Here is a 114,933-nt window from a genome sequence, read left to right on the forward strand (position 1 = left end):
AATAACATGTAACTTGGCTAATTCTGTGTGGTGTTCTAAGTCAGTGGAAAAGGCCTTTCTTCAATTCAGACCTTCCTTGTCTCCATTTAATTCGCTTAATTTACAGGGGCTCAATCTTGAGACTCCAAGACTGCTTCTACCTCTGAAAACTTTATTTGTGAGATGTTCAAAAGCTATCACCAAATTGTGTATTTTTGTCTAAAACAAAGAGAAATTATTACTTCAGAATTGGGAAGCGATTGTATTAACTATACTTAAATTTAATGAACTTGAAATGTAATTTACATTTGGATTCACTACTACTTTTCTGAATGTGGTACCAAGGTTGTTATTAAGAGGTCAGGTGTGGCTAAATCTCAAATTGGATATTTGTGTGTTTATTAGAAATAGCAGTAACCCTATCTTGAGTATTCCATCTAAGCCTTAAAGTAGTGCTTCTTGAAGTGTGATCCAAGGATCCCAGAAGTTCTCCCAAGACCCTCTTAGGAGTCTGTCGAATCAAATGTGCCAGCTATTAAGTATATTTGCAAAAAGTTAAATCAATGTCACTCTTCTCATTATTATTTTTGTACTATTCCTATTCTATTTATTCTCTTAGTTTATTAGAAATGTGCATTTTAAAATGACCAATATATTTCTGTTAATTTCAAATGAGTTTAATATGCTTATTTTGTATGATTCAATAAATATGTACTCCACAAATAAATTTTAATTTTTAATATGGTAAATATTAGTGATCATAATGCACACAACACTCTTTCGGAGTTCTCGATAGCTTTTAAAAGTGGTAAGGGTAGTGAGAGCAAAATGTTTAAGAAACACTGCCTTAAGGTATGCAAAAAGTGCTTACCTGCTGCTGGGGAAATTGTTCAAACAAGCTTATTGAAAGCGATAGTAAATTACAATAATTTGTTTCTCGTGTCGGCAGCACGACTGGGTTATAATAACACGTCTCTCTTAATTCCGACAGCCTAGGAATCTGCGCTCCAGGAAGACAAGGCATCCTTGGAACACCAATCTTCCTCCCTGGGACACCCACTCAATGAAGTCCCTTCGAACTACGTTTCCCATGATCCTTTAGCGGAACTCTGCGCTCGCGCCATAGTTACTCCGGGGAGGGGGGAGGGGGAATTGGGAAGATGGCGGACGGGCCGTCGCGCTCTCCCGCGGGCTGGGGGCGGTCAGTGCGCTCCTAGCATTTAGACGGACCGGGAGGCTCGGCTGTCATTGCCGCCATCGCCAACATGTCTGAGCCGGGCCACTTGGGGATAAAGCGGGCCGAATCGGCGAGGCTGCGCCGGGCGGAACAGCTGAAGCGCTGGAAAGGCTCCTTGACCGAACTGGAGCCGGTGACTCCCGCCCGGAGCCGGCACCGAGGTGGGGGCCGTGTGCGCTTCGAGGACGGCGCCGTCTTTCTGGCTGCCTGCTCCAGCGGAGACACCGAGGAGGTGAAGCGCCTGCTGGCCCGCGGAGCCCGCCTTAACACGGCCAACGTAGACGGGCTGACGGCGCTACATCAGGTACCCCCCAGGGCGGAGCACCTGCACACCAACATCTCGGCGGCCCCAAATCTGCCGGGGATGGAGAGGGGCTAGAGCGCAGCTGCAGGGCGTGTGGTCGCTTCTCGCCCCTCTTCGCCATCCCGGAATCTCCGTCCAGAGCGATGGATGAGAGCGTTGCCCAGTCATTCGCTTGTAATTGGGATGCCCTTCGGACGGGTTGCAAACAAGTCCTCTACTGCTGGGGCGTAGCTGTTGCCCACAGCACATGTGGAGAGCTTGGGCTGGGACGGCTGGCGTTGGATCATGGGCTGTAAGATTAGAGCTTGAGATCGTGGAGGGTGGTTTCTCAGATAAGCGGAGACGGTTAATTCAGTGGAATGAACCTGTTGGTTTTCCTTCGGTTTGCCTTTCTCCCTTTCCTTCGCCCCCCCCCCTTCCCAAGGCTCCTTTCTGTATGTCCTGGAATTGACCATTCACCAATATACTTATTTTATTTATTTATTTAGTTTGTCACTCATGTACAAGATAACAGGAATAAGAATAAACATGAATAAGAACACACAAAATGGGTATAAATAAATGAGACCAGTAGGACAGGGACATTAGGCATGCTGGTGTGCTTATGCATGCCCCTGCATAATACTGTTGCATATATGTTGTATAATATGATACTGTTGTAGCGCTTCCTTCCTTGGGAAGATTGATGGGACTCTCCATAGTCACCAGATTGCGCTTCTGCCCAGCCAGTGTTTCCTTTCTTAGATGACATGAAAAGTCATCTATGTGAACTGGACAGCCCAGCTCAGACTTATGCCTGTGAACAGTTAGACTAAATAAGATTATTAGTCACATAGTAATGGCAATGCAGCAGATGTTAGACATAAATACTTTTGTTATTTATTTTTGTTTGTTATGTTTTACTTGAACTTAATGTAAAAAAAAAAAACTTTGCCATATAAACAAAGGTACTCTTCCCGTGGCTATGTTGGATGAATTAAGCCCTATAATATGACCCAAACAGTTTCTTGTTTGTCAGTTCTTTCTGTTAACCAGGGTTATTGTGGTTTTCTTATGTAGAAAACATTTGCTACCCAAATAATTATTCTTATTTTTACTGAAACACACACTGCATGGTTTTTTTAATTACTAATACACATTTTATATTCTGTACTCTTGAATCTGGGAGTGGGGGAAGATAACATATTTTTGATTAAACTAAAGTTATTCTGTCTCTGCTTTTCATCATCAAAAGAATGAAAAATAGAAGGAGGATATTGTTTTCTTTTTGAGTTTTATTTGTTTAGAAATGAGAAAGATCAGGTTAGTTTGGTAAGTGTGGTCTAACTTTCAGGATAAAGTGCTTTAAATGGATACTTTTTGATATCAAACTATCCTGATCTGTGTTTACTTCCAATAGAAAATATTACTTTTGATGAAATATACATCAGTAAAAAAATATCTGTCATAATCTACAGTATATAAAATATTTCCCTTTGTTGCTTCTTCCTTAATAGAACTCTTGGAGTTCTAAAGTAAAACATTAATTTTAAGTTAATATCGCAGAATATGAAAATCCATAAAGGATAGTTATCTATTTGATAGCTTTCAAATAATTAACTTGCTGCTAAAACAATAAAATATTTTAAAATTACAGGCTGTTTGGGATTCATTTTTTATTTTTGTGTTTTAAAAAAATCAGAATTATGATCTGTCTATTGCTTTAATGTACCCTGTACTGGACTTGCTGTGATACTTGTGACTTTCAAAATCTTTTCCCTTGGCAACCTTTAAAGAGAGCACAAGGTGCCAAGGCCTAAGATAAGCAACATTGAATTCTATTAATAGAATTCCTAATGTGCAATGAGCACCAGAAGCATCCTCAAAAGTCTGCTCCCAAAATGAGGCTATCATTAGAATTTCATTGTCTTTTATTTGGACTCGTGTTGTGTTACTTTTTCTAATGCAACAGTGAAGATATTCAACACTGGGAAATACATAGCAAGCTTGCATGTTTTGTCATTTAACTATTATTATGTGATGGATACAAGTTGCCTAAGTAAGATTTCAATAATATGAACACCTATATAGTATCCAAAGTATTTCATTGGTATACGTTTTTGGATAATTTTAGATATGGGGATGGGCAAGGAATTATGCCCTGACCAATGGAAATCTTACCATGCTTTTAGTTTTTTAATGACATAAATTTTTCAAATATTCACAGATACAAAGGCTTTTAAGAAGACAGAGTTGGGTTTGGTCATAATTGTAGATTTCAAGCAATTTGAATATATCTCATAAGCCCTCATTTGATGTTGCTTTCTTCATACAGTCTCAGATTCGTTGAGGGTTCTGGTAAGATTTTGAGGGTTTTGTTGAGGGCTTTTTATGAGTCTTCAATGTGCTAGCTGTGACCTCCACAAGAATTAAACAGTAAAAAGTTACCATAGTCTTGCATATTCCTGAGGAAAGTGACTTGTTTTACTGCTTGATATTCCAGTTTCAAAAAAGGGCATGGTATGTAAACGGTATCCATGATACTGCATATAGAATAGCATCTTGCCAGTAAAACAATTTATTTCAGAGAGTTCTGGATATGATTCCTGGAGGACCATTTGGCAGATATAATAAGTATTGTGGGAGATCATAATGGCAGTCATCCTTCGGCTTGGTTTTCTTCCGTATGATCCCACTGAGTTAGGCGTAAAGCCTGAGCAATCTTGAGCTCACCGGAAATCATTCCATTCTATTTAAGTGAAAGATCCCTGCATTATTTGTTGCTTTCTGCTAAAGTTAGTAATAACAAATGTGTTCTTAGGAGTGGCAATGAGTGACTTTATGGTTGAACCACCTCTTAAGAGTCAGAATAAAAGTTTGCCACATCATCCTCATCTTTGTTCTATTCATTCTGACACTAATAGCCTTGGTGACAGGCCAAGTACAAAATCTTAAGATTTGCTGTTAGTTGCTCTGCCTTTAATATACTTGACAGGTCCTTGCCTCAGCTGGTATGCTGTAGAAGCTAGGTTTAGAGATCACTATTATTTGGGGGAGAATATGAGTGTTTGACCTTAATGTATGTTGTGTTATGATTGGTTTCCTTTTCTGTCTGTTTTGATCACCTACTTTTTGCACTGCAATCAGTACATTTTTGAATGGTTTGTGAAAGAACAAATAATGTATTTGTTAATGTATTTGGACTTTAGATCCAAATAACACTGTTTGTCTCCACATATGTCATATGTCTGCCTTCTAATAGCCGTTTAGTGTGTCCCCAGTATCTGAGATGTGGATTTCTGCAAGGGTGGAGGGTGGAATCTGCATTTTGCAATGCCCTTCCTAGATTCGTCCAGCTGAATATATACTTTAAGCATCATTTCAACATAAGGCAAAGTCCCTGTTTTCCCAGGTTTTTTTTTCCCTGCACATTTTTAATTCTGCTTCTGGAGAATTCCAAATTTTTGTTTTACTTGGTTATATTGTCATTGTAACTCCTTCATTTGCTGCTCTGTGAATCTGTTAAAGACTGGGAATATCTAAAATAGCAAAAATTATGAAATAAGTAACGAATATGATTTTTGATGAAATTAGAATAACTTCAGTTAGAAAATGTTGACAATGGAATACAGTTTCATATAGTTTATAAAATTCCATAGCTTTCCAATATAACTTGCTGTTATAAGGGTTACCCGTTCCAGTTATTTGTTTCGGTCCTCTTTGTTTCAGTCCTTCTGTGAACATTTGCAAAAGGAATAATTTATCAATTGTAGATTTCCTGCTGGAGAAATAGCAGAATAGTACTCAACCCCCCTTTTTACATTTGTGTGGATGTTGATTGTTTTTAAATTCTTTCTGTAGTTGCTTGTTTGTTGTTTTTTCCTCTTGTCTGTATCCCCTACCTTTGGTTTGTGAGCCGCCCTGAGTCCCTCCGGGAATAGGGCGGCATATAAGTGCAATAAAATCACAAATCACAAATCACAAAAAAAATCACATTTATCCTACAATTCCAATATTGCACAGTGTAATGGATAGTCCTTCAGACCACAGGAACAGATTTTTGCAGGGATTGACTTTAGGAAGAAGGAGGAATTGAAGAAAACTCTTAACTTTTCTCCTTTCATGCTACAGATCTAACCCATTGGTTTTTGTGTTATTAAATCTATATCTTTTCTTAGGAAATGAATTGCTTAATTATTATTAAAATTCAAGTTGGCCATGATAATATGCGTGGGTATGGGTGTGTATAGATATGTGTAAATATATCATGTTTCTCTGAAAATAAGACAGGGTCTTATTTTCTTTTGACCCTCCAAATAAGTGCTTGGTCTTATTTTCGGGCAGGTCTTATTATTTTTGAGGTGCAGGAGGTGACAAGCATGCTCACCTCATGGCTGCTGCTGTGTTGCAATATTTTTTGATTTTCAGAGGAGAGCTGATTTTAGTACATGTGCTCAAAAGCCCGATTGGGCTTATTATCCAGAGAGGTCTTATTTTCAGGGAAACATGATAGTCCTGAATAATAATTTTTATTATATATTTTAACATTGTTCTATCGCACAGGGTACTTGTAAGAACTATATGTAAAACCCTTTGACTGTCTGAAGCATGTTAAATATACCTCAGGCTTTCTTAGATATACAGGTTATTTTAATTTCTAGTATTTCACTTAAAAGTTTTTCTGTCATAAGAAACCTTCAGAGAATGACCAGTAGGAAAAAATGTCCTCATAAAGACTGCTATATTATTTGCATTATTTTTATTGAAGTGTTTAATGAAGTATCATCAAAGCCATATCCATATAAAAAAGATTGTTGAAATTTGTATCTACTGAATTTTCAGCAGTTACAAATCAACTGGAAAAGTTGGTTTCCATGGAGATTGAATGACTAATTGTGTGTCAGTTTTTTTCGTACAGCAATGAAACCTAGGATAGATTTTGTCATCTAGAACATGGCATACAGCACTATTTTCAGTGATGTGTTTATTTTATATGTATTTGTAATGAAAAAAAGTCTTCATCTGACTTGTAAACAATATGTATCATTCTGTTCTGGGGGCAAAATCTTTATTTTATTTTTTTCTCATCTCTAATCTTTGTGGTATTTTTATAACTTTTACCATCACCTGGGAGCAATAGATTTTCAGGTATTTATGTTTCTTCATATTAACTATGTGAAGAATTAACATTAACTATTTCCTTTTGAGTGCAACATGTAGGTGTGACTTTCTCAACCTGTTTTTTTTCCATTTATGTTTCAACTGTGGTTCACATGAGGCCTAGAAAGATGAAAAAAAGATCCTAGGAATTCAGGAAGGTACATCGTTCACTATTATGAAATCAGAAAAAAATATTTTTGGTTGATAGATCATATTTTTTGATAGCTTGCTAAGTGACATGTTAACATCAAGAATGAAATTACTAATGTTAATTGTCTTGACAATAATTACTATTTCTTAACAAGTTGTACGCTGTAAATCTGAGTGATTAACAAGCAATCCTATATTTGAAGCCTGACTAGGAATAATTTTTGTTTAATATAACTAATAAAATAATGGAATATTTTATTTATTTTTATCAGGCTTTTGAGGAAAATGAAATTTCTTATTTTTCCTTGTTTAAATGACAATAGGTGATTGCATCTGCATCTCTGTTGTTTAGAATTTGCTAAATAATTGCCTTGTTTAGCAACTGTTCAAATTATGAAAAAAGTAACTTTACGATATTTGCATCTATTGTGGTGTTCCTCCAATCATATGATCACATAAATAGCCATTTGCAGCATCTCGCAATCATTTGATCACCATTTGGCCAGTTCACAATTGTCCCTCAACAAGCAGAGTCAATGGGGAACCCATCTGCATAAAGATCTCTTTAAGAGGATGATATGTCATCTGAAACATTCTGATCTTGAAAGAAAATGTTTCAGAGGTGATGTTCTGGGTATAATATTTTTCCTCACTTATAAATGGCTTAAATTTAAAAAACTGTAAGATAACAGTTGTCTATTAAATCACTGTTTAGATGCAGTAATACAACTTTGCTGTTTTCATATAAGGGCAATCTCTACGTTCTGTTAGTTTAGCATTAATCATCAGAAGTCTTCTGAATGATCATGTATTACTCTTCTATGTGTCAGTGTCCTTTTAGGACTAGCTAAACCTGGGTGATGGATATTCTAAACTTCTGATCTGACACAACAACTGCTCACCATCCATTTCCGGACCACATGAAAAACAGACTTCTATTTATAACTTGTTCACTTTAGTCTTCCAAGCAGCTACTGTTGTTTCTTTGAAGTGCCTTTGAACTTTAATTTGACCTATAAAGATCTCATAAATTACTTATTAAAATCTAAAAACTGCCTGTAAAAATTGCTTTAAGACTAATATGATTAGGTAAAGAGAAATGTAACTTTCATGTATTTGGAACAGTTCTAGATGACAATACTGTGATGTAGCTTGCCACTCACAATTTTATATTTTACTTTTTATTTTGAATGGGCCAGTTATTTCCTTATGGTGCTTCTTGTGCAGGTCAGACTTTTAGTTTTTCATTTTATGGGATAAATATAGGGGTGGTGGTGGTGGAAGGAGAATTAGCATAGAAGAATCTAAAAATGTCAAGTGTGGAAATAATAGTTGGGATCAGTCTCTGGCTTTAGATGATGTCCAGAAGGTTACGTGTTCAAAATAGATGCCTATCTTACTAAAATATTCAACAGAACCTATATGTTCCCATATTCTATTGTTGCTAAACTGACAATATAAATCTGACAATAATGCACGCTGGGTTGAATATAACGCTAGCATAGCTATACAAAAGAAATTTATCTGAATGAAATGCAGTAACCAATAGATCTTCATAGGGTTTCTCTCTTTCTCTCCTTCATGTGTTCACTTAGTGATCGTTTTGCTTAATGACATGGTTGTTGGAACAGAACTCCATCTGAGTTGGAACAGAATTCAGTCACTAAACAAGGAATGGATGTACTGAATCCTATATAAAAACTATTCCTCCAGACATATGAATTGTCCTTTCTCTTTGAAGCTTTTGGAACCGCTGGCAATTTTAACAGACTCTGGGATCTAAATGATTTGTGTGTGTTTGTGTGTGTGTGTGTGTGTGTGTGTGTGTGATGCATTTCATTCCTGATTCTTAATAGTATAGATTACAGGAAAACCTCAATTTATGAACAGAGTCAGGACTAGAAATCTGATCAAGAAGTTATTGTTCCTTTACGTTGAGGCATCCACGTGAACGGACAGTGTTTTTCAACATTCTTTTGTGGTCATCAATAAGTGAATCACCATAGATATTAAATGAATAGTATGGTTGTTAAGTAAACCCACTTTTTATGTGACCTTCTTGACAGAAAATAGCAAAAATGCTGGAAACTGGGAAAAAGGTCATGTCACATGACCTTGGGACTCTGCATCTGGTCATAAAGGTGAGCCAGTTGCCAACTCCTGAAATGCAAGTCACTTAACTGCAGCGTATGTATAATTGTAATATTTTATGATGGCTAGAATGCTTATGGCTTGTAAATCACAGTTCCAAGCCATTGTAATTTCTAAAGATAATAAAACAATGAGTCATAAATCAAGGACAACTTGTATACTTATGACTATCTAATAGTTTTTGTTTATCTTGGCTTGCAAAGTGGGAACTGTATATTGCTAAGAATCTGTTCTGATTGGAGCACAGAAAAATACACAGTAATTACTTAAGATCACTACTCTTGCTTCATGAGTAGCAAGGCTGTATCTTAAATAATACAAGAAATAATGTTTTGAGCTTGGAAAACAATGCTATAAGTTTGGTCCTTGTTTTAACAAAGGCAACTTAAAAAAAATGGCTTTCTTCCTGAATGGCTCTCAGAGTGAGCCTTTAGACAGAAAAGGGAAGCAGTATGCTCCCTCACATATTTGGGCATACCAGAGGTTGTGACACAATACATACCTATTTCCCTGGCTTAGCTGATAAAGGAGGAGAGCCTGCGGCTTAGTGGCTAATATAACTGCCTAATATGTAATACAACCCAAGTTTGATTCCCAGTAAGGGTATGACTAGCTGATGAGAGCTAAATAGCTTGAAATAGATCTATACTAGTATCCCTTTATTTATTTATCAGCACAATTGCAACACAAATGTAACAAAGGCAACATTAAAAAAATGGCTTTCTGCCTGGATGGCTCCCAGAGTGAGTCGATAGACAGAAAAGGGAAGCAGTATGCTTCCTCCCATATTTGGGCATACCAGGGGTTGTGACACAATTCTATCTATCTATCTATCTATCTATCTATCTATCTATCTATCTATCTATCTATCTATCTATCTATCTATCTATCTATCTATCTATTTCTGTGATGCATTCAAAACAACAGATAGTAGAAAAGAGAAAAAACAGGAAAACTATTTTTACAGGGTAAGAAATAAAAATAATTTTACTTTGGCTTTTTACATCTCTATTGATCCTAGTACAGATTTTCTTATATCATAAAAACAATGGAACAAATAGGCCCATCTACATAATAGCTAGCAGTTGATATGGGGAGGCGGGGTTGGTTGACTAAGTACAGCTTGCAAGCCACAATTTTTGTTCTACTATCTTAGGGCTTGCTATACAAAAAGAATTTCAGCTGTTAGGCTTTGCTTTGCCACTCAAACAACCATAGTAAGGGATTTAAACTGCAGTTAAATAAGTGGTTCTGTATACTTCACTCATGTACCAGTAAGAAAACGATTACTTCTGGTATTTTTGTATTCTGTATTTTATTTGTTATGGGTTTTGCATTTTAGCCAGTGGCTAAGAAAATATCCTGAAGTCAGAGAATATAGGAGGTAGCACTCTGCAACTCATCAGATCATTTCACAAAGAACCCATATGAGTCATATGGTATTTTTACTTTATGTGTTCTGGATATGTGAGCTCGCCATTGCATTCTGGATTCTTATTAGTAGAATAACTTGTAAATTTATTTTCCGTATTGATTATTTGCATACTAGTTATTTTTATACTGCAGTTTAAACTTAGTACTTATTTTTATACAGTTGTATATAATTTTATTTCCAGACAAATGTGCAGCACAAGCCTGATATTTCCTTAATATTTTAGCATGTTTGCAGAATGTCTCAATTCTGTGTCTTGGTAGACGTATGTAGTTCTTTACAGCATGTAGGTAGCATTGCCAAGTATTTTTAAATTATATTTCTGATTTTAATAATTTGTCTGTTTAGTGGGAAGTCAGTATATTATACTTGTAAAAACATTTTTATTCAATATCTATATCAGTTCTATTTTAGTATTCAGTGCACAAAATATACCTGACCTATCACAAGGTTTGCACATGCTGTTTTCTTAAAGTCGCTTAGTTTACTTGAACATTTAATGTTTGAGACCTACTTGGGAAGACACGCTTTTGTATTAGTGCAGACCACTGATAATGATAAAAATAGATTTGTCTTTAGATCTGCCTTTGACTCAGTGTTGAGTCAAAGTTAACCAATTTTGTTGTATACATGAAGTACAATGACAATAAAGGCTATACTATGATACTACGTGTTGATTCTGGGTAACTGCCGGGATAGATTTTGGAAGTGGTTTGCCATTGCCTCCTTCCTAAGGCTGAGAGACATTTATTGGTCCAAGCTGGCTTTGTGCCTAATGTGAGACTGGAATTCACGCTCTTGGGCCAGTCACTCTATCTTTACCCTAGGAAGGAGGCAATGGCAAACCACTTCAAAAATTTTGCCAAGAAAACAGACATCTCCACAAAGTTGTCAGAAATAAAAAATCCCCCCAAACCTGACTCAAGGACAAACACAACAAAACCAAAACCCTACTATTTCATTTTCTCTAAGTTAAGTAATGGTTCCTTTTTTCGAATTGGCTCTTAACTTAAGCATTTTGCAGAAATCCTACTTGCTTTAGTTCTCTCATATATCATTTCATTGAAAGTCCTGATATAATCTCTTTCATTGAAGCTTTCCTGGAGTAACAACTTTTAAACAGCTTATTGGATTTAATGCTGTTCCTAAAATGAATACCCAAAGATCATTTTGCAGGAAGTTGACTCCCAGTTTGTTTGCATAGTGAAAGGAGAAGCAAGCTATATGAAGACATCAGGGGTTGCTGAAAGAAAGGCAGTCTCAGTATGGCAGTGAAGTCCTTGCATTTACAGCTGTTAAAACGGAAAGTGATATTTGCTCATTTTAATCTTTCTCTTTCTCTCTCTTTTCATTCCCACTTCCCTTCTTATTCCAAAGGCCTGTATAGATGAAAACCTGGACATGGTAAAATTTCTGGTAGAATATGGAGCCAATGTAAATCAGCAAGATAACGAGGGGTGGACCCCACTTCATGCAGTTGCATCTTGTGGCTATCTGAACATAGCAGAGTGAGTGAGTTTCAGTGTGATCTGGATACTAGAAAGAGTATTTGATTTATTTCAGTTTCAGATGTCGTGAGAGGGGCAATAATTTTAAATGAATTGCCAAGCAGGTATCCATGAGGCTATAGGTACGTTTCTGTGCATTCTGTTCTGCTGACAATATTTGTTGCTTTTGGTATGAGCCGAAAGCAACAAAAATGGTCAGCAGTCCTCTTAAGTCTTCAATGTAATTGATGGAATGCTCCAAATAAATAGAAAGATGAGATACAGACCAAATTAATAACAGGATCAAATGAATATAAAACAATAACCCAAACGTGTTAAAATATTGCAGTGGTAACTCTGATTTTAATACTATGGTCTCTCTCTAATTTACATTTTAAGGCACTTCAGCAATGCATAAAGTCTTAAATTTAGGATGATTATGTTGTGTTGGTATTATTATTTAGAACTTTACATTTTAGCAGCAATGAAAACACTACATGCAATTAATTCCTTAGAGAAATTATATGACAAGTAAATAGGATCTTTGATACCAAAAGACTCTATAACATCAGAGATGTCAAATTCTGGTTAACAGAATAGGTTCCAAATGCGTATCAGCTATTATTTGATTTTTATGGTGCTACAAAGGAAAAACTAATAGCAACAGTAGCAATACAGGTGGTCTTTATTTCTTTATTCACTAAATTGTTCTGCCACCCATCTCACTGATACAGCAACTGTGGGTGGCTTAGAATATAATAAAAAAGTAAAAAAGGTAATACAAAACAATTAAAATTATTAGGATTAAACAGGAAACTAAAGGAAGATGATGGCATGGGAATGGGGATCTTCCCTCTACCCTGTCAGCCATCCCTCAGTGTAGCACCAGGCCAACTGAAAGAACCAAGTTTTCAGGCTTTTCCAGAAGGCCAGGAATGTTGGGGGCGGATCTCACTTCAAGCAGGAACTATTCCAGAGGGCAGGGGCCACAGCAGATAAGGCTTTTCTTCCGAACCCCACCAGCTAAATTTTTTTGGCAGATGGGGTCCAAACTAGGCTTCTTGTGCTGGAGCAAGTGGGATGGGCTACTCCCACAAACTCCCATGCTCCTCAGATACCATGAATCCATGCCATAAAAGACTAATTAAAGCTAATGATCAACACCTTGAATTGGACCCACAGGTAAACTGGCAGCTCATGATGTTACATCTGCCACCTGAGAGGCCTCCAGAACTATCTGGAGCGTTTTTCATCAGTTGCATTCTGCATCAATGGTGGCTTCCAAATATTCAAAGTACTCCATGTAGAGCACATTGCAGTAGTTCAATTTAGATGTGATCAGACATGAATGACTCTCTGCAGGGCCTCACAATCCAGGAAATGGTGCACCACATAAAACTCTTTGAGCAGAAGTGGTGAGGCTAGGAGAACCACCAGATAATGCATGGAATCCATATGGGAGAGTGCAACCCCATCCACAACTAAAGATCATAAACCCCCAGATTCAGGGCTCCTTGAACCCAAAGCTACTCCGTCTGACCAGGGTTTAGCTGAAGCCTATGGTCCCCCATGCAGTTCCCCACAGCCTCCAGATACCTTGAGAGGACAACTTATCACATCACTTGGATCACCAGGATAGAGATGCAAAGTTGAGTATCATCAGCATATTGATGATACCTCATTCAACGCCCACTCATTCAGCAACTGTTCATATTTACTATAGAGCTGAATGAGGAGCACTTACGAAGGATCCTCATAGTTGTGGCCATTGCAGTGTCCTCATAGTCATGTGATTACAATTCAGGCACTTGGCAACTGGCTTGCAATTATGATCATCTGACCATTTACGACCTTCACTGCTGGTTTCTAACAAGCAGAGTCAAGGAGGAAGCCACTAGAAGGTTGCAAATGTTAATCATGTGACAGCAGAACTCTGTGACCATATGAGATTTGCCTAATGAGAACAACTGGCACTGCTATTATAAATCAGCACAATTATGTGGTGTCATTCCTTACAAGTCCTGTTCCCAATTACTGTTAGTAAGCAAGAACTATCTGTAATAAAGCAAAGCCTAACCTTAATCTTCTGATAAGGTTGATGAACCTCTGATAAGAAACATTCCCCAATTCCCTTACCCAAGCAGGAAAAATGGGTTGAGGATTCCAGCCCAGTCTCCACTGGTAATATCATTATAGCACATTATTGTCCTACTCTTGGGTTCCTTGGTTTCTGGGAAATGGTATGGTCCTTAGCTTTAGAAAGTTCTTATTCTACCCATTATTACAGCATTAATAATAGGAATATAACACTTTAAGAAGTATGCCACTTTAAAGAATGCTTCTTTGAAAACAAGAGTTATTGCAATGGGATGGGATGGTAAATTCCATATTTGCCAGTCTTTATCAGCTTTGATAAATATAAGGATACAGTGACCCAGTGAAATGATATGAATCGTTGCTTTTACTGTGGGAACCATTTGAGATGTAAGGAATGCAAACTTCACAAATTAATAAGTGGAAACTGTTGTACATATTTGCCCTGGAAGTATGTTTCACTAAACTCAGGAGGACTTATTTCTGAGAATATATGATTGCATTGTAATATTTGATAATGATCTTTATAATATTGCAATGGCAAGAGGAGTTTGAGATGAGAATATATACCGGTAAATTAGCCAAACCATAAGAATCAGCTCAGCTTTTTGAACTGTAATCTTCTTTCGTATAGAAGGGTTGGATGAACCAGAGATGCATATTGGGGAAAAATGATTCTTTTACATTGAAAAATAATGAAATAGTTCAATATTACTAACATGGGAAAAAATTCCTTGGTTATTTCCAAAAAGTTATAGATTTATTACAGTTACTCAATTAACCGAGAAATTAACTATCACTGCTTCTTTCCTGTGATGGAAGATTTCTTGCCTGGTGACTTGCCTTATTTGAGGGCCATATAAATTAAACCTGGGTTGAAGTTGAGTCTCACTTATTTTTTCATCCATCTAGGTACTTGATAAATCATGGGGCCAATGTTGCTGCTGTGAACAGTGAAGGTGAAGTCCCAGCTGACCTTGCAGAGGAAGCAGCCATGAAAGATTTGCTTTTGGAACAAGTAAAGAAACAAGGTAAGACAACTTTGCATCTCCTTATCATTAGATTTTGTTTGATGGATTTTCTTCTTCTTCTTCTTTCTTCCAGAACAGAGATGCGTGACAATTCTTAAATTTGGCTCCACATCTTATTATGATTTTTAGAAAGGAAAATAAATATTCTGGAAATATATAAAAATATTTCATTTGTAATAGGTAATTTATTGTAGAATGAGTTTTGTATGATGAACATATATGTGTAAAACAAAGTTTTACCCCAACATGTTGATTTTCTGTGAGATACTTACAAATGATGATCATCATCCATTTTTTTCCCAACATATTTTTGGTAATTACAGCTTGAACTCTCATTCACTCTTTTCTGAAATAGACATTCTAAGTATACTCTGAAGAGGAGAAACCGAGCTTGATGACAGACATATGGAAAATGTTGCTTTATATTTCATATGAAATTATAAAGTATAATTTTATATAGGCAGCTAGTCCATTGACCCCTGAGAATTTTTTTTACAATTTGGTGATTGGCCACTTAGTGTATAGGAAATATGGATGGTTGCCCAAAAGCTATAAAGAAAAGTACTATGGAAAGTTCAGTTCTTTCCAATTACAGTATGTTATCTTAGAAATGAAGCCAATTTGATTCTCCTCAGCTGATAAAAAGCTAAATTTTTCGTGATGGTGTTTTAGATGTCTGCGAAGTATTTGTTCCATTCGTTTCTAAATGTTTAATTTTCTGTGGAATCTCTTTTAAGTTTTAAATAAAATGTGTCATTGTAGAAGTGTGACTCATAATAATAGTTTTATATCATAATAACTAAATGCTAGTTGGTTTATTCTTCTCCTGAACAAACTTAGTATAAAAAAATGTTCCATTCCACAAAAATTCATATGAAAACATCTTGATATTTTGACTAGAGAAACGCTGAAATAGATAGTTTTCACTACTACATCCCCGTCCCCCTGTCCCCAATTTTTGGTGTGTTAAGAATGTATATAAGTTTCCCAATAAGGAAACCTACTATTTTTGTTTGTTTGTTTGTTTGTTTAGGAAATTTATATTGTCGCCTATTCACACCTGGTGACTCAAGGCAGTTTACAGAATATGCTTTGGAAGTGGGAATTTTAGTAGATTTATTTCACCCCGTGAGATGAAAATTGAGTTTTCTATCGAGATTGTAATTTTTGGCAAGTATTCCCTGTACAAGCACCTCAGTATTTTGTTGATGATGAGGAATACTCATTGGTCATACTAACTAGCAATTGTGGCAGTTGTTCTTCAGCATGACTTCAAATCAGCAGGTGTTGTTCAATAGAATTATAAAAAAGTTATGTTCCTAAGAACAAAAAAAAAAAGTTTTTAAAAATATGTAGTCAAAAAAATCTTAATTCTACTCCCATTGCAATAATGTGGATATTTACCTCCACTTCCCTTTTATCATTTTTTGTTCTACCTCGAGATTTTTTTACACCTGCAGTCTGTTTCTCCAGGGGTGGATCTTGATCAGGCCAGAAAAGCAGAAGAACAACAAATGTTGCAGGATGCCCGACAGTGGCTAAATAGAAGGAAAATTGAAGAGAAGAAGCACCCTCGAACAGGGGCTACTGCTCTCCATGTAGCGGCAGCTAAAGGCTACTGTGAGGTGATGAGGTATTGATCTCTTTTCAGTCTTTTCTATACTAAACTATGGGAATAATTGTAACCAAAAAGTGTTACGTGGCTGGGTTCAAATATACTACGAGCCATAATGTAGTTGGTTAACTTTTAGCTCATTATGTCATTTATTTATATTTTTTATAGGGTTGCTCATCTCATAACAGTGACTCTGGATAGGATTCAAGATTTAAAACATAAATAGCACATTGCCACCCAAGCTTAAAAATCACAAATCATTAAAAACCACCTCACCAGCAGAGTTCATATAACCAAATCCTGGCCCAAATGCCTGGGAAAAAACAACCAGGTTTTCAGAACCTTTCAAAAGGTTTATGGGACTAGAATTCCAGAGGGAAGGTGTTGTACAGAGCAGGTACTTTCACAGAGTAGCTACCATAATTATATATAATTAATATTACATGCTTCCTGCTAGGTTATGGCAGTGAGCAAGGAGAAGTGACAAAGAACGGGTGGGGAGTTGTGGAAGATGAAGCAAGGCAGGGGCACCTTCTTCACCCCAGCTTATCTGGGGGCCCTTCAACATCAGGGAAGCCACATCCATTCACTAACCTGCTTTCCAGCTCCATTCTCCATCACCATGTGCAGATCAACTAAAATAGTCTGTGGGACTATGGTTAACAAAAAAAAATCTTCCAACTTCTCACAAAAAAAAAGAGGTTGGAAGGTCTGAACTATTTTTTTTATCATAGTCCCGCAAACTAATTTGGTTGCCCTGCACCCAGTGATGGAGAACAGTGCATGTGTGCATATACCCACCGGGATGGCGTGGGCTGGGTCAAAGTGACGCGGGCTGGACCCTTAAAGTTTTCAGGATCACCATGTGGGCTGTATCTGACCTCATTGCAGGCCATATGTGGCCCGTGGGCCTTGAGTTTGACACCCCTGCAACAACAGGAATGGTGAACAGTTGTCTGTCTCTTTTTAAATGGCATAGATACCGTAGCTACATCAAACTTAATAAATACAAATTAGGGTTCTACTTGTAAGAAAAGAGGCATACCCACACACTACAGTGATTTTTGCTATATAGAAATAAGATTTGCTTGTTTTATCAACTTCAGAGAAAATATCAGTTAACTTGCGTGTAACATTTGCCTGCTTTTTTGCTACTGTTCTAGGACTTGTCGCATACTACAAACTAGAATGGCAGTATTGGAAGCATCAGTATTTGAGAAACTTTATTGAACAACACACTTTCTTTGTTCATTAAGTGTTCCAATTTTAGGGAAGCAGAACCTTTTGATCTCAGTTTTTGAAAGCTTGCTTTCTGCATTTGCCAGTGCTGTGGAACCATTTTACAGTAATGCAAGTTTATGCATTTCTTTTATTCCTTTATTACTTCCATTCAGGAAATGTCATATGTCTTATGTTTGAACATTTCATAGACATAGAATGATTTAATTTTCAGAGACATCAGTACTAAGAGATCCTGGAATCTCTGAAATTTATTATTTTTATTGCGCCTTGTAAGAGTTTTTCCAGTGACATGGAAGGGGACTGAGTTCTAGTTCTTTACAACAATTCCTCCTAGGCTCACTTACTTGATTTTAGATTCTTTCAAAACTAATGTGATAGCACTTATGACTTGATTTATGCAGTACTGATGTGATTTGGAACTGACCTCCAGTTGAAGCAATGCTGCAATTGTTTATGTGTCCTGTATCATTCATTAAGTTCATTAATATATGCATGTAGGCCATTTTTGGGGTAGTAGTAAGAAAGTAACATTAACTGTCACTTGAAACAGAATGTTGCTATAACTTGCTTAATCCCTCCATCTGTCAGTGTTGGAGAGCAACTGTCCCACTCCGTAAGGGATATCAAATGGAGAATTAGCATTGACCTGTTACATAAACATAAGACAGCAAGGTTTGACCCTCTCTTGAATGCCTCTGACCCTTATCTAGTCTTTCCCAGATGAATTTGCCAGTCTGGGAAGATTTCTATGAACTTGGCATAGAACAATAAAGTAGCTAGTTTAAACTCTATATGTGTGTTAGCTTAAACTCTACAACTTCAGAACAATGCCTCCCACCCCCAACAACTTGCTACCCAGAAGGATTTGTGATGGAATGTAATCTGAATTCCTAGGAGAGCAGGACTGCTTGCCAGAGGGCAAAGAAGTGGAAGAGCTTGGAAAGTTTATTTGACATGAAGAGGGTTAAAATGACTCCTCCCTAGCTATTCCCAGGGTATATCTGTAGTTGTGCAAATAATAGCTTGAGGCTGGCAAGATCCTGTCTATAGGTAAAGAACAATAAAGGAAACAACTCTTAAGTAACTTTACATGTCATTCTTGGTTCTTGGGGCCTGACAGGATTGATGGTAATATCACTCTCGCCATACCAAAGACTTTCACTACTTGAACCTAACAGTTCCCCCTCCATGCCAGTTATCTCGATCCTTTCCAGTCAGGCTTCAGACCTGGCTGCAGCACAGAAACCGCTTTGGTCGCGTTGACCGATGATCTTTGGAGAGCCAGGGATGGAGGCCATGCCTCCATCCTGGTGCTCCTTGACCTCTCAGCGGCTTTTGATACCATCAACCATGGTATCCTTCTGCGACGACTGCGGGAGGTGGGGGTGGGAGGCGCTGTTCTACAGTGGTTCTCCTCCTACCTCTCGGACAGGTCGCAGTCGGTGTTAGTTGGGGAGCAGAGATCGACCCCTAGGCCCCTAACGTATGGGGTGCCGCAGGGTTTGGTCCTGTCCCCCTTACTTTTCAACATCTACATGAAACCGCTGGGTGAGATCATTCGATGGCACGGGATAAAATACCACCAATATGCGGACGATACCCAGTTGTATCTGTCCGCCCCGTGCCAACTCAACGAAGCGATGGATGTGAGATGGATGTGATGAACCAGGGTCTGGAGGCTGTTAAAGACTGGATGGGGGTCAACAAGCTTGTGCTCAATCCAGAAAAGACCGAGTGGCTGCTGTGTTTCCCTCCCGCGAATTGGCCAAGTGTTCCATCTCTCAGGCTGGGGGGTCAAATTATACGCCCCTCAGACAGGGTTCACAACTTGGGAGTCCTCCTGGACCCACAGCTGACCTTCGAACATCATTTGTCAGCTGTGACCAGGGGGGCATTTGCCCAGGTTCGCCTGGTACACCAGTTGCGTCCCTACCTGAACCGGGAGGCCCTCACAACAGTCACTCGTGCCCTTGTGACCTCTAGGCTGGAATACTGCAATGTGCTCTACATGGGGCTGCCCTTGAAGAGCATTCGGCAACTTCAGCTAGTCCAGAATGCGGCCGCGCGAGCGATTGTGGGTGCACCTCGCTTCACCCACGTTACACCTATCCTCCGCGAGCTGCACTGGCTGCCTGTCGATCTCCGGGTGCGCTTCAAGGTGCTACTTATCACCTATAAAGCCCTTCATGGTAGTGGGCCTGAGTATTTGAGAGACCGCCTACTGCCAATTACCTCTACTAGACCGATACGATCGCATCGATTAGGCCTCCTCCGAATTCCATCTACTAGCCAGTGCAAACTGGCAACTACCCGGAGGAGAGCCTTCTCGGTGGCTGCTCCGACCCTCTGGAATGAACTCCCCGTGGAGATTCGGACCCTCACCACCCTCCAATCCTTCCGCGCCGCTTTGAAGATCTGGCTGTCCCGGCTGGCCTGGGGTTAAGATTCCAACCCCACCCGAATTGTGTGACTGTTGTGCTCTCTTTTAATATGTTGTATTGTTTCCATATTGGAATACTGTTTGTCTTTCCCCCCCTCCCTTTTTGAATTGTGAGCCGCCCTGAGTCCCCCCAGGGAAAAGGGCGGCATACAAATAAAGGAAATTCAAATTCAAATTCATGCCTATTAGTGATATGTGGACCTAGATCACACATGGCAGAATTCTTTTACAGAGGATGCTCTTCATTTTAACAAGTTCCCAGAATTAGACAAATCTCAGATGTTATCACAGGATGCCATCTCTTCAGAGTCTAGCCAGCCAGCCAGCCGGCCGGCCGGCCAGCCAGCCAGCCAGCCAGCCAGCCAGCCAGCCAGCCAGCCAGCCAGCCAGCCAGCCAGCCAGCCAGCCAGCCAGCCAGCCAGCCAGCCAGCCAGTGTTTAACCCCAAATGAGCTGTAATGATTTTATCAATAAAGTGCTTTTAGACAATAAAGTCTAAGAGGTCAATACTAAGTTCTTTTGTCCCATTTGTATCCAAAAATGGCAATGTGGTTGAATGGCATTCCACTAATACCCTAGATGCCAAGAAGCACCAACTTTTTGCTACACTTGACATAGTTTAGACTCAGATATGAGCTTATTGTATACCATGGCCAATTGTGTTTGTTATTTGTTTTCTGCAGCATTGCTTTATATGCCCCTTACTTTGATTTGTCTCCCAGAGCATCCCAAGGCCCTGGATCAGCAGATCGAAAGAAGCCACTTGAAAACTATCTTATCTAGTGCCTTCAACTTGCCTATATTGTGTTACTTAGTTAGGTGCTGAATAGAATGTCTGTTAAATTGCCTGCTCATTTCCTAAGCACTCTCTGAAAGTCAAGTGGGCATTTTAATGATCTCTGAAGATTTTGGTAGGACTAACAAATCATGATTACAAGAAAGTAATCTGACCATGCCAATGGGTTTAGTATAATACCATCTGCTATCAGAATCCCATTGGCTCTTAGTTCAAGACTAGATCCAGATTATGTGAATCAGACCTGTTATATAATCTGGATTGATTTTACACCCTTTGTTGTCATGGTGGCCATGAAATGCTAAACTGCTTTATCCCCAGATTATGCTAAGAAAGACTTGATCCAGAAGAAGGAACAACTAGAGATAAAATATTTGCAAGTCTTAGATTTAATTTCAGACTTGGCTGGAGATGACGTCTGAATATATTTGTGCTGAACTGCAGCTAAATTAGTCCATGGTGGTCTAACATGATAATTTTAAATGTTATTGTGCAGAAGTTAATCCACAAGATAATGCCAATGCCTCAGCTTTGGCTCATTGTTCTGAGATTTGCTTCTGCTTGACTAAAGCATTTCCTAAAAATGTGGTTGTGCTCTCTTTTTTATCAGATTCTTCAATTCCATCTGTAAGGTTGATCATTAATTACCATCATCATTAGGAAGAAGCTATTTTACCCTTTACCTTAAACTTGATTTCTCTTTTACCATCTACAGCTGTCCACTTGATCACACTAATCTCTGTCATGGGATAAGTTTCATTCACAAATGCACTGCATGCTGCTTATAGTGTTTACTAACTTACAAGACTGAATTGCTGCCATCTTTACTATTTTTCCCTTAGACTCTTGATCCAAGCTGGGTTTAATATAAATGTTCAGGACAATGATGGATGGACACCACTCCATGCTGCTGCACACTGGGGGGTGAAAGAAGCTTGCACTATCTTGGCTGAAGCACTCTGTGATATGGACATCAGGAATAAACTGGTTAGTGAGTCCTAGACTAGCAATATACCATAAATATTCCCAGAACAGAAGGAAGGTTTTTTAAAAGAAATGTTGACTACGTGAGCTAAACAAACTTTAAAATTGATTTATGTTATTATCTGTGGTTCAGCATTACTCAACAGTTAAATAGATTGTGTTAAGTAAATTTTATGCTGTGTCAGCTAAAAATGCATTCTGTATGCTGTTTAAAATACTATTTTTCTTCTATTATGTTTATTTTTAAATTGTAAATTTAACCTGACCATGACAATGGATTTACTGTAATAGGTTCACTTAATATTTTCAGGGCCAACAGCATAAACAAAAATATTTGTTCTTTATAAAATGAGTATTATAAAATCTCTTTTTGATATTCTTCCCATTTTGAGAAAGGATCCAAGTCTATACAGGAGAAAATGATGGGTAAACTGCTATTGGGCAAAACCAATTTTGCTATAAATATAATATATAGTAAAATCAGGCATATAGAGAGTTAAGGAAATAATGAAAAAGAGGCAAAGGGAACTTAACAAGAAAGCATGATAACAATGGTGATCTTTTAAGATAATTTTTTGTGGTGAAACTTTTAAGATAATTTTAGCACAACATCTAGATTTTCTGCTAACAGTCCTGAAACCAGTGGTTCATATGGATGTTGCAATTCCCTGCAAGGCAACAAATTCGGTGGTCAATTGAAGAATGAATGGAACATCTATGTCTCGTATGGTATATAGAGGCAGTTTTTGGGAAAAAATAATCCCCCCAATTCAATTCAATCATCGCACATGGATTCAATGAAGCTAATTTATCTGACAATAGAAATGTCTCTGGACTGGGCCATCACTCCTCTGAAAAGTTCTGATTTGTTTTCTGTTTTTTTTATTGATACTCTTGTGAATAGTCTGGTTGATAAAGATAACTTGGAAATCAGTAAGCATTCTTCTTTTGTTACTTGGGAGCTTTATTTCCTACTCTCTAAGACACAAATGCACACCGTAGGTTGTCATCTGCTTCTTGTTTTGTTTTCTTTGTGACGGGGGTTGTAACTAATGAGAATTTCAGAGTTGGTGTATACATTTTTATGAAAATAGTGATATATTAATCCGTAGACTACTGAAACTTTAGTTGTGATTAACTTTACATAGCCAAAATGATGCATCGTAGGGCAACAATTTTTAAACCAATATACCTCAAATGAGCGAATGTGTTTTTTTTTTTCATTTTCAACATTCCACAACTATTTCCCAGCCAGACTCGCAATCCCTCACTCCCTTCCCGACCCAGCAGCAATGAATTGACTCATTGCGTGGCTCTTAAAGAAAAACCAACTTTCAAATGCAAGAAGAAAAGGCTGGATATTTTTATTGTTTTAGTTGACCCTTCTCTGGCACACAAACATGCCCTGTGTCACTGGTTAAAAAATAAATAAAATTATATCACCACCAAGAGAAATGGTTGTGGTTTCATAGTCAAGAGATGACTCCAAATATCAAGATGCAGTAAGGAAGAGAGAGGTGAAGAAACTGAGAATGAAAAGGCTGCACATCTCCAGAATTACAAGAAAAGGTACAGAGTAAGGAAGCAAGAAAAGATGGAAGAGGAAAGGGATCAACTCAGTATGTGACAAATATTAATTACTGCAGGGGTTCATCAATATGACAATACCTGCCTTCAACAAGACCTCAACAGAGAAAGAGTGAGGCAAAAAGCCTGACTTGCACAATGTAATATTTTTGTTGATATTGGCACATTGGCCAAAGAGTCTGCCACTGTCCTTCCCTGGAAAAACTGCCAGTTTCTGGAAAATCAGGATAGATAATTGGCATTCTCTGTGTTATGAACTCCTCAATTAATGTAGCAGTGATAAATCTATAGTCTTGCTACTCATCTTTCTTCTTTAATAAAAAGATATTTTCTTAATTTTAAAACCCAAACAATAGCAATCCGCCATGATCATTCTGTTTCTGTGTTAAGGTAAGGAAATATCTCTGAAAGGATGACCTAATGGGTCATGGCTTGTCTAGCATACTGCTAAAATTCTTGTGTGTTTGATGGTTTGTAATTCTCAATTGGGCAAAATGGTGCATTATATGACAGTTTTTGAATTGACATATCTCAAATGGTCTACGTTACAGAATGCATCCAAAATCTGGGACTCATGTCTTCAGTGAGTTTGAAATTTGGCAAAGTTAGTCTGTGCTGCTGTGCTTTGTTGGTCAGCTGAGGTCACATGGCTTTCCAATACACCCTGCCAGGAAAGCCAATGGGGAAGCTGGCAGGAAGTCATTGCCCCTCCCACTCCTTTTTTGCCCACTTGGGGTCATTCTGTTTAGATAAGGAAATACCTCTGAAATGATGGCACAATTAAGATTAGCACAGGTATAATCTTTAACCATGGACTAATATGGAGAAGTTGTCACAGAAAAAAAAATGGAAATTGGATTTGGAATATTGTATCTGCTCTAATTCACCTGATACAATATATAATTTTGATACTATTACTGTACTCTTTTTTATTGGACGTAACAGTATATGACATTTTGATATCCCAATATGTCTAGTAGCCATATATTTTCAGCTCCATACTTTTCTCTGGCTATATGATGAAAAATATAGTAAAATATAAGCTAATTTGGGAACTAGTACAATTTAAAATACATGGAAAGCATTTTTGAGAAAAAAGAGTTAACCTTGAAGTTTTTGCCACTTCTTGCTAAGTAGTTTTGCATATTTTTAAATTTGTTATTCACAAAGAAATAAAAAAATCTTTTTCTCGTGTTAAATAAATGCCAAATCCAGAATAAATGTTTGCTGTTGTTATACATGCCTTTAGGGTCAAACACCATTTGATGTTGCTGATGAGGGATTGGTTGAACACTTAGAGATGCTGCAGAAGAAACAGAATATGGTAGGTTCTGTGTATCCCTTTTAATCAAAGAATTTCATGCATATTCTTATGCTTAGGTAATGCAATGCAATGAAATGTGTGTTTTGTGATAGTTTAAAAACGTAAAAATAACATTGGTAAATTTACTTTTTTGACTGATTATGTGCCATTTTTCTTAGTGACCACAGACATAAATATTTTCTAGAGCAATCTGCCCCTAACCTTCAGATCTTCCAATACTGCACTCATCATAGTGCACTGTGACTGAGTCCATCCACTTTGCTGCTAATCATTCTCTTTTCATTCCTCCCACCTTTCCTAGCATTAGAACCTTCTGTGAGGAACTAGCTCTCCACATGATGTGTTACAAGTAGTATAATCACTGGTACTCAGGTGACAATTCTGACTTGATTTGTTCAGTGATTCATTTGTTTGTTTCCTTGGTTGTCCACAGTATTTTCGGGAGTTTTCTCTGACATCAAACTTAGAAGTCTCAGTACTTTTTCTATCCCACCTCTTTGAAGTTCACTTTTCATTTCCGTACAGTCATAGGGAATAGACCCATCACAGTATTTGAATATCTTTTCATGGCCACTGTAAAAGAAGATGAATGCGAATTTAAAATGGCTTGTTTCCCAAGGAAGCAGTATATGAGAGAGAGAGAGGGAGGGGGAGAAGCGGAGAGAGAGAAAGAGAAATATAGATATGCACTGCTCATTTTCCCTACATTGCAATTGTCATGGCTCAACTATCCAAACTTCATGAGCTAAAAGTCTGACATTTTTTTGGGAGGGAGAGATTGGAATGTAAAGAAAGGGGGGGGGATCCTACTCAGGCAGGAAACCCTATACCATTTCAGACCTATGGTTGTCCAATCTCTTCTTAAAAACCTGCAGTGTTTCAGCATTCACAACTACTGGAGGCAAATTGTTCCACTGATTAATTGTTCTAACTGTCAGGAAATTTTCCTTAGTTCTAAGCTGGTTCTCTCCTTGGTTAGTTTTCATTCATTGCTTCTTGTCTTACCATGGTGCTTTGAAAAATATTCTACCTTCAGATGCGTTGGAGAATATTGGTTCTTTGGTTTCATATTTCAAAAGCAGATTATTATGAGGTACTGGGGTTGGACTAGAAATGCTTTGATGTTTTTGTTGTGAAAAACATAGTGAGTGACTCAATACAGGTTGTTTTATGTCTGTATCTGAGTTTTATGTATTTCTCTTAATAAATTCTCACTACCTTAAACAAAAAGGAAGTAAGTGCTTAAAAGAGTTGCAATTCTGTCATTTGCCTATTCTAACATGCTAGACCATAAGACAACAAGTAACAGTTTGCTAATATATTTTTCCAATTACATTTTTGACAGCTGCGTAGTGAAGAATCAAACAAATTAATTGAAGCTGATATGAATGGTAAAGTTCAAAGTGGACTTTTCAAAAAGTAAGATTCCCTGTCCAAAATGTTTTTGTGTTTATTGTGAAATTTGATGTTAAATTAATGAGGTGGAAGAAGCGAGCACTAGAGGTTGGTGCATAAGACTAGAATCCCAAAAAATTGATTCAGTTCCCCATCAGGTGTGGATCTCACTAAGTGGGTTTGGGTCAGTCATTATTTCTTAGCTCAGCCTACTATACCAAGTAGTTCTTAAGAGGAATAAAGTAAGAGGGAATGTGATGCCTTGACTTCCTTGAAAAATAGTAGAATATAAATGCTATAAATTAATATAATATAATTTAATTTGAGCTGCTAAAATTCATGTTCTTAAACAGTTTTTTTGTTTGAAGTTATGCTAACATTTTAATGCTACTTTATCAAAAAAAATGCATGCATAGCCTTATGGAGGCTTATAGAGTGCTGCTGGGGGCTGGGGGGGGGGGAATGGCCCTTTTTTTGCCCATTTCTACCCTCCCCAGCCCCCAGGAGCTGTCTAAAAGCCTCCATAAGGCTATGCACTGCCATTTTGGTGAAGGGGCGGGGCTTTAGGAGGCAAAAAATGCTGTATTCGGTCTATAAGATGCTCCCAGATTTACAGCCTCTTTTTAGAGGAAAAAAGGTGCTTCTTATACTCCGAAAAATACGGTGGCTTTCTCTTCCTGCCTCATTATATTCATAAAAGCTATAAACTTGTGATACTGAAATGCGGGCCATGAATTTTAATAAGAGCAATTAGTCAATCACTCTACTTTTCCGCAGAAATTATTTAATTTGTGACAATCCTACATTTTCAATTTCTTAACCCATCTAGTTACTTTGATTTTTTGTTGTTGTTTTAAATACTCAGCAAAGAGAAAATTATTTATGAAGCAGATACTTTGAAATCGTTAGAGACCGAAGAAGAGAACAAGGAATCTAGTAGTTCCAGCTCCGAGGAAGAGGAAGAAGCTGAAGAAGATGAAGTTTCAGAGTCAGATACTGAAAAGGAGGCAGGTAATATATTTATTTATTTAAATAAATAAGTAATGTAATATATTTAAAACAGATATTCTTTTCCTTCTTTTTTGAGCAAGAGAATTCTATGAAGCTGAATTGTTGAAGTCATTTTCAGCACTTTTATGTAAGCCTATAGCTTTAGGCTTATGAGCTTCGGTGGCACAGTGGTTAGAGTGTAGTACTGCAAGCCACTTCTGCTGACTACTGGTTGCCTGCAATTTGGCAGTTCAAATTCCACTAGGTTCAAGGCTGACTCAGCCTTCCATCCTTCTGAAGTGGGTAAACTGAGGACCCACTGTAAAATCTCTTAGAGAGGGCTGTAAAGCACTATGAAGCAGTGTATAAGCCTAAGTGCTAAGTGCTATTTAGACAGTTCAAATTCATAGTGCTGCTAATTAAGATTGATAATGTGAAATCCCTATTTTAAAATTAAAGAGTGTTTAATCCATCCCATCTCCCAGGTTTCTATCTCTACTTTTCTGTACCCACCAACGGCATTCCATTGCCATTAAGTAAATTTAAACCTGTTTGCTCCCCTTTGAGGGTTTTTTCTTATGACAGTAACCTAGTTACACTTAGCCCACTTAGTTAGTAATCTATCTACTCTGTTTACTAGCAATTCGGCGGAAGCAGCCTGCAATACTGCATTCTAACCACTGCGCCACTGTGGCTCATGAAAATAATCCTGTTTCAGTTCTTCTCTGTTTTTATTGATCTCATGTGGTCATGTGGTCGGTGGGTCATATGACTGGCTGGTTGGTTGCTTGATTGATATGGCTTATTATGGGTTCCTAGTTGACATGCTTGTTGATAGATCCATTAGTTGAATACAAGGCTTTGATAAATTTGGGTGCATGGCATGTAGTGGCATAGCCCATGATTCTTGTTCTGTCATAACACAGCATAAAGAGAAATTCATCAAGGCCTGATATTTAACTAAAAAAATCTATCAACAAACATGTCAGCTTTGGAGCCAGCCTACGAACCCATAAGGAGCAGTATCAATTGAGTGACTAACCAACGGCGCTGACTACCTCTTCACCTGATTACTTTCACACATAATGACATACCAGTCACATGGCATGGCCAGCCAGACACATGATCCACTGACCGCATGACCACATGAGATAAATAAAATCAGAGAAGAACTGAAATAAGATGCTTCAACCGAAGCTCCACTGGGGGTATCACCTAGCCTGGTGATGAAATGTTTGAAAGCTAAACAGCAAGCTTGGAAAACAAAGCACCACCATCATCTACCATTCGAACTACAAATATTTCCAATCATTTTACATGAACAGCGTCAAGAATCAGCATCTATGGAATACAAATGATTATGAAACTTCACAAGATTTTGTAGTCTGAATGCAGAAAAACCTGTTCCAAGTAAGAGGCTGCTTTCTGCTTTGAAAGTGGCCTGGGTTTTCTTAAATTTAAATAGCCAAAACAGCAGTTTCATGGAGGTTCATATTTGGAATGATTTTACACATCCCTTTGAAATCCCCACCCACTTTCCCCAGGAAGAACCTGGAATTTCATAATTCATTAATCAGGAGAGCATTGATGACAATGATTCATTGCACCCCTTCTCCTTTGGTAGGCAGATAGTAAGTAATGCTCAAATCTATTGAACAGTCACAATTAAGCATACTTCTTCACATAGTAAATGACTGCTTACAGCAGTGGGTTTTTTTTTCCTGAAAAATTACACCTCTTCCGTTGCTTTTCTTAGATACATTACATACATTTTGAATGCACATGGTGTTGCTGCATAAATTTAGGAGACTTCTAACTACATATTTTTCTAGATTAAAAATTGAAAGACTGCACAAGATATATTGCTGCAGTGCAGCATTATATTAGGATTTTGTATTATTAATTGTAGCATCAAAACAAGTAATTACTCAGAATATAGAATTAAGGGCAAAAACCTATGGTATGGATATGCATAATTTATCAGTTTCATCTCTGAACTCCTAATTTGAACATGCATAAGCTTGGGAAATGTTGGTGCTATTTGTCACCTTGGAAAATTATTTGCTTCTACAGAGCAAATTCTACTGAGTTATTCTTTTAATAAAAGAAATGTAAGTTTCACTTAATTCTTGTGGTCCCTTTTCAAGTAGCTTCAAGCAGTATCTGGCTGGCCAATATTGTTGATACCAACTTTCAGATATACAGCATTATAAATGCATGCATGCTAGAACTTCTTGCAGTTTCATATGGGCATTCACATTTTATGTGCATCTTCTAAAACAATACTTTTTCTACAAAGGCCTTAATAATATTTTGCAAGATGTGCAGTTTGTAGGGTTTTTGAGGGGGTAGGTAGACAGGAGGATGCATGTATACCCATGTCTGGTATTCAGATTTATACAATTTTGCCTTCATCTCTTATCAAAGCCTTCTGCATTCCCAGAAATTGGTGCTTGACAATGTTCTTATCATTTATTGCCATCTTATGAAATGTACTAAAATTTGACTTAATATTTCCTTAGTACTTAATGTTTAGCTCTTTTTAAAGGCCTGATGAAAATTTATTTTAAAGATAAAGTTCAGTCTAAAATAGACTGGAACAAAGTGCAGCATCCACACAAAAAAAGTTGCCTTTTCATTCATGTATAAATCTCGGAACCAGTTTCAAACTATTTTTTAATCATAAATTCAAGCACAACAATTATTTGATAATTCAATCATGACCTACATTAAAGTACTTTCGTATTTATTTAAATTTGGGGCCAAAGGTCTTCAGACTGAATGAATGAATTTATTAGTTCCTTGGCTTTTGTAGCCCTTTCTAAAATAATGTGTGGAAAATCAGTAGGTAGTTTAGAACAGTGTTTTTCAACCACTGTGCCGCGGCACACTAGTGTGCCGTGACATAGTGTGAGGTGTGCCGTGGGAAAAACACCCGCCGGCATTGCGTCCCAGCTGGCGGGCAGAGGCTGAGTCGGCCGGCCGGCCTCTCCCCGGCTACCTCGGCCGTGCCTGGTGGGGGGCAGGGAGGCGGCACGCTCCAGGCCACCCCGCGCCCCAGCCGCATCCCCGGGGCCGCAGGAGCCGCCAGTTCGGAGGAGCGTCGCATCTCATTGCCGGCCGCCTCCGGGATTGCTAAAAATAGCGGCGGGCGGAAGCAGGGAGGGTCTCGGGCTCCGTTGGAGGGCGGCCCCTCTGCGCTGTGCTCGGGCTGCTCTGGCGGCCGTCGGGCCCCGTTGGCCCCTCGGCGCTCTTGCCACGCGCGCCCCGCTCCCGCCCACTTCCCCCCTTGCCAACGTGGGGCCCTGGTCCCGGCGCCCGTTGGATTGGGCCTGGGGGCTTCCTCCTTGCAGGAAAGTGGCGGTGACTTTCTCTCGCTCGGTAACTCTGCCCCCCCCACCCGCCGGACGGAGGAGAGCTGGGGAAGCAGAGCGCGGGGTCACTGCCGCTCGTGGTCCCGGAAGCTCGCGCGGTGGCAGCTTCAGCCTCCTCCGTTCAGCTTTCTGGCCCAGCCAGAGAGGAGCCCCGAGGGCCAGGGATGCAGCTGCAGCTTCTGCCGCTTTCTTTGAAAACAAAGATTGACAGGGAAGTTCCCCCTCTGAGACCATGGGAGTTAGGATCCCACCTCCACAGCCAGCCACAGGAAAGGCTCTTCAGGGGGTCCACTGAGAACCCAAGCCCAGGGCTGCTTTCTTTTTTTTATACACACACACACACACACACACACACACACACACACACACCATTTTCTAATGGTGGTGTGCCTCGTGATTTTTGTCATGAAAAAAGTGTGCCTTTGCACAAAAAAGGTTGAAAAACACTGGTTTAGAAAATTACTGGTACACATTGGCAACATTTTATTCAGACTATAGGACAAAGGCTTTTTAAATATATACTGATTAACATACAGTAACTCAAATGGACATATACTGGTATGTTTAACTGCAGCACTTCAAAAGAATGGGATTAGAATGCCCAGAACACATTGCTCAGTTAAATCTAGAATTATTGTAGAATGTCTGCAGATCTTTCATCCTCTGCTTCCCATCTTCTTAGAGAGCAAAGAAGAGTCTATTGCAAACCATTCCAATCATGAATCCAGAATTCTCATCACAGAACAAATACCACCCCCAGAACATAACATTTTTACTACTGCTCCTGCTCGAAAAGTAAGTAAACAGTGACTTAAGGTAAGAGGTTAGAGGTTAAATTTAAAGTTTTGTCCTATGAAGAATGACTTCTTAAATTCTATTAATTAAATGGAACTTACTTTATGTAAACTTTGAAAGAATGAATCCAAGTTCTATTTTGGAAAAGCATAGTTAAAAACCTGTTGCAGTACTGCAGTAGATAATTATCAAGAATTGACTTTGAGTTGATCGACATATTTGATGTTATTTATTTGGTTTTGAAGCAAAACAGTTGTTTCCTATACTTCTATAGTTTAATCAGCAACATAACATCAGAAAAAAGTTTAGTAAATATGCTTATTTTGTATATACTTAATTTTATACAGAAATATCAGACTGCAGGTGTCCCCCTCCAAAAAACCCTGATCTTAAATGGATTCATGTGCTTAATGGTGTTAATTTCAGTATTTGTTCATGTGTTGTCTCTGAAAAAAATCAAAGTCCCTAGGACAACTTTTCCCCCCTTAGTATAAATGTAACTATCTTCAGCATTTCCATTGAAAAATTTTATGCAACAGGAAAAACAATATAGATTGAAGAAAAAGAGAAAATGTTAAACAAAAATGATAAATAATGAAAATAAAAAAATAAAGAAGCAGCTCCTAATCTCCTTTTACAACAGTTACAAATACATTTATCATCTATCCCATTCTAAAGTTACATTATGATTCCATTCTTTCCACATTTTACACTTTCTAATCATGAGATCCATAAATCACCAATTCATTTTTTTCCATTTTCCACAAAAAGTCCATAAAGAGTTTCCAGTCAGTAATAAATGTACCGGTTATCTAAGGTATTTTCATCATAATTGAGTTACTATTGAGTATAGTACATGCACAGTCAGATTGGGAGAATTGATCTCCCCTGACATTAATTTAAACCATTAGTGAAATGTTTTTAATACTTACCTTTTCATTATGATGTTGTTTTTTAAATATTTTTTTAATCTTTAATTTAAAACAAATACAGCATCCTTCTTTACATGCTATAGAAAATATATCAGTTGGTTACAAAAAGACTTTTGTGCATCTCTTCAACAGTCAACAAACATAATTCATATTAACTTAAGTATTTTAACTCAAATATTTACACATTTAACCATCATTATATTTCCATTTTCATTTGACTATAATTGTTTAAGCATCCTTCATCATAAAATATACCAAAATTTAATACACAACCACATACTGACATACTGATTTTGTTTATATTGGATGATTCGTGCCTCATATCTTTCCATTTTTCTAGCTGTAGCTATTATCCGCTGTTTTACAATCTCTACAGCTTCATTGATGTTTCTTGTATCCAATCTATATCTTCTGATTAGCCGATCTATGGTTTTGTTGTTTTTAAGCCATTGCTCATGCATGTTCTTTAAGTTACTAGCATCTGCCCTTAATTTTTTGACTTTTTGTTCTAATCGGATATTCCACTTTGGCTTTGATGCTTTTTCTGTTATGTGACTAGGTACTTTGATTTTAATGCCTAGTTCATTAGTGACTATTACAGCTGCGCTGTACATTAACTGGTTCGTTTCCAAGATGGATCCCGATTCAATTGTTGAAAACACTGCATTAACCATTTTCATGATAGGGGCCAAAATTTTCTTAGGCACAGTTTTTAGTGATGGTAAACGTTGCCTTTCCTTATTAAGCAGAAAATGCTCCATGATCTTATCCTTCAATTCTTTTTGTTTTTGAGTTAGTTCATCAGTTGGTTCAGTGATAACTGGTTCTAGTGGTGGTGATGTTATTTCCTCCCTGAGAGCTTCTTCTGGGAGTTCTACTATAGTGTCTTTAGTTGTGTCTTGAATATCAGTTATTTCCGCTTGTGATATTGTTTTTTGGGTTTTGCAATTTGCCTGAATTTCCTCATGTTCAACTTCACTAAACACTTTATTCCGTATAATAAATCGCCTTTGATCTGCTAGTCGTTGTTCACTAACATTTGAATCTGGATATTGTTGTTTCCATAATTCATACATTCGCTTTAAATATCCTCTTTTTTCTGGCTCTGAGTTGTAGTAACAGGCCATTATGGCACGGTTTTCATTTGCACTATATTTTTGTCGTTTTGTTGGCTGGTCCACTTGTAGCCCACTTGTCGACGGATGTCCAGGGACCCCAACATCCGCCGCGGCACTTGTTAACCCGCGCGACGACCGATGCGGTATGGAATTCTTATTCGTTTTTTTCACCATATTGTATGGGTTGGCGGGTTTTTTTTTTACGGGACCAGATGCCAACCTGATCCCAACCTTCCTCCTTTCTCATCCGGGCTTGGGACCGGCAACGGCGGAGTTGTTATTATTATTATTATTATTATTATGCAATTGTATCACAGCGGCCAGTTGTTTCACCGGATTTGGCATTGGTTACTAGTCGGGCCCCACCCAGGGGCCTAGGACGTCATAACGTATTTTCGTAATATGCGTGCAGATCCAAGCAGTGCGGCTTTTTGCATTTGACTGATGGTGATTTTGTCAATTTTTAACTGTTTTAAATGTAATTCCAGTGCTTTTGGAATAGCACCCAGTGTGCCAATTACCACTGGAATTACCACTGCTGGTTTGTGCCATAGTCGTTGAATTTCAATTTTTAAGTCCTGGTATCTTGCTATTTTTTCATGTTCCTTCTCGGCGACCCTGCTATCACCTGGTATTGCGATGTCTATGATTGTGACCTTGTTTTTCTCAACCAGTGTGATGTCTGGTGTATTATGCGCCAGTATTTTGTCAGTTTGTATACGGAAATCCCACAAGATCTTGACCATCTGATTTTCGGTGACTTTTTCAGGCTGATGTTCCCACCAGTTTGTTGCTGTTTTAATATTATAATTTTTGCACAAATTCCAATGGATCATTTGTGCTACTGAATTGTGCCGCAATTTATAATCAGTCTGCGCGATTTTTTTACAGCAGCTGAGTATGTGATCAACAGTTTCATCAGCTTCTTTGCAAAGTCTGCATTTGGCATCATCAGAGGATTTTTCGATTTTGGCCTTAATGGCATTTGTGCGGATAGCTTGTTCTTGCGCAGCCAGGATTAGTGACTCTGTTTCTTTCTTTAATGTACCTGTTTTTAACCATAACCAAGTTTGTTCACTGTCCACTTTATCTTTTATTTTTTCCAGAAATTGACCATGCAGTGCTTTGTTCTGCCAACTCTCCATTCTTGATTTTATCACATCTTTTCTGTATTCTTGTTTTGTCTGTTGGGCCTTCAGTAGATTTTTGTTCTTTACTTCGATTAATAGATGTTCTTGAGTGTCTTTTAAATAATCAGCCAGTGCATGTTTTTCTTCTTCAACTGTTTGCTTCACTTGTAATAATCCTCTGCCACCTGATTTTCGGGGCAGATACAGTCTATCAGTATCACCACGTGGATGTAAACTGTAGTGCATTGTCATTAGTTTCCTGGTTTTTCGGTCCAAAAGGTCCAAATCAGCTTGTGTCCAGTTAACTATGCCAGCTGTGTATCTTATAACTGGTATTGCCCAGGTATTTATGGCCTTGATTGTATTTCCACCATTCAATTTAGATTTCAAAATTTTCCTAACTCTGTTGGTGTACTCTCGCCTGACAATAGTTTTTACTTCTCCATGCTTGATGTTATCCAACTGCAGAATGCCTAAGTATTTGTAGGCTTCATTTTCTTTGCATTTAATTAGTTGGCCATTGGGCATTTCAATTCCCTCAGATGCAGTGATTTTGCCCCTTTTTATGGATACAGTGGCGCATTTTTCCATGCCAAACTGCATTGAAATATCGGTGCTGAATACTCGGACTGTATTTGTCAATGATTGGATTTCTATTTCTGACTTTCCATAGAGTTTCAAATCATCCATATATAGTAAATGCGAAATTTTTTCAGCTTTTTTGGCTGTTTGGTAGCCTAATTTCATTTTTTTTAAGATTACTGATAGTGGGATCATTGCGATGATGAAGAGAAGAGGTGAAAGTGAATCACCCTGGAAAATTCCTCGCTTGATATTAACCATTCCGTAGCTCTCATTCCCTACTGCCAACTCAGTTCTCCATTGTTTCATTGCCTTTTCAGTAAAGGATGTAATATTTTTGCTAATGCCAGTTGTTTCTAAGCATTTTATGATCCAACTATGTGGCAGTGAGTCAAATGCCTTTTTGTAATCAAATTATTATTATTATTGTTGTTGTTGTTGTTGTTGTTATTATTATTATTATTATTATTATTATTATTATTATTATTATTATCCTTTATGTATAATCCAAAGGGATTGCTAATCTTCCTTACATGGGTACCATTCAATATTCATATCCAATTATACTCATCATAACACTACACATTGTATACATTAGTAACATTATCAGTTGTTTATTTAAGCTATATCTATTATCAATAAATTTCACTAAGTTTAACTAGTTTTAAATTATGTTGCCATCTATCAACCTGTGTCTTTCCAACAGCAAAACAGTCTCATCTTCTGCCATTTGTGGTGTCAATCCTCTAATCATGTTCTTGATCAGCTTTGTATAGACTTCTTTTAGCAACTCCTTGATCTCTCACATAATCTTGATGCCCTTTTTCTGTTTCCTTATTCACTAATTGGATTACAGTATAAATTAATTTAGTGCCTCTGATTTATTTAGGTGATATTGAAATACTTGATAGGGATTGAACATTTAGCTTAGATTAAACTGTCTATTGGAACCTAACTATTGTTTATAGTGCCTCTGCTATGTATATTATAACTTGTTTTGAATGAGTCAGCCTCTGACTTCTAAAACAAAAAAAATCATTGCAATATGTTTAAACGAGATCGATTAATGCATGATTATAAAAAGCACTAACATGGACAAATTAAAATTTTAGAGTTGGTGTATGTGAATGGGGAACAGACACACATACAAGTGTTGGTATGATATTTTCTATAAATTTAATTAGAAAATATGATATTTCAATACCATTGATTTGGCATTTAAGAAGGCATTTCTTGGCATTTCAGTAGAATGGCTTATCTTAGAGAACATATATGCCTTTCTCAAGCCAACATGCACTCTGGAGCTCCCCTTTGCAGTAGATTTAGATCATCTGTGAGGTAGAAAGGAATCATTTTAGTTGGATAAGAGACGACAAACTCTTAGAGCTGAAAAGAGCAATTTAAGCCATTGAATCGAAGTTGCTGTTTAGTGCAGGAATTCAAATGAAACATGGCTGGCTAAAGTCTGCTTAAAGGCATACAGTGAAAGGAACTGCTACCTCTCTGAGTCATTGTTCCCTTGTTGACATTGTCATTGTGTTGGAATGAGGTAATTGAGGGTTTTCCAATTATGTCCTCAAGCCACTTTCTCTACCACCTTTTATAGTGTAGTTCATTCGTCAACAAGCCTGAAGAACAAAAAGATGAATCACCATCATCATGGAGGCTAAGCTTGCGGAAAACTAGCAGCCAAAATGCACTTAGTGAGGACAGCATGCCCCGTGACAAAGAGAAAGGCACCTCCATCTATTACTCTTCTTCAACCCCTCGGATATCTGCACTATTAGATAACCAAGAAAAGGTACACAATCATTTGGCTTCCCTGTCTTTGAAATCTATGTTTTGAAAACTAAAACAATGCTGAATAGTCTAATTGCTGTTTTGTTTTGTTTTTGTGCAATGCTATACTTGTTAACTAGAATTAGGATTTGCTTTTTCTGTCATACAGAAATTGACTTAACTCCATTTGAGGAATGGAATCTATGATAGATTGTTATCTATCTTTTCTCTTTCAAAATCTAACACTTTTTCTTCACTTTAAATTATGAATATAGATTATATTGGTGCTGATCTTGATCATGGTCAGTGCTATCCAGCACTTACTTCTAATTGTAGTTCCTCTGTGGATTAGTTCAGCTCTAATGCTATTGGTCTTGGAAAAGGCAGTGATGTGCTCTGTTTGAAAAAGTCATTCCTAGATCCAAATGTCTTAGATAATTCTTGTAGTTGGTACTTGGTCTCCAAGTAAATGATTTCTAGATGACTTATACCATCTACTAAGGTCTGGCTATTGATCACTTTTGTGAATGGCCTGTAGTTGGAGATGAAGAACTTTTCTATATTCTTCCCAATATTATTGGGGAGGAAGTCGTTGAGTCCTTAGACATTCAAGTGTTGGGTGGTCCAGGGTATTGGTCTCTCCCCATCTTATTTAATGTCTTCATTAAGCTGCTGGTTTCATCAATATATTAAATATAATTAAATTATGGGTTTGAAACTAATTTTGTATCCTGAAATGTATGAGACTGAAAAATTGTACATTTTTTCTGTACAATTGTACAAAAGTGCACAATTCCAAAATACTTTGAGGGGAGTTATATATTTGTTTACTCCTGTGATTTAAAAAAAATTAATTATGCACATTCCTTCATGTTATATTATGTATCGAACAATTAAAAAAAGTAAAACATTTTTCTAAAGTAAGAATTGAGACAATACTGTAATGGATTTATACACAATTATCAGTTCAGATTTGGTAAGCAGTTAATTTAAAATAGTGTATGTCAAAATTATGTATCATTTTTCAGCCATTGTTTGAGATAATTATTTTTTGTCCAAAAATTGTTATAATTTAGGAATTTGTTCTTATTTCAGCAGGACAAGGATAATAGGATCTATTTTGCTTCAATATCCCCTCGAAAATTAAATAATACAGGTGACATTGAAGAAAAAGAAAACAGGTAAGAGCCTTTCAATAGATTTATAGGAGTAAATGTTTATGGCCTGAATTTGTGAAACAGTTTTCTCCCTTGCTTTCCTTATTTCTCCTACATCTTGGTTACATTTTGCAATAAAAATATAAACCCATAAAAATCCACCAACAAGTCCATATAATTTTCTTGGCAGTGAGGTCCCCCCCCCCAATTTTCTAGTCTAGCTAATAGGCCTGTTATTTAATAGACTTCTTCCACTCAAATATGAACCAGATCCAAGACTGCTTAGCATTTGGAGACCAGCCAAGTCATTTTATCATTAAGCTATAACTGAAGTTATATAACTATAACTAAAATACTGTTCTGATACAGTAACATTTATTAGTTATGACTTCCTTGCTTATTTATTTATCAAATTTATATAACTGTCCATCTGACAAATGTGACGCCTCCTTATGAGGTGCAGGAACATCCCTCTCCCTCGAAGAAGAATTCATAAGCACTAGAACCCAATCATACTGTATGTCACCTCCTAGGTGAATTTAGCTATTTGTGGGGGGAGGTGGACATGGAATGAATGAACAAATGGCCAAGCTCATAGTCAAAAGGACCCTGTCCACTTCCTCTAACCCAACACATTCAAAGCATTCACAGATAACAGAGCAAGACTGTGACCCTGGCATTTCCTCAGGACCTGCACAAGGCTGTAGTTCTTTTATGTCACCACCTTAAAAATTATAAGAGAATTGAATATATATGGTTTTTATTTCATATATAGTTTACATGGTTTGTCTAATTAGTCTTACATTTTAGAATGAAATATTTCAATTACTGAAAAATATAAAAATAACCAGAGAACAGGATCTGTTCATACACATTATACACTTTACTCAAACTATGTATTTTAAAAGTTATCTATTAGAACTGTTCTTCAAAATTGATTCTTATTCTAGTCTTTAATTCTTATCAGTGTATATTATTATTTACTGACAGTTCAGGGAACATAGAAGATATTTATATAAAATGCTGTGTTCTTAACAGCTGGTTTTTATTTTCCAGTATTTTTTTTTTCCAGCATTAGTTTGATCTTGGCAAGCATGCATTTTGCTTGGATTTGGGTAAATAGATCAGAATGTGATTACAGTTGAAATACTGCTGTTATAGACTACATACATATTTCTCAATGGCATAGGTGCATTTGGATGACATACTCAATCCCAAAAAATTCTGCTTGTTTTGATATTAAAAGGTTGTTGCTGTTCCTTATTTATTTTTAATGTATTATGCCAACTGAATGCAGTTTAGGAACACTGCTGAACAAGGAGCAATTCATCACACCACTCAGTTGACTTAGCAATTTAAAAATGAACCAGAGGATGGTGATTTTTAACTTTTATAGGTTAAGGGTTGTGTTTGTGGCTAAACCACGCAAAACAGAATGTCAAACCAGTATAATCTTTGTGTAGATTGCATAGATTTTGCATAGATTGTCAGAATTGAAGAATATAAAACACAAAATTGTAATCACACACACACCCTCTTTCCCAATTTGCCATTTTAGAGAATCTGCTGTTAACTTGGTACGGAGTGGTCCTTACTCTCGCCAACAATGGAGGGAGGAACCAAAGGGGAATGAAGTCCCTACAACTGGTGCACCTTCCACCTACATATCTACCTATTTGAAAAGGTAAGGTGTATTTAAAACTTTTGGTGGAAAAGGGTACAAGGTTGCATTAACTTTAAACAGTTTAGTAAAAATTCTGACTCTCATAAAACCAGAAAAGTGGAAAAGCAAAATATAAACGGCATAGCCCATCTACTTGCCTCTGTTTGCATAATTAGAACATTGATTTATCAACATTTTAATTTTTTTTCTACATGAAATCTTTATCCATATAGAAAATATATCTTGTGAAAGAGGAGAAATAGAAGAAAGTATTATTTAATCTAAAACCATACTGGGGGTTAAGGGTATCATTGTGGAAATACTGAAAACTTTGCTTCTTGTGTGCTATGCATACACTTTTGCCATTTGCTTTGAAATAATTTAAAAAACCCTGAAAAGCAAATATGCAGACATTATTACATACAGAAAAGGGTATATATGTATAGTTTTTATAGGATTTTTTTCATAAATCTGGAAAAGACATGGCCAATATTTTAGCCTAGATGAGTTTAAAAGCAGGGTTGAAAAACATAACATTTTGGCAGCAGTAGCTCATGTGCTGAGAATGTGGCATAGGTATCAGCATAGGGTTTAGTTACATTAGATAATGTAACTAAAAGTTGTATTAATGTCAGGTTATGTTCTGAAAAGGAAAGTATATTTCTTTTTGAACCATCTGCATGTAAATTATTCTTACAATGAATTATATCATTAATGTCAGCCCAGCAGCCCAATGATAGAAGGGATTATTCCTCCGCTTCACAAGCTGTCTTTAAAGAGATAGCAAGTATTCCAGTAAGCTTTGGGATAGTACAGGTGGTAAAAGCACGAGAAGAACATAGAAAATAGGCCCACTGCTCAATTAGAAATACATTCCCATAATAATACGTATAGTCTCCTACTTGCAATACAAATTGTTTTCATTTTTAAAAAATTCAGTATTGCAAGCATAGCTTTAAATATTTTAATGGCTTGTTTGTTTATGCTGTTATTAGTTAGGCCTATTATAAACACACTTGTGAAAATAACTATTTATTTATTTATTACATTTATATGCCACTCATCTCATTATCCAAGGTTATTCTGCATTTCTTCTAATCTAATTCCAGGATTTGTTAGAGCATTTGTGTCCTTGGATTTTATAATTCTTAGTTTGCCCAAATTATCAGGTATAGGATAAATCATGTTGTTAATTCTGGAAAAGCAACATAGGAGAAATCAAAAGAAATGTACAACTGGATCGTAATCAAACTTAGCAGAAGCTTCAGTTTTTTTTTCCCCATAATAGCATTTTATTTTACTAAACTCTAGTTTAAGTAGAATATTGAGTTCAAAGTATTTGATATTTATTTATTCATTGTTGCCTATTAGGTAAAGAAAAACTAGCAGTCTTAATTTTTAATTAGGCTGCTTACAATCACAGCATTTTTGATAATACAAAAAATTACCTGATCACAGATAGCTTGCTAGCTGTAATCTAAACTCTTGCATAATTGATTGTCTGCTTCATATTGTTTCTGGTACATGTAGTCTGTTTATTTATGAAATGGACTAAATTTGATTTATTCTACCTTATCCTTCAGTCTGAACACAATACTGTCAGATCCATTGTTCATGTTGCCATTCAACCTTATCCCCCCCCCCCCCCCAATCCTGATTCTAGGAATAATCTGTAAGGAATTTCTTACTGTTGTGATTCATGTCCTAATTTAATTGAATATGTTGATCATTAGGCATTTTCTATTTATATTCTTGCACATACAATATGTATTTAGTAGTTAACAAAACAATCTGCCCACATCTTTCCATTGGAATAAATCTACAAAAACATAATATAAGAAAAACACTAAATAATAAATTGGAAAAATGGTTCATTTAGTCACTTGTTTTGTGCATATCTTTTTTTCAGGTTCATTTTTTGAAAGTAGCAACATAAGTAATTTTCAAGTGCTGAATGAACTTGTTGCACCTTAGTGATCTTTGTGAAAATATTTTTATGCTTTTAAAAAAAGTTCTTGCATAGGCAACAAACTGAATTATGATTTCTTTGATAATTATAAGATGGAATAGATTTCTCAATGAGCATTCTTTCCCATTATGGAAATGTAGACATTCTTTCGAGCAGAATCTTAGTAGCATCAAGATATGAATGTTATACAAAGTTTATTAAATATTGTATGTAGTATTTTAAACATTTTAAACATAATTATACTATTTGCCAAATGCAACATTAAATAGTTTTAACTGTTAGTATATATCATCAATATGACATAGATTTTTTTTATTTATTTCTGAGTCTGGCCTCCCTGAATGTAGTAAAGTGGAGATTTGTATTAATTATGCTTGATAGGTTCAGTAACTGTATTATAAAGCATAATTTTGGACTGAGGTTTTGTGGTTAGTATATTTGGAACTAGAATTGGAATTAATGTTGGTATCCATATTTATCTGTAGGCTAAATTGAAGTTAGTAATAGTTTTGTTTACTTTGTCTTTGCATTTTCATATACACTTTATCATTCTCCTTTAAATTCTACTTTTGCAACTTTAAAAAAACCTTTGTTATGTCTGATCTTTTCTTCTTAGTCAAGACTCTTTCATTCTGTTCTTTTATCGAACAGAATAATTTTATTTAGATACATCATGTGCCAATGAACACATATTTTCATTTGCTTTTTCTTATTACTTTTTCTGTCTTCAATCTTGATTCAACATCTTGCTTCTTTGACTTAACCTAAGCACGCTGATCACACTTGATCTTAACCAAAAAAGCAATTCTTGATTTCTAATTTCTCTTTTCATTTTGTGGAATATTTCTTTAGCACTGAATAGGTCATGTGCTAGTCTTAATATTGTATCTAAAGAATTTCTGAAGAAATTGATTTTTTCTGCTATCTTACAGTGCTTCATTTGGTAGAAGTAGTGAAATCAGCAGTCCCTACATTTCAGCTAATCGCAATGCATGTTCTACTACCTCATCTACTATTATTGATTCATCTACCTCATTGGGCACAGAGTGGCAGATTGCCCCTTGCCCAACATCTACCAGGTTTAACACTACACCATCAGTTTACCAGTCTACCAGGTAAGGGATCATAATATGGCAAAATGATAATGAAGAGGACTTATAAAGGAATCCAGTATTATTGCTGTCAAGACACTGGTATAATGTTTCATTTTGAATGTTTTTTCCAATGGTTCTGCCATCTAGGATGTTATTTAGGCAATAAGAAGATTATATTTTTATGATTTCTACTGATTACTCTAATTCTGAACCTATATCTCGTTAGTAAGCTTGTTATCTTTTGATTCAATTCCAAAAAGGTGCTTTGGAGCTCATAAGGGTGGGAAAGTAGCATCTGCTCTTTAAAGGATCATGTCTTTTCCTCAAATTATGCAGCAGCTATGGAGGTCAGCTCTTTGATCCTGAGAAAGAAGCACCTGCTGTAAAGAGTTAGAGACATTGATAGCCCAACACACCTCAAAGCAGTTCTTTATCATCCAGCTATAATATCCTAATTTGTATTAAGAACTTTCTTCTTGGATTTTTAAATTAAAGTTCTCCAATTGTTAACTCTTTCTTCTGTCATTTATGCTCAATTGCTTTGCTAACTTAACCTGATGGAGACAGGGAATTACCTTTCTTCATTCCTATTCTAATACTTTTAATCATATTCATTGTCATTATTTATGGCACTAAGAAGAAATCACTATTATTGCGTAAAAATGTTCAGATGACTGTTCTATTAACAGTGATATTCATTTTGTTTCTCTTCCTTCTGCTAAAGCATTTTACAATTATTTATAAGTTCATTTTGTGTCTTTCAGAGCCCCTTACCGACAACAAAGTGACTCTACCACAGAGAAGAGCACAGAGGCCGTCTCTTCTAGCATTCCATTAAGTGCCATAACAAATCTCACTGTACCTGGAAGTTCCAATGGTGTCACAACTACTAATTCTAACTCACTGACTGGAACAGAGTCATCTGCTGGTGATGCCAGGGATCGAAGAAGGTTAGTAAGCCTTTTATGGGGTTATGAGATGCATTAACTGCATGACACAGATCCACAAGTAGGTAGGATCATATTAAGCTATACAAAAACATTTTTTTGCCTTGTTTTAACAATCATATCAATTTGCTTTGCTTTTTGTTAGAACATGAGCATATAATTTAGTACAACTCAAGTTGTGCTCTGAGCCATGGTATATATACTTTTGAATATAAAAATTACTTTCACTAAAATTCATGTTATTCATATAATAACATCATTTGATAGGGTTTATTCTTCACTTTATTATGAAATGTTTCTTAGTACTAGTGTTGTCATTCAGGAAATGTGAAGTAAATGAATTCTAGCTTCTATTTTGATCTGGTAAATTTTCCATGGTGAATATTCTATACAGAAAGTTGAAACAGTGTAAAAAGCTGTTACATTTTACTTATTAATTCTTATTAAAGAATTTTTGTTTGTATAAATTAATATTAGAATTACTCTCAATACCTTTTTTGATTCCACTTATATTTTACTGCAAGTATCTGCTCATAATTTTACATATTTATTCTTGTTCTGTTCCTTGATTGTAAGTTTAAGCAAATACATTGCAGTCCTATCTGGCCTTAGACTTCTGGAATAAAGATTAGTTCTTCTTACAGATTTTGTAATTGCCATTTCTTTAAAAGGGAATGCTTCAAAATATAAAGTTTATATTAATTAATGATGAGCCTTGGATATTTATTTGTGGCTCATGGTAGAAAATGAGAATTACATTTGAATTCGGACTTGCCAATTATTTGTTTTTCTTGTTGATTTTCAGTTGCTAAGTCATATTTGACTCTTCACAACCCCATGAATCATAGCATGCCAGCCCCCCTCCCCTTTTGCTGCATTGTCTTCCTAAGTCTACCCAAATTCATGGCCACTGCGTTGATGACACATCTTATCTTCTGCTGCTCCTCCTTTTGCCTTCAGTCTTTCCCAACATCAGGTCTTTTCCAATGAGTCATCTCTCTCGTGGCCCAAGTATTTGAGCTTCAGTATCTGTCTTTCCACAGGACAATCAGGATTGATTTCCTTTAGGAGCTTGTTGATTAGTCTTTGTTGAATATTTAAATTAGCTAAAAGCCTATGGCACTTAAGCAAGGAGCAAGTTGCAGATTTTAAAAAAGTTCTGAGAAAGACAGATCACTAGATTTTTTTAAAGAAGTTTTTTAATGGAAGCTTAAAATGAAAAATGACAGATATTTCCAGATATTTTAGTATGGGATTTCAACATTTAGTGGCAGCTGTCACAATAGCACATTTATCTATCTCAATGTTCCCAAAGCTACAGTGTTCTCTTAGCAACAACAACATAAACTTCCAGACTAATATTAGAACATTAAGATGCCTCCATAACAGGCTGCTTGTCTATTTGAAGTCACTGGATTAAAATTTAAATGCATTCCTAAATTTATGAAAAAATGAGTAAGCACTCTGGAATGTTCTTCCTTTCAAAAGTGTGCTGTTACAATCATTTAGATGCTCTAATTTCTTGATTCACTCTCGTATCTTTATGCATGCTGAAAGATATCTGTAAAACACAGTTCTTTGTTCAGTTCCTTATCTGCAGGTTTTACGTACAAGCTCCTCTACAGTTCTGATTCATACTTTGCTGATAGCACTTTTGATGTAATCCCATCTTAAACTGTTCCAGTAATATCTAGAAAAGAGAACCATAGGGACAGTCGTGCATAAATATCAGCAAAAGTACTTTGCTCTGCATGGATTTTATTAGCTAAACAATATTGGACAGCATCAATTTGGAGCACATGCTGTATAGCTCTATTAATAGATCAGAAATGCCTGATGAAAACAGAACCTAAACTCCAACGTGTTGTTCCTAAGCATTCTATTCCAGATTAATATGTTAATAGCAAATAAGTCTTGATTATTCCTGCCATAATACTTGCCAGGGTCTTGATAGATGACATAAAGGAAAAGAGTTGTCTTTAATGTTGTTCTTGTTCTTCTTTAAAAATCAGTTCAAGGGGTAACTTTATATTTGGTAAGATAAAATTGCCAAAATATCAATAACTGGATTGATTTATTTTAGAATTCAATTTAATTTTCAGCTTGTTAAGGCAGAGCCTTAGCTTTCTTGTGAACTGGTATGGTGCCTGATCTCTTTCCAGATAACTGAGATAAGCACTGCTAGACTTCCTTGAATTATTTCATCAAGCTGACTATTTTCCCAAAAGTTCAGGAGACATTTAGTTATCTAGTACAGAACACACCTTATTAATAAAAGAATGAATAGCAATAGCATTTAGATTTATATACTCCTTCGTAGTGTTTTACAGCACACTCTGAGCAGCTTACAACACCAGCATATTGCCCCCAACAAACTGGGCCCTCATTTTACTGACTTCGGAAGGATGGAAGGCTGAGTCAACCTCGAACCAGTTAGGATCAAACTCCTGGCAGTAGGCAGAGTCAGCCTGCAATACTGTATTCTAACCACTGTGCCATCACGGCTCCTCATATGGAATTACATTCAGGTAGCTGTGATAGATTATGTATGTTCCAGTATCTGACTGAAACAGGCATACAGGTTCAAACAGGTTCCAGTTTTTGTTCCTTTTGTGTAACTTACAGAAACAGTATGAAACAATTTTAATATCAGCCATTCCTTGTTGGAGCAGGTAAGCACTTTCAAGTTTCTACCTTCTGAACTGCTTACATTTACATTTTTTGTGGTGGCAATTTGCCTCCTTTTCTAGTAAGCACAAGATGGCAAAGCAGTTTGTGCCATATCTTTCATTAGACAATCATAAGATATTGTGTTCCTAACATATAAGTACTCCTTTATATCATTAGATATTAGGACTAATCCTATTTTTCCATATGTGTTTAAGGAAAGGGTTTACCAAATGAATGGGCAAAATACCATCCTTCATTGTCTGAAGACCTGACAGATGATCTCACTTCGGCTAATGATCCGCAGAGAAGCAAACCTTTGATTTTCTGTTCTTGTATTTAATTTGCGGCCCATGGCTTTTGAAAAAAAACTTGCCTATGGTGCTCTTCAGTGTTCTTTTTTATTTTGGATTGTACCTTCAAACACTTAATTTAATCTTCTCCAAGTCTCATTCTACTTCCCATAAATCCTTATTAGGATCAACTGTTCACTTTATTTTAGATTTCACCAGCTAGCCTAACTCTGGATAGAAATCAATAGAATAACATTCCATTTTCAATAGCTTCTCTTTCAATTCACGTAAGCTATGATAACAACTTTATTTATTCCCCCATTACTCTCTCCCACAACCTCTTCAATCTCAATTTACTATCTCATTTTTTATAAAACTGTGTTTTAAAGATTCCTTTGTTTTTGTCAACTTTTATTCTGTCCCTTCTGTATGAAAATTGTGATATATGCGAAGCTAAGTTATCATTGTGGCCAACATTTGGCATCCACCATCCATTATTCTATAGTCCATAGAGCAAATACTTTGTTTTTGATGCATGACTTATATTCTTGTAAATAGTAAGCACCTTATAAATAATTATTATAAGGACCAAAATTATATCCATGTTATTTTCACTTGTTTTATTATTTACAAGAATATATGAAGTCGTATATCAAAAGCAGAGTTCCTGCTAAATGTACAATGGAATAAAGAACAGTGATGACTTTTTACTTGTGTCACTTGCAACTTATTTTATGGCAAAAAATTGGATTGTTTAGAGGGGAAAGTGGAAGGGTAAAAAATACTTTTGACTGTGTCTGTATCTTCTATACAGGTCACAGTATCAACAAAGCAAATTACCGTTATATTTACTTTTGGCTAAAACAAATGAGATGAAAACTTAACAAATAATAATGCCTTATTAATATGGTGTGTATGTATGTGTGTATATGTGTGTGTGTGTATATATATATGTATGTATGTGTGTGTGTGTATGTATGTATGTATATGTGTGTGTGTGTGTGTGTGTTTTCTGAGGTTTTCGCGGGTGTTAGTATGTAGGTCTCTAGTTATTCGGGTTTTCTCCTGCGTAAAATTGGGGATGTCTTGGCGACGTTTCGACGAAGTCTCATTCGTCATCTTCAGGCTACTTCAGGCTTGGTGCTTCCAGGAGCAAGTGCTGTCTACTGTTAACATGTCAGGCTTCTTCAGGTGCTTCAGGCTACTTCAGGCTTGGTGCTCCTGGAAACACCAAGCCTGAAGTAGCCTGAAGATGACGAATGAGACAAATGAAACGTCGCCAAGACATCTCCAATTTTACGCGGGAGAAAACCCGAATAACTAGAGACCTACATATATATATTGTTGTATTTGTGCTGATAAATAAATAAAGGGAGACTAGTATAGATCTATTTCAAGCTGTTTAGCTCTCATCAGCTAGCCATACCCTTACTGGGATTTGAACCTGGGCTATATTACATACTAGGCAGACATCTTAGCCATTAGGCTAAGATGTCTGCCAGTAAGGGTATGGCTAGCTGATGAGAGCTAAATAGCTTGAAATAGATCTATACTATTCTCCCTTTGTTTATTTATCAGCACAAATACAACAAAATGTAACAAAAAGGCAACAGTAAAAATATTGGGTTTCTGCCTGGATGGTCTCTTGTGACGAGCCGAAGGACAGAGAATGGAAGTAGTGATGTTCCTCCCATATTTGGGCATACCGGGGGTTGTAAAAAAATCTAATAGCTATATATATATATATATATATATACACCAAGGCTAATATAATCATTATATGTGTCTGAATAAATATATTGTTTGATAGTTGACATACTGTTTGTTGTGCCTTGAAATACTACACGAGATGAGAAACAGGATTTATCTCATGGTAGAGTGATTCTAAGCTTCTTCCTTCCCAAAATACATATATAGGCATCAGTTATTTTGGAAGGAGCACCTTTAAGAGTTCCAGATTACTTTTATTCAATTCTTCCTTAAATGTCAGAGGAAGAGGCAGACAAAGGGAAAAATCTTCAGATAGTGTCTTTCAGAGAGCTAAAACGTTGAGAGGCTTCTTTATACTATTTTTGAAAAAACAAGCAGTCAATAAATATTGGTTTAAGGTGATGCCATTTATTTGAATTGTGGGGTCCTTGGAGTTCTCTGAGCTTGGATGTTTTCTTGAGGATGTTTCATTACCAAACTAGGTAATATCATCAGTACTAGTAAGGAGTGGGGTTTGCTCTAATAGTGGCTTGCTTTGTCAGGGTTGGTGGGAGTGGTCTTGGTGGTTCCTTGATTGGGCTGCTGTCTACTGTTAACATGTTTGGCAGTTCCTTGATTGGGATATTGTTTGAAGTTATTTAAAGTTGCAAGTATCAGGAGAAAAAAGATAGCAGACCAGAGAGGTTTCAGGAAACATTTCCGAAGACAGAGAGACTTTGTTGGTTGGTTAAATTTGGCTTGAAAGTTTGGGTTCCTACTCTGTAAGTTATAGAACCAGATATTTTTTAGTGTACAAGTTTTTGATATATAGCACACACTAATATTGTCGTTAAAATAAAGGATGCCAGAATTGTCCTTTTAAGATCTGGCTGATTCTTTAACTTGCTTCTTCTTAAATTGCTTCTTCTTAAATCTGAAGTTGCTTCTTCTTAAATCTGAAGTTGCACTTTAAATAGAACAATAAACTAAACAGGCTGTGTTTGTATAATCACGCTTAGGCCCAGAAGAACTAGCCAGCTTTAAAACTGTTCTAACGTAGTAGTTTGTGTACTCACTGCTCCGCATCCTTAACCTGGTTAAGTATTCTGTATGAATTTAGTCTGTAGGGAACTAAGACTGATCTGTCCCTTCATGCTGTGTTAGGGAAGGACAGCAAAGGATTCTAAATGCTTAAAGAAGCTTGCAGTCATCCAACACCTACTGTTGAGAGTGCTTATCAGCCCTGCTTTCCTTGTTAATTGCTTTGTGATAAGGTTGTCCTTTTAGAAAGCAAGCTGCCAGTGCTGGTGACAATGTAGGATAGGGAAGAATTCTGTCTGCTATTTCAGACTTCCTATTATTTCCATGTTCGGAAGAGAAAAGGTTACTGTTGCTTTATCAGACAGCAAGCTGCATTTTTTGTTTTGTTTTGAAGAGGTCAGGACTTGTGTGTTATTATTGAATTCCTGATTTCCTATGCAGCGGTCCATGAAAGAATTTCAGCTCCTGGGCAGTCTGCCTGTAAAGGTTCAAGGTGGGCATTTTTGGTGCTTTCATTGAGATTTAATTTTAAATCTGAAGGGAAGGCTGGCAGATAAAATAGAGTAACAGGTAACTTCTACATTTATATTGATAACTTATAAATACAAGTATATAAACCTATATACTTATAATCCTCATTACAAAGGCTATGAAGAGAACCATGGGTATGTTAATAATATCCTAAAATGATATCTTAAATTTACTGTTTGCTCCCAACAAAATGGCTAAAATAGCTTTTAATTAGTATCTGTATTGTCTATTGTGCTGTTTTTTAAATTTTTAATTAAATTGATTATGCATGCTCGCTTAATTTGACCAGGATATTTTGCAAACAACATTCTTTTGGGGTCTTTATGCTCAGAAAATAATAGTTAATTGTTTATCTACATTGTGTTAATGAACTATGGCTTGTGAACGGAGTAGTTTGGCTAAAGTTTTAACTATTTTCCTTCAAGCAATAAGTATTAGTAAAAGTTAACATTTAAATAGTTATGCGGAAATACATAAGGATATTTAAAGTAGTGGGAAGTCTAATTTTACAAGTCTTTTGCAATTAAGACAAACAATTGCTAGTCTTTTTCCGTTGTACAGATATGCATCTTTCTAGATTTCTTCATTCCACAAGATGGCAGTAGATGACTTGCTGTCTTTTTAACCTCAAATGGAATACTGTCTAACTTTTAAAATTATGTGCTAATTTCTACATTAAAGAATCCGATGTCTAAACCACAGATCAGCCGATATAGATAGCATCATTTATCACATGTCATATTTCATATACTGAGAATGAGATGCTACCTTTCACTTCAGTTTTTTGAGTTATGATTGCTACTTCTTCAGTTCTTTTGTTTACTTTGAAAATGTGTCCCACCATTTCAGATAAATGCAGCTAAAATAATCTGCTTGACAGTATTTTTCAATTTTCAAAATCATAGTACAAATTACAATACTTACAGTACTAATTAAATATTATTCACCTGTTATTTGTTTGCCTTCTATGCTATTTTTCCTCTAGGAATCTGGGGACAAGAGGGCTCCTTACTCCTTCTGCAATTTTTTCGTAGACCAATGACATTGTGTGGGCCCTTTGCAATATGACAATTATGGTGTTGGACTAAACTAGGGTTGAAGTTCTCACTCAGTCACAGGTGTTCGTTTTTGTGCAGGAGAGAGTGCTATGTAGATAGGCTTGAATTTCTTGAGGAAAAAAGCTTTTGAAGAAATTTGGGGCATAAACTTATCAAAACAGTTTCGTTAGGAAGGACATGAGAAAAGTAAATACATTGTTTCTTTCTCTTTCACAGTACTCGACTCTGGGATCATTTATTGTTTCAGAAGTGATTGGAGATTATAGATAGGCAAAAAGAAATCCTACTTTACACAGGGCATAGTTAAACTAGAATTTACTACAACTAAATATAATCATGGGCAACAACACAGTTTTCAAAGAGGATTGGATAAATCCAGAGTGTGACTTTACATAGAAGACACTATTACAGGAAGTCCTTCACTTACAACCATTCGTTTAGTAACCATTTAGAGTTGCAACAGCAATGAAAATAGGGACTTATGACCATTTTTCACACTTATGACCATTGCAGCAACCTCATGGTCATGGGGAAACCAGATTCACTTAACAGCCATGTTACTAATAAAACAACTGCAGTGATTCACTTAATAACTGGCAAGAAAGGTCATAAAATGGAGCAAACCTCATTTATCTGTCTCACTCAGCAACAGAAATTTTGGGCTCAATTGTGTTTGTATGTTGAGGACCACCTATATACTCTTTTCCCATAAGCTCCAGTCAATTATTACATTTTTCTTTTAATATCTCAGTTTCTGTGTCATGACTAACCTTTATTTTGGTGGGTGCTCTGAAAAAGAAGGTGGTAATCTATTTGAAAACTTGAATGTCAATATTTATTCAAAAAATTAAGTGCAAGACACTGTTGAAACAAAATACAATAATTTCTACACTATTTTCCTAGTAGTACTGATAAGATATAATTATGTTTAAAAAAACAGGAAAGAAACTTGGAGCATGGAAAAATTAGACCAAGGATTCAAACCTTTGTCACATAATGGATTTACATGCAGTAATGATCTTTATATAGTCAAATATCCCAAAATATGCCATTACAAGAAATCAATACTGTACCCTCTTGATTCAAATATACTGTACCTAACATAAAAGGAAGCAAAACACAATGGGACGAAATACCAATATATAGAGTTTCCAATTTATGTTTTTGCTAAATAACATTTAAAATTCAAATTAGAGTAAACCAGGCAGTTTTTATTGAATTTCAGTCCCCACCCCCACCCCATCTACAGCTAAAAACAAGGCCCATGTATACTTTTTCAATTTAATATAATTCAAAGTGAATCAAAATTATATATTGTCAATCTATTCTTAAATGTATCCATTTTAAGGAAGCTGTTAAGGCACTGGGATAGAAATCCGCAAAGTCTCAATTCCAGCCGCACCTTAGGCACAAATCCACTTGGGTGTCTTTGGGCGAGTCACTTTCTCAGCTCTAGGAAACAAACAGTGGCAAACCAGTTCCAAAGTCTTGCCAGGAAAACTGCAGGGCTAGTCCAAGCAGTTGCCCAGAATCAACAATGGCTTGTATTGCCAGTGTATTATATCACAGGCGTGGCCCGAGTATGAAAGGTTTTAATGGTGTTTGCAGCATTCCATTTTGTCTCTTGCAGTTCTTAGTCTTTGAATGTGTTTTTTATAAACCACATTTTTGACTTGTCTGAGCTTGAGGCTATCCAATTGTAAAATGCCCAGACACTTGTAGGCTTCATCATGATGGCTCCTGATGATGTGGCCATTTGGCATTTCAATTCCATTACTGTTTGTGATTTTATCCTGCTTTATTATACTGTAGTGAATCTCTAGGCCAGTGATGGCGAACCTTTTTCTTATAGTGTGCCAAAATTGTGTGTGCGCACTATTGCGCGCACATGTATGCCCACGTCAATTCAATCCTCCCTGCCTACCAGCACCTGCCCCCTCACCCATGTGCGCACAACCCCTCCTCAGGCTCCGGAGGCTTTCCTGAAGCTTGGGGAGGGTGAAAACAGCCTCCCCTGGAGGACCCCTGGAAGTCAGAAACAGATCATTCCCGAACTTCCGGTTGGTTCATTGGGGCCATTTTTCCCCCTCCCCAGTTTCCGGAGGCTTTCCTGAAGGCAAAAATGGCCTTCCCCAGCCCTACAGTAGGCTGAAAATCAGTTGGCCGGTGTGTGCATGCACACTGGAGCTGACTGCTGGCGTGCCAGCAAATGTGGTTCCACGTGCCACCTCTAGGCCCTAGGCCAAAGTCCATTGCTATATGTATGCTAAAAATTCTTAGTGTTTGTCAATGACTGGACTCTGATTTCTGATGTTTATTGTAGCAGTCCATCAAGATTATGTCCTTGTTATACTTTTATGTATAGAATTGCATGCAAGTTACTTAAAAAAATTAGTGTATCTATTTATTCTTTCTAATTATACAAACTCAGTAATTAAATTGCCCATATGTTTTATTTTCAACATAAGGTACCCCTCTTCACACCCTGCAGCAGATGAAAAACTCAACTGTTTGAATAAGCAGAAATTCTTATTTGCATAAGCTATTTTTCTGTTTAAAGGTTTGTTTTTTTTAATTATTATATTTTAGGTCCTATCTGACACCTGTAAGGGATGAAGAAGCAGAATCTCTAAGGAAAGCTCGATCTAGGCAAGCTCGTCAGACTCGCAGATCTACCCAGGTAAGAAATATTAACTTCTACAGAAGAAGGTAATATGATCTCTAAATTATTTAACTTGTCCTGCATAGTTTTTTCTCTTAATCCACTTCAGAATGGAACATTTCTTATACATCTTTGGCCATTAAAAGACCTCCTTTAAATAAATTTATATTACTTCTCAAAATTTATATCTATTTTCAAGAAAGACTATTAACAAGTTATGGAATTGTTATTTTTATAAAGCTAATTATTTTTCATCAGAGAAGAAATATTTATTTGCCATTACTTCATATTGAATATTTGGAAATGCTATATTTAATGGATAATTAAGTTAGCATACTTTGAAGTACTAATTCCTAGCTTTGAGTTTATTGATTATCAGACTATCACCTGATTAGAACTTTACCAAGCTTATTGACTATGGGAAGAATAATTTATGATGGGATTTTTATTAATTGTAAAGTAGTGATCACCAATTTTTTTGGCACCAGGGGCTGGTTTTGTGGAAGACATTTTTCCATGGATCAGGGGGGTAGTTGTTGTTTCAGTTTTGCTTGCTCACCTGCCATTCACCTCCAGCTGTGCAGCCCAGTTTCTAATAGGCTATAGGCGGGTACTGGTCAATGGCCCGGGGGTTGGGGATCCACGCTATAAAGAGACACCACATTAACAAGGACTGTCTTATTTCCCAGGGTATAACACTTACAGACCTGCAGGAGGCAGAGAAAACATTTAGCCAGTCTCGTGCAGAGCGGTTTACTCAGGAACAGCCTAGTGAAAGGTCAGACCGCCTCAGAGCTAGTGAGGGAAGTGGTGGAAAACAAGAAGATATTACCAGAAGAGAATCCAGGGAGATCAACTCACCATGGACTAGAAACTTGGATGAAGAGGCAAGTAAAACCATACATAAAACCTCCCCCCCCCCAAAAAAAAAATTACGGCATTTGATGACTAACAGATTTGAATTACATTTGAAGGGGAAAGTATGTATTTAATTTGTATCCCATCTTTTTTACAAGATGGTTATTAAAAGAAATAGCTGTTCACTTCTGTAATGTATGTTTTTATTTTTATACCATAGCAATGGATCTTTGTGAAGACATATACACCTTAATCAGCAGATTTGATTATACTTGTATTCAGAATGACTCGACAATCTGTCCAAATATAACTTGTTGAAACAAATCTGTCTTTGCAGTGTTGACATTTTATTTCAAGGGCAGGGCCAGATGTCATAACTTGATAAATACCTTTTAAATGTCATTAAATGGCTTCTGCAGAAGATGTGAACAATAATAATTATAAGTGTTCTACCAGATCAGAGGAAAGTCAGCCAGGTGCTTATGGGAAACCCGGAAGTAAAGAAAGGGTATAATAGCACCGTCTTAACTTGTATTATAATATCAAACCAGCTCTGATGCTAGAACTGACATATAGCTGTCAAAACTATTACCGTATTTTCACGACCATAAGCCGCACTAAAAATCCTAAATTTTGATCCAAAATCGGCAGTGCGGCTTATAACCCGGTGCGCTTTATATGTGGAAAAAGATCTCCCAGCTGCTTTGCTCCTCGCGACTGCAATAGATGTCCAGAAGCGGCCCCTGGGGCCAATGGGGACCGGACCCCCAGCTCGACAGCCCCTGTCGCCTCTGGACGTCCACCGCAGCTGTGAGGAGCCGAGGAGAGCGCGGAGAAGAACGTGCGACGGCCCCCGGCGCTCCGGGAAGTGGGAGAGGCGCGCGGCCCGGCCTCTCCTCCCTGGACGCCGCAGCAGCAGCCCCAAGCGCACCGATCCCCGCGCCCTTCGCATCGGGGCATGCTCTTGCAGCACGCCCCGATGCGAAAAACACAGAGATCGGGCGACGTCCAGGGAGGAGAAATCAAACCGCGCGCCTCTCCCGCCTCCCGGAGCGCCAAGAACCGTCGTGCGCTCCCCTCCACACTCTCCTCGGCTCCCCACAACCGCAGCAGACGTCCAGAAGCGACAGGGGCCACCGAGCCGGAAATCCAATCCCCACCAGCCCCAAAAGCCGCTTCTGGACATCTGTGGCTCCCGGCGCTCCAGGAAGCACCGAAAGCAGCTGGGAGAGGCGCGCGGCCCGGCCTCCCCTCCCTGGACGCTGCAGCAGCAGCCCCAAACTCAACGATCCCAGTGCCTTTCGCATCGGGGCGCGCTGCAAGAGCATGCCCCGATGCGAAAAACACAGAGATCGGTGAGCCCGGGGCCGCCGCTGCGACGTCCAGGGAGGAGAAACCAAACCGCGCGCCCCTCCCAGCCGCCCTCGGCGCCCCCCGGAGCGCCAAGAACCCTCGTGCCGCTCCTCGCGATGTCCAGAAGCGTCGGGAAATGTGCGGCTTATAACCCGGTGCGCTTTATATGTGGAAAAAGTTAAAAAAATTAACGTTAATTGATACTGCGGCTTTTAATCCGGTGCGGCTTTTGGTCGTGAAAATACGGTAATATTTTCTTCCATGAATGTATCTTATTCCCTTTTAAAGTCAGTCAAGGCCCATTACTGCTTTTTGGAGGATAAAGTTCTAGTTAACCAATTTTATTTATATCACAAGTAATTTTATATTTCTGCCTTGCCTCTAGTCTTCTGGTCGTCGATTGAGATACCTAGCACAACAAGACAAACCTACAACTGCTGTCTCTCCTTCATTAACTTCCAGTCTTTATTCAAGTTCTCACATGCCCAAAACAAGTAGATTTACATCTTCTGATTCATTAAGCTCAGCAGATTACCAAAGCACATCAGCTGGCAACATGGAGAAAAATGGTATTTACTTCTTATATTGCTATATTTTATAACTGTTTGAATTGATGCCTATATGAGAGACATATTAAATATATCAGCCCATCAGTGAGAGGGGGGATACCTTTCTTCAAGTGTTTTGTGTTTTTTTTACAATTATTTGGGGTAAATCTTACACCTTTTCTTTGGGAAGAATAGTAATTCTTCTCCATCTCTGTTTTTGAATCAGTAATCTCTTGCAATCTTTGAATCCACTATAAATGGTTTTGATTTATGATGGCAATTTGGCCAGAATTTCTAAATAATGCGGTCATAAAGCTTAATATCATTGCTTAGCAATCCCTTAAGTACCCATTGCTTTTGGTCACTATGCAAGCTTCTCCTTGTCCTGCTGCCTTCCAACAACCGAAGTTGGTGGGGGAGACGGCAGGAAGTTGCAAGTCCCGAGAGGCTTACCAGCAGGCAGGTAAGTGATTGTCAGGGGGACAGGGAGCAAAGGGACCATAGGTGGTAGGGAGATGCGACCTTGATACATTAGGGTTTGGAGTGGCTGTTGACAGATGGGAGAAAGTGTGCAAGTGAGCACAAGTGCCCAAGGGAGTGAGGCACAAGCACAGTGAGGTGTGTATGGGTGGAGGAAACTTACCCAAGCAACTGGCAATCTTCCTGTCAGCATCCCCATTGACTTTGCTTATGGGAAGCCAGCAGGAAAAGATGCAGATCGCAGTCAAGTGACTGCAGTTGCCATTGTAAATTTGAATGGTCACTGAAAAAATGGTTATTAACTGAGGACTACTTCTACTTGATAGACCCACTGATGTTTGGTGTTAAACATTAAAATACAGATTGGTATAGATTGGTAGCTGATGAGGCTAGACAAATCTCTCTGCATAAGTACTATCTTGCCTTACTTTGAAAATGGTCCCATGTTTGAATAAATTACTATTTTTAGCTAAAGCTTTGTTTCTTTTAACAGAATACGAAGATCAGGACCTGGATGATAGAACTTCAAACAAGCAGTCAGTAAGAGAGAGACGGAGACCAAAAGAGAGACGGAGAGGCACTGGAATCTCTTTCTTTACAAAGGATGTAGGTATTGTATTCATACATGAAACCAAAGAATGAAAGATTAAATTCTGATCCACTGGGATGAATAGTGGATGAGATATATATCCCTACCTAATTGTTAAGGACATAAGGTATTATGTAATTTTAAAATGGAAACAAAAGACCTTCAGTGTATGTAAGTGAAATTATAATAGTTACAATGTTTATTCTAACGGTAGGAATGAAATTGATTAAAAAACAAAATAAGATGCCAAATGTTTGGTTACTGTGTACAACCCTAATTAAAATAACAATATAGTACTGTTGAATGCATATTTAAGTAAGTAATTGATTCACAAGAGCTTTAATAGTATTTTGCTGCAAATTAGTCTGTCAAACTTTTAAATGTTCATTGCAGTCATTTATTTGTACTGTTTTGCCCATCATCTTATCTAGAATGTAGCTAAATCAATAGTTCCTTAGCTGAACTACTGGGTATAATGCTCAGATTCTTTGCAATCTCCTGAGAACCCAAGATGAATTTTGAAAAGGTTTTGTCAAATTTCTCTAGCTGGTTTAAAAGCTTATGAACTATTTAACATGCTGTTAAAATTACTATCATCCAACTCACAGTGTGGAGAAATAGAAACATGTTAGGATGAAATTTATGGTGTTTCAAATGGGTAATGAAACAAGACCTTGCAGATTGATAGCATGCTTCTACTAAATTATGATAAGAGATACAGGGATAAGGTATATCTAGCAACTAATATTCTTCAGGGAGCTTTTTCTAAAAATAATTTTCATTATGTTTTAAACACATTTTGCAATCAACCAACTTACAATTTAGCTGGATATTCATGTTCAAACATTCAAATAATTTCAAGGCTTTAATTAATATTACTTACCAGCCGTTTTTCTGGTATATTCTGGTATACTATTGTCTAAATAATATAAAAATGAGTATTGTCTGCCTCAGTAAGTTTCTTTGAGTACATTTTTGGTTAGCTTACGAAGAAAACTCATTTATTTGAAATGTTTATGGTTTGTATGTTTATTTTGTAGGATGAAGAAATAGATGGTACTGAAGAAGTAATGGAGGACAAGGTAAACAAAGAGACATAGCTAGATATTTGTTCATGAGCTGCTTCACGTGAAATTTTGTTTCCAAGACTGTTTTTTCAACTCATTTACATTTTAAAAGAAACATTTGATTTAAAATCATTTTCAGTACATTTTGGATTAGTTTTCTGTCCATTGTAATAGGTATTGTCTTCTTACCCTTCTATAATAACGATGATCATTAGTATTTATATTTGTTTTTTTACTAAACTAGCTTATTAGCTTGATATTTAATAAGCTTGATATGTAATAATTATGAAGGCAGTGGCGATAGAGGAAGTTGCTGAGAACATAAAAAAGCAAGGCAGAGTCTTTGGAATAAGACTTCAGTGCTTATGAAAATAAATACAACATGTTTTATTTTTTGCTCAGCCACACATGGTTGAATTATGATATAATTGAAATGGCCATGCCATAAATCAGATTTATGCTTTTGCCAAAACCAGAAATGGTAAAATAACAGGAATAGAATACAAAAAACATTTTCTACAAGTGAAACTCAAAAAATTAGAATATCGTGCAAAAGTTCATTTATTTCAGTAATGCAACTTAACAGGTGAAACTAAGATATGAGATAACTCATTATATGCAAAGAAAGATAGTTCAAGCCGTGATTTGTCATAATTGTGATGATTATGGCGTACAGATCATGAAAACCCCAAATCCACCATCTCAGAAAATTAGAATATTACATGCAATCAATAAAACAAGGACTGTACATAGAACAATATCGGCTCTCTGAAAAGCATAAGCATGCATATGTACTCAGTACTTGGTTTGGGCCCCTTTTGCAGCAATTACTGCCTCAATGCGGTGCGGCATGGAAGTTATCAGCCTGTGGCACTGCTGAAGTGTTATGGAAGACCAGGATGCTTCAATAGCCGCCTTCAGCTCTTCTGCATTGTTCGGTCTCATGTGTCTCATCTTTCTCTTGGCAATGCCCCATTGATTCTCTATGGGGTTCAGGTCAGGCGAGTTTGCTGTCCAATCAAGCACAGTAATCCAACAGTCATTTAACCAAGTTTTGGTGCTTTTAGCATTGTGGGCTGCTGGAAAATGAAGTCAGCATCTCCATAAATCTCATCTGCAGAAGGAAGCATGAAGTGCTCCAAAATCTCCTGGTAGAGGGCTGTGTTGACCCTGGTCTTAATAAAGCACAGTGGTCCAAAGTCCTGTTGCTCAGTGGTCCAAAGCCCTCTTTTCTGATGAGAGCAACTTTTGCATCTCATTTGGAAACCAAGGACCCAGAGTATGGAGGAAGAATGGAGAGGCCAATCAAGCACAGTAATCCCACAGTCATTGAACCAGTTTTTGGTGCTTTTGGCAAAAGTTGCTCTCAACATTGAACCTGGTTCAATGACTGTGGGATTACTGTGCTTAATTGGACAGCAAACTTGCCTGACCTGAACCCCATAGAGAATCAATGGGGCATTGCCAAGAGAAAGATGAGACACATGAGACAGAACAATGCAGAAGAGCTGAAGGTGTCTATTGAAGCATCCTGGTCTTCCATAACACTTCAGCAGTGCCACAGACTGATAGCTTCCATGCTATGCCGCATTGAGGCAGTAATTGCTGCAAAAGGGGTCCAAACCAAGTACTGAGTACATATGCGTGCTTATACTTTTCAGAGGACCGATATTGTTCTATGTACAGTCCTTGTTTTATTGATTGCATGTAATAATCTAATTTTCTGAGATGGTGGATTTGGGGTTTTCATGATCTGTACGCCATAATCATCACAATTATGACAAATCACGGCTTGAACTATCTTTATTTGCATGTAATGAGTCTATCTCATATATTAGTTTCACCTTTTAAGTTGCATTACTGAAATAAATGAACTTTTGCATGATATTCTAATTTTTCAAGTTTCACCTGTATATATAAATTATTAAGAAACCCAATGTATAGAAAATAAGGTAGTTTTTCATTTTTCAACCTGAAGTGATATGTGAACTAAGAAAAATATCAAATAATCTTGCCTAGACCAATATGTGGTACACATTATGAATGCTTTCTACAACATAAGTGAGATAACTATGTACATAGGATTTTTCTACTTCTGTAGCAATAGCAGTTAGACTTATATACCGCTTCATAGGGCTTTCAGCCCTCTCTAAGCGGTTTACAGAGTCAGCATATTGCCCCCAACAACAATCTGTGTCCTCATTTTACCCACCTCGGAAGGATGGAAGGCTGAGTCAACCCTGAGCCGGTGAGATTTGAACAGCCGAACTGCAGAACTGCAGTCAGCTGAATTGCTGCATTTAACCACTGTGTCACCTCGGCTCCAGAATTTTACTTCTGTAAAATTTCATCCAAGTTGTTTAACAATGCAGAACAGTTAGAACACTCAGAAAGTAGGCAAAACTTTAGGTTTTTTCTCAATTGGCTTTGTCAGCCTTTTATTAGTCAAATCTGTTTTATTGTATGACAGTGTAATATCTTTATATGTAATGATTGATTACACATAGGCCGGTTAGAAGAGTCTCCTTAAAAGATATATAAAAGCAATGATCATATAGGATAAGGAAAAACTGGAGCAGGCTACTGTTAACATATAAAACATTTGAGTGATGGGACAGGTAGTTACTCTTTTTTGTAGACCATGAAAAAAAATCTGACAAAATTAATGGATAGAAACTAATCAAGGAGAGAAACACTTAGAATTAAGGAGAATTTCCTGAAAGTTAAAACAATTAATCAGTGGGACTACTTGTCTCCAGAAATTGTGAGGGCTCCAACACTGGAGGTTTTTAAGAAATTGGACAACCATTTATCTAAAATGGTATAGGGCCGGGATGGCGAACCTATGGCACGTGTGCCACAGGTGGCACACGGAGCCATTTGTCAGGGCACATGAGTTCAGCCTATTTTAAAGCCATTTTTTGCCCTCCTCAGGCTCCAGAGGCTTCATAGAAACCTGGGGAGGGCAAAAACAGCCTCCCCCCGCAGAGGCCCTCCGGAGGCTTCAGCAGCTTCCCTGAAGCCTCCGAAGTGCAAAAAAACCGGCCCTCAGGGCAAACCAGAAGTTCCAAAACGGACTTCCGGTTTGCTTGTAGGGCTGGTTTAAGTCCTACGGAGCCTTCAGGGAAGCCTCCTAAAGGTCTCTGAAGGCTCCGGAAGGCCCCTGAAGGCTCTGGAGGGCTTAAACTGGCCCTGCGAGCAAACCAGAAGTCCATTCCCGAACCTTCAGTTTGCGCATAAGGCCTTTTTTTTGTGCTCCAGAAGCTTCAGGGAAGATCTGAAGCCTCCGGAGGGCCTTCCGGGGGGGGGGGGGGGCAGGGGAGGCTGTTTTCGCCTTCCCCAGGCTCCTATGAAGCTTCTGGAGCCTGGGGAGGGTGAAAAAACATGCAAAAATGGGGAGTGGGAGGGCCTGTCATGCGTGCATGCACACTGGGGGGGTTTGCACATTGCATTATGAGTGCAGTACACCCATGCACGACTCCCCTGTGTTCCCCCCGCTTATGGCACGCAAGCCAAAAATACCATGGCTGGTATAGGGTTTTCTGCTTGAGCAAAGGTTTAGACTAGAAGACCTCTAACGTCCTTTCCAACTCTGTTATTCTGTTATAGATTGTTTTAAGACTATATAGTAACTTGAACTTTTTATTCAGTTCTTTTGCATTTTTACATTAGGCATAAACTCTCAGAGAATTTAGAATAGTTTTAATCAAATATGAGACTTTGAAAATGTATAATAAATATAGAAATATTTCAAATTCATACTATAAATACAGAAAAAGCACACTTTACTGTGGAAAGTGTTAGTTTTCTGAATGTGATGTATCTGTAAGATGCAATGGTCTTAATTATTTTAAATAATGCTGTATTGAATTACTACCTGAAATTACTAATATCTGGAACACTAAAATATGGAAAATGTTCTTGATTCAAGAACAATACTAGAACAACATATCTGTAAGTTTTATGCAGTAGAACATTTATTCATAGTAAGCAGGCTTATTGCAATGAGCATGAGGTTAGACTACACGGTGTTGGGGACTAGCTATATGAACTAGTCTTTTTCTGTGAGTATGGGATTCTCCTATTGCATTTATTTGTTTCTGAGGGAGTTTTGATTTAGGAAGAAATGTTGATTGTAATTGGTCTGCATCCTGAGCGAATGTTGGTATGCTGCATATATATTTGTGTTGTGAGTTGTAGGTAACAATATATTAATTTGCAAGGTTGTATCTAAGTTAGAGATCATAGTTTGCATAGAGTATCATGAGTAGGTTATAGACCTTTTGGCTTACCAAAACTGCATGTCCTTAACTATTAACAGAAAATACTGCATGTGGCAGGAGTATAAGTGGACTTGAAAGTTAGTTACTGGATGTTATAAGAGCAGTGTTTGATTGAATTAAAGATACATAAAAATAAATGGAATGCAGAGTGGTTCAGATTGGAAAACAGGGTATGCAATAATATGTAAACATTGTGAACAATGATGGAAAGCAAGGCAAAGCTTGCAAAGATGGAGAAGTAGAATATTTGCCATTTGTATAAATTAGTTTTAGCTGTGTATTATTGTATTTTTCTTATTTGATGCTTTTAATTTATTTGCCTTATTGTTTCTTATCCCTTTTCCACACTCTGCATCCATTACTTACGTCAAAAGGGAATTGCATGAATGGTATGTAGTGTTGTGAAAAAATTACATGGATGATCTAGTCACCACTAGTTGAGTTTCACTGAGAGGAATTTGTATCGTTTATGCAAGTATATACAGTATTGTTTTCTTTTTAATTTCACATTTCCCTGGGGAAAGAAAATTAAACTTCCGTTTTCACTAAAGAGCCCTGCTTAAATCCTTCCAATTCTCAATCCCAGGGCTACTTCTGCTGATCTGTGTGGTATCTGTTTCTCATTTCTTTGCTTTATTATCAGAAACTTAGTTGCTCTCAAGAGCAATGACTTTATTAGGCCTATGTTCTCCTTTCTGTTTTCTGAGATATTGACTACCTAATATGGTGAGGTATGCCCCGTCTATTGCATGTTGCTCTCACGCCATAAAGTTTACTTAGTAGTTGTATTTAGCTGAATTTCTTATACTTGATTTAGAAGAAGGGCTATTTAAATAGTGATGTATTATAGTTTTAATTGCTTCAGTGAATATGTGGATTCTGATGCTTTTCTTTCTCTCTCTCTCTTCTCTTCTCTTTTCCTGAATGTTTTATTTCCTAGAACAATGCAGTGATACTGGATAACTTTCACATCCCTAGAAGCATAGAGTAAAGCTAATGTTAGGTAGCTAAGATAAAACAATTATTGAATTATGTTTGGACATGGGGAGAAACTTCAACTATATTAGTGTTATAATCAGAAATTATCTGTGGTATTAAAATGTTATTGAAAGGTTTTTGGCAAATCTTTTTTCCTGTAATACACTATTGGTAAGATATCAGACTACATCTCTTAGTATATCTATTTTGTCATATTTTGAAAGGAATATAATCACCAAGTGGCTGTCAAAGTCTTAATTTGAATTTACTCCCTGCTTTGCCTGTACAACCAAACTGCAGGCTTGCCTAGGAAAATCTGCTGCTATTTTTACAGGGTTCCAACACTCTTTTCTTTAAGCTTTGTTCCTCATTTTGCTACACAAGCCTGCAGTGAATATTTCTACCAGTATTACAGCAAACCCCTTGTTTGAAAGAGGGGTCAAAGAGGCCATCTGCATTAAAATTGAATAGACCTACCTCAACAGAGGGGGAAGGATATGACACCACCCATCTCTTGTCTACAAACCATTTGCACTCTGATTCAGGTGATCCTGAGGGTGCAGATAAATCCCCAAGTGGACTCAAAGTCAACCAGATAGCTGCTAAGGAATATAAATCCTTCCGTTCCCCACCATTCAGCCAGAAGTTTTTTTTTAAGTTTTTTATTTATTTTCCATTTTAAAAAATATAAACATTTTATCTCTCCTTAAGCAGTGTGTCGCCTGGGTACAACTATTTCTGTGCAACATCTTTCCACAAATCATATACATTGAACAATTATACTATATATAACTCATTTCCTTCATAATATATCTTGTAATAAAAATACAGTAATAACATTAAACATGATTATTCTCATCGTACTCATGTTATCAGTTGCTATTTTATTCTTATCTCTGCCTTAATGTGTTTTCTATTCTTCTTCTTGTCTTTTTCCTTTGTTTCCAATTTCCTTTTTTATTCTTTAACTATTAGTAAAATGCTTCCCATATCATATAATAATCAGATTGTTCATTCTCCTTAATTGCTAGTGTTAGTCTATTTATTTTTGCACATTCTAATATTTTCCTAATCACCTTCTCTTCAGTAGGAATCTCTTCATTTTTCCAATATTGTGCAAATGCAATTCTAGCTGCTGCTAGCTTCTAGCTAAATATTTATTGAGGAAAATGATCCAAAGCAGCATATCTCTGTGTGTGGCAAAGTATGTGAGCCTCTAGGATTATCAGTTTGAATCAAAATTCTTACTGAACTTCCAATAGGATTTTATCCAGTTGGCTCAACTGAAATGCTTCCCAAGCAAATCAGCCTCTTAAGGGAATGAGCTATGCTACCAAACTTTTGAAGAGTGATGTCAAAGATCTATTGCTTTGGCTTTCTTATGGTTGCTCTATTTCAAGAAAGATAAATAACTATCAGAAAGTCAACAGAAAGCTCACTCTAATTCAGTACTCTTATCAGGTGTTTTTTTTTAAAAAAAAACGTTTTTTACCCTAAATGAAAGTGCTATTAAAGTTTCTAAATGAACTATAACATCTTAATTTGCACTAGGAGCTTATAAAATGCAATTATTACATATGAATTTGATGACTAGTATTATTTATAAATTATAAAAAAATATATACTATGTTGTATTGTATGGCAAGAGCTGAAGTTAAGTTTTATTTATATTTGCTGTAAAAGAAGTCATAAGTCATTTTTTTCTGTATATACATTGAATATTTATGATATTTGGCCCATGAAAATGTTACATTTCTGAAGAAGAGATTATCTGAATGAATAAAGTTAATTTGGTCTTTCAAGTCTCTCAAGAATGGATTTGTTGCCACTATAACTGAATCCATCCACTTCACTACTGGTTATCTCCTTCCTTCCTTCCTTCCTTCCTTCCTTCCTTCCTTCCTTCCTTCCTTCCTTCCTTCCTTCCTCTTTTCCTAGCATTAGAGCTTCTCTAGAAACCTAGGTCTTCACATACTTTAATGTATCCAAAAGAGAGTAAATGTGTTTGTTTTCTTGATTGTTTATTATATTCCCAGACGTTTTCCCTATACTAAAATTTAATGCTCTCCCTCCCCTGCTTCTTCAAAGTCCAACTTTCGCTTCCATACAGTGTCACAGAGAATACTATGGCCTACAGAATTCTGTATTTGTAGAGAATTGTGGGTATAGTCATTTCATAGTATTCTAATATGTTTTCTCAAGACTGTAACTCCCTGCTCTTCCAAATGCTAGCCTGCAGTTTATTTCTTGACTGTTACTTGCTTTTATCCTAAAAGGCAGAAGCTATTCAAGACTTCGATGTTTTCATTGTCAGTTCTAAGACTGCTTATTCTATCTGTTTCATTAGTTTGGACTTCTTTCTATTTAGCTTCAATCCAATTTCTGTTACTGTTCTCCTTGATTTTCATTACTAGAGCTTTGAGAACTTTGCATTTTCGGATGTTACCATAATATCTTTTGCATAGTAGAGTTATTGTTTCTTTGCATTACTTAGAGAAATAAATGTCATGAATTTGTTGTCTACCTCTGCCTTCCTGTGGTCTCGTTTTTTAATTAGATTTTTTTTGCATGGATAATTTACCTGCATGCTAAAGGACTTTATAGAAAGATATATTTAACTTTCACCAATACCATTTCCCAAGAAGTGCTCGCATAAAATACACTTTGGCAATGTCACCTAATTCTTGACTTGTTAAGAAGTATTTGCTTTCTGTTTCAGATGTTGTGTCTCAAGTCACAAAAAACCTACAAAAATTACTTTTGAATTTTAAACACTTTCAATATACTATAATTTTAAAGTCATGGATTTTGCTATAAGTCAGTGTTTTTCAACCACTGTGCCGCGGCACACTAGTGTGCCGCGGCACAGTGTGAGGTGTGCTGTGGGAAAAACACTCGCCCCCCCTCCCCCCAAAAATCGTTTTTAAAATGCACTTTCTGAACTCGGCCTCTGTTGTCTTGGGAGCCTTCGGGGCGAATTCGCTTAATCTCCCGCCGCCGTCGTCCCTTTCACCCGAACCAGAGCTAGGGCAAGCCCCGTGGCCGTTGCACACGTGCGCGATCCTATTTTCTCCAGGGGACGACGAGCCCGAGGAAGAGGGAGCCGCGCAAGGGTGGGGCTTGTCATTGCAGGCTCTGGGCTGACCCTGCCTGAGAGCAGCTGCAGCTGCAAGCCAAGAGAAATTGAGAGAGAGGGAATGTGCACGTTGCGCTCTCCAGAAGGGCTAGGAGTGGGTCCGGCGGCTAAGGCTAAGCAACGCGCGGCCTTCGCCGGGACTGACAGCTGCGGCGAAAGCAGCCCCCGCCAGCCGGCCCTCGCTTTTGTCTGCTGGGTAGTGAAGGCGGCGGCGGCGGAGGAGGAAGCAGCCCGGCGTCGCTGCTCGCCTTTCCCGCTCTGTGCGTGGGAGAATGTGTGTGTGTGTGTGTGTGAGAGAGAGAGAGAGAGAGAGAGGTAATTCATAAAATCCCTTCCCCCTCCAGCCATTCTTCCCCTTTCCTACAACTGACATTGGTTTTTTTTAAAAAAAAATTGTGGCGGAGGCTGTTTGCTTCAACGTGGCTTGCCTCGTCTTTTGGGGCGGGAGGAGGGCTCTGCCATAATTCCACATTAGCCAACAGTTTTTCCATGCTAGAGCTAGAAGTGTTGTGTAAGCCCAATCTATATGAGAACCAATAGAAATTAGTGGATGAATTCAATAAACCATGGTTAACCATGTATAAATGTCTTGTGGAAACATTCCCATGTTGTCCTATTGCAAGTAGATTCGGTGTGTGTGTGTCAGGGTGGAAGGAAAATTGAAGTAAGATTATAAGCACAGTTGTAGTTTTAGTAGTTTTATTTAGAGGCAAATAAACGTGGCTTGCCTCGTTCTTTTTGTTTATTTGATTCCTATTCAAGAGAATTACTTTATATATAGTCAATATAGGCACAGAGTTAATTTTTTTAAACATTTTCTAATGGTGGTGTGCCTCGTGATTTTTTTCATGAAAAAAGTGTGCCTTTGCACAAAAAAGGTTGAAAAACACTGCTATAAGTGATCAAATGCTAATATACCAAATGTTCTTCCTTAGTTTCTCTGTATATAATAGTGTTTGAATGAAAAATGGGCACTTTAACATGTATATCTTGGCTTGAAGCCTGGGAAATGGGAATGGATCAAGTGGGAATGGATCTTCTTTCCTATTTTTTTTTATTTTTTAGCTTATTGCTATTTTTGCATGTACATACTGTTCTCTTTTTTTTATAAACAATTTTTATTTGTTCTGAACAAGGACAAACAAACATAAAAATAAAAAACCCATCTTCCATTACAAATTGTAGAAAGTATGTCAGTTGGTAACAGTATTTCCATGCATCTCTTCCATAGTCACCACCTGCTTTTCATATCAAATCACATAATTTAAATTCACCTATATGCATGTATATCACAATTATTATATCTCGACCTTAATTTGACTATAATTGTTTTTATGTCCTTTTATATATAATATTCAAAATCTAGAATAAGATTCAACATTCCATTAAATCATCCTAAAATCATCCAATCACAATACATCTTTATAACATATTCTAGATAAAGCTTTTAAACCTCCTCTCGTAATCTCAATGTGTTGTTTATATAAAATTTCATATTATCAAACTAATATATCTATATGTATTGTTATCATTATTAATCATTATTTAACTATAGCTATTGTCGCTTCATTTTATACATACTACTAGTAAACTAAATTTAGCTTAATTTTTATTATACATTTTCATTGCATCAACCTGTATCACTCCAGCAATAGTACGGTCTTATATTTCTTGCCATTTGTAACATTAATGTTCTAGTTACTTTCTTAATAAATCTTGTATAAACCTCACTTGGCAACATGCTGTTCCTTTCGTATCTCAGAAAAGCTTGAAACCCAACATCTGCTCTTTTCATCAGCTTATCTTTGGTTATCACTAGTGTTTATATCAAGATTTCTCTCCTTACTCCATCAATTTTTCTCTCTTTTCTTCTTCTGTGCTTTGAAGTCTGGGGGAGAGTTCCAATCCATCCATCTCCCCTTTCCATATTCCGCCCTTGCCATTACCAACCACGTTCACTTTGTTGTCAGTATCCACAGTTTTCTTATCTCTTTGCTCATTTTTTTCTTTCATCTTTTGAATTCTTTCCTCAACTTTCTTCATTTGGTAAACATCCTCAGTTTCTCCATCAGATTTTTCTGTTTTGTATTCCATATTCTCCAATCTCTTTTCAATTCTCTTTTCTCTGTCACAACTAATAGATTTTGAATTTCAAACATAATCATTTGTAATATTACAATTTCTTTTTCCTGCTCAGCCATTCTTTCAATTTTGCAGACACTGCCGCTATAGGGTTCAAGGCTATTTTAATAAACTTCAAACAGGTTCATTTATTATATTTCAAGTCAAAATGTTATCTTCCCTCCAATAGCTAGTGAAAGAACTTCCAAAAGGCACCTGTATAAACAACTTGTGCTCTTCCTACTATCACTGTCAGTAAACAAACTGAAAGAACCTTGAATCTCAAGTGATCAAAGAGAAAAAAGAAAAAAACAATGTATCCAGCCTCCAGCCTCTAAGTGGCCGTGTAACTGCTTTTCCTCCTGTTCTTACAACCCTCTTTATAATCCTTCTTATTTTCTTCTTTATATTCCAAGCTTAAGAAAGAGAAAAAAACCCTTAAATGGAGATCAAAAACAATCCAATCAATCAAATAAAGCATTATAAAAAAAGGAGAATTTTAATCCATAGGTATAAGCAAAAGTGAAAAAAGAAGAAGAATTAATCCATTCAGTTTAAAAAATAGGGAGACCCTGTAAAAATTCCATTGTGAAAAAAAAATTAGAAACTGGAGTTCAATGCAGATCAATCTCACTGCCTACAGTCTTCTGTCTTCAATCTTAACTTAATTTTTTTTCTTGGATAGTCTCTTCCTCTAATAAAATTTCCTCACCAATTCAGCACACTTCTCTTTCCACTTTCTTCCCATTCCGGAGCTTTCCCAACTTCAGCAGCTTCATTAGCTGCGTTTCTGTTGCCAGAAAAAAAAAAGGCTATTTCCTGGATCTTTCAGGGACTTTGCGGTGTCCCTGAGATCAGCAGGAGGTGCCCTTCTCAATCACCGTCTCTGCTGGATGGTTTAGGTCCAAATGGACCGTCCAGTGGCAGAAATTCGACTGCGATCTCCGAACACCAAGATCGCATGTTGTGCCGTTGTGACATCAGCTCTTTTCCTCTACATACCGTTCTCTTTAGCCACTTATACAGTATTGAAATGAAATTGTTTTCTAAAACTTGCCTTTAAATGTGATTAATGTACCAAGATTCTGGCTTGTGGGGGATAAAAGAAAGTTGTTCTACTTGTGGATTTCTGCCTTTCTGTTTGTCTTCCAACCAGAATCATGGGTAAACTAAACAGGACTTGAAACATTTGGCTAACTTTGAAGAAAAATGTGAAAAGTCATTTTATTTGACAGAACTAATTCATAGGAATTTACGTGACCCTTAATTTGTGCAACAATGAGGGGGACGGGGTAGGAAACCTGACTGACAGTCAGTGAAGACAGATGTCTGAATGGACATGTAAATTCCTGTTTATTTAAATGGGATCTTCCCATTAGGAGAACTTGCTGCTTGGTGTTAAGAGCAGAATTCATTATTCAGTTTTGCTTGTTTTCTTTTACAGGAAGTAGCTGCATTGTTTTTCATCAGTTTAGTTTAGACTAGAGCCAATTTCTCTCTACCTGACCACACCAAACCTTTTCACAGTATACAATCTTCAGTATAAGATAGAGGGCTTTTCAGTGGCAACTCCCACACAGTGGAATACTGTCCTCCCAGAATTGCATGCAATCCCTTTCGCAAATCTCTGAAGATCTTCTGTTCTAATGGATATTTAGGAATTAACTACCAGCCAGCTCTGGTTGGTTCTTTTATTTTGTTGTTTCTAGTTTGCAACACTCAGAATAGATTGGGGTAGTTCATAAGTAGAGAAAAAAGCTAATTTGCCAGGTATGACTTGTTGTCATATGAAAGTTTTTCAAAAGCAGTTGTTCTCTGAAGTGATAGGATTCTGCGTGTTAGAGAAGATTAAACAGTAAGATTGAAAGTGGGGGTTGAAATAAGCTATAGTGTACAATGTTCCTATTCAAAATGCAAGATACAAGCAATACACTTTATTAGGGTACTACATTATTTTCTTTTTTTTTCTTCCTCCAATAATCATGCATCATGTCATGATCACAGACATGGTAGCTTTTCCTTGAACTGTTGCCAATCCCTTCTCCTAAATTTGTTTCTAAATACTTATTTTGCAAACTGTAAAGTGCCTCAGAGTTTACAAACATCTCATGCTTTGTGCAGATTGTGTCACTGATGATTAATGAATCCATACATTTCTTTGAAATTAAAGTAAAAAAGGAAATGAATCTTCAATTAAAATACCAAGTGGTTTGTTATTTCCTATAACATGTTTGTTATAGGAAATAACAAATATTATATAAATTACGGGAATAACATGCTTGTTAAAATTAAAGGAATCAAAGGCCAGTATGGTCTTTGTGTATCTGAAATATAGCAGAAAATGGAGATTATGTTTATTTAAATGTTATGGTGCATTTTAAACTGGATAGATGGCAAGGGATTCATTTTGCTAGAAATAGCTAAAGTGATTGTTTGTGCTCATGGGTGAAATTATTTAGCTTGGCAATGGGAAAACCCAGATTCAGTATCTTAAGTAAATTTGAGCTCTATTTAGGTATTATGAAATCCACAGTGCTCACTAGGTGAAGGTTTAAGATCACTCTTCGCTGCCTCTCAGATAATAGCATTTTGTATAAATATCTGCAGAATAGATTTCATGCAAGCCAGCTCCCAAAGGCTTTGCAGTATCTGAACAGAACTACTGTGGAAGTAGAATTATAAAGCTACCCTAAGCTGCTTTCTGTTGATTTTCCTTCCATCACACATACTAGCCACATTAAAAAAAGGGAGCAATCACTGTCTTATGTTTGCTTCTGTTGTGGCTTCTTAATGTTATAAGCAGTGATGCTCCTAATTTTTCCGAATCTCAGAAATGGTTCCTCAAAAGATTGTACTGAGTGGTTATGAATATTGTGAGTTATGACACTGATTAAATTCTTAATATCAAGGCTTTTAAAAACTCTTCTTTATTGAGAGGCAAATGGTTAAACTTTTTTGGTTTCATATTAAAATCTAACTGGAGTTCCCAGTTTTCTTTAGTTGACTTACCAGTTTTTTTAACTTTTCAACATTACTCCTTATCTCATAATCAGTGACTGAGATGAGCAATAGGTAAAAGAGAAAACAGTGGTATGCTCCTTGATTTACCCTCTAGTCTGGTGCATTGGGATATGTAATTTAACTAACTGGAAGATAATTCTTTCCTTGATTAAATCTTGGATAATTACTGAATTAATTTGAGGCAAGCATGGCATATAGACCATCTGTTATAGAATAGACTGCCTTATAAGATGTTTTGAAAACTAGCAGAATATAAGTTTCTAGAAGAAATTGTGGAATTTGAAGTTAGTATAGCTAATACATTGAAATAAATTGTTACGATATATTGTACCAATGTACAGTATTACATTTCTGGTTCATATTAATTTCCAATTACTAAACTAATCTAAAGGAATGATTCACCCTATTACAAAAGATTTTCAAAAGGTGACTAATAAGTCCCGGAAATGTGAAAAATAAACTTCATTTCTAATGAAAATGTTTTGAGAATGAAGAAAGATCGTTATTAATAAGCGATACATCTTTCTGACGGTTCTCATCTCCCTGCAGTGCTCTTGTGGAACTGAAGTATTGTTATTTGGTTTGGGAGAAAATACCATTTTAGGGACTTGAGTAACTGGTCCTGAAACAAAAACCATAACTTTTTTTTAAAATGTTCTATTAATAGCCATTTTTAGAACAGTGCCAAGATAGATCTTTTATTGTGGCATTCCCATAGAAATTATTAAAATGGGAGAATAGGTTTCTGAGTGCTACTTACAGACGCAAAATCAGTTGAAGTAATTCTGAACTTGCAGCCAAGTGTCCTTTTTAGTTTTTTCTAAAACTTTTAAATTGGAATGTTTGTTTATAATTGGTTGCGTTCAGGATCTTAAAACTGGCTCACAGAACCTGGACCATGTGATTTGTTTTCCCTTTAAATACAAAGTTCTGCTCTCCCTTCCCACTCTGCTAAGTAGCTAAACTACTGCTGATTATGAATAACTCTATTGTTCTGGTTATATTGGCATAATGTTTAAAAAGTGTGTGTGTGTGTCTGTGTGTGTGTCTATAATTAGGAGATTATTAACTGGAGAGTTAAGCTAGCTTTCCTTCAAAATGGTGTTTGATAGTCTTCGTTGACATCACCATTGCTTTTAATTGCTATCATTTGCAAGCAATTATGAAGAAAAAATAAAAACATCAGCAAATGTGCATTGATATGGGACAATTACATGGATTCACAGAAATCAACCTTCACTAGCAAGTTTAGTGTAAGACAATTCTATGAAAATTGCATACTGCTTTCCCCAAGAAAATGTCTTTTCTTTCTTTATCTTTATTATTGTCATTGGTCAGCATTATTTACATTTCTGTAAACAAGATTCAAATACAAAGACATTTTAACTGATTAATAAAAACAAAATGACTCCTACTACAAAACACTATAAATACAAGATTCAGAATACTAAAAATCTAATATTTAAAATTGATTAATAAAATTAAGGTCACAAGACCTTAAAATTAGAATGGATTAAGCAGCATAAAGCAATAGCAGCCAAAATAAATTTTGTGATGCTCCTAGAGATGTTAACCTTGTAGTCTGGCAGTAAAAAATGAATAAACTCCTCAACAGAACAGGTGCTGCTTCTGTTAGTAAGCAGAGTTATGAGGGAAGGGACACTGAAGAACATGTGAGGTACAGTCTCAGTTTCCCCCACTGTCATAGGGCAGGTTTGCCCTGCCAAAAGGGTATTGTTACTCTTCATGTCCTGTCCAGCAAAGTAGGAATAACACACCTCTTGTTCCCTATTATATTTTTGACTTAACCTTAGCAGAAAATGTGACAATGATGGTAATTGTTCTAATTTCTAATAGGCAGAAGTAAGACTTACTTGAATGCCATATACTTATTTTACATGCAGTTTAATAACAATAAAGTGTTTTAAAATACTCGTGAAATTTTTAATTTGTAATCTACTTGATTGACTCCAAACATGGTTAAATCAGAATCACTGAATTCATAAGATGGGAATAAGTAATAGCTAACAAGTCTTATTATTTCATCAATTTTACTAAATCTGGATTTCTTAAGCAGAATTTGCCTGCTGCCACTGTGTTCTTAATTCTTCAAAAGCAAAGATGTTGGGTTCACAAAATGGGGGATTTCAGAATGTTTTCTTCTTACAATAAGTGTGGTGTTCATATGCACCTCTTAGTAAAATGGTATCCAAACTAATTTAGCAAATATATAACTCTGAGAAATCTGTTTATGAACTGTGCTACTTAGTTTAAACTTGTTCCATATAGAGATATAATTTAATATTGCCTGTGTAAATCTGGTAATCTGTTTCAGTTAATAAGATTTAATCTCTTAGACTTTAATTTTCCACTCTTTGTGCCTGACCTACCTAATGTTGATTCTAAACTGTTAAAAATCTTGTAAAAGCAGCAAGTTCTTCTTACAATTGTATTAAACAATGGCTAGATTTTAGACTGTACAAACTTGCTGAATTCTGTGGAGATGTTCTACCTTGAAGCTTTCTGGGTTTCTGGAACCGATAGCTTTCTTTCTCATACAAGTAGCAGTCCAAATCCCAAGTTGAAAGTGAATCTATGCCTTTGGCCTTCCTCCAGCATTCCTCACTGAGCAAGTAAGAATTTGGAATGTCAGAAAATAGCAGAAGGGGAGGGAAGATACAAGTGTGTGAAGGCGTTCCTGATTTGGAGGACGGAACAAAACACAGCTTCATCTGGATTGCCCTTTTCTGAAGCAGCATTCCTTCCTTATTTGTACTTTCTCACTGATGATGCAGCTCAGTTCCAGCAATGAAGATCTGCCTCATAAATGCTGTGGATTAAAAATGTTCTTCATGGAACTCTGTTCCTAGCTGGACAAATGACCAGTCTTTAGGGTTTGTTGTTTTTGTGATCAGATTTCTTTTGTTTTTGGTTATCTGGAGACATCCTGGCTTTGCTCTATGGAAACTGTTGTTTAGGAAGAAATATTTTGGAAAATCTGAAAAGTGATTTAGTTTTGAGGTTGATTTTGTATGATTACAGAAGCTCCCTGGTTCTATCTTGCCATGATTAAAGAATTATGGAATACTGCTGACTGTAATATGTTTTTTACGGACATTATCTGGATACTTAGAAACTTAAAACTTTGAAGAATGGATAAAACACTGTAATTGTCAAAACAGTTTCTTCTTACTTTAGACATCACTATACATCTTCAGCCAGAGACAGAGGAGTACTATCTTATTGCTACTGAAAGTTGCCTTGCTACCACCCTGAATGGACCATGTCTTCCTTGTATACCAGGAATAAGGAGTATACTCGAAGCAAAAAGTCTCAGTCTGATTCTCCCCCATCATCTCCTTCCCCGATTGCAAAGACGTTCAGAGTAAGCAGTCACTTAATTTCTATATATTTATTTCAACCTCTAAGGGCTTGTCTTAATTACACATTACATATATCTTTCCTAAATGTAGTCTCAGTGCATAGTTTGTTTCTGATCTCAAGGTCTTGGAGTACAGGAAAGCCCTAACAAGGCTAGAAGGAGACTTCAATGACATGAAACATCTTAATTTTATCTGTAGCTGCTGCCTCCTATTTCTTCATAAAGATCAGGAATTGCGTTAGCTACATATTTTATATCAGCACATAGTTTTTTTTTTAAATAAAAATGAGACAAAACCTGAACAGCTTGTTAAACTGCTGTGTTTCTCAAGTCTAACATATTTAAATATTTCATTTTAAAGTTTGGTGGTATATTGATGGAATGATATGATGTGTAATACTCTAAAATAACCTGGATCTCTCATACAACAATTGTAATTGTTTCATATTATTTCTTCAAATGACAAGAGTCCCATTTGCAAGTAGGCATTATAGAGAAACTTGAGGACTCAGATTCTTCAGACATTTCCTTGAATTGCTCCTTTTCTGTCTCAGAAGTTTAAAAAGAGACAAGTTAATATTAATTGATCAAAACATGATTTCTACTTTATATTCACTAGGGAATACTGAACAGTTTGAAATGTTTCTGTATAGCAATGATCATTACAAACTTCCCACAGAAATGTAGTGTCCGCATTGTCTTATTTTTAAAAGAAAAAAGTAGGAATAGGTGTACCAGATTAAAGAAATTTTGCTGTGACAAAAGTGGGGAAAAGACTGCACTCCTTTAATCTTGGAATGTTATGAACTTCGCTCTCCATCAGGAGTGTTCTACTTGTGATGGCAGAAAACTATGGGCTTCCATGATGTTGGGTGAATCAAGGGAGTTTTTGGATACGCTGAATACCAGATCTTTTCATTTTCCCAAACATCCCCTACAAATTTCCTTTAGTGCTAAAAATGACGTGGGCAATTTTCTTTTCATACAGTATAATCACATTATGAAGATTTAAAAACATTTCTAAAGAATCCAATAAAGGCAAAGTAACATCTAATACTTATTTTATAATGTTGTGATATATATGTGTTTACTTCTGTTTGTTTTGCAAATTTGATGGAAAATATGAATTACTTTCTTTAACTTCAAGTCATGAAGAATGTTTCTCTTGGCTAAGAATTTATCTCTGGAGAAAATATTACAATTGTTAACAATTGTTTTTAAACTTGTAAGGTCACATGTTGTTTTTGCTGTTAGTTAATGTCCTCAGGAATTCCTATCCCACTATTTCTATTACCATGTATTTGTAACTGCTCTGCATTGCTTCTTTGTGCCTCATTAGTAGTTTTCATTACCTCAATCCAGCTTTCTGAAGTGACCTTGCATTTATTTTCATCCTGCCTTCTTGTGTCTCATCCCTTTGCAGTGAATTTTCTTGCTGTTGTTCTGACCTCTCTTCTCCCTTCAGTAGCAATACCGAGAGTATTAATATCTTCCAGTTTGAAAAGCAGTGAAACCATGTAAAATGACTATATTCTCTATTCAGTTGATGCTTAATGAAGCATTTTTTCTTCTTTCAATTAAGAAGCTCATCAACATTCATTGTTAAGGAAATAAATCAGTCCTTTGTTACGCCAATGGTAAACAACTTAAAAAGCCACCCTTCAGCTACATGCTTATTATCCTCTTTGCTTTTTTTTTTTGAAGCTTTCTTGCTTCTGTTCTATATCATTACAACATAGAACAACTATGTCAATCCTATTTAAACACTTTAATTTTAAAATTAAATTGATTTGCATAATTGCAGAATAAACTTAAACATAAACTGATCATAGATTGGAAAATTGTATTAAAATAAACAGTACAAGTAATACTTGTACGAAACTAAAAATGAATGTCTTTGGTTTGGGGTTTTGGCCCCCTGCACTTTTTTTTTTACTCTTTTTGCCTTCCCCAACACACAAATCAATTGACTGTTTACTCTGTGGTTATGAATTGATTATGTATCATTATGCATCGACCCCTAGTGACTTTATAGATAGATTTCTTCCATGATGATCTATCTCTAATCTGGTCTTTCTGATCGTTTAGTGGTGCACCCATTGCTACTGCAACTAAATCCATCCACTTGGTTGTTGGTTGTCCTGTTCTTCTGTTTCCTTCTACTTTTCCCACCAGTAGAGCCTTTTCCAGGGACTTGGATAATGTATCCAAAGTAGAGTAATTTGAGACTGGTCATTTGTGCCTTCGTGAGATTTAACTTGATTGCATCTTTAGTTTCCCCTTATAACTCTGTTCATTTGCTTGAGTCACCTGAAGCTATTTGCTCTAGGACTATATTTTTGCAGTGTATCTCCTCTTTTAAATTTTATGGGGTTGGTAGTTGTGGAGACATTTATTTCAGCATTTTTATTAGATTAGTGCCAGTGTAGATAGCAGCAGGACATAGTGGCTCAGTGGTGAAGACTCTGAGCTTGTCGATCATAAGGTCGGCAGTTCATTGGTTTGAATCCCAGCACCACATAACCGACTAAGCTCCTATTGCTTGTCCCAACTTCTGCCAACCTGGCAGTTTGAAAGCATGTAAAATGGAAGTAGACAAATAGGAACCACCTTTGGTGGGAAAGTAACAGCATTCCATGCGCCTTCAGCATTTAGTCATGCTGGCCACATGACCATGGAGACGTTTTCAGACAGCGCTGGCTCTTTGGCTTTGAAACAGAGATGAGCACTAGAGTTGGGAATGATTAGGACATATGTGTGAAGGGAACCTTTACCTTTTAGATAGCAGCACTTAGCTGACTTTGGCTAATCATGAAAGCTAAGCAGGGTCTATTCTGATTAGTATTTAGATGTAGTGTTACATGACAATTTTAGGAATATTAGCAAGACTAGAATGTTGAAAAGAAACCTCCCACAAGGCAGTGGTAAACCACTTCCAAATTGTTGCCAAGCTCTGGAGACTACAGCAGCACCAAACTATTAAAATAGGCTGATGCATTCTGGAAATCCAAAAATGGAACTACAAAAACTATAATGACCATTCAATACTACAGAATATATTACTGTTGAAGACTTAAGGCATAAGGGCAAACAAATAATGAGCAATTGACAGTCTATGGGGAAGATGGCCCAAAGAATATTTGAAATTAACATAAGAGCAATCAAATAAAAAGGAATTATCTGTGACAATTTAGCAGATTGTTCATTGCAATGCATTTGAGGCGAGGAATTGCAAGAGCAACATATTTGTTTCAATAAGATGAAATAATGGTTTTATAAAGTAACACATTCAAATTAGCGAGACAAAGATGAAACAGAAGTTCAGAGAGTGTCGGTGAAATGATTTATTTTACACAGTGTTCAGCTATAGAAGGAAAAAGCAGGCAACAAAATTTCAGAACAAAGAAAACCAGGATTTCAGAGTTTTCATACTATAGCAAAACCCTTAAAGAAACAAAGCGTAAAGTTAAATCAAAATTTGTAGCTCTGAGATTTGGGGTTCAATTTAATACGTTTAAAGTGAAATAGCCTATCTCAGGCATTTAGTGGGCCCTTTTTGGCTGCACAGAGAATTTAGATATTATTTCTTGAAATTTTTATACACAGTTCAGTTGAGGCCTTGGTCACCATTTGGAAGGAGGCTATGGCAACAGATTGTCCTGAGGATTATCTCTGTGCACAGATTCTGTGAGGTCCCCTGGTTTTCAAAGGGCCTACAAGAGAATCAATCAAGTATGCCATTGGCATTTTACAGGGAGCAAATCCAAACAGATGCAAGTACAAGTAGTCATTTCTTAACCAACTGTTCAGTGACCATTCAAAGCACTGAACAAATGGTATTTAGGATTGGTCTTTGACGGACTATGACTGTTGAATCATCACTGTGTTCACATGATCAAAATTTAGGTGCTTGGCATTTGTAATTGCAGGTGCACTTCAACTCGCCCCATTGCCATGTCCCCCATCTCTGGCCTTTTGGCCACCCTGTACTCTGACCTGCACTCTGCCACCCTGAATTCCACCATCTCTGACTCCTCAATGCCCTTTGCCATTTTTGTCCCACTGCTGACAAAGTGTACCCAGCCAAAGCAGCTGCTAAATACTTATGTCCACCACACGGCCAACAAATGCTTCAGCCTGATGTGCCTTGTCAGCAGGGCGAGGAAAAAGATGGAGGGCAGCTGGGGACAGCAGCAATGTCCCAGTGCAAGATGGCTAGAGTGGTGGACAGCAAGGTGGCAAAAATGAGGAAATGAGGAGATAGGTGGAGGATGGAAATTGAAGCTCAGTATGGCATCACACAGTAAGGCAGAGCAGAAGTATGAGGAGCACAACCGAGAAATGACTATTGGAAATCGCATCGCTAAATTGTCTAGTCATGTTTTTCTTAATGGCTGCTTCATTTGGCAACAAAAAGCATGATCCCAATTAAGGTTGTTAAGTGAAGACTGCCTGTAAGAACTTTTGGTGAACTCTTGCTTGTGGGAGAATGGGCAATGAAAAAAGCTTATTTTCTACCTTACTACATCTTTCAGTGTCAGCTAGCAGGCTCTTCTGGCTCAGGAAGAATTGGTGGAGCAATTACAGGTTCACTGTGGAGTTTTTCTCATTATTTGGTGAATAAAGTTGCTCAGTTTCACTTTAAGTTTGAATCCTATGGAGGTGACTGAAGCACAGTCTTCTAGAGTGAGTTAAAGTCTGTTAGTCTTCAGGGAGTGGACAGGAACTTTGGAGATATAGGTGTCTGCCATATGTATTATATCCATGTCCCTTGTGGTTGATTGAGGCCTCCAAGAATCCACATGTGAATGGATCCAAGTGGTGGTAAATGCCATTGGAGGGGAGGGAATGGTTCTGCTAGCTTTGAAAGAGATGGTGATATGCCCATTCCTCAAGAGATCATCCTTGTACTAAGTTAATCTGGACAATTTTCATCCAGTTTCCTACAATCTCGTCTGTCAACCTATTGTTTCAGAGGGCCTTGGAGGAAGCCGTTCATCTTTCCAGTTGAAATTCAGACCAGTACTGAAATGGTTTTGGTCATGCTTGTTGTACTGAAATGGGTTTGGTTGTGCTTGCTGATGACCTATTGCAAGCTTAGAATAGGAGTGATACATTAATCCTGGGCCTTCTTGATCCTAGGTGGCCTTTATACCATCAGCCTAACCTATAGTATACCTCTGGATCAGGGGATGGGAGTGGTGGACAACATTTTACATTAGTTCTCTTTGAGGCCCAGTATGTGTTGATGGGAGAGGAATTTTCAAGGGTATTCCCCCCCTCTTTGTGGGCTACCACAGGACTCTACCTTCTCCCCCCCCCTCTTTTTTATATCTACATGTAACCACTAGTTGAGGTCATCCATCAGTACAAGTTGATGTATCACCAATATGTTGCAAATGACATCTCTGTTGCCAACTATCTAAGTGAAGCTGGGGGGAGTCCTAATGTCTGATAGGTATGATAGCTGGAAATGATAAAAGAGGTTGTGGCTCAACCCTGCCAAGACTGAGTAGCTATGGATTCTAAATTCCCTGGATCTGGGAACTAGAGGATTTCCATCTTTAGTTCTAGATAGAATGACACTGCCCTGTTCAGACTTGGTGTACATCCATTCTCCTGGATACACAGCTTCTACTTGAAGAGTAGGTGGGCAACTATGGCCAAGGAGAACATTCTACAATTGCATCTGGCATGCTACCTGTGCTTATTCCTGGACTGGGAGGCCTTGCTCCTAATTATTCATATCTTAAGTGACTTTGCAAAGTAGTATTGCAATGGTATCTACATGGGGCTGCTCTGAAGATCATCCAGAAACTTCAGTTGGTCCATAATGCAGCAGTATAGATAGCAATAGACACATTTAATCCTGTCCATGTAACACCACCAGTCTGCAGTCTGTACTGGCTCACGATAGGCTTCTGAGTGTGATTCAAGATATTGGTTATTATAGGATATTTGCTGCCATTGTGTTCCATGGGGGGGGGGGAAATTCTCCAGTTTCTTCTTTTAAACTTTGCCATCTCATGGGATCTAGGAAATACTTTACGACTTTTCTATAACTATCTCCGTGGAATGATCTTCTCTTTGATATATAACAAATTTTGCTTGCCTTTAGAAAGGCAATTAAGCTTCTGGCTTCTTCCAAGGCATTTGGAGCCAGTTAAATTAAATTCTATTTTTGTTATTTAACTATTTTGCTTAGTTGCTATTTTTTATTGTATTACCTTTTTGATGTTGTATGGATTTTTTTTTCTGTTTGTCCTTATGAAATCACATAGTTTGAGTTGGGTAGCTGTACAAACCCAATAAGTAAGAAAGTAACAGAATAAAAGTTGGAAGGGGCCTTTGAGGTATTTTAGTCTAAAGCTAATTTTAGTCTAAGCAGGAAACTCTAACATTTAAGACAAATGGCTATCCAATCTCTACTTAAAAAACCCCAGTGTTAGAGCATCTATAACTTCTGAAGTTAAACCATTCCACTGATTAAATGCTCAACAGTCAGGTAATTTCTCCTTATTTCTAGGTTGGTTCTCTCCTTGATTAGTTTCCATTCATTGTTTCTTGTTCTGCTTTCAGCCACTTTGGAGAATAGCCTGACCCCTCTTCTTTGTGGCAGCCCCTTAGATGTTGGAACACTGCTATCATGTCCCCCCAGTCCTTCTTTTCACTAAACTAGACATACCCAATTCCTGTTCTTCATGTTTTAGCCTCCAGTCCCCTAATCATCTTTATTGCTGTTTTCTACACACTTTCTAGTCTCAATATCTTTTTTATATTGTGCTAACCAAAACAACACAGTACTACACGGATTTTGAAATGTAACTTCCCCAGTGTTTAATTGTGGCTCATGCATTAAACATGTAGATTGCACAAACTGAAATCTACTATATACAAACAAAAGAAAAGTAGAAATATTCATGAATTCTTTTTTTAAAAATGTTCATCGTAGCATTTTCCCACAAATGTAGGGTCTGCTTTTTTTTCCAGATCAACTAAGTGCTGATCTATTTGTGACAGGAATTGACTGACCAACTTGCTACCCAAATTTTCAATCACAGGTTTAGGTACAAAAGCCAGCCAAGTATTAAATCATGGGCTTAGGTATGAAAGCCAGCTGGATGACTTTGATCCAAAGTCACCCACATAACTTTCATACCTAGGTCAGAATTAGAACTCATAGTCTCCTAGTTTCTAGCCTGGTACCTTAACCACTAGACCAATTTGGCTCTCAAAATGTTTGTGAACATTTAAGAATCATTAATGATATCTTTACTTATTCTTATAATTTTCTTTGTATTAAGTGTTTACTTTCTATCACCACTGTTCCAATTAATGGTGAAAAGTGTAAAACAGTAAATAGCTTCCATAAATAATAGTCATATTGCCCATGTTGGAAGATATAATTGAAGAAAGTTGGTTCTTTTAGGTTTCAGAATTGATTATGATTTTTCAATAGCCACTTTATGCTATAATCAATCATATTCCAGTTTTATTCTTGAAGTGGCAGGATAATGCTAGCACTTGTTTGCTACATTAAAATTGGTCATCTTCTCTTTTTCTTATCAAAATCAAAATTCATAAATATTGTACATTATTGATGTTAAAAACACTTTATATTACTCCCATAAACACCATATTAGAATTACAGTGATATATTTATATGAACAGCTGTTCTGTGTGAGATGAAAGACCTGTCTGTTCCTTTGCCTAATAATTTGCCCAAGGGAAGGTCAGATGTAAGACACAATAGCAACAATACCAATAATGTTACTTGAAGGCATATATTGAATGCAGTTTCATTTCTAGAAGATGCTGACTACAAAAATTAAGAAATAAGAGAAGACCTTTTAAGGCTTCCTTCCTTCCTTTAATCTGTTTAAGAAAACAGATTCCAACCACTCAGAATTTCCAAAATACTAAAACGTCGGGTCTAGTCCTTCATAGTTCAACTGTGAACAGAAGAATAATCTTCAGGTCAGGTACGTGTTTCCTGTATAAATGCATAGCCCTTTGCTTTAAAGCAAATGTAAAACAACATAATAAAGAGTTCAGCTGTATGATTGCTAATTGTAACATCTGACAACGTTTTTCAGCTTTTTCAGTAAAAATGTTCTTTTTGGCTTCAGAAGAGAGAATAAAGACTAAATAAACCAGAACTAATTAAGGAAGGAAACCAGGCTCCATTAATCGAGATTTCTTTCGCTGTATATTTGTATATACTTATCCTATCCTCAGGGAACAATTTCCAGGTGTGGGCCACAATTTGGGTGTTGTCTATTTTGCATTTTTTGGATGTTAACACTAAATGGCATTTAAGGGAGAAGGCCCAGTTTTCATAGCATGTATGCTTATTGAATTCATGACCCCCAGGAGAACAAAATGAGAAAAATAAGCACAACTATAACCTTGTAATATAAATTTAGATAATCTTATTCATCAGATTTGAGTCTGATTATCTATTTATTAAATGTTAAACCCATGTTGGGCTTGACTTATTGGAATTAAAACTATTAGTTAATGAAGTAACAATAGAAGTTGAAATTATATAATAAATCATATACTATCGCCGCATAATCATTAGTAGTAAAAGGTGAACCTTAGCAAGAAAATATGAGTTGGAAAACCTCAAAGAAGGAACAATTGTGCATAATTATGTTAACAATCATGTACTTAATTGTTCCTTCCTTGATATTTTCCAATTCATATTTTCCTGCTAAGGTTTACTTTTATTACTAATGACAGAATATTATAAAAAAGCTATGACATATTTCATAATTTTTAATGTTTAACTGAAGGGCAGTGTTGAATTAGAAAATAATTTTCTAATAGAAATAGAAATTGCATATTAATAGTAAAATAAGAATGTGCTTAAACCTTCCTTCTTTTTGCTTTAGAGTTTTTCAAGGCTTTCTAAAGTAGCACACTAAATTAGTTCTTTACTTAAAATACTTAAAATGCATTTAGGGTACAGACAAAAATATAACAAGAACTTGAGAAAAAGGAGATCAATTTGAAAATGATGTTTCTCAAATTTGGTAACTTTAAGACATATGGATTTCAACTCCCACTATGCTGGCTGGCAAATTCTAGGCAATTTTAACTGTATTAGGAATGCGTATGCTTATTTCCTGCATTGGAGCACAATAGTTGGGCACAATATTTAGAACACCATGATGCAAAAGAAATTCTGTACAGAGTTTAAAGTATTTTTGTAATCTTTGAACCCAGCTGTTGGAAATTGTATTGGAATCTTTTTTGTTTGCAAAAACATACATATGAGAGTCTTCTCCTTTCCCTGTTCCTTTTTTGGATTAAGTACAGGGGTGGGTTCCTGCCAGTTCTAACCTCTTCTATAGAAGAGGTTCCACAAACCTACACTGCCGTTTAGAACCGGTTCCAGCTCCCTCCCCCCGCCCGTCCGCACATCATCAAGATGAAGAGCGAGAGGAAGAATTCTGGGAGTTGACGTCCACAAGTCTTAAAGCTGTCAAGTTTGAACACCCCTGGGGTTTTTTTTCTAAAGGGTTAGGGGTGCAAAGATCTTGTAACTTGACAGCTTTAAGACTTGCGTGCTTCAAATGCCAGAGTTTCTGAGCCAACATTTTGGTTGCTAAGCAAAAGCGTTGTTAAGTGAGTTTCACCACATTTTACAAGTTGACCACGCCCACCCAGTCACATGACTGCCAAGCCACTCCCACTCAGTCACATGACTGGCAAGCCACTCCCACCTGGTTACATGGTCAGCAAGCCACTCCCACAAAGCAGGACACACCTACAGAAGAGGTTCTAAAAAGATTTGAAACTCACCACTGCTTAAGTACTAGTAACAGAAGTAAATAATTGAAGCCAATTTAATGAAGTTTTTTTCTTGGAGGGGGAGTAAATAGCTATTTATGCCCTTGTTCCCCATTTCAAAATTGCATTCTTGTAAAAATTGCAAGAATATGCTTTTAATTACACTTATGCCATCTGTGAATGCTTTTGGATTTTAAAAGTAAGTTTGTAATGTCCCATAATCCTACACATATCTACAATCAAAACGGTATGTTTTTACTGGCTCTTTACAATCCCTTTGTTGTCAACATTGCAAAATAATTTCCAGTACCTAGCCCTGTTCCTTTTTATTAAAAACAGAAATAAAGGAAGCACAATAAAACTAAAAAATACATAGCAATGCAGTTTCATTTGTCCATTTTTCTTTATTTCACTACTGCCACAGGCTCACAGTTGGGTCAGCCAAAAAGAGTTTGGGAAAATTCTCTCAGGGGCTCTTTTTAGTATTCTGTAGATTGGCTAAATTACTGCTTTTAAACTGTTGCTTCTCTTTTGGTTTTGCGGCAGCTTTCTATCCAGAAAACAAAATATAAACTCACAGTTATTAGCTAAGTGTTTGACACATTCCCTCTTTTTGTTTCCTGCATCTACTCTTACAGAGGGATGTAGAAGACACTAATGTACAAAGAAACACATATTGTTTTTGTTATGCTATGATGTGATTTTCAAGATTCCCTTTCAACTCTATTAATAGCCTAAATTCAGAGAGAGCAGTAACATTCTGTACTGATTACAGTTTGTGGACCATCATCAATGGTAGACTTCTATAATTTTGGCAGCCTTATGTTGTTATCTACCCTAGTGATTAAAGGTCTCAGGCTAAAAACTGGGAGAGTGTGACTTCTAGTTCCATTTAGGCACGAAGCCAGCTGGGCAACCTTGGGCCAGTCATTACCTTGCAGTCCTAGGATGGAAGCAATGCTAAACCACTTTTGAAATTTTGTAAAGAAAACTTGTCCACACATTTGTCAGAAATTAGACTGATTTGAAGGCACCAAAACAAATAAGGAAAGGTCTATTTTCTTTACCTAACGTTCTAATTGCCATACAAAATTAATATTTGCCTTTTATTTTCTTTGAGAAAACCTGTAAGCAATTTTCCAGATATATCATGCAAGCTGCTTTGCAGTTTTGATTAAAATGCATCCGTTAACAATACTGCATTAAGTAGAGACTTGGCTTTAAATAAAAAAGTAGTCTACAACACAGAAACTTATTCTTGTCTCATCTTTAGATTTAAAAACATGGTTATGCAATTGTGGTTTATGTGGGATAAAAACAAACCAAGTACTGGTAAGGATTACAAGTACAGAAGAGGTTACAGCTTTCCAAAGGGTACTATAGGAAAGGTCAAATAATTTCCTGTGATTTACGTAGTTTTTTTTATTCACTTGACTAATTTGGCAAAAGCTAAGATACAATTCTTTCTGTTTCAATGAACATAATTCCTGAAAAGTGTGGTCAGCATTAAAGCTCTTGCTTTAAGAAATTATTTCATTCTGTTCGCTGTAACTGTGTACTGATTTCTCTTTGTATCGCATCTAAACTATATTGTCATGTAATGCTCAAAAAGTATTTAATTAAAATGTAAAACTGGACATACGTTTTCAGTAAAATACTACTGGGGAAAGATGCCATATCTACTATTCCTCAATCATAGAAATTATAAATTATACATATGCATACACTCACACAGACTTTTTTTATATTTATATTTGAATACATGATAGGCTTGAGAACAATATACCAACTTTGTCTGCCAGAAAGATTATTTTTTCCTACAATTTGTCTTTAAAATAGGAGATGTACTGATAATAGAATAAACAGGAAAGCTGCTGGAAATGCAGGATTATCTTTCTTTTGAGTAAATACAGTCCTTGCAGTGTACTCCTCTTAAACAGATGAATGCTGCATATTTACACAGAGAAGATACTTACTTCAAAGCAATGTTATCTGAGAAAACTAGCCTGCCTCAGTACTTCGATTGGAATTATGCTTCCTCTTTTGACAATTTTTCTGTTTGAAAGTATTCTAAGTAAAATCTCCCTAGTGGTGCTTGATTGGCAGCTACCTGGTCCTATCCATGCAATTTTCTGCATAAGAGAAATCATTTCCTGCTGCATTCTTCCAGAATATTTTTTTTTACTTCCCAGTGTAGTTTACAGCTACAAAGGAATTCTATTGTGATCTTCCAACCAAGTCCTAACCAGCCTCAGTCCAGTTTAACTTGCAAGCCCAAACAAGGATGGCTAGATGCTATTATTTTGCTTTGTAGAATATAAGTACTTACATTATAATACTTCAAGTGGATAATCTCCGTATTTGACATATTATGGAAAACTTTCATTAAAAATAATTTTATTTTGTTAAGCATAGATATGAGTTTTCATATACCTCCGCATTTGTCTATTTTTGGAAAAAGAAACTTGGGCTAAGATTCATAGAAAATAATGGTGAACTGTATTAAGTTATTCTAAGCAGCAAAACTTGTTAGAGCCATTGTCGGAAAAATATCCAAATGTTGGATAATGGAATGTTGATGGCCAGAAAACAATTTGTTTGTTAAAATAAACATGACTTTTAAAACTGCATAAAATGATGTTTTACTTCTAAATAATTTACTTTATAAATTTAAGTTGAGTATGAAATTTAGAAAGCTAATCTGGCTTTGAATCCTAAAGCCTAGATTATTTTATATAATTGCTTTCTAAGTTACTCAGTTTATAAAGAAAAGTTTAGAGCATATTTTTCTTTGGTGTCAATTTTATAGTATGTACAGAAATTTTTAAAGTTCTGTTTCAGAGTTGAAAAGAAATAAAAGCAGCTGTACATCAGAATGTGATCATTGCTTAGGTTAACAGTAACTGTAGTACATTTTCTATTTAAAATACAGAATGTGATTTGTTTAAGATGAAAAACATGAAAATTTTGATTTAAAAAATTACATTAAAGAACTAATAATATACAAACACTACCTCAGAATTTATCAGAAAAGATAAAAGACTGTTTTTCAGTTATTTATGAAAATATCTCTGCATGTGCATAAAGATTTCTCTTGTAGATAAATGCTCATAGATTTTTCTATAACTATTTATATAATGTGAAAACAAACCACTTACTTTGACAAATATACTCTTTTGATATATATATATATATATATATATATATATATATATATATATATATATATATATATATATATATATATATATATATATATATATATATATGTCTAATGCCAAAGATTTTTCATATATATATATATATATATATGAAAAATCTTTGGCATTAGACATTAGATCTCCAGAAAGAATAGTGTACTTATCTGAATGTGAATATGTGTTTCATCTTCTGTAACAAATGACAAATGCTTAACTGTGAGACTGTATGCTAGTTAGTCATATAAGAATGAGATTTCAACCTTTTAAAAGATCTTCAGTTAATACTGCACTTCTGCATTTATTTAATATAAATATGTTCCATTTAAACACTTTCTTTAAAATTCATGTTGATGCTTTAGTCTAACCACAGTTATCCTGATGTTGCCAGAAATATCTGCTATTATTGGTATATTGCAGTATTTTGCAATATTTTTAATAGTTCAAAGATTTTATAAATGAATTTCAGAGATATTGTGCTGCTGGATTTATGTTATTTGTCATTTCCTTTCATAATCATATTTTCAGCTTTCCAGCTATAATGCTAAAACTATTTATTGTCACTGCTAATCTGAGCTTCTTTTATATCTATTTACAGCATGAAAGACTCTCCAGGTAAGATTTTCAGAATTCATGCTTTTTTAGAACGTCCATCCATCTATCTATCATTATTTTAATCTAAAATTAAATGATATCTATTTATATCATCTAATTGCCTCTTCTTAACTGCTTATGGAACTATAGCCAGGAGGCTTAATACAGGTAGTCCTCGACTTACAACAGTTCATTTAGTTACCGTTCAAAGTTACAACGGCACTGAAAAAATTGACCTATAACCTTTTTCACACTTATGACTTTGCTGTGTCCTAATGTCATGTAATCACCTATTCCACCTTTTGGCTAGTAAAATCAATGGGGAAGCCAGATTCGGTGCTCTACATGGGGCAGCCCTTGAAGAGCATTCAGAGACTTCAGCTTGTCCAGAACGCAGCTGCGTGAGCGATTGTGGGTGCACCTCGGTACCCCCACATTACACCTATCCTCCGCGAGCTGCACTGGCTGCCTATTGGTCTCCGGATACTCTTCAAGGTGCTAGTTGTCACTTATAAAGTCCTTCATGGTATTGGACCTGGGTACTTGAGAGACCGCCTGCTGCCAATTACCTCCCAAAGACCTATTAGATCCCACAGATTAGGCCTCCTCCGAATTCCATCCGCCGGCCAACGCTGATTGGCGACTACCCAGAGGAGGGCCTTCTCTGTGGCTGCTCCGGCCCTCTGAAACGAGCTCCCCATGGAGATCCGGACCCTCACCACCCTTCAGGCTTTCCGCAAAGCCGTTAAAACCTGGCTGTTCCAACAGGCCTGGGGCTGATGAGTACCCATCCCCACTCGAATTGTGTGGCTGTTGATTGCTTTTAAATTGTCTTTGTATTTTGTTCGCTTGTCCTTGTTTTTTGTTGTATTATCCCCTCCCCATGGTTTGTTAGCCGCCCTGAGTCCCTCTGGGAATAGGACATAAAAGTGAAATAAACCTAACCTATAACCTATTCCCTTCACAACTATGGCAAGAAAGGTTGTAAAATGAGGCAAAACTCACTTAACACATGTCACACTTAGCAACAGAAATTTTGAGCTCAATTGTGATCGTAAGTGGAGGACTACCTGTATTTATTTTCATGACTACTATCTTTTATCTGACCAGCATGGTCACCTTTCACCTGAATTCCTTTGTCTTTCTAATATTATATTCTTTCAGTTTTGAATGAACGTTTCTTTCTTTCACTTCTACCCCTGCTAGGTTACAGGTAAATTACTTTGAGCAGTTTGTTATTCTTTTGTCATTGCATTGAGTATCTCTTCTATAAGAACTTTTTTTCCTGTGAAGTTGTAAATGGTTTTGAAAGTGAATGAAGCTGCTTTAAACCATATTTAACTTCAGGCTGGATTCAGCAAGTTCAAGCACTGGCACTAGTGACACCTATAGTGATCGACCCTCAGGCCGCACCAGTGCCTATACCAGAAGAGCCGCGCTCAGCAGCAGAACAGAAGATGATAGTAGCAAGGATTATAAAAAGGTGAGCCAAATTTTTCTTTTCTTTTTCTTTCTTTTCATTTGAAGCCTGTGCTAGGTGTCTCTCACTACCTCAATGCCACATGCCGAGGGGAATCAGGTACCATGGGAGGCAGGTGATAAAGAGATTTAAATAGGGAGTCAGAACATTAAGAGCTTATTTTCTTCTTAACCTTTCCCAGTGTCAAATACAAAATATTCAACTTACCCACTTGGAGGTCTTTGGGAATTGCAAAGAGGATGTTTGCAGGCATATCCAGTTCCCACATGACCCTTTTTGTATCACTAGATAAGATTGTCTTGAGCCCTTCTTTAATTCCCACTGTTTTCTTGTTAGCAGTTAATACAAAGCCGTTTTGAATGTAGCTGGAAACCATTGGAGAAGAAACCAATAAAGTAATACAGATTTAAAGCCCCAATAAAACACAGAAATAGAAATATATCAAGAAAATGATGTTAAAGTCCAGCTTCAAACAAGTTTAATAAAGTGTCTGGACTGTATTACAAATAACTGTATTTGCATTTCTATGTTTGCCTTTTCAATGGAGCTGTTGATTTTGATTCGGTTCCCTTTGTATGGAATAAGAAAAGGTTGGTGTAAAATTTGAATATAATGTCTAATTTTTAAAGAACTTTCCAAGTTGCATTTGAGCATATATTTAGTTTTCTTGGACGATCAATAACCAAAATGGTATATGAAATAATGTGCAAATAATCACTTTAAACTGAATTGTATCTGGTAACATTCAAAGCCTGCTATGATAAGTACTTTTAGTCCATGCTTTCATTCCACATGAACTAAAAAGATGTGCCTGGAGTGATTCAGGGGTCTCATGAAATTATACAGTTACCTGAAGATGTTGACTGAAAATTAATTGAGCTGTAAAACTTGCTCTTCTAAAATTAATTGAGCTGTAAACCTTGCTCTTCTAAAGGATCTGGAATAGCAAGTCTTGCAAGCTATCATTCTCCAATAAGTCACCATCGATTGTTCAATAGGTGGAATATTATCCAATACTGAGGTAAAATTCCAATTTTATTTTCTTTTTTTCTGTTTAGCTCTATGAGAGTGCCCTGTCTGAAAACCAGAAACTGAAATCTAAACTGCAAGATGCCCAGACGGAACTCGCAGATATTAAGTCAAAAATGGACAAACTAGCTCAGGTGAAGAAACTCTAGGAAATCATGTACTAAAAAAAAACAAGCAGGAAATTAAAAAAAGTTTTATTATTGTTGATAAGAGAATTAATAATACCTGAAAAAACACTGAGTGCAATAATCTTTGTATGCTCTGGATTTCTAATAAATACTTGATTGTTGTTTTAAACAATATTGCAAAAATTATTACTTTGTAACAAAGTGGTTTTTTTTGTTTGTTTGTTTTAAATAGCAGAAACAGGAGAAAACTTCAGATCGTTCAAGTATGCTTGAGATGGAAAAAAGGGTATGTCTTTACTGGTTTTCAGAATCGTACTTGGATTGTATAAATATTTTTAAAACCAAGCAGCAAAACAGAAAGAGTATTCTTTTCCTAACAAAAGATTCCAAAAGCATCCAATTATTTTTGGATAATATCTGGCCCCTGAAGTTACTTACTGAATTCTCAAAATATTTCTACACTGCATCTTAAGCTATTTGGCTGCTCTCTGTGTAAACTGTTTGGAAATGAAGGCATCTGAAGAAATTGCTTTCCAGATTTCAGTCCTTTGTTCTTTATTGACAGCATGGTGTTCTGTCCGATTTTGTGGGAGCGTCTTCTACAAACTCACCCTTTTATTCTCCCTTCCTATATGATGTGACGGATATGGTGGTGAAGGAAAAGAGGGACCATTTTTCCATTCTTGTCACTTGACTAGAAGGGGAAACTGATAGAGCACTAATAAATTTCACCTTATCCAGAAAAGGTGGGGGAGGGGAAAATCTACCATTTCTTTGGCTAATTGGTGAATTTTTTTAAAAAAAGCTTCAGCTTTTCACTGATACAACAGTTAAATTGTTAAGGAAAAAGGCCCAGAGCAACCTGACCATTCTTTTCTTTGGCTCCTTTTCTACCCTTATTCATAATTGCTAAGGATTTAGACATACTAAGAGCAGGCAGATGAATAGAGTAGAACTAAGGAGGAGAGCAGGTAGAATAAAATTAGGGGGGGGGGGGAGAATCTCAAGTTCCTACTTTCTGGAGAGGAGGATAGCCCAGGGTATCCATTGTGTAGAACCTGCTACAGGACACAGTAGCTAATTGGAGTGGAGGTGATTGTTTACAGTGAAGTAAAATTCAACAAATGAATTTGACAACACCACTTCTAGCCACAAAAGATGCTATATGCTATTTGTAATGGAATACATGGTACAACGGCTGGAAATTGCTTTCCTAATTGGTTTAGGGTGGTGGGGAATAGGGCTTGTCCTCAAAAAATGGTAGCTGATACTTATGCTTAGAAAATAAGCTCTCAGGCTAGCTTACTGATATTTTTATTAACTTTAAAGCATTTTATTTTTTAAAAAGTTCATTATAACTGCCAGGATTTTGCAGTTTGATCAATATAACATTATATATTAGACATAGTTCTGATTGTATGGCAGTTAATGCTATATAACAAATAGAGTATTTATTGATTACATTTTGATTTTGAAAACCTGAAGTAAGAATAATTATTTGTTTCAAAATTGTTAAAAATACATTGAAGTACAGCATTAATATCTGATATTCCAATTACTTGAAAGGGTTACTTTTGAGAATAATTGTTTGAAAAAACTTTTTCAGCATACAAATAGTCCTTGTTTAACAACTATTTAACAAAGCTCTGAAAATGTCAGTTATCACCTGAATTGAAACTTACAACCATCACTCCATCTTCAGTCACATGATCACAATTTGACTATTTGGCAACAAGCACACATTTACAACCAGTTGCGGTGTTCCATGGACATATGATCACAATTTCTGACTTTTTTTGCCAATCTTTGTTGTTTAAGATGGATTTGCACCCTGGTGACTTGACTTATGACCAGAATTACTTGTCCTAATTGTGGTCGTAAATCAAGAACTACTTGAACTACAAGAATTTGGCCCTTTTCAGTGTCATTTTTGTTATCTAAGTACAAAAAACCTATCTTGTCAGTGAGATGTGGAAATTAGATTTGGTCTGAGTGTGCAGTTATGTGAAGAAACAAATAGAATCAAAAACTGAAAGAACACAGCTAGTGTGTCTGTTCAAAGTTGGGGTTGAAAGAAACAGGAAAGAATAATAGGAATAAGAGTTGAGAAAGGGGAAGTATTATATGGCACAATTTTTTTTGCCTTGGAGTAGGACTATATTGTGTTTGAAAACCCTTAAGCCTATGAGATTTCTTGTACTTTCTCAAATCTCATGAAAGATGATCACTGTGAAAATATTTCCTGAACAGGAAAAACGAGTCCTTGAACGGAAACTTTCTGAAATGGAAGAAGAGATGAAGGTAATAAAATGTATCATTTATTTGCCATTTTCTAAATCCAGCAGCATCTTTTAAATTGCAGTGTAGGAATAGCATTAATCATAATTAAAATCTTGTTCAAATCTTCTAACTAAATTCACTCATTCAAAATAGCAGTGCTAGCTAATTGGTATCCTTATGCTTTTCTGGTTGAGTTGGAAGCATTTTCTAATATTTTTGTCCAAATTTTGGTGCAATCTATTCTGCAGCATTTTTATCAAAACATCATTATCTGTGCCTGTATTGTGTTTAAACTTGGCTACTAACGATTCCCTCCAATCCTTTCTAATACTGGCCTACTGATTCAACTGAATGTTAATTAAAAGTTGAAACAGTATTTTACTTGTAAAAGACTTTCCTCCTTGCAAGACAAATGTTTTAGTCTTTCTTATTACATTCCTTGTTCAAATGCCTTGCCTTTGGATATACCTGAATTCTTATGATTTATAAAAATGAAGCTTTTATTCCTATTTGATTGATTCTTTTAATATGAAGCACTGGGAAGGAGATCAGTTCATATTATCAAAAAGGTTTTCCATAGTTTTAGTGGAGAAATGTTCTCTGGAAATGCAATAGTTCTATTACTTGTAGAATTATAAATATGTATAAATTTAATAAATAAATAATAAATAAATAAACAAGAAGCTGTTTCCAAAAACCAATGGTAAATGAAAGATTAAAATAAGCCTTAGATATTACTGTTTTAAGTATATGTATTCGGAAAAGTCATAAGAATTGCAGCTTTAAGGCTAGATTTAGTGCTATTACATAGTAAATGAAACTTCTTGTCAATAATTTTAAGTGCATTAAATATAAACAATCATTTTGGGTATTTTAAAAGATAGATAAGTTACTAAGCAATGTTTTGTGGTTTCTGCACCTAGAAACTTAATGTTTCCCAGTCCTGGCAATTTTTAGATGTATGGCCCTCAACTCCCAGTATTCTTAACAATGGCCATGCCGAAAGGCAAATTCTGGGTATTAAAGGCCAATGGCAGAAAATTGCTACTACACTTGGGAAACATTGACTTTGATTGTTATATGATCTTACATACATATGCACATACGTGTGTGTGTGTATGTGTCTTAACATATATTGTTACTATGATATCCAGGGTCAGTATCCACAATTATTCATATATAAATTTGGTACATATTAAAATATATGGGAATAATGTAGTTTGAACTTTTTAACCTAGCATCAATATATTAAAACATACGTCTCAACGGTATTGACATTGAACAGAGCCAATATCCAATTTCCTTGCAAGAAATTTATTGTGTCTTCTGAAATTATTACTAATAATATTTAGTTGAATTTCCTTTGCTACATGTATTTTCTCTATCCTTAATTACTGCATAAATTAAATATATAATTGGTAATTATGTATGAAAGTCATGAACACTTGTTTTGGGTGAAGCATGATTCCACAGTAAGGATCCCTACCTCAGATTTTATGTGAAATGGAATATCTGTGAGGATTCAGAGATTTGGGAGATTTCAGAGTTTGTTTTTTAGAGTCACTTTTTAAAATTCTATGTCAACCAACCTCACCATAATTATAAAATGCTAATGTATACATTTAAATATTTGAAAAGTTCATAATCCACCTTTCAAAACAATTTTTTCCAGGGCAGATTACAAAACTTTAAAAACAAATCTAAAATTTAAACTGAAAGTATGCAAACTGAAATTGAAAGCAACATTAAAAGTGTAGCTATAAAATTGTAGAAAGAACATAATTTATAAAGTTCTATTGCAGCAAAAAGTGTTAAAAAGTAGGAGCCATGTGACCTCATTTGAGGAACTTTTTCATAAATGTCCTGTTCCAAGACTGCCCACTTAATATACCTCAGTAAAGATGGTATCTTAAGCAAAGTCTCAGATTTAATCATGTGAATGGGAACATGTAAAAACAGGCATCTTTCCAATATATCATCATATATGTTCTGTTGGTTTATTTGATATCCCACATTTTCTTCAGCTCAAGGCAGTTTATTATATGAATCTTTTGTTTTGTCCTTACAATAAAGATAGGTGTCCAATAAGGACATATTAGGTGGCCTGAGTAAAGTAAGAGCAACTGGCCAAATCTCATAATGGAAATTTGGTCTTCCCAGTCATAGGGCTGCACTTTAGTAAGTACCTCCCACAGGATCTCTACAGTTAAAATCTGTATCTTCGAATTGGGATCAGAAACAAACAGAGAGATGTTGAATATGTTTTAGTAATAATGTGATAATGTCCATGTTTTGTACAACATGAAGCTATCAAAACTACCAAACAGAAGTCATGATGACAAAGGTTGTATGTTGTCCCTTTGCTGTCTTTAGAAATGTCTGTCTACCTTTTCACCTGTTTTCCAGCCAGTAGCTGTTGACAGAGGTGCACTTGATCTGTCACCCTTTCTCTTGTGGATGGGAAAAATATCAAGGGATTTTATTTAAATACTGGAGATGCCAGTCCTGGCTCTTCTCAAATGTATATCTACTAGTCAGGTTTCTGTTTTCTGAGATATTGGCATAAACTGAAGATTTTTTTTTCTTTAATTAGCATGGAGGCTTCTATAAATAATCTTAAGAGGTCCAGTCTTCATGAACCCTAGCTTTTGGAAATGTAGGAATTTTGGAAATGTACCCAGAATATCTTTATATAGAAACTTTACTCAATCTTTATACTCTCTAAATGACCATGTTAGAACATGCTGCTTTATAATGGAACCAGCTGCTCAATAAACTATAGAAGCACATCAAAAAAAAATTTCAAAGATCACTCAAACTTTTAGATACACCAAAACAAAACAAAACAATCCTGCATCCATTTCCTCCTCCAAAGCAACTATTAAAAAGGTAAAGGTAAGGGTGTCCCCACAGGTTTTACCTCACTAGTCGTCATCAGCTTTAGAGGGCGGTGCTCATCTCCCTTTTCTGAAACCAAAGAGCCAATGTTATCCGGAGACATTTCTGCAATCATTTGGCCAACATGACATCACACCGCTGCACAAAGCATACGGCTAAAGATAGAACACTGTTATCTTCCCAGTGCTTATATGCAGCACCTATTCATCTACTCGTATTTGCATGCTTTTGACTGCTAAGTTCATGACAAGTGACAGGAGCTACTCCATCTCACAGCATTCAGGTCTCAAACTACCGAGCTGTAGACCTGATCTCAAAGGGGAAATTATACCTGCATAATTCATTCTCCCTCCCTCCCTCCCTGCCTCCCTCTCATCATCACCCCTAGTCTTGAAATATGTCTAGTCCATGTCACAATTTGGGGAAAAATCTCTTGATATCAGTGGATTCATTGATAGGATATTGTCAGGCTTCTGGTTTTCTTGTTTCTTTATTGGGCTTTCAGTTCTTTTCAGATTTAACAAAAAGCTACTTAGTGCTTGAGTGGTTGTAGCAGAAATTGTCCTCTAAAGTATCTACTCTTGCTTAATACCCCTCTCTCTAAACACCTGCTCTGAAAAACTGTCATTCTCCTGTTATTGCAATTTCTGGTTACTGAAGTGATATGTTACGCTGCCCTTAGTGGCCTGATAAATCTGATTTTATAGGATAACACTGTACCGTATTTTTCAGAGTATAATACGCACCAAGGTTTTGAAGAGGCAAATTTTAAAAAAAGTTTCTGTACCCTGCAAATTTCCCAAAAACGGCCCATTTTTCGTAAAAACGGGCCTGTTTGTTTTAAAAAGAGCATGAATAGCCCTTAGGAGGCTTATAGAGTACTTCTGCGGGGGGGGGGGTGCAAAAGTGAGCAAGAAATGGCCCATTTTTCGTGAAAACGGGCCCATTTTTTGTCAAGAAAGGGGCATGGGTAGTCTTTAGGAGGCTTATAGAGTGCTCCTAGGGGCTGGGGGGCAAAATTGATAAAAAAAATAACTCATTTTTTGCTCATTTCTGCCCTCCCAGCCCCCAGGAGCTCTCTGAAAGCCTTCTAAAAGCTATATATGGCCATTTTGGTGAAGGGTTTCAGGAGACAAAAAATGCTGTATTCAGTGTATAAGACGCACCCAGATTTTCAGGTTCTTTTTTGAGGGAAAAGATATATATATATATACTCCGAATAATACGTTATTTGTGCCTTTCTTTTGTTTGTCTCCTGGTACTTATTTTCCTATTATATAAGAGGAAATTTAAGATTTCTTGGCTTCTGAAATATTTTTGTTTCAAGAATACGAATTCCTAAACCTTTAAAAATATGATAGCGAGGAAAGCAATTTCTTGACTTACTAGAGATGGTTCCAGTTGCAGAAAAACCTTTAAAGGAAACACTTAAATTGATTTTACTGTATGATTTTTTTTGAAGCTGAGCTCAATTTAAATTGAACTCTGTCTCTTTAAAAGAAGACATTTCAGTAGCTCACATTACAATCCAGCTGCAAGAGAAGGACAGCATCACCTAACTTGATATACATCATTCCACATGATTGAATGTATTTATAGATGAACTCTTAAAGAATTGAAATGGGAATGTATTTTGATCTGTTGTTGATAACGTGCAATATTAGAAGAAATATCAGGATTCTGCTATAGTTACATTGTGCCTTCCTACCGTATAACTAGCAAATGTTTTTTTTTCTTAAAAAAAAGACCTTTAAAATAACCTACTGTAAATGTGGACGTTTGATGGCCTTATTCATGAGTATCCACTGGTGTGTGTGTGTGTGAGAGAGAGAGAGAGATAGAGACAGACAGACAGACAGACAGACAGAGACAGACAAAGAGACAGAGACAGAGAGAATAATAAACACAATTTTCATTGTGTCTACGTCTTTTGAATGACATCCATTCTTGCACCATATGCTATATCTGTCTGCAGTTTCTTTTTGTACTAGAGTCACCTTGACTTAATATAGCAAATATACTTACATTTTACCTCAGTCTTGCCAGTGCTGTTATTTCATTTAGGCTTATTAAGTTTTCAAAAAGCTCACTTTTGAATCACATTCCTATTCTGTTGTATAACAACTTTTTTTTCTTACTGCCTGCAGCTTGCTTACAAAGGGACATAAAAAACTAAACTGATATCTGATTCAAGCAGTGTCATAAAACTCTTAAGGCTGTTTGTTGCCAATATTCCTCAGAATAATAGGAAAAAGATTTTGGCTTACTGAACTACATATATTGTGATTGTAATGGTTTGTGCTTCATGGTTTTACATCAGAGTAGATTAAGACTACTGTAATGGGTGTCAACGAGTGATGGGTTGCAGGCTGTATGCCCCGGAACGGGCATACCAGAGCCAGCCTGGAGCACCAGATACCGTTCCTGTACAGTGCTCTGGAGGGCCCACCCGCCCACCCTCTCTTCTTACCGTCCTTTTACGTCTTCAATGCCGCGCACAGCATGTACAGCGCCTGCACGATGCTCCGTTGAACAGCTGGAGCATTGTGGAGGCTCACAGAAGCACCAAGATGCATGCATGCACTGTGTGCGTGTGCGCACGCACATCCACATGGACACCGGCAAGCCCGTTCCAACCGTACCGGTTGGAATGGAATCCGCAACCCACCACTGATGCCAACCACAGTTTCAGAGGAATGTTCTGAAACATTCAGAGGTAGTGCAAGGTGCTTTTAAAAGTCAATTCAAAACCTGTCACACAGTCCCTCCTCTAATACAAAGTTGAGAGATATGTCTAATAGATAAAAAGGACTGCCAGTACATATAAAACAGAATTTTAGACTGCTACTGTTCAGCAGATATCTATCAAAATAAAGGTGAGCTAAAAATTGTGGTAGGGAGGAGGAAGAGGAGGTTGCAAACGCCAGGTAAAACAGTTTTTCCCCCTCTTAATTTCAACAGAATTGAATGCATGGCAGATTTGTATACTGCCATCACCCAACAGGAAAATGAATCTCTTTCTCTCACACACACACATCGCAGTAAATTATATGTGAATTGCTGTGATGGTATGTGGAAAAGACTTTGGGAGATTAGGCCAAGAGATGGTGCCAAGGGAATGGTCAGATAAGAGACAGCAGGTGAATAGTGGGTGGGGTAAGAGGCAAGTTCTGTCAGACTTGCAAGTTTTTGGCAATGTAACTTTAAATTGAGTAGAATTAGTTCATCTGATTGTGCTTCCTATCTGATCTACCCTGCAAAGCCGGCATCAATCTTGCAAGACTGAAAGTATAATTCCTCCCCTTCCCCATCTCCATTACAGCCTAGGAAGAATCTCTTCTGAGCCTCTTGCCTCTCTCACCATGCCAACTGTGGGCTAGGCTATCTCTTATCTGATCATATCCTTGGCAGAACAAAGAGTGCTTTAAAAATAAAAGAGTAAGAAGCACAAATGTTCAGATGCATTTCTGCTGAGCATGAGTGGCTTTGAAGATTAGCCTAAATCATGGCTGTTTGGGGATTTCTAGGAGTATGAAATAAAATGGCTATTTATGTGAAGCAAGATTTAGTTAATGTATTTGAAATTGCAGAAATAATAAAGAGGTGGAGCCTGTAATTGAATATAATTAGAGTTATAGTTTGTAATTTGGAAACTGGTTGCTTCTACATACCCTTATAAACTATTCTAATCATCACCAAAAAAAACCACCAAAAGCAAGATTACTATGTTAGATTTACTGTATAGTAACTTCCCTGGAAATTGTTATTGCAAGGATATATTTATTTTGGATGTAAACATTCATTTAGCATTATATTCTCTAGCATTAATATGCCATTAATATGCTAGAGAATATAATTATAGTGACTGTCTTTTAAATTGTTTTGCATTTCTGCATTCTGCCTCATTTACACTTTGAGTTATTACATAAATAACTCATTTTCATTTTCTTAAGATAACACAAATCTGTCATAGACAGGTTTAGTGGCCTAAGTAGGTGCTGCTTGAAGTATTCAGAGTTTTTTTTAACCTCATTCCAACTTCCACACTGTTTTAGAGGAACTATATTATTGAACATACTTTGAACATATTTCCTTTTAGAAAAAAAGTTTCTTATATAAAGGTTATATCCTAAATTAAATTTTATAAAATTCTAAAAAAAAATAAACCTAGAAATCTCTTTATTATGATAAATACTTTTTGAAGAAAATAAAGGTCTCAAATTTTATTTGTATTTCTTAATAAAGTTGATTCAACTATTCACATATTTTAAAATTGAAATTTTGTATTTTAAAAGATTCAACCCAAATGATGCCTAATGCTTGAACGATTAACTGGAAAGGGCATTATAAACACAGCACAGACAAACTGAAAGATTTCAGAGCTTGTACAAGCATTTTACTAACGTACAAATTCACTCTTCTTTTCAAATATTGCTAGATATTCTGACACTTTTTGGCTCTTGCTCCTTCAATATATAAAGTTGCTTTTGATGGGAAGAGTCAGATCAAGAGATTCATGAAGATACTTTAACTTTTGCATCCAGCTCTTAGTGACAATCTTTCATTAATTGACAGTGGGAAAAATGTTATGCCTAGAATTGCCCTGATTACAGGTATAATCAAGTTTGTGTACATATGTGCACATATGCATATGCCAGTTTTGACTCCTGACAATAACCTGGATAATTCTCTGCAGTTTTCTTGGTGAGATTTTTTTGGAAATGATTTGCCATTGCTTGCTTCCTAGGATTGAGAGAGATTGACTGATCCAAAGTCACCCAGCTGGCTTTGTACCTAAGACAGGACTCTAATTCACGGTCTCTGGATTTCTAATACGTTGCCTTAAACTCCACACCAAACTGTCTCTCTTTAATTGCTTTTAGAGCCACAAAATTGTTTACCTCATGATGATGAATTTACCCTTAAATTTGAATAGTGAGCAGAAGGAACGGTGTCTTTGGCTTCTTTTCAGTGTTTCTAACACTTCAGTGTGCTGTTGAGTTTCTTTTGCAATTTCACTGCTGTCCACCTCTCATTGCTGCTCTTTTCCTCCCCCCTCACGCTTGTCAATTGATTCACGTTTCTGTGCTTTTTATATTCTGTTTTGTCTTTGTCTATCTCCTCCATATCTCACTTTACAGAACCTTCACCAGCTCAAACAGATTCACACTTTGAGGCAGATGAATGAGCAACTGCTGGCCGAAAACAGGGCTTTGACCCGGGTGGTAGCCAGGCTCTCGCAGTCCGCTGAGCCCCCAGAGTCAGAAGAGCTATAGCACCTCCCCTTCCAGTTGATCTCACCTCTCCTTCCATTCTTCCAGGCAGGTCTTTGCTCTTATTATCTGTTCGAGCTATCTGCTACTCACTCTGCTTTCTTTGTTGTGACCCGACAAAAGCGCGCCGACAAAACCACGGCGAGAAAACCACGACATCAAAATCACACCCACAACAGCGCGCTGACAAAAGCGCACCCACAAAAGCGCGATTACGGTTAGGGATAGGGTACTTACGTTGTTTTCGCGTTGTTGATGGCACGCTTTTGTGGGCGCGCTGTTGTGGACGCAATTTCAACATCGCAATTTTCTTGCTGCGGTTTTGTCAGCGCTCATTTGTCGGTGAACTTTCCTAAACATGTTTGATCAAGACGATGCCAGACCAATAGCAATATGCCATTGAATAATTTCCTTTTCAAGTGCTCTTCCCTCAAGGTATAGACCTTATTTTGGAGATATCATTCCTGATTTGTACTGAAAAGTTGCTCCTATTCAATGTATGCTTTTTATGCATGTGAATTTCATATCGGAGAACAATCTCCAGTGTAATTAATTTTTTTTTATTTTGGCTTTACCTTGTCTTTTAAAGACAGTGCTAAATAAAGTGTGAATGAAAGAAATAGAACAAATGATGATAGTATAGGTGTCTGATTGTTCCAATTAGATTAAGGCAGAATGGTAGAATAATGTACTTTTGAAAATATACATTTAAGAACTATATAAACTGGCAATTTGTAAATGATCTAGGTTGGAATGTATGGAGCATTTTAAAATTTGCCAAGCACTGAATCATTATATGTCACACAGACCTCGATTTATGAGTGTTCATTTAACAATAGTTTGAAATTATGATGGCACTTTGAAAAGTGATTTATGATCATGTAATCACAATTTGGGTGCTTGGCATCTGGCTCACATTTACAACACTGCAGTGAACAGTGATCACACAATTGCGATTTGCTACCTTCTCAGCTGGCTTCCAACAAGTAAAGGCAACGGGAAACTGGATTTGCTTGTGTGTTTCACTTGACTGTGTTAAAAATGGTCATAAAATTGGGTTTGGTTATGTAATGACTCACTTGTGTCCAACATTCCAGTCCCAACTGTTTTTGTAAGTCCAGGACTATCGGTATTATACTACATACTGTGAGCTACTAGTAAAACAATAAAGCTATATTGAAACCACAGTTTGTAATTCAGTGTGGAAGTACTATAGTTTTGGAGTATTAGATGCTCTGGAGTATAAGACGCACCTTAGTTTTTGGGGAGGAAAATAATAGGGGAAAAAATCTGCCTCTGCCTACCAGCATCCATGGTATTCAGCTGACACATGGTAACAAGGTCAGCCAATGAATAGGCATAGCAATTAAGTCAGCCAATGAGGGCTATTTGGACTCTGAAATTTGCTGTGTGAGTAACAAGGAAATAGGAAGGAGCCTGGCTTAGTCGAGAACTGAAAGTGAAACTGCTTGTGTTTTGCTTGTATTTTCTGCCAGGTAAACTTCAGCACTTATTGCAGCCTGATTCAGCACAGCTGATTGGTGGGTGAATCAGACTGCCAGAATACCCCCAATCGGCTGTTACAGGCTGCAGGCATTGCCACAGACTATCACTGCCTCTATGCCTTGCGTTTTTGACCTCTGGTGCAGGTGGGTGGGACTATATTTGGTGTATAAGACACACCCAAATTTTTATACTCTTTTTTTGGGGGGGGGAGGTGCATCTTATACTCCGAAAAATATGGTAGGTTGAATTCTGAACATGTGTCTAGTGTAGTATTCCTATTTTTGTCACAAATTATGATTAATGTTTTTCATATTTTATATATTACTTTGAGACATAAGAACCAGTACTAAGTTATTCAATTTTCTTCATTAATATTTCATAAACATCTAGAATGTGACATTTCAATAATGCTGTGATACCGTAGAGCTACATCTTTCAGATGAACTTCTTCTCATTAACCTCTATGCCAGAGAAGGCAGCTAATAATGCATTTAAGACTCTAGACCAGTCAGCTCCTGTTCAAGGAGCAGCTGGTCAGGAGAGCATTCCCACAAATATATCTTGTAGACCAGTTGTGTCACAAGACTATACAGTACAGTCTATGTGGATTACCCTTGAAGAGCATTCAGAAGCTTCAACTAATGTGGAATTCATTAGCACATGCAATATCGGGTGCCATAGTTGACAAGGCTACATGAGCTACACTGATTCCTGGTAGGCTTCCAAGTGCAGTTCAAGGTTCTGGTTGTCACCTCTAAAGCCCTGAACAGCATGAGGCTAGGTTACTTTTAGAACCCAACGCTTTCTACTGATCTCACTGGATAAGAGAGTGAGCATGCTCTGAGTCTCATTTCTCATCAGTGACTCTTGATTGCCCCTATGAAATGTGCTTTCTCTGTCATAATACCTGTCTTATGGAATAGCCTTTTCTGAGATATAGACAGCACTGACCCTGGTAGCCGCCCAGAAGGCCATGAACACTTCCTTTACTCCCATTCCAGGGCATTGAGTTTAAAATGTTAATGGAACCTTAGCACAGGTATGACCATATTTGTTTTATCAATAGTGAGATTTTTAAAGGCCTCAATCTAGTTTTTCTGTAATGAATTTATGCGTTTTGGATGATGTTTTTATTTCTCTTCACTGCCCAGAATTCCTTTGTTAGATGAGCAGCTATATAAATATGTTCAAAAAATTATGTCTTCTAATTCTTTTGGTTCCAAGGAAATTCTGAAGATCATTGGCTTGATCTTGAAAATCCAGCATTTCTTTCATACTGTCTTGTCTCAGATCTACAATTTTAAGTTTAAAGTAAAAATGATTTGGTGTTTATAATATTCATGCTGATGGTGGTGGTTGTTACAGTATAAATTCACCTTGTATCTGTCCTTAATTAATTAATCATAACGCCATTAAATGCCATTAAATCAGGTTCAACTCCCTAATGCTTGCATGGACGAACACTCAATTTTGACATATCTCTAGCTGGAAACTGCATTCACTCCTAGATGGAAGTTGGATGGATAGAATCTATATCAGGGGTGTCAAACTCAAGGCCCAGGGGGATGAATCAAGCCCATGGAATGCTTAGATCTGGCTCATGGGGCCACTCTGGAAACGGCAATAGACTGGCCCATGATGCCTCTGTCAGGGAAAACGGAGCTCAGGAGGGCCACAGGTGGCCCGCCCGAGCTCCGTTTTCACTGGAAGAGGCTGGCAGGAGGCTGTCACAGCAGAAAACAGAGCTCGGGAGCCCATTTTTTCTGGCAGAATGCTTGGGCCACCACCGCTGCTCCCGACATGAGTGATGTTGAGCTGGTCATGCCCACCCTACCCCCCTGAAATCAAACATAACCCTGATGCGGCCCTCAATGAAATCGAGTTTGACACCCCTGATCTGTATGATGATACCTGGGATATCTTTGACCTTTTGCATATCCAAGAACAATGTTCTCGATTATCTAAGAGTGGGCAGAGTTCTCTGTAATCTAAGTTCTGCTACATGTGGATTGGATCCTTACTACCTTGCTAATGAATATCGCTGGATAACTGCCATCCTGTCCTCAAAATCTCCTTTTTTGGGAAGGATATTGAAAAAGTGCCAGGACCAAAATTTGTATCCATGGTAGTTTGAACTGAGGCTTCTATATTGTGTGGAAATCACATTGGTCCCCCACATGGGACTCTCATAGGACTTGAATAGAATGAGTGTAATCATCCTGATCCTCCTAAATTTCTCAGTGTTTGTTAACCACGGCATCATATGCAGATTGCCTGGGAGTTGTGAGAGTTGAAGGTGACAGAATACAGTGGTTAGACTCCAGCCTTAATGTGCATATCCAATAAGTGGTGGCTGAGACAAAAGTTGAACTCTCAAATATTACCTTATGTGAGTACTATGAGACCTCAGGCCTTTCTTTTTTCCTGTTTAGTATTTTCATGAAAGTGTTAGAAGATGCCATACACCCATTAAAATTGAAATTAGCATGTTGATAACCTCTAGTTGTATAGCTTTACTCATCACTACTTTTAAAACCTTATCTGGCCAGAGAGCACCTATCAAGGATCTCCATCTGCATGATGAGAGGAACATGATGCCTGGTGGAAAGCATTCTCTGAGGGTTCCACCCTATGGAACAGCCCATTTCTTGGGGCTTGGGTGAGCCTATGCTCATGGCCTCTATAGTTAGTAAAGATCAGATGCTCAAACTATGATGATTAAGGAAATGGGAAGTCTGTCTAGTCCCAGGTTGACTTTTCCCCCCCAGTCCATGGTAAACTTCTTTAAAAATATATAAATGGAAGGATCCACAGTATTTTTTTTCAATCTCCCACTTTCACCCACTTTACTATATCAGTTATAGTAATCTCACTGTTTAGCTCAGAGCTGAATGACAGATAAAGCCGTTCCTTGATTAAAAAACAAAAACAAATAACAAATAAGAAAATATGTATGTTATTTTTCTAACCCACTATTGTGGAGTTATTATTGTTAGAAATAGCCTCACTAGTGCTGGATTCATTTAAAGTGAATAGATTCTATTAGCTTGTTAGTCAGGATTTTTTTTAGTGTCTCGCCATAGAGAAAAGAATTCAGGAATGATTTAAGAAAAAAACAGGAATTAAATGCATTTTCAGAAATATTTTTGATTTGTTTGATGGATTGATTAATTTAGATCCCTTTCTTTCATCATGCCTTGCCAAGTCAATTCAAAATATTGCCTCTCTTTTCTATGAGTAAGCCTTTAAGGATTATTTAATTTCAACATGTTTGCTTTACTGAGAAAAGAATATACACATTTTTATGCTATCATGTGGCAATAGAAAGATGCATTGAGTTATTAGTAGCCAATATTGTGTATTTCTATTGGCAAGAAATCCCAAATAAATTTGTGTTTGTGATTCCATCTTAAGTAGATAACAAATATTTCACCTCACTGATAAATGATCCCCTTTCTTTGGGTATCAGCTGTCAAAGGTGTTTCAGTAGTCCTCATCTTATCAAGCACTGTCATGTCTTTCAAAAGAAGCCTGTCTATAGGAATTCTTGGGAGCTGACAGGAGGCATATGGAAAGTATGCCTCCTTTGTTAAATAAGCTGACCTATTTTGTAAACTATTAAGAATGCAAATCTCTGATCCAAAGTTGCTTACTCTTGAATGTTCTTGCTTAAGAATCACTTGGCATTTCTAAGCACACTTTACTAATACCACTTTTTTCATAGTCCAAATTGTTAATCAACTAAAGTGACATTTTACATTTCAAAAATAAAGGAAATGTAACTCAACATACCTTTTATTCATTTATTTTGTGGAACACCTGAGAAATTGAAAACCATGGGAAACCAGCAAAATGTTACTAAAAACATTTTCCCCAAAGAAGTTCATGCCATTTTCTTTTCTACAGATATGTAAAATATGAATTGAAATAATAAAACCTAGTTTTTTAGGAACTTATCATTACTGTTACTGGTATATTTGTACTCTCTAATATGTAACAGAAGGTCTACCTAAACCAGACTCTTTGATCCATAACGGATTTGTCACACAAAAGTGAGATATACATAATTTGCTCTAAAGTGTTTAAAGTTAGTCAATTTCCTTTCAAAATTGAAAACAAAAGACTATTATTTTTCCAAATGTAATTAAGTTTTTTTTATTAAAATGAAAACTGGATGTTATAAAAAGCATAGAGTTTATTAGTTATCTTATTTTGAGAGGTAAGTCTGAAGAGAGGTACCCATAGTATTTTCTGTCTTATGCATCAAAATAACTTGACTAATTTGGGGTATTTTATGCCTTGAGAGCAAGACATCATTTGTTGCTCTGTATTAGTCAGTGAAATCATTTCGGTCAATGCATAATTTTCTGTTCTGCATATATCTGGGATAAGTTCCCTCTTCTGTTTTAGGAAGGAAAAATACATTGAGTAGGCAGAGTTAGCCATTTGCTAAGCATTCATTTATATGAATACAGATTACCACTGTATACATTACTCTTTTTTCTCCTCTCCCTACTTTGCTGCCTCCCCACCCCAGTGGCTGTAATGTTCTGGGACACTAAGCACAGAAATGTTTTGATTCTCTATCTTGTCTTTGAAACAGGTTTTCACAGAGCTGAAGTCAGACAATCAGCGGCTGAAAGATGAGAATGGAGCACTCATCCGAGTCATCAGTAAACTCTCAAAGTAGCCTATTGGACAAAGGATGGGCAGAAAGAGGAGATTTCTGTGCACAAGCTGCCAACCCTGCCACTGACTTCCGATCTTCCAGTTGAAAGAACTATTGGCAATTTAGCCATGGACCAGTTGGCAACACACACAGCTCCTTGCACTTGCTGGGCATTTTTATTTTGCACAGTGCTTACCCCGCCCTTTTCTTCTAAAAGCATGCCTCACCACAAGTTTATTATTTTTACAATATTGAAGTAATTTATTCAAAAGGACAAAGTGATTGTCACTGTCTGAACTACTCAAACCATCTGCTGTAAACCCAATATGCATCCAACCTTAATCTGATTTAAAGAAGTATCTACTGTAATAAGTGATATAGAAGTGACTATGGTGTCGATCAAACATGTCTTAAGATACTGTCATGGAATAGGAATGGGGAATGAAATGGAATTACTCTTCCTTCTGGAATTTGGGAGTATGGAGTCTGTGAAAAACTTGTTGGCTTATTTCTTTGGGAGTCTCATAATGTGTCTTGCCCTGGAAATGCATATTCTACATATCTCTCAGTACTTGACTGATTTATTTAATGTTAGATTTGAAATCAGTTTAATATTGGGGCCCAATAATTGTTTTTTCCTTTCCATCTTTCCTCAAGATGTTTCCTCCTGGTGTTTTCTCTAGAACTGTTTAATAGATGATTACACCTTATAGCTCTCACATTTTTAGCATTCTTTTTTCCCAATAATTCTGATGGAAGGACATCCAACATCAAAAATTGCTTAGGGTAGATTTCCGCTTGCAGGATGTATCTCTGCACAAGATATCAACATATCTTTTTATAAGCAAAATGATTCATTTACCACTGAAGTAATAACATTGCATAAAATCAGAGCAAATAAGTTGGATTTAAGACAATGTTCATTAGGTGCAAAGCTGAAAACACAAAAGCATTCTCAGAGTTTAACATGGAAGAAGGCTGGTGGTTTGAGCTGCTTAGTCCTGTGAAAAATGCTGTCTCAAGTCTTGGTGGAAAACCTTGATAAAAATTATACTACTAATGTTTGAGACATTTAATGCAATGTTTAATTTGCACAGTTGTTAGCATAAATGCACTTGTCTTTAATATCAATAGTAAGATCAGTAGCACTCACGCCCTGGTTTTTGGTCATGCTGGAAATAAAATGCATTAACTTTCATAGATTCTCAGAATACTAACGTCTTCAGAGCCTGTGCTTCTCTGGTTATAACAATGAGATTTCACTTGCAGCACTTAATATATTTTTCCAAATCCTGACCACTGCTTTTCTTTTCTCTTTTCCTTTGTATTCCAAAGCATGATATCACATTTTGAAGCTATACTTTTTGGGCTGGTTATAGTCAGCTTTCACAATTGATTAGAACAGAGTCTTTGGGATTTAAGAAAAGCAGCTTATACATAGATACAAGTGAGCAGTAGTACTTCAGATCTTTTTGCCATCATTGCTCAATGGTGAACACAATATGGCTTTTTAAAAATCTATTGTGGACTACTATAAAAAAAGAAGTGACTGATCTTTTCTCTTTCATCTTTTTGTTCTGAATTTTCGTATTTTTCTTGCTTTTATTGGCTGCAAAGAAATGCAGAATTCTGTTAAGAGCCAGGAGTTGCCATCTGTAAGCTGACTTATTCAGATATTGGTTGTCTGGTGTAGTAATCAGTGCATTCACAATACTTAGAGCTTTCTAGTTTAGCTCTGAGACTCTCAGCAACCCTTTAGTTTCCTCTGTCCCCCTTTTTGGGAACTTTGGATATTGTCCAGATTTCAAGGTGTAGCTAACAATTATATGTGAAAGTTAAGTACATGTTGACATTGTAATGAATTTTATTCATGATATTGCTTTTGCACTGCCTAACCTATTTCAGCCCCATAGAGGATTACAGAGAGGTATGAACAAAAGATTTTTAGTTGGTCCTGTCGAACTCTACCATAAACAGTCATGGAAATGAAAAAAGAATCATTCCGTAAGAGGTCCTGCAGAGTACTACTGTTATTTTATGTCTGGAATATAGTAACTTAAATCAACCCAAATTTTAATATCCAGAAATCTAAGGACAAATATTAAAAGGCCTACTATGAAGAATTGTGCCCTATCTAGTAACGAGTTAGAATTATATCAAATTGAATTTTGCCTAGAATTATCTGAGCTAATTAATCATGAAACAATCCAATATGCTAATCATAAAATGATTGGGGAGGGAATGGGGTGAAAAGAGATTATTCCTTAGGATGTCATTAAGATGAATGGCAACAATCAACAACATTTTAGGCCTAAATATATTTTTCTTCTATTTCAAGGATTTCAAATCACCTTCAAACGGTTAAATGGACCATTTTTATCCTGAGGTAAAGAAAATTTAGTCCATTTTTAAAAGCTGAAATATGAATTAGATTTGTTCCTTCTCTCAAAAAATAATGAAAAGGAAAATGTTGAATAGAAGTTACTTATTTCATCTCAAGAATTAGTATATGTTTTAAAATTTTCATTTGAAACGGGAAATATTTTCAAGAAACTTTCTGATTTAATGAAGGGCTGAATGTGTGGACAGGCAAAAGGCATATTCATGTTTAAATCAAGTTATTTTAAGTTTTTTATATGATCAAGTAAACTTGCCTCAAGAATTCAGGACACCTCTTTGTTTTTAAAGGATATCAAGAACGAAAATATTACTCCCCTCACTGGTTGTTGCTCTGACCCAATTAAGTTTAGATTTAGATGAATGTTCTATTTTAATTGTTCAGGAAGCTAAAATGTTCTCTGCATAAGCTGCAAATGATAGAGGAGAATGGTTGAAAGTTTAGCCTGTGACATGAAAGCTTTCAAGCTTGTGGATGATAGAAGTTTTTATTTAAAATGGGAAATGAATGGTTCTGTTTTGGTTCTTCTTCCTGAAAGCTTTCACCAATGAATTTTTCCATATCTAAGATTTTAAAAATCTTTGTGCAAGTGCTTTAAGAAGCATAAGAAGAAGCACAATTTTATTCCTTGCAAATGGGGAAGTTCCATGGGATATGTTTGGTAAGAATTAAATTTCATATGAAACTAAAGGTACTACATGTTAAAAGAACTAAATATAGGAAAACAAACATAAATAGGGAAGAAATTAGTGATAAGCCATTTAGTGATAAATTGGTTTACTTTATGAGAAAGCTGTCTTCCTAGTAATATGGATAAACTGCTCATAGAAAATAAAAGGATGAAGGAAAAACGGGGTACGTAGATGCAAGAGCAAGTATATATGAATACATTTGAATTTAGAAAAGTTTTAGTATTTATTTATTTCCGTCCATATTGTTTTACTGTTAATGGAAACAATTCATGGATGAAATCTGGATGATCAGGGAGCATTAGATGAATCTAACTTGATCATTTTCCATGCATATGCACTTGATTTTTACTATTGGAAGCTAGTGCAGAGTCATTGATATATATCACTTTCTTTTTTTCTCTTAAGGGATGTTTATATTAATAATTACCATTTAAAACACTTATTCCCATGGAATAATTCAAAGTATAAGGCTAACCATGTTGCTGTTTGCTGATAAAGCATTAAATATAAATTAAACACAAACCCTGGACTATCACTGATATATAAAGATTAATGTTTATTATTTCTTAGGACAAAAATGAGATATCTGTGGCCCTTCAAGTGTTCCTGAAATCTCAGCATCCCTCACCATACATGATGGTTGAGACTTCTGTAATTCAGTAACTTCAGGAGCCTTCACTCCCCCACCCCATCCTGCTTTAGACTAAAGTTAACATTTGTCCCTAACCAAATGATATAAATGTAAAGAAAAATGTAAAGTATATATCCTTTCTGAGACATATAATGAATTCCCCACCCATAAAAATATTTTGTTATTGTGAAAAGCAAAATGTAGTCCTTTGCCCCCATTTAAACCTGATCCATTGGATCATCAAGTTCTCTTTTCAAATTACTAGGATGTAAAAAAGTAACCAAAACCTCTCCCAAATTGTGAAGAGTTTGAGGAAGAGTGTCCCAGTGTACAGTACAGGAAGACTTCCACAGTGTATATGCAGATGTCTTTCAATATATCCCTTTCAATTCTATCTATTCAATTCAGTTCTATCAGAACCTAAAAATGAACTTGTTTTGACAGGATTTTTTGCAAGCAAATTGAATGTCCAGTCACAAAGAATGTACTTCATCCTTGTCCACTCTAATATATGCATTTTTATGAAGTCCCTCAGCTTTGGTACAACAGGCTTCATTTTCCCTATCTTTGACCTTCTAGCTCCACTCAGCCTGCTGCCATATTAGCTGACCTGGGAGAGAAGCTTCTGGCGTAGGGATATTAAGTCTGTATCTCAAAGGCAACTATATCTTTGTTTCAAGCTTTCAGTTTCCCAGGGCTTTTTCTTTGAATGGTGTGTTTCGATCACATTTATTCTGTGTTTGAAATCTTTTTGTGTGATTCTACTAGAGGCAGCATGTTCCAAGAAGAGTTTGTTTTTGTTTTGTTTTCTTACCAAGATTACTTCTTAGCAATTTACTGATAAATTCATCCATTCCCCAAGATTCCTTTATTTCTTGGGGCAAGTTAAACTCTGGGTGAATATAACTTTGTAGGTTCTTGAGCTAACAGAAGGGTTAAAATCAGCTGCATATCTTTCCACTCCTGACTTTTTAGTATATAATATTGAGGAAAGTCAAAATACGTTACTGTAAAAGCTATTCCTGAAAAAAGAACAGCATCCTACTGTTGGCTCATTAAATTCCCACATGCAAATATTCTAAGTGTTATCTGTTTTTAAAAAAATGTTTTACAACTCTTTGTAAATAATTAATTGGAGAAAAGAGTGGCTTGTGTGTGAAGGAAGAGAATGTATTTTTATGCAACTTTTTTTGAGTGGCCTTCCAAATTTTGAGATGAATGCTTTTGTTTTCCTGATTGTTACATAGTATTCTAAGTATTATATGTTTGAAAGTTTGAGAATAATATTCACATCTATAATGCTTGTAAACACAACAGTATTTATAAATGAATAAAACAAATGCTTTAACACTGTCCTAATGTCTTAACTAATGAAAGTGTGTTTTCCTGCAGTTGACTTATTTCCTTAATTATATTCTCTTTTGATTCAAGTTTCCTCGCCACTTCATATATTAGTACTGCATTTGTTTGACTCTTAAGAAATAATACCTAATATCATAGTGCTAAGCATAATCAGATGTAAAAATGAAGCAGTGGTATCGAGAATTTGCCTGAAAAATGTGGTGAATCAAGTCAGATGAGGAATTCTGATATGAGGAAGTTCAGCTTGTACAGAAGGATTTCACATTGTGGTGAAGACATATGAACATTCTGCCATGCTATTTAAAATGACTTTTAAAAAAATATTTATTTTATTTTTTGAATAAACACAAACATGACTTTCTGAGATGCAGAAAGGATCTGTATTTCCTCCTGAAGTGACAAATAATAAAAAAGCTATCTGTCTACAACTTGGTTCAATATGCAAATAGGGAATTTAAGACTCAGTATAGGGGCACTAGATTTTTTTAGATTTTTTTTTTTAGATTTTATTGAACATTTATATGCCGCCCTTTTCCCTGAGGGGACTCAGGGCGGCTTACAACAATGGGGGGAAGGGAGTGCAAGACAAGACTTAAAAGAAAAAGAAACGTGAATAAAAGAAATTAACCATAAAAACACAACATTCACTCAACATTCGGGCGGGGTGAGAGTAATCCTATCCCCAGGCCTGACGGGATAGCCAGATCTTGAGGGCTGTGCGGAAGGCCTGGACTGTGGTGGGGGTACGGATCTCCACGGGGAGGTTGTTCCATAGTGTCGGAGCTGCAACTGAGAAGGCTCTCCTCCGCGTAGTCGCCAGTCGGCACTGACTGGCGGATGGAATTCGGAGGAGGCCAACTCTGTGCGATCTGATGGGACGCAGGGAGGTAATTGGCAGGAGGCGGTCTCTCAGATAGCCACTAATCCGTGGAGTTCTTGGTGTTCTCTGAGCTTGGTTGTTTTCTTGTAGTTGTATCATTACCCAACAGGCAACCTAATCATTGCTGGAAGGGAATGGGGCTTGCTTTCTGTTTATATACAAGTGGTTTTCCCTGTCAGTGTTGGTGGGACTATGAATTAGTGTACTTGGGCGAGGCACTAATCTTATCAATTAACTTTTAAATACCAGAACCTTGATAGACATGAACACATGGTCCTGCTTCATTTACTTAGATAGGAGGGAATTTTTTTCCTGGAGAGGCTGAGCCACTCATACAGTAGGATGAAGAGCGTGTTACATTAAACTAACTTAAAATTCTATAGAGTGTGGCTTGTTAGGACAGGAAGGAATTATTTTCTGCAGGATAGGAAGCAAGGAAAACCAG

General features: G+C 36.6%; 1 protein-coding gene across 12 annotated transcripts; it reads left to right on the forward strand.

The window, feature by feature from the left end:
• The first annotated feature begins 1,150 nt into the window (after nucleotides 1-1,150).
• Nucleotides 1,151-113,599, forward strand: PPP1R12B (protein phosphatase 1 regulatory subunit 12B). 12 transcript variants are annotated; one of them, XM_087720202.1, is made up of 26 exons: nucleotides 1,151-1,520; nucleotides 11,770-11,900; nucleotides 14,886-15,004; nucleotides 16,478-16,637; nucleotides 21,939-22,083; nucleotides 24,917-24,991; nucleotides 26,337-26,410; nucleotides 27,252-27,397; nucleotides 31,433-31,545; nucleotides 36,914-37,108; nucleotides 38,182-38,267; nucleotides 39,802-39,927; nucleotides 42,808-42,990; nucleotides 43,734-43,919; nucleotides 53,785-53,875; nucleotides 54,547-54,744; nucleotides 56,454-56,637; nucleotides 57,590-57,702; nucleotides 58,726-58,767; nucleotides 89,267-89,283; nucleotides 90,610-90,745; nucleotides 91,801-91,905; nucleotides 92,135-92,185; nucleotides 94,150-94,200; nucleotides 102,219-102,398; nucleotides 108,460-113,599. In XM_087720202.1, exons 1-25 carry the CDS (start codon nucleotides 1,245-1,247, stop codon nucleotides 102,351-102,353), a joined length of 3,138 nt encoding a protein of 1,045 aa, XP_087576328.1. In that variant the 5' UTR covers nucleotides 1,151-1,244; the 3' UTR covers nucleotides 102,354-102,398; nucleotides 108,460-113,599. The 12 variants fall into 12 exon arrangements, with proteins under 12 accessions (XP_087576328.1, XP_087576334.1, XP_087576326.1 ...); XM_087720200.1 differs by having other exon boundaries at nucleotides 1,153-1,520; nucleotides 92,132-92,185; XM_087720201.1 differs by having other exon boundaries at nucleotides 1,153-1,520; nucleotides 38,185-38,267; nucleotides 92,132-92,185.
• Nucleotides 113,600-114,933: the final 1,334 nt, after the last annotated feature.

The sequence above is a fragment of the Thamnophis sirtalis genome, unplaced genomic scaffold (genome assembly GCF_051295495.1).
Source record: "Thamnophis sirtalis isolate CommonGarterSnake01/CBP01778 unplaced genomic scaffold, rThaSir2_p1.2 scaffold_7, whole genome shotgun sequence".
NCBI classification, from domain to species: domain Eukaryota; kingdom Metazoa; phylum Chordata; class Lepidosauria; order Squamata; family Natricidae; genus Thamnophis; species Thamnophis sirtalis.

Bases quoted from the DNA above. Each gene is read 5' to 3' on its own strand.
- PPP1R12B (XM_087720200.1), top strand. From the start codon at position 1,245: ATGTCTGAGCCGGGCCACTTGGGGATAAAGCGGGCCGAATCGGCGAGG. The intron at 11,901-14,885 runs GTGAGTGAGTTT...TCATCCATCTAG, and splicing joins GGCTATCTGAACATAGCAGA to GTACTTGATAAATCATGGGG. The intron at 94,201-102,218 runs GTAATAAAATGT...CTCACTTTACAG, and splicing joins AAATGGAAGAAGAGATGAAG to AACCTTCACCAGCTCAAACA.